At 32.8% G+C, this 128,696-nt stretch overlaps 17 protein-coding genes across 31 annotated transcripts; 10 read left to right on the top strand and 7 right to left on the bottom strand.

The window, feature by feature from the left end:
• Positions 1-818: 818 nt before the first annotated feature.
• LOC105803360 (probably inactive leucine-rich repeat receptor-like protein kinase At5g48380) lies at positions 819-4,003 on the top strand. Of its 3 annotated transcripts, none has more exons than XM_012635494.2 (3): positions 819-953; positions 1,504-2,462; positions 2,574-4,003. In XM_012635494.2, the coding sequence occupies exons 2-3, from the start codon at positions 1,614-1,616 to the stop codon at positions 3,588-3,590; spliced, it is 1,866 nt and encodes a 621-aa protein (XP_012490948.1). In that variant the 5' UTR covers positions 819-953; positions 1,504-1,613; the 3' UTR covers positions 3,591-4,003. The 3 variants fall into 3 exon arrangements, with proteins under 3 accessions (XP_012490948.1, XP_012490947.1, XP_052479714.1); XM_012635493.2 differs by lacking the exon at positions 819-953 and adding an exon at positions 991-1,200; XM_052623754.1 differs by lacking the exon at positions 819-953 and adding an exon at positions 1,254-1,393.
• Positions 4,004-7,054: 3,051 nt separating this feature from the next.
• On the top strand, positions 7,055-9,368 carry LOC105803363 (acyl-coenzyme A thioesterase 2, chloroplastic). The gene is made up of 5 exons (XM_012635499.2): positions 7,055-7,525; positions 7,610-7,787; positions 8,063-8,529; positions 8,764-8,892; positions 9,021-9,368. Exons 1-5 carry the CDS (start codon positions 7,160-7,162, stop codon positions 9,174-9,176), a joined length of 1,296 nt encoding a protein of 431 aa, XP_012490953.1. The 5' UTR covers positions 7,055-7,159; the 3' UTR covers positions 9,177-9,368.
• LOC105803362 (formin-like protein 1) lies at positions 9,350-14,545 on the bottom strand. The gene is made up of 4 exons (XM_012635497.2): positions 12,299-14,545; positions 11,966-12,165; positions 11,003-11,247; positions 9,350-10,401 (listed from the first exon to the last, which is right to left on the bottom strand). The coding sequence occupies exons 1-4, from the start codon at positions 14,353-14,355 to the stop codon at positions 9,559-9,561; spliced, it is 3,345 nt and encodes a 1,114-aa protein (XP_012490951.1). The 5' UTR covers positions 14,356-14,545; the 3' UTR covers positions 9,350-9,558.
• Positions 14,546-30,141: 15,596 nt separating this feature from the next.
• Positions 30,142-35,181, top strand: LOC105803366 (ribonuclease 2). Its single transcript, XM_012635505.2, has 9 exons — positions 30,142-30,456; positions 30,541-30,569; positions 31,088-31,161; positions 31,649-31,750; positions 31,868-31,871; positions 32,806-32,897; positions 34,038-34,199; positions 34,586-34,655; positions 34,950-35,181. The coding sequence occupies exons 1-9, from the start codon at positions 30,266-30,268 to the stop codon at positions 35,006-35,008; spliced, it is 783 nt and encodes a 260-aa protein (XP_012490959.1). The 5' UTR covers positions 30,142-30,265; the 3' UTR covers positions 35,009-35,181.
• A 243-nt stretch (positions 35,182-35,424) lies between these two features.
• Positions 35,425-39,254, bottom strand: LOC105803364 (uncharacterized). 2 transcript variants are annotated; one of them, XM_012635500.2, is made up of 4 exons: positions 39,107-39,254; positions 38,501-38,870; positions 36,325-37,448; positions 35,425-35,910 (listed from the first exon to the last, which is right to left on the bottom strand). In XM_012635500.2, exons 2-4 carry the CDS (start codon positions 38,844-38,846, stop codon positions 35,818-35,820), a joined length of 1,563 nt encoding a protein of 520 aa, XP_012490954.1. In that variant the 5' UTR covers positions 38,847-38,870; positions 39,107-39,254; the 3' UTR covers positions 35,425-35,817. The 2 variants fall into 2 exon arrangements, with proteins under 2 accessions (XP_012490954.1, XP_012490955.1); XM_012635501.2 differs by lacking the exon at positions 39,107-39,254 and adding an exon at positions 38,952-39,100.
• An 82-nt stretch (positions 39,255-39,336) lies between these two features.
• On the top strand, positions 39,337-43,049 carry LOC105803365 (uncharacterized). 8 transcript variants are annotated; one of them, XM_052623167.1, is made up of 10 exons: positions 39,337-39,483; positions 39,970-40,204; positions 40,371-40,504; positions 40,596-40,677; positions 41,143-41,228; positions 41,434-41,537; positions 41,655-41,785; positions 41,869-42,030; positions 42,264-42,319; positions 42,502-42,518. In XM_052623167.1, the coding sequence occupies exons 2-9, from the start codon at positions 40,167-40,169 to the stop codon at positions 42,304-42,306; spliced, it is 780 nt and encodes a 259-aa protein (XP_052479127.1). In that variant the 5' UTR covers positions 39,337-39,483; positions 39,970-40,166; the 3' UTR covers positions 42,307-42,319; positions 42,502-42,518. The 8 variants fall into 8 exon arrangements, with proteins under 8 accessions (XP_052479127.1, XP_052479126.1, XP_052479128.1 ...); XM_052623166.1 differs by lacking the exon at positions 42,502-42,518 and adding an exon at positions 42,655-43,049 and having other exon boundaries at positions 39,338-39,483; XM_052623168.1 differs by having other exon boundaries at positions 39,339-39,483; positions 41,869-41,962; positions 42,502-42,638.
• A 779-nt stretch (positions 43,050-43,828) lies between these two features.
• LOC105800978 (uncharacterized protein At4g08330, chloroplastic) lies at positions 43,829-44,764 on the top strand. Its single transcript, XM_052623672.1, has 2 exons — positions 43,829-44,076; positions 44,422-44,764. The coding sequence occupies exons 1-2, from the start codon at positions 44,051-44,053 to the stop codon at positions 44,762-44,764; spliced, it is 369 nt and encodes a 122-aa protein (XP_052479632.1). The 5' UTR covers positions 43,829-44,050.
• Positions 44,765-44,774: 10 nt separating this feature from the next.
• LOC105803367 (F-box/LRR-repeat protein 12) lies at positions 44,775-46,150 on the top strand. Its single transcript, XM_052623671.1, has one exon. The coding sequence runs from the start codon at positions 44,775-44,777 to the stop codon at positions 45,960-45,962; it is 1,188 nt and encodes a 395-aa protein (XP_052479631.1). The 3' UTR covers positions 45,963-46,150.
• A 127-nt stretch (positions 46,151-46,277) lies between these two features.
• LOC105803368 (peroxisomal membrane protein 13) lies at positions 46,278-48,676 on the bottom strand. Its single transcript, XM_012635509.2, has 5 exons — positions 48,502-48,676; positions 47,831-48,067; positions 47,441-47,751; positions 46,843-46,935; positions 46,278-46,734 (listed from the first exon to the last, which is right to left on the bottom strand). Exons 1-5 carry the CDS (start codon positions 48,524-48,526, stop codon positions 46,519-46,521), a joined length of 882 nt encoding a protein of 293 aa, XP_012490963.1. The 5' UTR covers positions 48,527-48,676; the 3' UTR covers positions 46,278-46,518.
• Positions 48,677-57,030: 8,354 nt separating this feature from the next.
• LOC105803369 (uncharacterized) lies at positions 57,031-62,445 on the top strand. Of its 2 annotated transcripts, XM_052623407.1 has the most exons (8): positions 57,031-57,579; positions 58,506-58,605; positions 59,349-59,414; positions 60,282-60,399; positions 60,754-60,836; positions 61,244-61,305; positions 61,717-61,763; positions 62,036-62,445. In XM_052623407.1, the coding sequence occupies exons 1-8, from the start codon at positions 57,344-57,346 to the stop codon at positions 62,038-62,040; spliced, it is 717 nt and encodes a 238-aa protein (XP_052479367.1). In that variant the 5' UTR covers positions 57,031-57,343; the 3' UTR covers positions 62,041-62,445. The 2 variants fall into 2 exon arrangements, with proteins under 2 accessions (XP_052479367.1, XP_012490964.1); XM_012635510.2 differs by lacking the exon at positions 61,717-61,763 and having other exon boundaries at positions 57,032-57,579.
• A 4,222-nt stretch (positions 62,446-66,667) lies between these two features.
• Positions 66,668-69,214, bottom strand: LOC105803370 (cytochrome b561 and DOMON domain-containing protein At3g07570). Its single transcript, XM_012635512.2, has 4 exons — positions 68,986-69,214; positions 68,452-68,854; positions 67,144-67,427; positions 66,668-67,036 (listed from the first exon to the last, which is right to left on the bottom strand). Exons 1-4 carry the CDS (start codon positions 69,163-69,165, stop codon positions 66,803-66,805), a joined length of 1,101 nt encoding a protein of 366 aa, XP_012490966.1. The 5' UTR covers positions 69,166-69,214; the 3' UTR covers positions 66,668-66,802.
• Positions 69,215-79,956: 10,742 nt separating this feature from the next.
• On the top strand, positions 79,957-88,394 carry LOC105803372 (auxilin-related protein 2). Its single transcript, XM_012635518.2, has 8 exons — positions 79,957-81,114; positions 83,201-84,863; positions 84,957-85,065; positions 85,159-85,259; positions 85,356-85,421; positions 86,042-86,131; positions 87,402-87,578; positions 87,790-88,394. The coding sequence occupies exons 1-8, from the start codon at positions 80,507-80,509 to the stop codon at positions 87,826-87,828; spliced, it is 2,853 nt and encodes a 950-aa protein (XP_012490972.1). The 5' UTR covers positions 79,957-80,506; the 3' UTR covers positions 87,829-88,394.
• Positions 88,395-89,476: 1,082 nt separating this feature from the next.
• LOC105803371 (homeobox-DDT domain protein RLT3) lies at positions 89,477-101,153 on the top strand. 3 transcript variants are annotated; one of them, XM_052623725.1, is made up of 22 exons: positions 89,477-89,619; positions 89,913-90,137; positions 90,208-90,388; positions 90,457-90,727; positions 91,035-91,425; positions 91,854-91,994; positions 92,240-92,608; positions 93,224-93,285; positions 93,372-93,611; positions 93,798-93,860; positions 93,954-94,170; positions 94,311-94,411; positions 94,686-94,772; positions 94,867-94,998; positions 95,840-95,980; positions 96,101-96,223; positions 96,367-96,810; positions 97,232-97,648; positions 97,903-98,517; positions 99,220-99,324; positions 99,433-99,655; positions 100,656-101,153. In XM_052623725.1, exons 6-22 carry the CDS (start codon positions 91,943-91,945, stop codon positions 100,676-100,678), a joined length of 3,414 nt encoding a protein of 1,137 aa, XP_052479685.1. In that variant the 5' UTR covers positions 89,477-89,619; positions 89,913-90,137; positions 90,208-90,388; positions 90,457-90,727; positions 91,035-91,425; positions 91,854-91,942; the 3' UTR covers positions 100,679-101,153. The 3 variants fall into 3 exon arrangements, with proteins under 3 accessions (XP_052479685.1, XP_012490968.2, XP_012490970.2); XM_012635514.2 differs by having other exon boundaries at positions 90,208-90,727; XM_012635516.2 differs by having other exon boundaries at positions 90,208-90,727; positions 91,851-91,994.
• Positions 101,154-101,319: 166 nt separating this feature from the next.
• On the bottom strand, positions 101,320-103,954 carry LOC105803374 (glyoxylate/succinic semialdehyde reductase 1). The gene is made up of 8 exons (XM_012635520.2): positions 103,776-103,954; positions 103,464-103,574; positions 103,256-103,357; positions 102,960-103,061; positions 102,221-102,336; positions 102,015-102,093; positions 101,764-101,934; positions 101,320-101,540 (listed from the first exon to the last, which is right to left on the bottom strand). The coding sequence occupies exons 1-8, from the start codon at positions 103,878-103,880 to the stop codon at positions 101,451-101,453; spliced, it is 876 nt and encodes a 291-aa protein (XP_012490974.2). The 5' UTR covers positions 103,881-103,954; the 3' UTR covers positions 101,320-101,450.
• A 1,135-nt stretch (positions 103,955-105,089) lies between these two features.
• LOC105803375 (uncharacterized) lies at positions 105,090-106,367 on the top strand. Its single transcript, XM_012635521.2, has 5 exons — positions 105,090-105,380; positions 105,467-105,542; positions 105,640-105,869; positions 105,966-106,038; positions 106,131-106,367. The coding sequence occupies exons 1-5, from the start codon at positions 105,276-105,278 to the stop codon at positions 106,283-106,285; spliced, it is 639 nt and encodes a 212-aa protein (XP_012490975.1). The 5' UTR covers positions 105,090-105,275; the 3' UTR covers positions 106,286-106,367.
• Positions 106,368-106,604: 237 nt separating this feature from the next.
• Positions 106,605-109,834, bottom strand: LOC105803377 (uncharacterized). 2 transcript variants are annotated; one of them, XM_012635524.2, is made up of 6 exons: positions 109,575-109,834; positions 109,463-109,494; positions 109,151-109,297; positions 108,618-108,668; positions 107,141-107,205; positions 106,605-107,063 (listed from the first exon to the last, which is right to left on the bottom strand). In XM_012635524.2, the coding sequence occupies exons 1-6, from the start codon at positions 109,646-109,648 to the stop codon at positions 106,962-106,964; spliced, it is 471 nt and encodes a 156-aa protein (XP_012490978.1). In that variant the 5' UTR covers positions 109,649-109,834; the 3' UTR covers positions 106,605-106,961. The 2 variants fall into 2 exon arrangements, with proteins under 2 accessions (XP_012490978.1, XP_012490977.1); XM_012635523.2 differs by having other exon boundaries at positions 109,151-109,339; positions 109,575-109,772.
• Positions 109,835-111,608: 1,774 nt separating this feature from the next.
• LOC105803373 (ultraviolet-B receptor UVR8) lies at positions 111,609-113,937 on the bottom strand. Its single transcript, XM_012635519.2, has 4 exons — positions 113,368-113,937; positions 112,934-113,150; positions 112,480-112,798; positions 111,609-112,391 (listed from the first exon to the last, which is right to left on the bottom strand). The coding sequence occupies exons 1-4, from the start codon at positions 113,709-113,711 to the stop codon at positions 111,907-111,909; spliced, it is 1,365 nt and encodes a 454-aa protein (XP_012490973.2). The 5' UTR covers positions 113,712-113,937; the 3' UTR covers positions 111,609-111,906.
• Between the last annotated feature and the right edge of the window lie 14,759 nt (positions 113,938-128,696).

Below are 128,696 nucleotides of genomic sequence, written 5' to 3'. Positions count from 1 at the left end.
TTCTCAACAAAAATTTAAAAAAAATTAAAATATTTATAAAAATTTAAATCATATATTTTTTTAAATTCTAAAGAATATATAAAGAAAGTTAAAATTTGTCTAAAATAATAATTTTGGAGTTGATTGAAAAAGTTTTCAAATATATATAGTTTTAAACTTATGTGTTCTAACATGTAATTAGTTGTGCCGTAACAAAATTTTAATTTGGCATGTTTAGTTTTTTAGGTTAACTCGAATAATTTCACTCAACTCGACTCGAATTTCATTTCACTCGATTCAATTTGAAAAAATTCAAATCTAGTTAAGATGATAAAATAGAACTCGTTAACTTGAAATTTGTTCACTCGATTCGATTGAACGCTAACCTCTAATTAAAAAACCTCGATTTTGCTGATCTAAAAAAAATTATTTTACAAATTATAATAGATTGAATGAGAACTAAGCTCTACACGAATCAACTTGAAGGATACAAATTTGATAATTAATCAGGTAGATTTTTATTTAATTTATTTATGATGACAAACAGCATAAAGCAAAAAAACACAGTAACTAGGATCCGGTCCGGTTCATGACATCCTCATTTATATATTAAAAAAATAAATATTTTGTATGGCTATTGCAATTGTAAACCTCTTAATGGGTCGGCAGTTAATTTTGACCAATAGCTATGATGGACGGCAATGAAGAAAGGGGCCAAAATGAGTATATAATTATTATATATAAAATGAAAAACAGAACAAATTTACCAATAATTTTGAACTTTCTCAATTTTCAGTCGCCCTCCAAATTAACTTTTCATTTAATTAATTAATTAAATTATTTAATAAAATTTAAGCGAAAATTTTTCAACGAAAGGCAAGTCAGCAAAGAGCACTAAAAAGTCTTTGCCCCATCTTGGAGGCCAGTCGTCTCCGTAGCTTGGAAAAAGAAAACAACCAAAGAACCTTAAAATGGTCTTTCCTTCAATTTCCTATTTAAATTTTTTTTAATGTTTTTCTTGTTGTTTTGAATTATGCTTTTGAATATTCAAACCATGATGTTGAATTTGCCTTATTTTTCTCTTAATTTTCGTTTTATGAAGTACTGGGAAATCTTCTCCCTTAGTTTCTCTGTGGAAAAGGAGGATGCTTCCTTATAGTTTCCCTTACCCTTTTGCCTGTTCTATGATCTTCTTCGGTTAAAATTTGAAAAAAATCTGAGGTGGGTCTTTGAATTTTTGTTACAAAGCTTCATCCTGCTTAATTTTCCCTTTCTGGGGGTTTGTTGATGCTCTCTTATATTAATCAGAATCTAGGTCAAGTAGTCAACTTCACTAGGTTTGCTTAACTTTGTCCGTGTAAAAGTTTTGATCTTCTGTGTTTTTCTTTGTGAATTTGGTGGTTTATCAGCTGAAGTATGTGATCTATGTTCTTTCCTTTTTTATTGCTTGTCTTGTTTTTTTTGGATTTATGGAAGGTGAATTTTATCTTATTTCCTCTTTTTTCTTTTTGGAACTTGTTTCAGGTTTAAATTTTGAACTATGGTTTAGTAGATTTGGCATTTTAAGCTGTTATTAGCTGTACAAATTGCTTTCTGCAATTCTCCATTCAAGTTTCGATTTGAGGGGTTTCTTCATGATCATGGTGATGCGTAGCCAAATTTTTGCTGTTCTCGTCAGTGTTTTAGTCTGGTTGTTGCTTGGCTGTAGTTTGAGCTATGCGTCTCAAGAAGATATTGATTGTTTGAGGAGCATCAAAGATTCACTTGAGGATTCCCTTGGTTACTTAAATTCTTCATGGAATTTCGACAACACTACTGAAGGATTTATTTGTAGATTTACCGGGATTGATTGTTGGCACCCAGATGAGAATAGGGTTCTGAATATCCGGCTTGCAGATATGGGACTCAAGGGTGTGTTTCCTCAAGGAATCGTAAAATGCAAAAGTATTACAGGCTTAGATCTTTCAAGCAACAAACTCTATGGACCTATTCCATCTAATATTTCTCAAATTATCCATTATGTCACTAGCCTTGATCTCTCATCTAATAATTTCTCTGGAGAAATCCCACCGGCACTCGCAAATTGTAGCTTCTTAAACATTTTGAAACTCGACTATAACAGCTTGACGGGTTCGATTCCTCCAGTACTCAGTTTGCTGAATAGGATAAAAACATTTAGCGTGTCTAATAATCTCTTGTCGGGGCCAATTCCATATTTTAATGTTTCATTAACAGCAGAGGATTTTGCGCATAATCCTGGATTGTGTGGGAAGCCTTTGGATCCTTGTCAGTCGACTTCAAAAGGCCCTAAAACTGGAATTATTGCTGGGGCTGCTGTCGCTGGGGTGACGGTTGCTGCAATAGGTGTGGCTATTGGTATGTTCTTCTATTACCGTAGAGTATCTGTTATGAGGAAGAAGAAGGATGATGATCCAGAAGGAAACAAATGGGCAAAGAGCTTAAAGGGAGATAAAGGCATTAAGGCAAGCTTATCTAATACCTCCATGTCAGATTTGAGCTAATGTTCTCTTTTTCTTCTTTCTTTGATTATGGTTTTTTCTATGTGATGTACTTATAAGGTAATGTTATTTCAGGTTTCCTTGTTTGAAAAAGGAGTTTCCAAGATGAGATTAAATGATCTTTTGAAGGCCACTAACAGTTTCAGCAAAAATAATATCATTGGGTCAGGAAGAACAGGGACTATGTACAAAGGTGTCCTCGAAGATGGAACCTCGCTTATGATTAAAAGGTTACAGGATTCTCAACACTCTGACAAAGAATTTACATCTGAGATGGCTACTCTGGGAAATGTGAAACACCGCAACTTAGTTCCCCTTCTAGGTTTCTGTGTTGCAAAAAAGGAGAGGCTTATAGTTTACAGATACATGGCAAATGGCACTCTCAATGATAATTTGCATCCTGTAGATGATGCTAACAAGGCTATGGAGTGGTCCATAAGGCTTAAAATCGGTATAGGGGCTGCCAAAGGATTTGCATGGCTCCACCACAACTGCAATCCTCGTATACTTCATCGAAATATAAGCTCTAAGTGCATCTTATTAGATGCAGATTTTGAGCCCAAAATATCCGATTTTGGTCTAGCTAGGCTTATGAACCCAATTGATACACATCTGAGCACCTTTGTGAATGGCGAGTTTGGGGATTTAGGTTATGTTGCCCCTGAATATGCCAGAACTCTAGTGGCCACTCCAAAAGGAGATGTCTACAGCTTTGGAGTTGTCCTTCTCGAGTTGGTGACTGGTGAGAAACCTACCCACGTATCCAAAGCTCCTGAGAGCTTCAAGGGAAGTCTGGTCGAATGGATCACGCAGCTATCAAATGATGGGAAACTTCATGATGCTATTGACACATCCTTGCTTGGGAAGGGTGTTGATAATGAACTTTTCCAATTTCTTAAAGTTGCTTGTAATTGTGTATTGCCACCTCCCAAGGAGAGGCCTACCATGTTTGAAGTATACCAGCTTTTAAGAGCTATTGGGGAGCGATACAAATTTACCACCGAGGAAGAAATTTTGATGCCTTCAGATACTGGTGATGCTGATTATTTAGAGGAACTTATTGTTGCTCGAGAAGTCATCGAGGGTCAGTGAAGAGCTATGGGACATGGTGAGTATTGTATCTTAGCATAGTGCATGTGTAAGTATTTGCTCTTGTGCATGTTTAAATAAAGGTTGAAGTTACATGTATGATGCTTTACTTACTATTTCAACTTCCTACATTCAGTACTCACTGTAATTGTATCAGGTATATTTTTTAGCATCTACATTAGGTCTTTGTGTCTGTTATTTCATATTAGAATCCTTCACCTATGTCCTCGAGGAAAAAAAAATCTTTAGATTGATTAGTATCATACATAATCTTTCGAGGCTTTCTCCCTAAATTATCATGTATGTAGGATGATTAGCTTCACACCAATCAAATGCTACGTATAATGTAATTAAGATCACTTCACAATTGTGGGATCTGTTTTCCTTATTGATTAATGTGATAATTTCTTGCTGAAGTCTTTTTCTCCTTTTAATTCTATTTGCAGAATGATAAGATCTAGATCAAGTGACTGCTGTATGTAACATAAACTAGGCATCTTATATTGTGGAACTTAAAGTCTTTTCCCTGTCTTTTAATTGATGAAATGTGTGTGTGTGTCACTGCTGTTACTGTTGCACTTTTTTGGATTATGAATCTTGGAATTTGGCATTCGATGCTAATAGCAGAATTCTCGATTGCACTGTTGGGAATCATAGTGCACCTGCATATGTGCCAGCATGCCATGTGGAGGCTAAAGTGAGAGTTAAAATTGAATAACTGCCAAAAAGAAACATCTAGATGCATGCTGTTTTTGTTTCTGATAAACTGGCTTTTGCAGCATGATTCTACTTTTCCATTTTTTTTCTAGAATTGATGCCAAGAAAAAGTGGACCTATTCTGGACTAGGATTTATGCTATTTAGATGTATATGTGACTTTAAGGTTGGCATATTCCATTGATTTTTATCGGTGATTGATGAAATGGAAGGGGATTTGGAGCAATTTTCAAAGGTCACAATCCAAAATCTCAGTTTTACAGTTATCAGATGAAAATGGAATATTGAACAAAGGTGGCAAAGGATTTGTGTGCATGTATTGCTTAGGAGTACTTGTTGATTTCAGCATCTTTCAAGGGATTTTAGTAACTTTTGTTATTATCCTTCATTTTGTGGGGAGAGCTATACAGTATTTGTAGATGATGTATGGCTATCATCTTCTAGTTTTTTCTTTTCCTATTGAATGCTTGATGCCCCTCTTCCTGTTTGAGTTATATAGCATACTAGCTAATGCCATCTGGGGTTTCTTGCCCCTTTACGTATAAACTCTAAACATACCATGATAAAAAGGTGATGGCAAATTCAGTTGGCCATGGACATTGGACAGGTTAGTTTCTTCAAAATGTATGTATTTGTGTGATATGAAGGGTGTATAGCGGATTGTCTCTAGGTTGACTCAGACGGTTTGTGGAGAGTCTTCCGTGAACCATTCCACACAAAGGGTTGCTTGCGGTCCGTTCCTTGCAGAGGGTCGTCCACGGACTGTCCAACAACTTGCCACATGTGCTCTAGTGGAGTTATACCAGTGTATATATATATATATATATATATATATATATATATATATATATATATATAAAATGAGACAATAAATGGTTTGGTTCTTCAATCATGGAAGTACACTTGTGGTGTTTCTTCCAAACAATGATTCATGGTTCGCCCATGCTTGCTTATTAAATCCTAACTCGCATTACTGCTGGTCGCCATTATAATGCTCTTGTCCTAATTTCCACCTTACTAACCGACTGCCATTTTATCCAAATTTCTTCCAGTTTGTTTGCATTCTTCTCCTTCCATTAACTCCTTTATGCAATGCTCCAGAATCTCTGTTTCTCACAAGAATCACAAGTGTGTTAAAATGAAGAATTTACGCACGACATACTTCTTGTCGCTGTTTTCTGTAATATGTTTATGTTAAAAAAAACACCAGTTTCATCAATGGTGGAAAAACTTGATTCAAAACCACATCCAATTTAATCGGTCTGAGAAAACTAGTTGTTAACTAAACTGATTTTAATGCTTAAAAGATTCATTTGATTGGTCTGCCTACAATGAGAAATTAAATGTGGACGAAGGACCTCTTTTTCATTATATTCTAAAAGCGCTTGTAGAGTTAAAATGTGGTTTTTGAAGTTAAAAGTAATTTTCAGCTCAAAACACAAAAAAAAGTTTGAACTTTTAGCTTTTGTGAATTTTTTTCTTATTGAAATTTATTTCAAATATATAACATTATATATTTGAATTTATAATATTACTTTTTAATATTTAAAATATAATTTATATTTTCAAATTAAATTTTACAAACAATTCATATTAATTGCTTAAAAATAAAATTTATATTTCATATATCAAAATATTAATAAATATTAATGAACTTTAACATCATTTAATATATTTTCTTTTACTTACTACATCATTTAATATCGTAATAAAATAAACATTTTATTTCTAAAAATACATTTTGACAATAATATAAAATACTTAAATTTTAAATCAAATTTTTAAAAAACACTTTAAAAAAGCATTTGTCATTAGCGAGAAAGAACTATAGCTCGAAATAGAGGAGAGTCAATTCCTCATCTAATAAGCTAGTTTTTCTTCTTCTTCTTTTTTTCTTTCCTTGAAAAAAAATTCTAAGCTCTGGACAAAGACACTACATTGGTGAAGAATTTTGAATGAAGGAAAAATATTTGCTATATTGCCGGTTGAATTTAGGATAAGGGTGATAATAAAATTCCAATAAAATATAAATATAAAAAATTGGACTTAACATTTTTTTAATTCTGTTTGAGGAGTTAAAAGATATTTTAACAAGAAACACCAAAAACTTCTCATTTTCTAGTTTTTTGCTTCTCTTTTGTTTTACCACGTAGCGATGTTAGCTTTTGGAATGGTTCCCGTTCGCCTTTTTCTCCCTCCCATCGACCCTTTCTATCTTCACAAGTGGCATAAAGAATTTCATTTTAGGCACCCAAAAGAAAAAGTTTACAATTTAAATACTCACCTTACATAGTTCAGTTATTTTTATCTCTCTTGAAATTAGTAACAGTTAAAATCGGTATAATAATAAATTTAACCCTCAATTTCTACATATTATATCGATTTAATCATAATTTTAAAAAATTAACCTTCAAAATTTACAAATTTTCTTAATTTGGCCCCACCCACCCTCTCCTTCTCCCCTCCTCTACCAGACCTCTCGGGTTTGAGAAATTTTAAAATTATGATTAAATCTATATGATATGTAGAAATTGAGGATTAAATTTATTATTATACACATTTTTTAACCGCTACGTTAATTTGTCATTTATGATTTAACGAGAGTGACAAAAAAAAATTAGATACTTAAATTATAAACATTTTATTTTAGATACCTAAAATAGTGGGATGAGTATTTGTAGTTTGCCCCAAAAAAATAATTATAATATCAAACTAATACAGCTTTACAAGATATTAAAAGTTTGACTTATTGGAGTTAATATTCTCATAAAAGAACAGTACAGCCGAAATTCCTTGAAACCATCAAAAGCTGTCACCAACCCTTTTGCAGGAATCGCCTGAAACATCCAAAATTCCATGGAATTGAATTGCTCATCTCCTAAAACCATCCCTGTAGTTTCAACGTTTACAGCAAACGGCTCGGATTCTTCCTCAACCAGGAAGCCTATAAGCTTATGGCCTGGTATGTACCATTCACCGGTTACCAACGCTTTATGGGAAGCCAGGTCCAAAATCTTCGAGAGACTCCTTGATCCACCAAAAGATGCACCCCCTCAGAGCGAATTGCTCACCAAAACTCCCTCTCAAAGTCGAACCACCATCTTTTATAACTTTTCATCTGATTATATCTTGAGAGAACAATATAGGGATCCCTGGAATGAAGTTAGAATGGGCATGTTGCTTGAAGACCTTGATGCTTTAGCTGGGACTATCTCTGTCAAGGTTCCCCATTTTTTTCTTCTTCACAAACTTACCTTCTTTCATTTTCTAAAAGCTGTTTTAAACCTTGTTTGTTTGTAAAATTAGCATTGTTCAGATGATGATAGCACAACAAGGCCTCTGTTGCTGGTAACAGCTGCTGTTGATAAGATTGTTTTGAAGAAGCCCATTAGTGTTGACATTGATCTCAAAATAGTTGGTTCTGTCATATGGGTTGGGAGATCATCAATTGAGATTCAATTAGATGTTATTCAATCCCTAAAAGGTGCTTTAATCTAAAACCTATGACTTGCCTTTTATAATGTTTAGGTACCCCATCTGGATTCTCCAATCTGTGTCGTGGCTTAAAATTTTGTGTTCTTTAATATGGATATTCAACACTCCAACCCCATTTTTTTTCTCCCTTTAATAAGCATATTTCTCATTTAAAACCTACTTAGTATATGCATACGAGTAACATTTTTCATTTATGGATATATATTAGATTGAGGTTTGGCCATGATGATTTAGCCTTTGATCAGATTTTGTTATTTCATGTAGAAGAATCGGATGTTTCGCATTCAGTAGCTCTAGCAGCTAACTTCATCTTTGTGGCCCGTGACTCTAAGACCGGGAAAGCTGCTGCTGTTAACCGGCTTTCTCCAGAAACTGAACGTGAGAAATTTCTTTTTGAAGAAGCTGAAGCTAGAAGCAAATTGAGAAAAAAGAAAAGAGTGGATAGAAGAAAACTCGAAAATGGGGAGGTAAATCAACTGGAACCACTCTTAGCAGAGGGCCGAATCTTTTGCGATATGCCGGCCTTAGCAGATAGAGACAGCATTCTTTTAAGGGATACCCGTCTTGAAAATGCTTTGATCTGTCAACCGCAGCAGAGGAACATCCATGGTCGAATTTTCGGAGGTTTCTTAATGCATCGAGCATTCGAGCTAGCTTTTTCAACAGCTTATGTCTTTGCTGGACTCGTGCCTTGCTTTTTAGAAGTTGATCATGTTGATTTCCTAAGGCCTGTAAGTACCTTCCTGCTTTCTGTGCAGGTTTTAGCATTAAATTCATTGTGTCTCATATAGGGAGAGATCAAGATCCCGAACTTGATCATTATTTCAAGCATATCCTCATGAAATGGAAGACAAGAAGAAACTTTCAGATTCAATATTGTCTTTCCAGCATCTTCGGTTCACGTTTGTGCTTCAATTTAGGTCTATCTTTAACTTATGCAAAAAGAATTCCTATACTTTGAGCAGGTCGATGTAGGCGACTTCCTTCGTTTGACGTCATGTGTTCTGTACACTAAACTCGAGAATCCGGATCAACCATTAATTAATGTTGAAGTCGTTGCTCATGTTACGAGGCCGGAGATCAGATCCAGTGAGGTAAAACCCTGCAAAATGCACTGTTATAGAACAAAAAAGCTACTATGTTCTTGATTCCACATTCACTAATTTCATAAAATATATGGTTACTTAACATGTTCTCTCTTTCTGTATTATCCATGAAGCAGGTATCAAATACATTTTATTTCACATTCAGCGTCCGGCCAGAGGCAAAGGCCACAAAGAATGGATTTAAGATCCGGAATGTAGTTCCTGCAACAGAGGAAGAAGCACGGCGTATTCTAGAACGCATGGATGCTGAGATGCCACAGCAAAACCAGTGAAGCTGGGGCAGATCAACGCCAACTTCTAGCATAAGCAATTTGATGGTATCAGTCAAATGTTAAAGATTCTTTGTAACATTAAAAACATAAAATTATTGCAGCCTGTTAAATTTTGCAGGCATGAGCCTGATGAATGTATCATTCCCCTTGAAATAAATCAGCACACTGCCTCCTTTTGTTTCCCCAAGAAAATTTCCTCTCGTATATTATATATTATATAGAACAAAACTGTTCTGAATTGTACATGGATTTATACAGATATGAAAATAAGAATATAAATAAATATTTGCGACCTTACATTGCAGGACAAGCCATACAAGCTTCATGCAAAACCTAAACCACCGAATTTTGGTAGCTTCTATCTTACAGCTTCAGCAAACAACTAAGGTGATGCAGTCTCGTCATCAGAACCAGAACCATACCGCGGTCTACCCTGAAATCCAGCAAAAGCTTGGGACATCATTGGATTCACTGGAACTGGGAACACTGGTTGCATCATTGGATTCACTGGGACTGGGAATTTATGGGCAGAACTAACAACGGTTCGTTCATTTATCATCCCAACTTCCTTGCAGACCCGTTCAAGAACCGTAAGGAAATCCCTCACCACCATAAAGATTCTAAATGGGTGGGCCTCTTCTTTTGTTGAGTTCCCATGGAAGTATTCAGTAATCTCCTTTACCAGAGATAAGGCCACACTTTCATGGGCTTGAATCCTTATAATCTCTTCCTCGGCCATTTTCATGAACTTGTTCATTGATTCGGAAAACTTCTCCAGGCTCTCGTCCGATGCCATTTTTTCATTTAATCTTAGAACGTCGCTGATGTTTTCGATGCCTCTAGAAAGCTTCAAGACATCGCTGTTAAGTACCTCGGAATCCATTGCTGCAGCTTTCTTCACATTGGTGAGCTCTGAACTGAGACTAGAAACAACTTGTAAACCGAGCTTCCTACACCGAGCATCTTCGTTTACAGTGGAGCTTTGAGTTTGGTCAGCATCGGAAAGACGAGCACCCTCAGTTCTTATGATTTCTTGTACAACAAAATGCAGGAGTGTGGTCTTCCCATCCGCACCCTTCACATCAACAAGCTTAAGGAGTGTATCAAGTTTGAAGGCATGGGCATCACCACGGTTTGTCCCGACATTCATGCGGTTCCCAGTCTTGAGCACAGCCTCTAGAAGCTTCAAAAACATCCTACTGGTTCTCAATTCCTCGCAAGCATTCTGTAAAAAGGACAAACCAACAGGATACGGCTTAATACAATTGATAATAAAGCAACAACACAGGTTTTGTTGGTCTACATTAAATCTACAAAATGAAAACAAAGCATATGATTCGTCTTAAAGCAAATGAGGCAATATTCTGTCGGTAGGAGCACTGCTAGAGCGCTCATGTCAGTGAACTCGCACAAATGCATTTTTTAGACCATTGAAATGGTTACTGTATTCAACATATTACAAGAACACATGTAGTTGTACCCAAAAAAACCATATTACAAGAATATTCTTCTTGTTCACATGCTTAGGCAAGCTTATAGACTAAAACCAAGCTGTCAGGTATGAACTAACCTAAAGTCAAGGCACATTTAATTAGTCATTCATATTTTACTTTGAAGAGAAACATGTGATAAAGACTGTGAATAGTCAAATAGATAGCTGTAATGTTTGGTGTTGAAATTTCTAAACCACGATGAAGGATATGGTAGTTGAATGAGTATTCACATTTTAATACAAGCATAAACAAGCAACCAAGAAAAGCTGAAACAAAACGAGGAAGAAATCGAGAAAATGCGGAGCAGACAGAGATGGAGTAGGTGAAAATTACCTCTAGAGTTTGGAAAGATTTTTTAAGGTATTCAACTTCAGACTCGAAGTTAGCCATGTAGAGCATTGCATCCACCCTTTTGAACGCAAAGGGTATATCAAGAACTGCTTTTAAAAACTTCTCAGCTGGCCCAAGCTTGACTGGTGAATCATCTTTGTAGTCCTTCAACTTGCGTTCTTCTTCCTTGGTCGGAGCCATTTTCAATAAACTTTCAAGAAGTTCAGTGCCGAGTGTATCAGCATTACCTGTACCATCATAGATGAGATTTTTAGTGCCCATACATAATAACTCCAAATATAGGAAACCATATGGCCAGTCATGGCAAGGATATTAAAGCTCAACAAATATCATTTGTGGGCAATACAAACTCAGACTATTGGTTCCCAAAAATATGAAATTCACTTATGGTCTTGTATGATACTAACTAATTCCAAAAATATAAGCCGATATTCACATCTAGTGAGAATATTTCTTCAGTATACTCAAAGGTAATCTCAGAGTTGGATTCATTCAAAACAGTCAACCATTTAAGTTGGGATCATCAGTTAAGCATAGTGATGCGAATTATCAAAAACCTTTTTCAATCGTAGAAAGACAAACAAAGGATTCTTCAATGGTTTGCACCATAACAATGGTAAAAATGCAAATTTTATATACCTTAAAAGGGAACATGCTTCGAAAGTAGCATCTAAATTTGAACTACTGTGAATTGTTAAACACAGGTCCAAAGTCGTAACAAACTACTAAGTTCAGTGACAATTTAAGCAGAAAACTTTCATTAAGTAATGTTCAAGGAATATAAGGACAAATGAATACCAATTCCATATCCAGCAGACCAGCTTAATGACCTTTGTGCAAGTTATGGACATTTTTAAGTCTTAAAATCAACAAAACTTGAACCACAATTGCAATCAATAAACCAAAAAGTTATAAGTGATGATTCCTAAATGGCAATTTCATTACCTTCTAAAAGGGCTTCACAAACTTCCTCGACGGTCACATTGAGTGCCCTCAACAAAATTGCTATGTTTTGTGCCTTTTTGGGATCCAACACTCTGTTATCTTGGTTTGGTGAAGGAAGAACAGAACGTGGAGTTGCTTGCTTTGGTTTAGGATTCGGTGTTTTTGCGACAAATAGTGTTTCAATCATCTCCTCATTCAACCTGCAGAAGCCAAACTCTTAGACAGTATTCAAGCAAGGAGTAGAACCACGTGAAGAAAACCTTAATTCAACTAAAACTAAAAGATCTGACAAGAACCCCATAGTTTACAATTAACTAGAGGTTGAAATCATACTTGAATGAGCTTGATCTGAGGTGATCCCACACCATTTCACGATCAGAACTGGCTCGTACTTTATCCCAATGTAAAGGCTTTAACTTGGGTTTTGAAGCCTCCTCCGCATCCTCTTCCTCCACTGCCTCAGACTCAGACCTTGTAGGCAACTCGACTTGAGAAATACTAATTGGGTTGTGTGTCATAAAAGGCATCGAAGGGGGCACAAGAGGAGGCGGCTTCGATATTTGTTTTATTATAGATGCTGATGGAAGTGGTTTCTCCCAGAGCCGTCGTTGCTTCGGAGGAGGCGGAGGAGGAGGTGGTGGTGGCGGCGGCGGTGGAGTCAACATAGGCTTCTCTAAATCTCCGCTAACTCTTACAGGAGATGCATCAGGACTATTCTCCGAATCTCTTCTTAGTGATGAAGAAGCTGAAGATGAGAACGAAGAGCTCCTATTGTAATCCCAAAAAGCAACCACCAATGGTGACTTCTTTGGGCTTTTCCCAAAACTTCCATCCGATGATGGTGAAGCCGGTGATAGTAAAGGAGACCGCTCATTCTCATTTTCATTCAAAGCCCTTTCCGGTGATGTCGAGGCTGATGACATTGAAGGATACCTAACAATTGGATTCAACTCACTAACCATTCTTGGAAATTCACTCGGATTATTTACCATGTTCTTCTCAGGAGAAGCCGAAGCTGAACGAACTGATGGGGACCTTGTTCGGTTTCGACCCATATCATTAACCGGAGATCCTTTGGCTGATGAACTAGTTGCAGCTGAAGCTGAAATCGATGGAGTCCCCATATTTCGAACCAAATCCTTGAAATTTCTAATCGATGCATCTAGTTTCTCGATCAACGTTCTATTTGGCGAAGTAGCAGCCGAAGACAGTGATGGTGATCCAATGTTTCGATCGGAAACAACATGTGAATCTGGGTTCGGGATCGACATCGGAGACAACGAAGGAGATCGCAAGCTTCGGCCTTCTGGATTTTCCCTCTCCGGTGACGTTAAAGTTGAAGACGACGAGGGAGATCGTACATTTCCATTGGACGCATTGGGAAGTCGTGGCGAATCAGCTGACATCCTCCCCGGAGTTGAAGAAGGTTGAACTTGCACGAGTCCTGGAGATTTCGGGTCAGATCTTACCGGACTCGAACTAACCGGCGGAGAAATACTAAGTGAATGAGACCCGCCGGAGGAACTTGAACTCGAAGATGAACACGAGGAAGTACTTGTAGACTCAATGTTTTTTACAGCAATCGTCGCGAATACTCTTCTTGACCCGGATCCATTTCGACTAGGACTATCTCGGCCATCGAGAGATCCTCTTGGTGAATAAAAATCCTCTTCTTCTTCAGCAACCGACTCAACTTCACCGGCTCGAAAGTTCCGACCGGTGCTCTGTCGAGACAACGGCGGTAACGGCTGGAGCTCCGGGGAATCCATTTTCCTGGGATCAAACCTAGCATTGGCCGGCGAATTATTGGAGCCATCTCCGATCCCGCCTCGGGAATTTACCAACGTACCCAAATAAAGCAACTCGGAACTAGTGGCGGAAGTTGTCCTCAGCTTACGAGCATTATGAACATTGTTGCTGGGGTACAACCTGCTACTATTGTTGGACGTTAAGGTCTTGTTATCGTCGACGAAACTACGTTTCTGCTTGCGGCGGCGGCAATAGAAGAAGAGGAGTAAAGCAGAGACGACGAAAGCGGAAACGGCGGCGACAATGGCAAGGATGAGGACAGTGCGGGAGCTGTGGTTGGGAGAGGGAGCGTGAGGGATGTCGAGGGAGGAAATGTTGGCGGGGAAAGAAGCCAAGGAGGAAGGAGAAGGAGGAGGGGGAGATGAAGAGAAAGAGGGGAAGAAAGGAGAGTCGGGAGGAGGAGAAGTGGAAGAAAAAGGCGGAGGAGAAGCCGGAGGAGGAGGATCAGACGGCGGAGTAGATCCAAATGGCAAGAAAGGTTGATGGAGGATCCGACGGCTATGAATGGGAAAGGATTGACATGACCAAAACAACAAGGAAGAGAAGAAGAAGGAGAAGGAGAAGGAGAGGGAGGAGAGCATCGTGTGTGAGTGTTGCTGTGAATGGATGGGTGAGATTCGTGGGGACTATTTTTCTTCTCTTTTGTTTTCTTGGGAGTGAGAGAGGGAGAAAGGAAAATGAAAAGGAAGGAGGTGCATCCAGCTAAGATTCAGCTGGTGCTGTGGTTGTGCACTTGAGTTGAGTTGAGTGAATCTGTAACTGAGTTGGGCTGTTTTAATTTTATTTTTATTAATAACACTAATAATATGCTTACTGCTTATATTTTTTTTGTACTGCTGTAGTTTAGTGCTGGTCTAGAGTTTAGAAACTACTGTTAGAGTGCGTGACAGTGACAGGGATGGTCTTTTAAAAAGTCCAAAAAGGGAGGGGATTGTTGACCCACCGACGATTCTTCCTACCACTCGGATGCTCAGCTCAGTCAGTACTCAGTACTCAAATCGTATCCTCAAGTTTAACGGGCTTCCCAGTCAGTCAGGCCTTGCCCCTCCTATCGTGTAGCATTAACACAAGTTTTTATGTTTATTAAATAATATGTTAAATTTAGTTTTTATTTCAATTAATTTAGTTAGGTGTTATTTTCTGTTAAATTTATTGATATAATATTTTAAAATAAAAATTACTTAGTAATTATGTAAAAATAATAATATTGTAATGAACTTGAATTTAATAAAGAATATTAACAAAGTAAAGTGACTAAATTTCTTAAGAAATAAAAGGACTAAATTTTAAATATATGAAGAGTATAGGTACTTTAAGTATATTTTAACTTAAATAATAATATTATTGGAGTGTTTGTTAAATAGAGTTTTTGGCTTTTTTTTAGTTGATTTAGACACAAATAGAAGATTGAGTAGTTAAACTCTTTAATTGTAATGTTTAATGAATGGAGGTTTGCAAACGTTTGTTGAGCTAGAACCTCCAACACAAAAACGTAAGGATGAACAACTTTTTTCATACCTTATTAAGAATGAGATATATAGGATAACGTCCGATTTACTCAAAAAACCCTTAATATTTATCAATTTCCACGAGGTCAATACTTGCAAATAAAGAACTTAAGAAATTTATTTATTTAAATTTTTAAAAATATTCACTAATTAATTTCCACAATAGATTTTTAATTCATTGATAATAGTGTTTTATTTCAATAATTTCACCCAATAAAAACTAAGTATTATAAACAAATAAATATTTAAAAATAAACGTGTCATATATTTATTTGTGATTTTACATATCACTTTCATTTATAAGTTAAATTTTACCAAATATTTTCAGTTAATCAAACCAACCACTACAAATCAACAAATTTCCAAATATTAACATAATCTTTTTAATTTAGCCTCTCTGGACAACGGTAGTAAGTTAATCTTCCATCTATTATTAATTTCTGACTACTTTTTTTCATTATTAAACTCCGAGTTTCACTTTAAACCCGTAATTGGATAATTTAATAACAGAAACACAATTATTGAAAGAAACAAGTTTAAAGAATATGCGAGTAACTTGACTGTTTACGCAGCTGAAAATAAAAATGTAAGGAACAGCTGTTTGATAAGATTTTGTCCTTAAATCTTATATTAGGAAAAAAAAAATTTATCCTCCCTGGAAAACATGTGCCCTAACATAACATATGATTTGCCCAATTAGTACTTTCATTACCGTTGTCTCGCTCTGGGAGCATTCATCATGCTATCATTATTGTCTTGACATTTAACCGTAATCCATCACTTCCTCTTCTTCTTCCAACCCCTTTTTGTTTGCAGTCATCTCATTAACTCTTCTCTTCCTAAATTGAATCCTTTTAACCCTTTATTTTTTTTACTATTGAGACTGTAATTTTAAATAGGTTAAATTTATTTTATTCCTTAAGTTATAAATTTGGAATTTAGTTTATATATTTTATTTTTAAATAGGTTAAATTTATTTTATTCCTTAAGTTATAAATTTGGAATTTAGTTTATATATTTTTATTTTAGGAATTTAGTCTTTTATTTTTCAGTTTTTAAAATTTAGGTCTAATTGTTAATTATGTTAAACTTATTTTGTTATATTCAGATTTAGTACAACTAAATTTTTAATTACATGACTACCAAATGAGAGTCTTTTTAATTTCAAAATGTCACACCAACAAATTTAATCGACAATTTTTAAATGTGCTAACAATTAAACTTCAATTTTAAAATCTAAAAATATAAAGACAAAATTCTTGAAAATAAAAATAAATGGATCAATTTCAAATTTGTGAAAAGTATAGAGACTAATAACATATTTTAACTTAATTTTAAATATGATAATTTTGCATGTCAAATCATACCAACAACAGATTTATAAAATAAAACAAAATTGTTGAGAGGTCGAAATCTTAATCCAATATATTGTCTCTTTACTTTTGTAGATGAAGGTATTTCGTAATGCCTATACAGATAGAATCATGACAAAATAAAGAATTTACGTAAAGACTCGATCCCGTGATTTATGGCATATATTTGATGGGAAGCATGTTGCTACCATCTGAAGTATATGCTATGGCATCGAGCAAAGACTATATGTGAACTTTTCAATTTATCACGATTTTGTATAAAATATTTTCGTTTTATGCTGATTAAATTTAAAAAAGAAAAAAACAAAACTTGGATTAAAAACAATACTAAACTGGTTGAATATTTGTATAATATATTAAATTATGTCACATGTTAAAATAATTGTAAATTTATTAAAATAATTGTCGTTATTTAAGGAAGTTGTTAAGTTCATTTCAACCAAAATTTGAGAGATATAAATAACAAAACTTCACAAGCCCTTACCTTTAATTATTATTTTTTACTTTATTTCTTTAATCTATAAAAGGTAAATTGTCAGTATAAATTTATATAAGCCATCATGTGAGCTGTTGCCTTTAACAAAAGTCATCGGTGTATATGCATGGCTCACCGACGTTGGTATCTATTCAATCTTTGCTCCTTGTGCGTATATTTATATTTGGTTAAAATATCAACTCAATCCTTCTACTTTAACGATTTTAAGGTTTAATCCCTATTTAAAAAATATTTTCACTTTTTAATTTAAAAATATTAACCCAATTATTAATAATATTATTTTTATCAAAATTTATTAATTAAACTATTCCTATAAATATGCCAAGTTGGCAATATTTTAATGGAAAATAAAAACGGCATTAATTATTAAACTAATATTTTTATTCAAAAGTAAAAACATTTAATTTCTAATTTTAAAGTGCAATAATTAAATCTCAAATTTTACGAACTAACAACACATTTTGAACTTTATATTTATATTTCATACATAACAATATTTTTATTTGTATAAAATCTCACAATTTTAAGTATATACTTAACAGATTTTTTAATTTAAAAATCGAGATAAATTTTAAAATTATATATCAACTTTTGTTTAATGTGCAGCATCATTATAATTTTGATTTTATGTATTTTCGTAAATAAAATTTTGATTTAATTTAATATTTATAAACCACTAACGCCATTATCATTAGTCAATATGAAATAAACGGATGTATATCTTCTACATTATATATTAAGTTTTGATTAAGTCGGTGTTACCCTTAATCGGATCCCAACTTAGTTGTAAAATTACAAACAAAAAAAATCTCCTCTCACAAAACAACAAATATTATTTCGAGGGTATTTAAGTCTTTTAATATTCTGATAAATCTAGAAAAATATATATAGTCGATGAGACTTGTGAGATTTGAACACAAATCACCGTAACTTCTATTAAATCGTTTTATCATTTCAACCAAAGTCATAGTTATTTTTTATATCAATTTTAATAAATTTGTTACATAATATTCTCATCAACGTTGTTGGTGTGCCATGATCTAATATCTATATATACGCGCACAACTAAATCAAAATCAAAATTTTATATGTACGTAGAAACCGAAAATAAAATTTTATATTTATAATTACACTAAATAAAAATTATATAGCAAAGTACACATTGAATTAATTTTTATGTATAAATAATTTATCCCTTTAAACTATGCATAATCTTGTGGTTACAGCATATCTTAAGATTCAACTTTACACTTAAAAAACGTATATTTTCTTCTTCTTCTTCTTCTTCTTCTTCTTCTTCTTCTTCTTCTTCTTCTTCTTCTTCTTCTTCTTCTTCTTCTTCTTCTTCTTCTTCTTCTTCTTCTTCTTCTTTTGTGAGAATGTATAAAATTAATTACACTTTACACGAATATTATAGATAGAGAGAAACCACTTCCACTTTTAAGGAATCTGCAATGCCTGTAAAATTTTAAGGGTGTAATTGTGCTTCCAGTCTTTGTATTCTTTAGACTTTTGAAATTTGGTCCTCTACTTCTATTTATAAGAATTCAATCTCTCTACTTATCCAATGTGGAAATTAAAATTCAATTGACAACACTGTTAATTGACTTCTATTAAAATTGAATATATATTATCAACTAGACATTAATTTTTAAATCAGACATTTGAATATTAAAATGTAACTGAAATTCATTAATGTTATCAAATGGTTTTAGTTACATTCCTATAATTAAAACTAAATGAACTAAATTTCAAATATAATAAGAGTAAAGGGATTGGGGTCATAATTAAACCAAATTAAAAGTATCTCCTTTTTTCATCTTATAATAAACTCTTTAAGCCTACAGTGTCAGTTATTCGAACATTGATTAATCAAAGGTCAAATTGTGATAGTAATCCTTGCACTAGCAAAGTTTAAGAAATTAGTCGTTATTCTTAAAATGTTAAAAGTTAAATCTTCTTCGGTTCTCACATGGCTTTTCATATACAAAGAAAACAAAATTCTAAATCTTCCTATTATTTTTCCATTTAAAATTATAATTTAGTTATTAACGTTGTTATTTGTCAACTTTTTAACTTGACATGTTTATTTTCATCAATGATATACCACGTTGTATGAATGTTGTCTAATTAACATGCTATACCGATGCATTTTGACTGGAAATATTAGCAAGTATAATGATTGGGTTATGATTATTTTAAAATTGAAAAGGTAAGAGGAAACAATTATAAAGACTAAATCTCAAATTTTATCAAAATAGAGGGAGTAAAACATACTTTAAGCATAATTAATAAAATGTTAGAGACTTTCTTCTCATTCTTTTAGATTTTTAAATCTACAATTAACATAGTAATTACCATTTGCCAAAGGCTTTTGAAAGTGTGTTTTCCCTTTTCCCTAACAAAAGCTAAAAGATTCATAAAAGTCAATAGAGCATGCACCCCCTCATCTTCAGGCTATCAATGTCAATCAATTTTATCAAATAAACTATGTTTTCCTTTTGGGTGATTAATACTTGCCAAACCTATAAAGAAATATGGAAGAAACTATACCTAACTACATTCTAACTTCAAAAAATTATAAAATAGTCACTGAATCATTCGAAAGTTTTTATTTAAGTCACTTGATTGTTAAAATTGTTGTCGCATGACATTCTCTATTTGCAACGTCTGCACGAATTGAAAGTTCTAATCTTTTCTCTTCTTTTCTATAATTCAGCTTTTTTATGAAACAATTTTAAATGTCACGAATCCGCGAACTAAAATCTAAACAGCTTTCTTCTTCTATTTTTAACATTGATCGTCTCGACTTGAATCTAAGGAATGTTCTTATACTCATCGATGAGTATTGATCCATTGTATTGATCGTAGAATCATCGCTTGGAGCTCGCTAGCTGAACTTTAAAAAAAAAGAAACCTTAACAACCCAATGACTTAAATATATATATATTTTTTTGAATGGTTCAATTAGTTCAATGACCGTTTTGCAACCTTTTAAAGTTGAGTGATCAAAACGTAAACTTACTAATAATTTAATGATGTTAAATGTAGTTTACCCTAATAATAAATAGAGAGAAGTATTAAAGCCCCTAGGCTTAACATTTCTTTGTTAAATAAAATTTAAACAAAAGGGTAATTTTATTTTTACTAATTAATTATTGTTTTATTTATTTAATCTTGTTATCTTTAATATTTATATTCAATATTTTTAATTAAAAATAATAAAAATCTAATTAGTATTATGTTGTAATATAATCATCGTTTAAAATACAATGTATTTTTTAATTAAATTGATAATTAGAATATATCCGAACTTATATACAGGACTTATATTTGGTGGGACAAAATATGAATAAATATGACCTAAGAACTCTCACACATGGTACACATAAATTGATATTAAAGTTCCTAGGGTGACATTGTCATTAAGCCAATACCTCACTAGATGAGATTTTATTTAAATATATATTGTTTTTATCTTTTTAATTTATTTATTTTTATGCAAATACATGTTAAATATTTAAATTTTAGTTTAATTGTATTCAATAACTTGGTCATAAACTCATTTTTTCTTTAGTTTTTAATCTTATATTTTAATTAATTAATTTTCTAATAAAAATTATAATTAATGATAATTAATTAATCTTTCATAAAAATAGTAAATTCATCTCTATATTAATATATAAAAATAAATATAAATATAAATACTTAATTTTAATTGAAATCAAATATATTTTTTCATGAAAAAGTAAAATATGTTTAGGTAATTAAATTTCATTATTCTGTAATTAAATATACATAGATAAAAATAATAATGAAAAGAGAATAATTATATTTTATTTAAATTGCTGAGTAAATTTATTTTAAAGGAGTTTAAGAGATTTTCTTCAAATTTTTTTACAGAATAAATGAATATTCTTGAAAACCATAGAGATAAATGTATTTTATACTAAGCTTAAAATAGCAACAGTTTCTTACCCTAATAAATAAAATGTAACGTTTTATTTAAATAATTTGTATATTCTTTACTGTATATGTAAATAAATCTTAAATTTTAATTTTACATTCAAGTAGATATATTTTAGTGAAACATATTTGTTTTACACACTTCTAGAATAGGGGCAGAGCCAGGGGCTAGTAGGGGTCCCGATTCCTCTAAAATAGAATTCTTTATAATTTATAAAATTTTAAATTAGTAGTGATAAAATTACATTTTGGCCACTCAAAATGATAAAATTTTAATTTAATCCTTAAAAGTTTATAAAAACATAGACTATTAAAATGGTGAAATCGTAATTTTTACTATCATAAAATATATAATTTAATTCGATCTCCTTCACCTGTTCTAGATTTCTTTAAATTCATATGGGCATATAATACTTGAATATATAATAATAATAATAATGATATTTAGAATGTAAAATGTACTTAAATGGATTTGATTATTAATAAAATAAGAAATTTTAGTAATTGAGAAATAAATTAATAATTTAATATGGGTGTAGGGTTTCATGAATTTGTAAGGATGTGTATAAGAATCACAAAAATCTAGATTCGTTCAAAGACTCGAAACTGATGTTTTTTTTTATTGTGACCCTTTTGTTTATAATGAAATTTTGTCATATTTAAAAAATAAAATAAAATCACATTAGATTTTTTTTTCATGGTGCTTTTGCAAGCAGAAAACTTTATAGGATGCTTATTAAAGAAGATAATAAATAGACCCCAAAAAAACAACTTTATTTATTTGTCTGGAGATAAAAGAAGAAAAAAAAGAAAAGAGAAAAGTGGAATAAAGGGAAACTGTGATGATGGTGATTTTAGGAAAAGAAAAATAAATTATTAAAATCAATAGAATTAGTAAATTCGATTAAATCACTTGAATCCACTTTTTTCTGTATTGACAACAATATCAATACTAATTGAATCGAGACTCAATCGGTGATAATTCAAGGTAAAATTTTCCTCAAAGAAATAGAGATTAAGAGGTTTGACTTTGGTGATAAGGGAATAAAGAGCATAAAATGTTGCAGAATGAAGGAATGATGATTAGAGGTGTGGGGGCATTGAAGAAACTGAGGAGGATATATTTGTGAACTCTTAACTACCGTTATATAAACTTAATCATTTCATTTTCACTGTACGTAACATGTTCCAATGATGATTTATTGACTTCTTTTAAATTGAAAAAAATCACCAAAATTAGATTTAAACTTGTGATGATGTATGGGGCAAGCCAAACCCACCTCACATGGCCAACAAACTACTACACTAACAATAATGGTTTATATATGGACTTACTATCATGTATAAAATGGCCATTAAATATGTATACTTTTTTAATAAAATTATATTATATAAATTATTTATAGTACATATATTCAATAGTAATAATGCACTCACAATTGTTTAGGATTCCATATTTTGTTTGTCGTTTCGTTGCATGTTTAAAAAAAAAAAAATTTATTGTAGCTTTGAGCAGATGGGTTGCTTCCTCTTGAAGAGACTACCGACATCCCTAAAATTAATAACAACAAAATGCTTACAAATAAAAGAATCATCAAAATGCTACTATCAAAAAAAAATTTTTCTTTCTTTTTGTTTTGAAAACTCGAGAAACTTCGATTCTCTCAAATAAGGAAATGTGTCACAGAGATTTATGTGTTAGGAGTAAAAGCGTTCGTGAGTCGAGCTTAAATATGATATTAATATATTATATGTATGTTTAAATTTGATTTGGTTTAAAATATGAGCTTAAAATTTTACTTAAGTCCACTCATATTATTTTTATTTTTTAAAAATAATATTTATATTATTTTAATTTAGTATTTAATATTTTTTTATTTATTAGAAATTTTTATATAATTATCTTAACATCATTTTAATATTTACATTAGAGTAGTATTATATATTTAGTGTGTTATAAAGATAACATAATATAATTGTATTATAAACTTAAAAATTGGTTAACGAGATTATTTTTTGTCCAATCCCAAACCCTCCCAGTATTCGAATGGGCCTTTGAGCTTTGATGGGTAGCCCAAACCATGAACAAGTCTAATTAGGAATCTGATTGCATTTTGTTTATTTTATTTAAAAAAATGAGCAAATTAGTAACTGTATGTTAGATCAAAGAGTAAACTATTCCTCTTTATTAAAGATTTCATCCATTTCTATTGTTAAAAACTGCCGTGGATAATTACATGTGGCGTGTTTCATGTACCTCGTGCTGGCATACGATGACAAATTTTTAACAATAAAATTAAATGGAATTTTTAACAGGACATATTTATTCTTTAATCTAATATACATAGACTAATTTACTCATTTTTACGAGTAAAAAAGAAAAAGAAAAAGAAAATTTAATTTCTAATATAAAGGTTTCCCGAATACTTTTACCTCCAAAATCAAATAAGAATAAATTCCACGATAGTGTATTTTATAAAGTATATTTTATTATAAAATGTTTATACATTTCAATATTTTTATAAATTAAAAAAATTAAATAACTTAAATTACAATAAAAAAAAACCTCTAACATAGATGAATAGTTAAATAAAAATATTTAAATTACTATGAGTGTTCATTATTAATGATGATTTTATATTTTAATAATAGTTCTCTTATTGATAGAAAATTTAGAAATATTATTGTGCTTGGATATTGCGGACGTTTCTCTTGTCGGCATTGAGAAATTGCCCTTATGTCGTCTACCCCTAAATTTGATAATGAACTGGGTAATCCGTTGAGACGTAAAGGTCAGTCTTAAAAATAAGAGGGATCTGTGCTGGTATTAGAGGTGCTCATGGGCCGGGCCGGGCCCAAAAATAATTTTAATCTGCATTCTAGGCTCAACCCGGCCCAAAATATAGGTAAAAAATTTTGTCCAGGCTCGGCCCAGAAAAAAATTCATAAGTCCGAGCCCGGCCCGGTCTATTTTTTTAATAAACACCAAAATTTTATTTTAAAAATAAAAAATAAAAAAGTATTTTAAAAATAAATATATATATTCAGGCCGGGCCCGGGCTCGGGCAAAAAAGTGGTGCCCGAGGCCCAGCCCGTTTTCTAAACGAGCATTTTTTTGCCCAAACCCATATTTCGGGCCTATATTTTTATCCGAACCCTCCCATATTTCAGGCGGGCAGTCGGGCCGGGCCGGGCCGCCCGGCCCATGAGCACCTCTAGCTGGTATACTTATTTTATATTGTGCTCAAAAAATAAGTTTGGACAAAATATAATGCCTTTTTTTTTAAACGGACGAGATCTTAGGTATAATTTTTTGGCCTGGATCGAATTTGTCTAAATTTTTTCCGTATTATTTACTGTTGTTTTGTTGTTATTGTTTGGATGTTATACCTCTTGTTTTATTATTAATTTTGCTACTATTTTAGAAGCATCTGCTTGCTAAGTTACAACTATTTTAATGCTATTCAATTATAAAACTTTTTTAAATGTATTTTCAATTTGTTATGGAACATTTATTTTAATGTATTTAATATATTTGACGTATTATACTTTTAAATTTATTTTTCTATGAAAAATAATATAAAAAACAAATATGGGCGGGTGGAGCTCGAGTTTAGTATTATTTTATTTGGGTTGAGTTTGGACAAAATTTTAGACTCGTTTCTCGTCTAAAAAACTGGCTTAAAAATTTATATTAACCAACCCCAACTCGACCTATTTTCAAAATTGTTAAAAATGTTATTAAAAATGAATTTAAGAAGAAAGATAAAATAAAATTAGATTCAATCTCAACCTATTTTCAAATTATTTGATGGAGTAAAAATTTAAAGCTTAAAATATGCTCTAAATCCTATATATTGGTGTCACATTTTAAAAATAAAAAATCACTCGATAATGATGTAACAAAAAATAACATTGAAAATGTTTATGTAAATTTGAACTAAATCGTGATAAAGTAAATTTCTTGCTGGAATAGTGTTCTTCAAAAATGGCATCAACATTGTAATTGAAATATATAACAATATTAACTACTTAGATTAGTTTGAATATGTTTTATTTTTTAGTTTATTTATTTCCTTTTATTTGAAAACGGGTTTGGGCTCGGCAGTGTAGGCTTGAGCCTTGTTCATTTATTTTGTTTCAATAATATAAGTAAAGGGATCAAATTATGACAATATCAAAACATATGGATGAAATTTAAATTTCAGCATAGTATAGGATTTGAAACTGAAAATTTGATCAAAAAGACAAACTTAAAATATGTGTTAGTCTCTAAGACATTTAGGACATTAAAATTAGATCAATTTTAATTAAAAGTTACTGATATTAACTATTTAGACTAATTAATGACATTATAAAAATATAGGAACAAATTAAGTGAGAAGTTAAAATATAAATATTAAATCTCAAATTTAACTATAATAAAGAATTTTTTGAATAATCTCATAATATCTGCTATTTTTAACACAATACCTACAACTACTCAAAATCCCTCCCCAACCTATAAATAGAATGATATTACATTTTAGCGCACTCAAATTCACATTCTAGTGTATTGGTAACAATGTCCATACGAGAATTAAAACTAAAAACTTATAACGTAAACTGCCCCACCACATAGGATAGTATCCCATTCAATAATATTATGCCACGCATGTCAGCATTTCATTTTTTTCTTACACCAAAATTTTCTGCTTTTTCTATAACACCCACCTTCCTTCATTTTAAACCTACCATTGAATTCTTCCGAGTAAGAAATTCAATTTTGGGACTGCAACTCAGCTACTAATTTAAATAGACCCAAAAATTAATTTTGGGAAAGCTAATCAAAGAAAAAAAGGTGCTAAAAAGTCCAAAATTTTGATAAACTATATCTTTAATGATGTTGTCTAGTAGTTTGATCATAGTCGGGTTAATCGCCTAGGTTTAAGGGTTTATTTAAAAAGTGGGAAGGTTTGGACAAAAGTATAGGCTTGAAAAATAGGCTTGGATAACTCGTTTTTAAACAGGTTGAGCCTCTGAGTAAAATTGTTTTAGCTCGACTGGCCTCGAATTACATGCTTATATTTTGTTTTGTATTTTTAATTTATTGGAAAACATTTATTTTAATATATTTGATGTATTATATCTTTTTAATTTGTTTTTATATAAAAAGTTTAAAAAAAATTATGGTTGGGCTGAGTCAAACTCAAGTTTAACATTTTTAATATGGTCAAGCTTGACAAAATTTTAAGCCCATTTTCAAGTCAGATTGAACCCGAACTTAAATACCAAACCTAAAATTTTGTATCGGCTTGAATCTAACCTGACCCAACCCTTGATCAGATCTATTATCTTTCGAAAACATCAATTTTTTTGTCACTTTTTGGTGGCACTAAAATATCTTTGCAAGTAGTTCAATCAAATCCTCTACTACAAATAGAGCCAGAAGAAAAGAAAAAGAGTAACATGATTTAACTAGCTTAAATTGTAAGTTTTGATAATAGTTGAATCAAACACAACTAAGTAGCTAATGAAATTAGTTTGATTAAAATAGTTATTGGTTCGATGTTTTTAAAATAGAAATTTTTATTGAAGCTCGTTTATAGTTTATAAAATTTTAAATTAATAATGATAAAATAATATTTTATTCTCTCAAAATAATAAAATTTGATTTAATCATTTAAAATTTATAAAGATATAAATTATTAAAATAATAAAATTATATTTTTACGATACAATTCAACCCCGAACCCTTTCAATTTTTTTATTTTTATTTTTTGACTTCACCTCTGTCTAACATACTACAAGAACCATAGAAAGAAAGAATAAAGAAATAACACACTTTAGCATGATACCAGTACCACCAATGACATTCCAAAAAACAGAGTCCATTTTCAGCATCCTATACCATCCATCACCGGATGAATCACCTTTTAAATGTTCGGTAGTCAAATTATAAGCTACTCTGCACAAAAACGTTGAGAGAGTATGAATGAGAACCTTTCAAACATAACCTACATTTAAACATCATTCCCCCGACTCTACCCCTACCACCAACAATAATGATAACAATCATGCGTTATCATGTGGTATCTAAACTACTTTAGGTTCAATCGATTTATAAAAATAAAAAAATATTAAAAAAATTAGTTCAATTAGTTTGTATCAATTTGTGAATTAATCGGTTTAACCTTATCTTGAGATCTATACCCTAACTAGTTCCCATCTACTTTAATTAGTCAGTTTGATTCTGAGAACATTGATTTTGATCGATGAAATAATTTTTTCAATCCCGTCAGATCAAATAAGCAGACATATTTGAATAAAACTAACCACCAATATCCTGATCTTGGAAAGCCAAACTTCGAGTATTGTTAGCATTGTCAGATATTATAAAAGAATAAAAGAAAAAAAAATAGAGAGAGAAAGAGAATTAATCTTAAAGAAAATAAAAGAAGTATTTTTTAAAATTATATAATCTGAAAGTCTATTATTGGCCAAAATTTTTAATAGATATAACATTTTGTGTAAAATGAGTAATAAAAGAATAGTTTAGATACCATCTTAGGAAAAATGGTATAGTTTAAATACTAATTTGTGGGTTAAGTCTTTTTAGGTTACAATATGTCATAAATCCATGTACTTTTAAAAATTTAGAATTTAGTCCTTATAATTTTATCTTTAGGACTTTAGCCCTCTACTTTTCAAATTCAAAATGTAGGTCCAACTATTAATATTGTTAAATTTATTGTTGCGACATTTTAATGTAAAAATACTCATTTGATAGCAATGTAATTAAAAAATAATATTGTAACGAACTTGATTCTAACAAAAAAATTAACAGTGTTAACAGTTGAATATAAATTTTAAAATAAAAATAAAAATATAGAAATAAAATTTAAAATTTTTAAAAATATAAATATTTATGGCATATTTTATTTTATTTTTAAATAGACTTAGGGTGGGATGTAATAAGGTAGGCGTTGTTCTTATTCGTTGGGCCCACTATTTTCCAATTGTTTGGTTCATCGTTTTGCTCATGACGAGTTTCACCGTTTGAGTGCTTATTACGTGCAGCATTATTCTTCCAATATTTCCCTTTTTGAGTTTTTTTCCTTCTTTCTTCGATAGAAATATCCATCAACAAATTTCATTTTTCAAAGAAGAAAGATGAAGTGATGCGGTGGAGAACGAGGGAGGTGAGAGACAGATGATGAAAGAACATAATTTTTAATACTTAAATATATTGTTGTAATGTAAAGTGTTAAACATTAATAAAAAGTAATTTTAAATATTTATTATCTTTTAGATAAATGTTTTAATAACATTTTATTTAACAAATTAAAACAATAATAAATTATTATTTTTATTAAAGGTAAAATAGTCATTTCAGGTACATTCTTAATCTCTTGTACAACGTGATTCTACCAAACTAAACAATTTTATATTTTTACAGTGTGTTCATTCAGTATATATATATATATATATATATATATATATATATATATATATCTCTCGTGCATGTGCATCGCATTTTCACTCTATTTTAATGAATCAAACACACCGTTAATTATTAGACTAATATTTTGACCGACGAAAATAACCATTTTAAAAAATAAAATAATTTAAATATGGTGATTAAAAAATATTAAGATGAGAAAAATAATATATGTTAAGCGAAAATAAAAGGAAAATGTTCCAAGACAAAAATAATGTGCATTACCTTTTTGTTTAGTGTGTTTGTGAACATCATTAGGATCTTCATCTCCATCATCATCCTTTCTTTTCTTAAACCATACGAATTTAAAAGGAATTTGATATAAAATCCATTTAAAAACTAACTTTACAACAAAGGGACTTAACAAAAAATCTACCCTACGCTCGAAATGTATACTAAAATTTTAACTTTTATAAAAAAATTAATTTTTAATTTTTTTTTGTATTGATACGCTTTCAAACGTTTAATATACTCGTTCGAGGTTTAAGTTTACGATACTTTTCGAAAGGTGAGAAGGACTTGCATAAGGGTACAACAAATATAGTTTTATTTTTGAAATTAGAGTTATCTATAGGTTGGCTTGCGTCAAGTAAAAAATTTCGGTCTAGGTTTGATCAGGCCTAAAAATGAGCTTAAAATTTTGCCAAAGCTCAGCTCAGATAAAAATGTTAAAACCTGAACTTAACCCGACCTAATTCGCCCGTATTAAATTTTTTATATTATTAGTTTTATATAAAAATAAATGAAAAATATAATACATTAAAAACACTAAAAACATTAAAATAAATATTTTTCCAACAAATGAAAAAAATATTTAAAAATATATATACTTAAATAACACTAAAATAAGTGCAACTTAGCAAGTAAATACCTCTAAAATAGTAGCAAAATTAATAGAGTTATATAATATCCAACTAATAACAACAAAATAGTAACAATATAATAGCGAAATGATAACAAAATAATAAAAAATCAACGACAAAGCAATAAAAAAATAACAGTTTTTTTTTGGCAAATTTGGGTCAGGCCCGAGCAAAAAAAAGCTTACTTGAGGCTTGACCCGTTTAAGAAATGGACCTTATTATTTTGTCTAAATCTATTTTTTGAGCCTATATTTTTGTCTAAATCTTTTCACTTTTAGGTAGACGTTAAAGTCGGATCAAATAATCTGACCCTTGAACAAATTTACTTGAAATTAGACAAATTATTTATTTTTAATGGTCGAAAGAAAATGTCTCATGCATGGATTAAAAGAAATAATGTTGTTATCGAACAAAGAAAACGCATGTAAGTAAAGGAAACTCAGATATTAATTTAAAAAAAATTAATTACTAAATTAAGTATTAAAATCAAACTAAAATATCAAATAATATGGGTTAAAATGGGCTTGAATATGAAAACCAAGTGTTCCTATAAAGCATAAAACAGACGTCTGGGCCTCTTTCAGCCAACCCAACGAATAACAGACATGAATTTGAAAAAAAAAAAAAAACACGAATAACAAACCAGCATTGTCTCGTAATCAGAAAAAAACTGAACCTAATAAATGGTGAAAATGACAACTCTATCCTTCCTCTGATCTACCTCCGATTAAATTCCCCTTTCCCCTTCAAAGAAGCAAACTTATCCTTGACCTCCCCCCATCTCAAGAACCACTCAACATTGACAATGGCGTCCCTCTCAGCCCAAATCATTCTCTGCATCGCCCTAATATCAGCTACCTGTTTGATTATAGGCGTTAATGGAAGTGCGGTTGAACGACAGAGGGAGTTCGACTACTTCGCTTTGGCCCTTCAATGGCCCGGCACCATCTGCCACCAGACTCGCCATTGTTGCTCCTCCAACGGCTGCTGCCGAGGGTGAATAAATCATTCTTCCATTTCTTGTTCGAAGCTAATTTCAGTTGTGAATTAAATTTTGAGTTTTTTTTTTCCTCCCTGCAGCTCGGATTCTCCAACTGAGTTTACGATTCGTAAGTGTTTTGGCTATGGACGTAACCGTTTTTTTTTTGTATTGTATATTGAAGATACTAACTGTATGATTTTAATGTTAACTATCGTCTAGAAGTTCGAAAGGCTGCTTTACATTGTCTTGCAAGCAATGATTGAAGCTTTGGAATTATTTATTGTTATTTTAATTATAGAGATTCTGATTGAAGTTCATTGGAATATTACATAGAATTATCAGTTTTGTACGAAAATTCATAAAGCGTCGACGTGTTTTGCTATGTAATTTACTACCGCTGAGTGGAACATAAGATCTTACAGTTTGCATCTTATTCTGTATTCTATTTTTCAAAGTAATTATATTAAGGGAAGGCAGGTTTCTAATAGCTTTTAGTTTTTCAACTATTGTATTTGTCCCTAATGCGCAATGCAAAAGGTGCTTTTTTTTCTTCTCAAGATGTTAATTCATCGGGGACATGGGGTGGGGAGGGGAAGGAAGAAATGTTCTAATCCTTTTTCTTTAAAACTTTGATCTGGTTGGTAGATGGATTATGGCCAGATTATAATGATGGATCCTGGCCATCCTGTTGTGCTCGATCTCAATTTGACATCAAAGAGGTGTGTCATTTATGTTATTTAATTGGTGCATCCAAAATGATGCTTATGCAATAGAACTTTTGTATTTGATAGAATCTGCTTATGTATAAAGATAGCATATTTTGCTTTATTAAATCCTTTTGCACCCACCTAGAGTGAGCATGTGCTGTTGACATAGATGATAACTTGTGATATTATGTCTTTTTATAACTATTCAGTTCAATTACTCCTTTTATTTTTAAGAAATCTATAGTTTAGAGGTCTCTTGAAATTATATGCATAAATCCTATCTCAACTTTTTTGAAACCTAAGAGGTTGGCTTGATTTTCTGAAAAAGTTGAAGTTGAACCTTAAAAGCTGTTATATCATCAACTTTTATTTAGTTATTGATTTTCATATAATTATATAGATATAAATATCTTTCTACTTGTTGCTCTGTGAATTTGATTCAGTCTACGTGTTACATCAATTGGCTTAGTTCTTGAGCTTTGTTGCTATATGTGTGTAGATCTCAACATTGATGGGTGCACTTCAGAAGTACTGGCCATCCTTATATTGTAGCCGCCCGTCAACTTGCTTCAGTGGAAAAGGGATATTTTGGGCTCACGAGGTGGATTTTGGTTGCATAGCTCTATATTGTTAAACAATTCCTTCCTCGATGACAGAGAACTAATAAGTCTTTGTTTTTGTTTCTATGGTGGTTGACATGGGGGATGCACATTTGTAGTGGGGTAAGTATCTTCAGTTTTTTGCTGCCATATTATATGATTAACGTCTTGCATTCATTTAATAGATAGTTAATTTGGGAAGGAAGTGTGAGATATTCAAATAGGGATAATGAGATTATTTGCATCCGGTGTATTGAACCCTCTTTTCTACAGTCATTCGAATGGTAGTACTTAATAATAGCTCATACCATATAAAATGCATGGCAAGGCATACGCTCAAGCCTAACAAACCAGATGAAGGAAAATGATAGGATCACATTACTAACCATTGAGACTCTAACCATTGGCCAAAAACTAAACAAAGGAATGCAGTGCCTAGTAGTCCACTGCATCTTTAATGACGCATGTTGCGTCCTTTTCTTCTCATTCAGCTTTTGAGACTGGTAACTGAATTTGTGAATGAGCAGGAGGCTATAATAAAAAAGATGAAAGCTGATTACTATGTTTTATAGTGAGACATGGTTGATTGTCAATATGATTAATGATATTGAGATTGGGATTGGGATATTTTAGATGATAGTTGAAGTTTATAATACCTTATGTCATATCACAATAATAGTTCTTTAGTTGTATCATCTCTGCATATCTCATCCTTAGATCTGTACTCTTATGCAATGTATTAAAGGTTACCTGAAGTGTTAGTAAAATTAATCACTGCAATATATATTTCCTTTGAAACAAGAGTAGAATGTGGTAGTCCCTAAGCAAGTAATGTTGATGATTTATTTAGATATATTTTCCTTGAGTCCATGCATCAAATTTTGGTGGCAGCCTTGCGAATGTGCTGCTTTAATAAAGAATATATCAGCCAAAGTTGATTAAGCTTTCATGAACAATCACATGCATGCATAAAGTTTAGATGGAAAAATGTTGATATGTGCTCTTCTATCTCTGTGTTCACGTTTGGTGCTTAAAAGTATTATATTTTCTCTTGCAGAAACACATGGAACTTGCTCCTTTCCTGTATTTCATGATGAATACAGCTACTTTTTAACAGCCCTCAATGTTTACTTCAAATATAATGTCACGGTATGTTTTAGAACAGCCTTGGTTAATCTTAAAAGCCCTGAAACCACCCTATGTTCCTCAGTTGTTCAGTTTGTACCCTAAATATTCATCTTCATGAGTTGCAAATTGCAATGTGCATGTAACTCAGTTTCATGCTTGTGATCGGTGGTGCATGTCTTTGTTGGGGTTAACACATATTCCTATCATGTATCCCACAGAATGAGATGATGGTCAAATTTATCACTTATTCCTTTTCCTGAATTTTTTAGAATGGAATGCAAACTGAGAAAATCAAGTGTCTTTTAGTTTCATGCTTGTGATCTATGGTGCATGTCTTTGTTTCCAACCTGAATGATCTATTTTTGGGATAGTTTTGCTAGTGAAAGTGTAATCTGCACCCTGCCATTCTGAGCAAGTTATTTAGTTCTTCAATGAAGGAATGAACCTGCAGGTTCTTTTAGAATTCTGCAAGACATTGCTTGGTTCTTCAAATAAGAGTTATTGCTTAAGTGAAGTTATTTCAAAATATAACCTTTATGCTACTGGAACATACTTTAAGTGAAGTTATTTTCCTGAAATATTAAGTCCACTTTGGTAAGCATATTGTTTAATAATGATTTGCGAAAGGAGCATAAATAATTAAATTGAAAGATCAGGACTGATAAACAGAAGGTGTTGCTTATGACTGGGCTCTTGTAAGGTTTGCTTAGCCTGTATAACATGGCCCTGTCTAATCTACAACTACATTTGGTATGAGAAATAAGGGAGATGAATATTGCTGACTTGTATCTAATATTAGAACTGTTTGAAATTTAAGTTCCAATTAGCCAATGGTTAGCATCTTTTCTACTTGCATGGAAAATATAATTGCGCATTTATTTTAACAGATCACGGAAATGATTAACTCCATTATTGTTATTTCTGCTATACCCTTCATTTGATTCTCTGTTTCCTTGCCTAGTGGTCCTAGCCTTCATGGTTTACCTTCTGTTTTGTATGTAGAAGTGTAATGAATAGGTTTCAGATTTCTTCATTCGAAATCTATGGCTATTGCAGGGTAAAGTTGATTCTGTCATCTTTTTTGTTGTAGTTTGTTTGTAATCTATGACTATTATAGATAAATTTGACTGATAATTCTCATGAGCAATCATTTGATGCCAGAAAATGCTGAATGAAGCTGGATATGTTCCTTCTAATAGTGAAAGGTATCCTCTTGGAGGCTTGGTCTCTGCCATTGAGAATTCTTTCCAGGCAACACCGGATGTGATTTGTTCAAAACATGATGTGAAGGAGATTCGTTTATGCTTCTATAAGGATTTCAAGGTTAGATTTGCTCCACTCGTTCTTCACTATCTGCATGATTTGGTTATGAGGTTTTTACCCCCATATAGTTCAAAGTTGATGTACTTCACCATTTACTGTCAATATTCTTGGCTTGGACTTCTAGCTAGAAATATATCATCTTTTCCTGTCAGATAGTAGATCACTAAAAAATGTTAGTGGTTCCTAAAGAACCAACCCTCATATAGCATGTTAAATCTCTGGAGTTTCCTGCTAGAAAACTTCATCGTTGCAGTCTAATATGATTTCTCGGGTATGCAGAAGCATCTTTCATTGTCTGACGGTGTATACATATATAATGATATGTATATTATACTTCCCTTTTTATTGTAGATCTGATGTATGTTTTGAAATTATTCTTCTTACAGCCTCGGAACTGTTTGGCCTCAAAGACGTCATGTCCGAAGTATGTTAGCTTGCCAACATACGTGGCATTGGGTAAGTTTCAACTGCTGCTTGTAGTTTTTTTTTCTCACAGTACTGCTAGAGGAAAACATAAAATTTCATGGCTTTTTTTCCTTTGTTGGGAGTGATGTGAATACAACATACTGTATCTCCCACACTGATGATTTCTCTTTTTTGGTTCAGACCAAACTTATCAGGCATTTTTATGGTCTTGACATATTTACATTCTAATAATATCTTGTTCGTCTTATAAAGTAGTAATCAAATTTAAATCCCCTCCATTCCATTCTCTTTAGCCTCCACTAATCGCCATTTTTAACTTTGCAGGGCGCAATGAAACTGAGATGGGTATTGAACGGATATCCGGTGATTTTGAAGCCCTGTAAGATCTGAAGTTTCTGTATCAATAATGTAACATATTTCAATTATGTGGCGGTTTGTACTCCATTCAACTTATTCCACTTAATCATCAGATTCAAATATTGAACGGATGTCTGGTGATGAAGCCCTTCTGTAAAATCTTAAGTTTCTATATCAACAATGTAGCATATTTCAATTATACGCTGGTTTGTACTCCATTCAATTTGATCTTACTTTATAATGATTTCCTAATCAAGCCCGAATGGGGTTTATTTTGTTGGCTATCAATGGACCTTTTTTGTCTCGCTAGATTGGTAAAAGTCGTTCAACCAACCTCGTGAAAATTATGGTTACTGTTTGCAATCAGCAAAAGCCTAACATGTAGACGTAATTAGGTTTTAAATGATACGTTTCAAGAGGCAAGTAGTTAAACCCTGCAGTATTGACCAAAGGTTAGAATCCCTAAAATGAATCTCCGTTATTGATAGTATACAAATAATTTCATTTGTAACCACAGAAATACAATCATTAGCTGAAGATATGCATCTTCAAATCAACAACCATCGGGAAATATTGTAAACAAAAACCTGCCCCGCGCTCCCCCTTTAGTGCCTGTTTGGGTCCAGTGGAAAAATTGAAGGCTTAATACAAAGTCGCCCCAACCCACTTCACTACTTGATGCTCTGATTTTAAAGGCACATTCCAAGGAAAGAAGGGATGTCTCCACCGGAATACCTGAGGGACCAATGCACAGAGCCCCTCTAATGCAACACCCCACGTTTGTTCATACACAGGCCTGTATGATGTTAAAGACACATGACTCTGCTGCGCTCCCTTACCAAGCATTAGCCACATTACTCCATTGGGATGCAAGCTGCTTCATCCATGTAGACAAGCAGTGGTTTGAAAGATGCTCCGGCAAATCTACCTACCATCATCATAACGATATATGATCAGAAAACTACAGGATAGGACAACAAGGTTCAATAATATATTAAAATAAAAAGAAGATAAGTGAGAAAATGACAGCTTGAATCTAGTGTTGCCCGCCCCTCCATATTACAAATTCTACTTCCCGACCCTTTCTTTCTTCCTTGTTATTCATTTCGGGATCATGCAGTAGGAATAATAAAAGCCTCTTTACGTAGCACTTGTGGTCTAAACCATTATATATCCTACCAAAATTGACTTGTTTCAAAGATTTATGAGAATTATTGGCATGTCAAGAACATTCCTCACTGCATGAAAGAACCCGAATGATCTCGAAATCAAAGTCGCAACAACTTTTCACTGCATTGAGAAGTTCAAACAAAAAAAAGAGAGATAAGGGCGGTGGACTCACATTGGTCCATGATGTAGAAAAATCATCGATTGATAGCAACCAACTTCCGCCGCCAGATTGTAATCCCAACCTTCTTTCTGAAGCATCAAAATCAAGCAACTCATCATCATATCCACCATCATGATCAAAGTGCCTTGTCCTCTTTCTTCTTTTCTTTTTCTTCCTGCGCCTACTTGATGCTCTATCATCCCCTGCCGAGTCATTGTCATCTAAAGGACCTTCATCATTAAGCATAGAATATTTACCAGATTCGTGGAAACTTATCCCATTACTCAGAAACAAAGCTTCCCAGGATCCTGGTGTCTGGCATTCCTTTGACAGTCTGTAATATATAACCCAAGAATAAAGCCCCAATAATTTTATTGCTTCAATGGGTTTGGCTTTGGCGCATTCTTTAAGGATCGAAGCTAAAGTATAGGTATTAGTGGAGGTTTTGCACATTTGTGATACTATATCTTTGACTTGCTCATTTTCGTCCTGACACTCTTCGTCATTTACAAGCCGGAGAAGCTGTCTTCTTTGATTGATGATAGCATTTAACATAAGTAGCGTATCAAAGGATCCTGGATCACCGCATTTACAAAGTATAAACTCTAGGAGATAAGATGAATTACCAAAATCCTTATGTTCTATCCTCGGACTGATATATCCAAGAAGCAATTCCAGAAAGATGCGGAATTCACTCTCTTCAAGAATGATAAGAAGGTGATGACACAATGATGAAAACGATTCCTCCTTCAGAAACTCACTTATTACTTCCCATATATCATCTAAATCCTCTTTATACATTAAATCGATGAAAAGTTCCACAAAGAACTTCGTATCCATGAAAAGAATCTCCCCGTCTTTCAGTGATTCGGAAAACTCAGGGGAAGACCAAAATTCAGGCACGTTTTCAAGGAAATTTTCAACTGTTCGTTGGACATCTAAGTCAAGAAAATAATGAGGCTTTGTGGCAACCATTGCAGGTGATTGCCCATGTTTTCCCTTCCACTCAAGCTCCTCCCAACAGATATCCCTATTTACGAAAGCAAATTGAGACAATGCCTTTGCGCCTTTTTTGTGCTCCAATCCACCGCCATCTCCAAAATTGGAGAACCACTGCATTATTCGCTTCGGGTTCCCTGCATTATTCATCCATTATTAGAATAATCATAAAACCATAAATATTCACACTAATTTCAACCACTACATGCGTAACTATAATACTTGATATACACGGTGCTTAAAGAACTAGGTTGGAGCTGCCAATCAGTTTGCTGCTATTCAATTTCAGAAAGGGCAAACAGTACAACAAAATCCCACCAACATCTAATCAAACAGCAAAATAGAACAAAGGTGGAAGAAAGAAACGTTAAATTCACAGTAATCTCAACCTAAAAAATTCTGGTGAATGCTTTACATATGATCAACAATGCTTTAAGTCTCTTGAACAAGCTAATAAATTACTATAGATTGGAGATACAATTTAGTTTCCATGCTACAGAATGAAATTCAATTTCAAAAAGGGCAAAGAGTGCAACAAAATCCCATAAAGCATAACCACAAATTCGAAGTAGTTTCAACCTCTAAAATTCCGGACAGTCCTTTATATAAGATCAAGAATGCTTGAAGGTTCTTGAACAAACTAATAAAGAACTAGGTTGGAGATACCAATTAGTTTCCATGGATATAGAATGCAATTCAATTTCAAAAAGGGCAAAGAGTGCAACAAAATTCCATATTGCATACCAATCTAACCGCAAATTCAGAGTAGTTTCAACCTTTAAAATTCCAGAGAGTCCATTTATATAAGATCAAGAATGCTTTAAGGATCTTGAACAGGCTAATAAAGTACTAGGTTGGAGATAACAATTAGTTTCCACTGATATAGAATGGGATTTAATTTCACAAAGGGCAAAGAGTGCAACAAAATCCCGAACACATAAAATACTAATCTAAAGTTCCAAAGCCAAATGCTGCAATTGAGAGAAGCAAAAACTCATTCATTGGAGACAAAGAATGACTAAACAGTGCTCGAACTAATCTAAAACATGGAGCTTAACGAAATTGACACAGGAAGAAAATTCACCTTTAATGAAAATAATAGTGCGAAAAGAAAAACACACACACACAAAAGATATTAAACAAACCATCAAACAGTAAAGAAGGAGCACAAAAGTAAAACCCAACTTGCCTTGGAAAAACTTCTCAAGCAAGTAACTTTTGTTGGCCAAGATAGAGCCAACTTTCCTTGGCCTCTTCTCAAAAACCAATTGCAAGAGTTGAGATGCTAAACCCTTCCTTGTTGGCTTCGATGTCAACATCTTCATAAAGATATCTCTCTTATGGTGAGGAGAGATTGAACTTAAGCGCGATACCGCATTGCAAAGCCATAGCCGAGCCTCAGAGCGACCTCCAGAGACCATCAGTGACCAAATAACCGAACCCAATTTGCTTAAAAGCGATACTATCTGACTGGAAGCTTCATTATCTCCCTCTTCATCATCCCAATTTGGCTCAGATAAAAACAAAGGAACCATTTTTTTCCTTTTCCCGTACACTCCCTGCACCCATTATAATCATCCAAAAATCAGCAAAAGAACATTGAAAACGCAAGAAATTGAAGGAGAGTTGGATAAATGTACCTTTTTCTTAAAATTATGATGGCATTATTAAGAACAAAAAATACGAAATAGCTTCAAAATCGTTGTTTAAAAGAAATCGGAACAGAACCCATGAATTAAAAGGGTATTCTTATCAAATAAAAAAATAATTAAGAAAAAGGAAAAGAAAACCCAACCTTTAGCCAGTTAATAAAAATTTTATATCACTGGAGCTGATAATTTGGCTTTCGTACTCGTCACCGGTAAGGAAAAAAAAAAAAAACTGGTCTACACAAAAAAGGGGAAAAAGAGAGGGGAGAGTTCTGGGTTTGGTTTATTTTTACCCAAATGGTACGTTTTGGAGTATTATACAAAGGAAATAGTGTGAAGAGCCAATGGCAAAGGCCCTAAAGCAGTAAAGCCTAAATATCCTTTATTTATTTATATTTAATTAATAATTAAAAACAACATTGAGTGAGTCTGAAGCCTGGTGGGCTTAAACAGGCTGCTCCTTTACAAAATAAAGGCTCTCCCCCTTTCGTTTCAATTCCCATTCTCAAATAGGAAATTTCAGGTAATCTAATGATTTTGATCTTAATAATAGCTCCTTTTCGTTTTTTTTTAAAATTTGGGGTTCTTTTTTTGAGAAACTATTTGCATGTTTGCTTCTTTCGATTATGTTGCTGTTCTTTGGATGATCAAAATTCCTATATGAACAAATTTAGTCCAAATTTGTTTCTGTTTTTCTTTCTTAATAATGGGTTGTCAAATATGACGTTATTTTACACTTAATTTTTTTAGTTTTTTTTAAATCATTATTTGTTGGCTTAGTATTCATACAATAAAACTGGATAAAGCTGGTTTCATTTGTATTGATCAGTGTTTAAATACCAACTACAGCATTCTCATCTGCTTATTTCCTCTATTGAGTTTATGTTTAAGTTGTTTTATCAACATTGCTATCGATACTGAAAGCTGAGGATGACATTTTCCTTTGTTTTATGCATAATGTAATTAACATTTAATTCCGTTTTTTTGTTCTTTGATATTGACAAATCAGGTTAGTTGATGTTTGAGTATCTCTATCGCCATTGTATATGGGCCACTCTAGTTTCTTGAATTTGTTGTTTGCTGTCGGTGTGTGGTGTGCTGCATATATTAGTGTCGCGATTGTGGCGTCTTTGCGCATCTTCAATTCCATCTGTTCGTTCTGAGTCAGTAAAGCAATTTGACTGGTGTGGAACGCTGTAATGGGATATGCACAACTGGTTATTGGTCCTGCAGGCAGTGGTAAGGTGTGTTAGTCTATCGACTATTCTGTTTAAGGCTTGAGATGAGGTCTATCTTCCCTGTATTTTCCAGTGTCTTCTGTAGAATGGGGAAATAAGATCATTGTTTGTTTTTGGTATGCTTAGTAAATGAGTTTTTATTTACATCATGATGTATAATTGCGTACCAAAGTGAGTATCCGTGTTTTTGGAGCCAGTCAACCTACTGCTCTAGCCTGTACCAGCATTGTGAAACCCTTGAACGGTCAATACATATTGTGAACCTTGATCCTGCTGCTGAAAATTTTAACTATCCAGTAGCTATGGGTAATCAACCTTCTGCTTGAATGTTTTTCATTGGCATTTTCTCTATTTTTTCCTCTGATCATATTGCAACTGAGTTTTGTTCATTTCTCAGATATAAGAGAGCTAATTAGTTTGGATGATGTTATGGAGGAGCTTGGATTCGGTCCAAATGGTGGTCTGTCTTACCGCATGGAGTATCCTTTTTCCATTTTATTTTATCTTAATTGTTGTTAATTGAAGGCCTTTGTTGCTATTATTATGGTTATCTGAAAGCTGTTACATTGTTATATCAATGTGGGTTATTGCTTGTGGAGCTTTTTACTGATTAATTGATTCCACAGCCAATTTTCTCAGGTTTCTGTTTTATATATTTTATCATACAAAGAGTTGCATGTTTATTCCGTCTTTGATTAGATTTCGGGAGCAAAACTGTAACCTTTTTTTATTGTTTTTTGGTCACATTATTCTAAACCTCTATGTTACTCAAACTTGGTGTGAGTGTTGGATACAAGTATGTGTTCAACATGGTATGCTCAGTTTCCCCCAAGTTTTGGGAGAATCCTTGGAGAGTCATATCCCTTACCTTTGTTGGACATGGATTACTTCAAAAAAACAATGAAAATGTGTAACAACGTATGTAAACCTTAACCTCCAACTAGACATCTTGAAGAAAATCTGGATGAATGGCTGGCTGAAGAATTGGACAATTACTTGGATGATGACTATCTGGTTTTTGATTGCCCAGGTATCTGTTCACGTTTAGATATGTATCCTAGTATTCTACAAGTAAACTCTAGAAATTTACTATGAAGTTTATTGCATTTTACCTTGGCAGGGTATAAGTTTTAGGTATTGTGTTACTGCATTAGGCTTTCATTTCTTTGATTTAACATATGTTGAACTGTACTGCTACCCAAGATTAGATTCGCTGACTTTCAATTAACTTATAGGCCAGATAGAGCTCTTTTCACATGTAGCCATGCTTCGTAACTTTGTGGAGCACTTGAACCGCAAGAACTTTAATGTGTGTGGTGTATATTGGCTTGATTCTCAGGTTTGTCTGAGCTATGCATCATCTCACATGTCTGCTTCATTTTTTCTAGTTTCCTTGGCATATCTTTATCATTGGTTATGCACATTCACCATCTCAATTTTTTGTTATTTGTGTCAGTTCATCACGGATGTGACTAAGTTCGTAAGTGGATGCATGGCATCACTTTCTGCAATGGTCCAGCTTGAATTACCACATGTTAATATCCTCTCAAAAATGGACCTGGTAACAAACAAGAGGGATGTCGAAAAGTAAGCATTTTTCATCTTTCAGTTTGTTTTTTGGGGCTTCTTTTTCTTCATTTTTTTAACCATTATCTCTTTGTTGTTCATAGCTACTTGGATCCAGAGCCTCGATTTCTGCTTTCAGAACTGAATGAATGGATGGCTCCTTGGTTTAAAAAGCTAAATAAATCTTCGATTGAAGAGGTGAAATACTTACTTGTTCAAGTTCCAATTAGGTGTGATCATACGAAATTACAATGGATGGATTTTGAGTTAAGTGAATGCATAACATACTTTTCTTTGTAGCAAGGTTTTCATCTCTAAGTTAAGGGGGTATATTCACCTTTCAGTAGTTCCATTATTCCTCGATATGGAGCCATATGTATTTTGCCTTCTTTGCATAGTATTCTTTAATTTTGCATATGACTGTAAAAAGGCTTAAAATTGCTTGGATTTGTTATATATCATGCTATACTGATCACATTATTGTTTCTTTGCATGTTAGGTGGTTGAATATAGCATGGTTAGCCTTATTCCACTCGACTTGAGGAAGGAAAGCAGGTAACATTCACTCTCCGATTCTCTCTCTTTCTCTTGTTGTATGTGACATTGGATGTTGGATAACACGACATGAATACACACATCTCAAAATCTATACAATACAAATTATCAATGTATCAAAATTTATATAAAGTGCTTTTAAATATGATCATAATATGACAAATGACAAAATACATGAACAGGACACGAGCACATACATTGCCAAGCTTTTACATCTTATGTAACTCCCTTTGATCTGCTTTCCGGGTTAGAACCAAGCGTTACAGTAGAGGAGAGTAGGTTGTTAAGTGATATTGTGTTTATCTTTTATGATATTGGCCTGTTCTCCTTTACAGCATACAGTATGCATTGGCTCAAATAGGTAACTGCATTCAGTATGGTGAAGATGCTGATGTAAAGATTAGGGATTTTGATGCAGACAACGATGATGACGCATAAAGCCTGCTAATGGTTGCTTACTTACTATGAAATCGTTATTTCACTCTGTATATGAGGGAAAATAGAATACATTTTTGAGGTGAGAACTGAGAACCTGTTTTGAGTTGGGGGTCAAATCTTGAGTGCTAAGATTTATTTTGTATTGTAAATTTGGGATGATGGAAACCATTGAAAGGGATTTCACCAAAAGGCAAAATTTGTGATTAGATTCCTTGCTTTTGGGTGTTTAATCCCTTTTCATCGTGAATGCTTAATTGACTTAATGGAATTCAACACCTGCAATTGTTTTGTACTTGTGTGTTTTCTCGGGTTCCTAGACCAACCAAGGGTTCTAGAGACAATTCCTTCTTCCTAGTCCAAGCTAGCTAAGGCAATAGCACCATCTTATTGGGCTCAGTTTTTTGCATATTTTGGACTTTGGACTAACATGTAAATAACACAAGTTTTTTGGATTTGGTTAAGAAAAAAACCAAAAAAAAAGTATCATTGTTGAATTAAGTTGGAGTATGAAGAATTTTGAATTTCTAATTTCAAAACATAGCAAAGCAAATCATTATTAATTCACACCTCATCAATACTGCTGCCTCTTGAGTTTTGGGATCAACATCCAATGTTTGAAGCAGTTGCCGTAAGACAAAGGCTATTGATTTTGTTGCTTTCTTACAAAATTAAAGATGGATTAATATTTCTTTTTTCTTTTAAAAGCCCTAAATAGATTTTTTTTTAAGTCAACGGTGAAATTAGGGATTGATTCTCAATTAAATGCGTTGATTTTTTTCTGATTTTATTGGTACACCCCCCATCTTGAGCTTTGACACGTGTAAATATTCCAGTCTGACTTTTCTGATATTCTTTTTTAATTATAAAACATTTTCTATGATATATATCTGATTACATTTACATTCAATATTAAAATCAAGATATTAAATTTTATTATAAAATTAAAATAAAGTAATAAATCCCGATTATTCACATAAACAGATCAAAAAAAGTCATTTGTACAGTTTTTATTTTTTATTTTTATCTCTTAACGTGAAATAATAATAATAAGACGTATCCCCGAAGACAACAAATACTCGACACAACTGAAAAGAAAATACAGCCTCTCCGAATGTTAAAAAAAGACAAAACCCAAACTCCCCCTGTCTCTGTAATCTGTGTACCGAACCACACAATCTTCCCGATCTGATTGCGCCCCCCCCAACCGCTCATATTAACGATTCTGCCATTGCAGCCATCCATCTTCACTAAAATGGTATCCATTTTAATTCCCTGCTGAGATATTCAGAGAGGATGTCCCAAGCTGACGTCTCTTACAGGTAATACCCCTTTCATATCCTTTTCCTCCCAATGCTTTTGTTTACGCCTCATCTGGGTTTTATTAGTGTTTATTTATTTAGGGGGGCGATGCATGTTTTTGGACAATATTATGGTAGTTTTATTAGTGCCAGATTATTCATTAATTGCCGATTATTTGCCCTCCTAAGATGTAATGGAGATAGCTAAATCCCATCATGTAGGTTTTAGTTTCTTGTCTTGTAATGATATGATTGAAAGATCTTGTGATCTTGTTCATCATCATTTGGTCGATAATTGACCCTTTGCTCCATCGTTTTTGGCAATGCTTTGTAGTGTAATGTCTTATTTCTTGATGATACATGCAGCTGTGGATCTTGTGGTTACCCTTTGAACTTGACCTCTTCCAATCGAATCGCCACCAGCATAAGCTCTGAATATCGCAAATCCGTAGAGAAAGGTCTTATCTCCTTTCTATCTGTTGATCTTAGTCGATTCACACAAGTCGACGAGGTACATTGCTTTCCTGTCAGTTGGGGCCGTCATCGATCAAAAACTAAACTACTTTGCCGTAAATGTGGGGTTCATATAGGGTATGGGTATGGAGATGCGCCTGCCCTTTGTGGTTTTGACTCTCCCGACTCATCTAGTGGTGCTTTTAGGAAGTTTACAATAAAGATCCGAGCTCTACAGCCTTCAGACGAGTGCTAACAAGGTTGACATGGGAGATTCTTTGATGGACGGTGTCACTTCGATCATGCTCCTACCTGATGATTGCCTCTGTTTTATTTTCAATTTTCTTGACTGTAGGACTGACCGTGAATCATTTGGCCTAACTTGCCACCGCTGGCTTAATATTCAAAACTTGAATCGTCGGTCCTTACAATTTCCATGTTCTTTCGGCATTGTTGGCCCTTCCTCGTTATCTCAGAGCTGTACCGATATCAACTCATTCCATCTTTACAGGATTCTTGCCCGTTTTCAGCATTTAGAGTATTTATCCCTTTCCGGTTGCGTAGAGATACTGGATTCGGCCCTAAGCTACTTGAAACCCTATGGTTCGAAATTGCAAACCCTATGTCTGGACTGTTGTTTTAAAATCAGCGATTATGGGATTTCCCTAGTTGGTGATGGTTGTCCCTTCTTGACTACTATTAGTCTTTACCGATGCAGCATTACTGATACCGGGCTAGAAGCTTTAGCTAATGCTTGCTTGGCTTTGCGGCATGTGAATCTTGCTTATTGCTCATGTATTTCGGACTCTGGGTTGAGAGCTCTTTCTCAAGGATGCCGTGAACTTCAAGCAGTTAAGATATCTAATTGCCGGGGTGTAACTGGTGTTGGCTTAAGAGGCTGTTCATCAACTCTTGTCTACATCGATGCTGAATGTTGTAATCTTGAACCCGTAGGAATAATGTCCATTGTTAGTGGAGGTGGGCTTAAGTTTTTGAACATCGCCGGTTTAAGTTGCTCAAACTTCAGAAATGGATTGGAAGCAATAGGGAATGGATTTGCAGCAAGGCTTAAAATCCTTAATCTTCGAATGTGTAGAAGCGTTACTGATGCTTCTATTGTTGCAATTGCAAAAGGGTGTCCGCAACTTCAGGAGTGGAACCTGGCATTGTGTCACGAGGTTAGGGTTCTAGGCTGGGCTTCCATCGGATCAAACTGCCATAATTTAAAGAAACTCCATGTGAATCGCTGCCGAAACTTATGTCATCAAGGTTTGCAGGCTGTAAGAGATGGCTGCAAAGAGCTCTCTGTTTTGTACATGAGCCGGAATAGCCGGATATCAGATACAGCATTGGAGTTGTTTAAATTGTATAGATGCAACGTTGAGATCAAGGCTGAAGAAGTAATGTCGATAGGGCCTAATTGGGACAGCATAGATTATGATGAGTCAACTTGAGGCACTTTTCATATAGCATGAGACCTTTTCTTAGGTTTACTTTTTATTTTTATTGGAATTGCATTCGGTTGTAAGACAAGGTCATTAAAAAGCACCTTACTACCTCACTTGTGTTTGGTCTATAACATACTGCCACACTTTTGGTTTTCTTTTGTTTGTAATCTTCAATCATTCTGGTTTTTTTGGAAGAGCGCTTGCTAATTCTAGATTGTGGTTAGTTAATCAAGTTAAAGTTAATTGGTTTGCAAACCAACTGTATAATTTGATAATAAAATGTTAGAATATGGTTAACCGTGGAAAGAATATCACACTCACTTATCATCAAAAATATAATAATTATTATTGCCTTAGTGTCAAGATACCTATAAGCACACATTTAAGGGCTATTATTAAGTTTCAATCTTTCTTTTTTAACACTATTGAGAGTGGGTGGTATATTCAGACAATTGTAGAAAAACTTCGGTCACATTCTTCAAATGAGGTCCTCCTGGTCTTCATCAAGCAGGGTACTCAAATTGGAGCGTGTGCTTTGGCTAGGCCACCATCGATAATCAAACTAGGCGCTGCCATTTTCTCCCCATACATTGTCCCATGCACCACTGGGAGCAGCCTTTGGCCCTTCAATGTAGTTTTGATTCCCATGAGGGTTATGGGGTCCTGGGAGTCCACCTGGTCCTGGTTGATTGATCTTTCGGGGTTTTGATTTGATTCCCAGCAGTCTTAACACAAATCTAGCTAACTCTCCATACAATAATCCCGTGCGATCGAAAAGCTGCAAATAACGATATGCCATGCGTCAACAACATGCTACAAATTCCACATACCGAACACTGATTCAACTATTATGAACTTTTGGACAAAACAAATGGGCAAGCAGCACCTGAAGAAGAGCAGTCATAAACATGTGGAATGCTTGTGTATTCTGGTCTATCAGAATAGATATCCTGCCAAAGCAGTTAACAACACCTTGCATCTGCAATTAGTGAAGGAAGCAAATATCAGAGGTGAAAATAAAACTCACACGAAGGGACAGACTTATAAGTTTTAAGTTGAGCAATAGTCACCTCAAAAGAACTCCCAAATAAATTATAATCAGCTCATTGTAACCTAGAATCTAAATTGGTTCTCAGAGTTAAATAACAGCCGTCAAGTGTTTCTGACATTTTAGAGTTAAAGAAGCACTTCATAAAAGATCCCGATCTACCCTGAACTAAGCCTAAACTACAACTAATACCTTCCCTTCCACAATCCACTAGTCTATTTTAGTGCTTTAGAAAATGGCCAGTTAAATGATAAAAAAACGTGAATATTTCCTGGAGTATTCCTGGACTGCATATTTTGAGCTCAAGAACAGAGCAAGGAAATAATGATAGCTAAGGTGGTGGGCTGGCATTACAGATAGATTGGACATTTTAAGTAATAGATGATATTCTTTACATTTAATCCGATAATAAACAATAAGAATCGAAATAAATTACCACACGGAGGAAGGACATCCAAAAGCCTGGAGGGGATGGGGGAGCTCCGAAAGGATTATTTGGATCTTGCTCGCCATATGGACCCATGCCCATCCCATAACCACCCATAGGACCCCCAAAGCCACCACCAAGGCCACCGCCATACATTCCACCACCATACATTCCAGAGTTCCCATATAGACCACCATAACCTCCTCTATACATGCTGTTTCCATACAATCCACTACCATAAGAACCCATTCCACCATATGATGACGAACCGTACATTCCCGAACCATATGCTGAGTTGTAGTTTAAGCCAGAACCATAACCTGCATCAAACACCAACTTAAACAAGCTCCACAATAAGTAACAACCATTCGTATTATAATAGACAAATTAAATCTTTACCTCCGTAAGTGCTTCCATAGTTCTGTTGCTCCCAAGGCCTGCTGGGTAAGGGCCTACCAACAGCATTTCTATTCACAGCTGCAGTCCTGTCAGCAGTAGAAACAAGTTCACCTGGTCTTGCTGTTCCGGATGCCTCAACAACATCACTTGTGCTGCCAGGTGATGGCGGCTTAAAGGGTCCAGAACCGGTCGAGCCCCCTGCTTGCTCCCATGGTTTAGGTGGAGAGACACCCGTAGCTGCAGTTGAGAATGTCAAACATAAACAAATTGCATAAAACCAAAACAAAAGGGAAAAAAGATCAATTTCAAATATTTAGTTTCTTTTAACGCCTAAACAAAGCTAATTATCCTTCAATTTCTTGACCGAATTCTATCATAAACAAACCCCTAAAAATCCACATAAAACCCCAAAATTCGAAACACAATTAGATTTTTTTGTTCATTCGAAACATAACAAGATTGATTCTTAGTTTCCTCAACCAAATCACCAAGCAAGCAAAAACAACTACCTCCCCGCGCGAAAAAAAACAATAATAAAAATCAAGAATCTAATAAGTCTATAATTGTGTATATCTAATCGATGATTAGACAAACCCTAAAAAAATCATAAAATTGTGTATATTGAACCGGTAAACCCTAAAAAATCATAAAAGAAAAAAAAGGAACGGAACCTGGTTGTTGGGAATTAGAATCCATAGCTTCTAGGTCAGATCAATGAATTTGAGGACCGTGCTGTTTCTGAGGATTCGCCTTCAGGACAAAGAAAATCGAATAAATACAGACGACTTTCGCGTTTTAGCTTCCCTTAGCCTTATTTTCTGGGCCACCCATTTTACCTTTTTTGCTTTGTCTTTTGTTTTGGTTAATTTTTAAATTTATTTAATTTACTTTTTTATATATTGGTAAAAAAGAAAAGAGGAATTGCAATTTTTGAGCAGTGGAAGAGATTAATCTGCAGTTCATAATAAGAACATTTATAATTTTTAACGATGTGGCCGTTAAAATCTTAAAAATAATTAAATCTAATTATTAATTTTTAAAGAAAACTCAATTATTTTTTATAAAATATTGATTAAAATGTTGAAATTTTAAATATGAGAATTCATATAAGATAAATTAGTTGCATATAAAATAAATATTATCGTATCAGCAAGAAATATACAATATCTGCCACACAAGTTATCATGTCACTATTAATTAATTTACGTTTTGACCACTTAACTTTAAAAAGTTAAAACAATGGTCATTAAATTATTTCGAAAGTTTTCATTTATATCACTGGATTGTTAAAACCGTTATTGTATGCCTTTCTTTGTTTGCATCGTCTATACCAATCAAAAGCTCTCCTTCCCTCTCTTCTACAATTAAGTTTTTTTCATAAAAAAATTTGAACATTACAAATTTATGCACCAAAATCCAAACAGTTTTCTTCTCTAATCTTTCACACTCACTAACTGTCAGATTAACTTGGATCTAAGGTATGTTCTTTTACTCGTTGATGAGTACTGATCCACTGTACCAATTATTAAATCGTAGTTTGGAGCTTGTTAGTCGAACTTTAAAAAAAAAACTTAATAACTTAAATAAAAATTTCTAAGTAGTTTAGTGATTTAAATGAAAACTTTCAAACAGCTTAATAATCATTTTATAACTTTTTAAGTGAAGTGGATAAAACATAATATTACTAATAATTTAATGACCTTGAATATATTTTACGCTTGTTGAACATTTTTATTTAATTTTTTAAAACTCTCTTTAAAAGTTCTATAACCACATTTAGCTAAAAGATCAAATTAATAAAAGATGTAACTACACCTTTTTTTTAATACTTCAATTTATTTTATTTACTTTCATTTGTATCTAATATATATATATATATATATTTAGAAAACTGTATCTATTATAAACACTTCATATATTTGTGAGAAGAAGAGCATATTTATAAATTTAACGTATGGGTTTTCTTTTTACAAATATAATTTCAACTCAAGTTTTTTTTAAATAAAAGTAAACGTTGGATCAATAAATTATAATTTCAACCCAAACTATTTAAAAAATAAAAAGTGAATGTTGGATCGATAAATTACAATTTGAGTTTAAAATTTAAACTGCTTTTATTTTATGTAAAAGCTTTACATAAATTAATTTAGTCAAAAGAAGACATTTTATTTTTAAAAGTCAAAGTAAAATTAAGTTTTTTCTTTGTAAAATGTATTACTGATAATAAGATAAATTCGTATTTTTAATATATTTATTTCTGGCTAATTATCAAATAAAATGTTATTAAATTTGAATTTTTATTATCAGGAATGAAGTTGGTGTGCAAAATTCAAACTCTTACAGAAAAAGGGCTAAATCGGAACAAAAAGTAAAGAGGAGAGCTGTAACACCCCCAACCCGTATCCCTCGCCGGAACCGGGTTACGAAGCATTATCGGAGATTTCAGATCAAACAGACAGAAATCTCAAACATTTTATATCATCAAAACAAGTCATCAAGCATCGTTTTAATCCAAATTATAGACTCTCAAAAATAGATCTTATAATTTCATTTACAATCAAATCATAAAATAATTAATATTTAGACATTCTAAGTACATGCCGACACAAAGAAATAAACATCACCATATTTGAGTTCGGGATCGTTGTTGGATGCTGAATCAGCGGTCAAACTTAAGTACTTAACCTGCGCACGGAAAACAAAACCGTACGCTGAGTAAAAACTCAGTAGTATTTCTATAATCTTAATATTTAAAAATAAAATAATAAAATATGTATAATAAAATGTTAAGCACAATTGAACATTTAAAATCACACAATACTCGATTTTCATCGCTTGCTATATATAATACCTTTCTATAATTTATTCACGTATCATTTAAACGATAGCACTATCCATTCCACAACCACAATCAATTTATGAGTATATAACTCGCGTATTCCGTGTATTTACAACATATTTCACATTCTATTTTTAGTTTACTATCTTATATTCTTATTCTTAGCCCAAAGTAGATTTTATAGAACACACCGGATATACGGAACAAATACAGAAGTGCATTATTATGCACAAATAAACAGAGAGCACTAAAGTGCTATACAGAGAGCACAAATGTGCTAAACAGAGAGCACTGACGTGCTAGTAATCAGAGAGCACTAACGTGCCAATAATCAGAAAGCGCGCTAGGGTTCCTTAATGGCATGTCACTAATATCCTAGTAGTTCTAAATTCCATCTACTTTGGCATTAAGGCTGAATTTTATACATATAAAAAATAATTTAATTATTATATTTGCACAATTTCACATTTACACGTATATATATTCATAATATATATATTCCAATTCAATTCAACCAATATAATTTCATCACATATCAAGACAATCCATTTCAATTGTAAAACACAATAATTCTCACATCAATCACTTACTATAACATTTAATTAAAAATACAATAATTAATAATTAGATTCGGATTATAGAAATACAAACCAGGAATTCCGAGCTATTCGATGTCGACTATATTTTTCCACTTTTTAGTCGAGAATTTCGATACGACGCTAGCTACGGAATTAAAACAATTAAAAATCATCAATACAACACCATTCAATCTCACATTAAATATTTCAATTTTTACTCAATATTTGTCTAAATTCCAATTTAGTCCCTGAACCGAGACTAATTTTTATCCTGAAAACTAATTTCATATTTTCATTCCATTCCCACTTTAAACTAATTTAATTCTCTAATTTCACCATAAATCTCTAATTTTGAAATTCTCTCAATTTAGTCCCTATTAATTCAAAACTTATGTTTTATTTTACAAATCAACCATTTACTAACTTCTAACTTGAAATTCAATCAATTTAACCCTAATTCATCAATTAATTCAACATGAACAACATCTAAAATTTATTAACTTTCAAAATTTCAACTTAAATCAAGTAGTATTGTGTTCTAGGATTCCAAAACACAAAAGTATAAGAAAATGGATTAAATTAACTTACCAAATTAAGTTTGAACCTCAAAACCCCAATTCTCCTTTTTTTCTTTTCTTTCTCCTTTCTCCTTCTCTGTTTTCCTTTTTCAATTCTGTTTCAATTCTCTTTTCTATCTTTTATTTCTTTTATAATATAATATAATATTTATACTTAATTTTAAGTAATATTATTATAATAATATATTTTAACTTTAGATTTTTTAAAAATATATACTTTTGTCGTCTCAACTTTAGAAAAAGCATTATTGCCTAATTGATCCTTTTAACTTTTCTTTAATCTTTAATTAAACTTTTATCTCTATTGCAATTTAATCCTTTTAATCAATGAACCATCGAAACGTTAAAATTTCTTAACGAAACTTTAATACTACCCTAATGACACTCCGTAAATATTTATAAAAATATTTACAGCTCAGTTTATAATATTGAGGTCTCGATACCTCGTTTTCGACCCAATTTACCTAATAATTTCTTTTAAATCACAAAATTCACTAATTCAAAAATATTTCTAAAATCACGCTTAACTTATAATTATTAATTAATAAATTTTTCTAACTTTTTCATCGGATTTAGTGATCTCAAATCACTGTTCTGACACTACTGAAAATTGGGTTGTTACAAGGGCTTGATTGAAAGATTGAAGATTCAAAGATGATTGGATAAAGATTGAAGGGTTAAAGATTTTTTTTAAAAGTGACTGGATAAAAATTGAAGGATTTTTTATATTGTTACAACTCTATAATTAGTTTAAATTCTAGTTTAAATCTGATTTTTAAATTTAAAATTATTTAGTGATAATATTTAGGAAAAATCTAGCTACGACCTACGTAGCTGAGGCCGTTGATTCGAGTTGGGCTTTTCAGATCGTAAGGCTGTCGGAAGTAGTAAAGTTCATCCTGTCTCTCACTCACTCCAATCAGCTCCCTCGAATGAAGGTCCTAAATAGCACATATGTTAGTAGAAAATTGGACAAAACAGTTTATATCATCATTCAACTGTGAAACCAAAATTAAATTGTAGTTTAATTTAGGTATGTAAAGAACATGTTTTAAGTGAATTTTGTTTGTCAATTTAATTATTTCTTCTTGGGTGGCCACCACTGTTTGGCCATCAGGAAGTCCTACGGAATATGCTACAATTTCTTTAACATTCTTCAAATACATAAAATCACCCGTAACATGATTTGAACACTCCATGGAGATAATCCAATTATTGTTGGACTTACCGTTCAACCGATTGGTAGTAGATTGTGTATTATCGAACATCGCCAGAAGAGACTGTCAGTGCTTAGCAGTAAAACCATGAAGTGGTGGTGGAGAAGTAGAATCGCTGCCAGCCATTGAGAAAAAAAAATAATTTGTGTTAAACACCTGACTCAAATGTCATGACAAGAATAGAGTAATCCCTTTCAATCTTAATCATAGACCTCAAGAGTATACATAATATTTATAGGAAATATATATAATATATTCATAAATATTTGGAAAGATAAATAATATATTTCTAAATAGAGGTGTATATGGGTCGGGTCGGGCCCAACTAAAAATTTAGGTCTATTTGTTAGGCCCGGGCCTGACTCGAAAAATAGGTCTAAAATTTTGCCCAAGCCTGACCCGGATAAAAATGTTAAAACCCGAGCCCGACTTGACCCGCCCATATTATTATTATTTATATAATTTTAAAATATATATAATACATCAAAAATACTAAAAACATCAAAATAAATACTTCCCAACAAATTAAAAATAAATTTAAAAAAATATGTATACTTAAATAACACTAAGATAGATGCGACTTAACAAGCAAGTACTTCCAAAATAATAACAAATTTAACAAATGTCTTTAAAATAATAACAAAATTAACAATAATATAAGTTTTATACAATATCCAAACAATAACAACAAAATAGTAGCAACATAATAGTAAAATGGTAGCAAAATAGGGAGAAAACAATAAGAAAATAATATTAAAAAAATAAATTTTCTTGTCCTTTAGTGAATTCAGATCGGGCCCGGGCCAAAAATACCTTACCCGAGTCCAAACCCATTTTTCGAGCCTATATTTTTACCAAACCCTCCCACATTTCGGATAGGTCTTAGAGTCGGGCCGGATGACTTGACCCATTAACAGGTCTATTTTTAAATATATACCTAAAAGATATCCAATATATTTAAATATTCCTAAAAGATAATATCTTATAATAATATATTCCTAAAAGATATCCTCGGATAGTAGTATCTAAAAGTTGGAGGCAAGAAAGCCATCCATCATGCAAATTTTAATACTGTTGTAGTGTGTTATTTCTCTAGAAGAGAATATTTTAAAATCATTGTTATGGTGGTTGTTGTAACCAAACATGTGAGATTCATGTATAATAGAAAGTCGGAATTAGACCTGTCCATGGGCCGGGCCAGGTTGGGCCCGTTCCGAAATATGGGCTTAAAATTTTGCCCAGGCCCGGCCTGGGAAAATATTATAAGCCTGAGCTCGGCCTGGCCCATTTAAAATAAACATTAAAATATTATTTTCAAAATAAAAAATAAAAAAATATTTTAAAAATATTTTAAAATTAAAAATTAAAAATATATATTTATTATATTCGGGCCGGGGCCGGGCCAAAAAAGTGGTGCCCGAGGCCCGGCCCATTTTTAAAACAGGCCACGTTTTTTTGCCCAGGCCTATATTTTGGGCCTATATTTTTACCCGAACCCTCCCATATTTCGAGCGGGCCGTCGGGCCGGGTCGCGGAATTGTGGTTTTTTTTTTTCCATGTAATGTCATATTTACCAAGGGAGGGAATCATTTTCGCATTAGCACTATCATCACTTATCACATCATTCTTTTCTTTTGTCGTATCTTAATGAAAAAAAGTTAATTATTCCATTTTGATTCACGGTCTTTGTTATTAATATGAATTGTCACACAATTCTTACGATCAACCTTGTGATTTTTGTTTATTACAGAATAAAAAGTACAATATTTGAATTGATTCTTACACAAGAACAATAACACAATGAAGACTTAAGCCAAACATGTGCAAACTAAGTGCCAGTTCTTCATTATTTTTGAGAAGTACTTTTGAAAAGTTTAGTTTAAAATTTGAGTGTTTAACATTGCTGTTAAAAAGTACTTTTGAGAAATAAAATGTCCATTTTAGACATGTTATTATCAAGTAACAAATATGCATTTAAATAATATTTATATTAGTTAATATTATTATATTTTAGTAAGAATATAAAAAATTATTATAACTTGTTGTTAATATTTTAATATATGAAATATAAATTTTAAATATTTTAAGCAATAAATATTAATTATTTATAAAATTTAATTATAATATATAAGCTATGTTTTAAATATTTAAATATAATCATTAAATATTTGTAATTAGTATTTTAAAAAATATTATTTTTATTTTTAATTAATGATTTTAAAATATTTGTAATTAAGCACCAAGAAAAAAAAAGAAAATACTATATTATTAGAGGGGTGAAAAAGTAATTAAGCACTAAAAGTGCTTTTGGGAGAGGAAAAGCTAAAACTTTTAGCTTGTCCTTTTCAGCTCATTTTCAGAAGTGTTTTTGAAAAGACTTAAAAAGTTAAAATTCAAATTGTTCTTCATGTTTTTCTTTCAAAAGTACTTTTGGAGTCAGAAGTACTTTTTTTAAGCAATGAAGAACTGGCCCTAAGAAACATCTAGCTTAGGCTCAGCTTTTCCATCTATGAAGAGGCTCATAAACTTTTTCTCCATCAACACTTTCTTTTTCTATCACAAGTTTAGCAAGTTTATCAATGTTGTGATTATCTAACTTGTCCTTGAATACACAGTGAAGAACATAAAAGAATGGAAAAATAATAAATTATGGAGGGGAGGAGTTTGATGGGTGGAAGGAGATGAAAGAAAAAATTTAAGATTTTGACGCTGAATGACTAAGGGAGATGAAAGAAAACATGAAAGAAAAAAAAGTTTAGGTACTAAAATGAAAAAATAAATATACTTCAAGAGTTAAATTATAAATTAAGCCTTTATATATATATATAAAGTTTGTTCCCTATATCACCAAAAACTTTTTCATTCCTATTCTCATTTCAGCAATTAACAACGCCAAAGAACGGGAAAGAAATAATTGATTATTACGGATACCCATCTCGTGCTCCTATGTCTTCATTTTCTTTGTTGGGGAATTTCATCGAAAAGGCTATCTGCCATCATTGGGATTTGGGAATATTTTCTCTGTCATTTTAACCTTCTTATTTGCGTTAGGTTGGTTTCCTTTCTCTCTTTTTGTCACTATTTGATTCATTGTCTATCCATATTGGTTTTAAAAATAAATTGAATTTGTTTATTTCTTTTAAAATAAAATTAAAATTAAGACCAAATTAAGAATAGCTATAAATTTTAAGGGTTGATTTTTTTAATTATGATTAATTTTATAATATATAAAAGTTAAACGATTTTTTAATTGTCACGTCAATTTCACATTAATGATTTTAACGAGAGTGGCCAAAATGACCAAATTATATAACATGAATACTTAAATTATATATATATTTTATTTTGATACCTAAAATAAATTTTTGATAGTTATATAATTATTTATGTGGTTTACCCAAATTAATAAAAGGTTATTTTATTTGATAGGATAGATTCGAAATTTATCATTATATTGTTAGTAAAGCATTCACTAAACTAAAGTGTTAATTTAATAAACTAAAAATTAAGTGATAAAAATAAGTATTGATTTAATATTGAATTTAAATTATAAATTAGGTTTGATATATTAATTAAAATTATTTGGAATATAATTAAATTATTTGATAAATATAAATTTTAAAATATAAAATTATTTATCCTTAATTTTTAAAGATTACACTTTATTCTAAATAAAATCAAATTTTAACTGTAAATTCTTGATAGGATAATATGTTGTTAGAAACAAAAAAAATAAAATTTTGCCATGTTATTTTTATTTTAGATTATTAAACATATATCAAAATTAATAAATTTAAAAATAACTAACTTGGGATTTAAATTAAATAAGTTATCCGGAGATTTTACTTAACATGGTATATATTTTTCTGGATATAACATTTACAAGTTGGTTGTGGTGGATACCGGGAAAGCAAGAACCGCTGTTAAAAACAAAAAAGGTTAAGAGAAAAGGAGAAAATATAAGAAAAAAGGAGAGAGACAAATAAATATTCTGTCACTCTCTCGGGGGGAAATGAGAAAGGCAAAAGTTAATTAGAAAGATTCGCTTTTCTTTTCTTAGGCTGGCAATGGAAAATGGCTCCCCCTCCTTCCTATTCCCTTTGCAAATGAATTCATCCACTTCCACTTCCTCTTTCTTTTCCTTTTCCTCATTAATTAAATTTGTGTGCTTACATTTAATTCCAATAATTACTTGAGATATATAAATTTCCTGTTTCAGCATTCCAAGTATTCCAACCTTACAATTCGAGAGCAACACAACAATATTTTTGCTATATATATACATATACTGGTTTTGATTAATGGCCGCGAGTGCGAATCCGACGGGGAATAATCAGGAAGGTTTGTCGAACCAGAAGGTAACGGCTCCTCCTACAATAGCCAATGGCATTTCCCTCATTTCGAACAGCAGCGAAGCCAATACCTTGGCGCTTGCCGCCGGCTTGGCTGATACGCAGGCGGCGTTGAGGCACAACCCCGGCATCTCCATAAACTGGACTCCCGACGAACAATCTATCCTCGAGGATTTACTCGCCAAGTAACTCCCTTTCTGTCTTTCTCACTTTAATTTTGAACTTCTTTTTAACATTTAGTTCCTTTCATTTCTCCTACTGTTCTGTAACTTGGCGATCACCGTTTTCTTCTATATATTTAAAATTAGCTTTTTAAAGTTAAAAGTGGAAAAATGTTTATCTTCAGGTTTCTTAGGATTGTAAAAGTATGTTGAGGTTGGTAAAAACATCAAGAGCAAATTATTGATATTAATTTTAACTTTTATATGTCCATCCTAAGATGAAAAGTGAAGTATTGTCTTTGTTGATGTAAATTTTTAGTTCTACTGAGTATATGTGTTCCCCGCCTATGTTTTCTGTCGTTTCGAGTAAAATGAAGAGATAATCTTGCTCTTTCTATATTTCTTTGTTGCTAAAATGTATTTCATTGCATCTGTCGACGTAGCTGTTCATGAACCTGTTACGTGCTTTAGAAACGGGTAGTTCTTGTTACAAAATAACCTTTGGCACATTATGATCCGAGATTTCTTCGGCTTTGGTAAAACATTTTTCCTAGTTACCTTTTTTGCCATCCTCAGGTCTTAGGATGCTCTATTTTTCCATTGATTTAAATAAATGGTATAAACTTCCTACTATTAGTTAGGAGGTCCAGGATGAACAATGAAAACATGGATGGTGAGGATGATAATTGCAATTGCATAAGTAGTTGTGAATTATATTTCAATGTTCTACACCTTAACAAGTCAAAGCTCTTCCCATTAATTATTTAGCTTTAGTTATAATACAATGCATTGATTTCTGGTATTGCAATGGCAATATGTGTGTGGTTTCATTTTGTGTTGCAGTTCCAGATTGTTATCTTGTGCCCATGTTGTTTTCCTTGTTTATTTCTTAACTTGCATTTGATTAATGAAAACCTGTACAATTTTTATATATATTTTGCTGTTTGCAGGTATGCATCTGACTCAACCATAGTTCGCTATGCTAAGATAGCGATGAGGTTGAAGGACAAAACAGTTCGGGATGTGGCACTGCGCTGCAGATGGATGACCGTAAGTTGATCACTTCAAATTGTATGTTATCAAAGCTTTGGGTCCAAGCTTGAAGTATTTTGTTATACCACAAAAAGTTGTCCTCCAAAACAGTTTATCTGGTTATAGCTTTAACAATTTCATTGTTTTGGATCAAATTAAACCTCAAGAGTTTCTGTTTAAAAACTCTGTGGTGAAGAGTTGCATTTGTCAAGTTCAATAAGATTTGGCTCCCTAGTCTATTCATAATTCAAAAACTTGTGACTTGTACAGTCACCAGCCTGCCGCCAACCAAGGAATCAAGACAAGTCTAGTTTAAATGTCAATTATAATTTTATTTGATGCTTAAAGCCTTACATTGGTCAAATTAGTTGTATTAGGTTTCAGTTTTATCTTTTTACTGTTAGCAGGTGTTATTATAAATGAACTTCCATTATTTGTATGAGTCAAGGATATCTTGGCACTTTTACGGTTCTAAAATTTGCAGTTTCTATATTTGAGGAATATCTTTTTGTTTTGTTTTTTCTGTTTAAATATTTCAGGTCCTTGTGTTATGGTTTCCTACTTGTTTAAGTTAAATATTGTAGTATTTTGATTTTGGTATTGGATTATGAGTTTGATGTTAGTTTTATGGTTGAATTGTGTATGGCATATTGTGTGCAAAATTTCTCAAAATCATTTGCTTATGTTTGTATGGTAATTATGCATATAAACGTGAATTGTTTTCGAATGCTGAATAACCACCTAGTTGAATTTTTTTGCAGAAGAAGGAAAATGGAAAACGAAGGAAAGAGGATCATATTTCAACAAGGAAAAGCAAAGACAGAAGGGTATGTTTGTCTAAATTTGTATGCTAGTATAATTGATCTGTGCAATGTCTTTCTGCACTGCTTTATTTTTCATACTTGGTTCTTTGAAGTGTATCTTTAGAAGGAAGTTCAATCCCTATGATTGTTTCTTGACTGAAACTACTAGACTCTGTGGTAAACTTTACTAGTTCCTTATTCTCTCAATGAATTCTGTATCCTTTTTCTTTTATGGTCTTAAGGCTTTTACCTATGATTGAAGATTGTATGTTTGACATTCTTGACTTGAAAGTTACTTGAAATGTGTACATCTCAAGCATGCATTCCATGTTATACTCTCATCATCCTCTATTACATACTGAAATTCTTGAAATAGGTTGTGATGTCTCAAGAAGCAGGAGAGCAACTAGATAATAAGTTGAGGTCATATAAGTAGGGTGCATAAATACATAAATACATACGCATACTGAAATTCTTGAAATAGGTTGTAACAAAGTAATGGAATTATCTACCTGTGTAAGGTGCATGTACAATTGACTATCAGATGCACTAAGCCTAAAGTTATGCATAAATACATGTGGTTGAAAGTGAAACATACCCTATCTCAGAGAAGGGCTTCTTCCTAGCATGTTCAACTCTACAATATCTTTTGCACGTGTGTCCACACTAATTGTCTGGGTTGTTTTAGATATTTCCGGATGGTATTAGGCGTTTTCGTCCAGGTTCTAGCCTATTGTTGTTTAAGCTCAGGTGGGTGATTGGACTGCTTAACCCTCCTATTAAAGCTAACTCAGGCCTCTTATTTATGCAGTTCGCAGATTTGCATCTAAGTTCTTAGATACATTGCTTGATTTCTTGATAGTTCAAGTTGATAAGGACATTGTTTCACAGGAAAGAAGTACAGACTCTTTGGCGAAGTCTACATCTGTTTTAACAGCTAGGCCTAATGGTCCTTCACATGTACCACCAATTACCCAGATGGACAACGATGATGGCATCCCATACAAAGGTTTGGTTAAGACTTATATTACAGATGACTCTACTTTCTTTACCAATATGAAAATTATGGCTGGTTAGAAACTTCGAGCTGAATTTTTTCTGCTCAATCAGCGTAAAAACAATAGCTTGTATCTTTCTTTAAAAAATTGATTATAAAGGATCAAGCTTAAGACTTGAAGTAGCATACACATGGTGGTTCTTTGGGTTGATGAGAGTCAGTGACCATGATGAAGATAAAGCTTAGGTTTGGGTTTAAGATTGACAGCAGTTCTGTTAAAAAAAAGGATCGATGATTTTATTTAAGATGTCAAGATAGTCATCTTGCTTTTCATACACCTTTTAATTTGAATTATGTCTTTTTCAGCCTTTTGGGGTGCAACAGGAGAGCTACTTGATCAAAATGCTCAAATATTTAATCAAATTTCAGCAAATTTTTCAGCTTTCCAGGTGAGACATACTGTCTTATATATTTTCATCAATAATTGTGCACGTGTACATCTGCCCTGCATTGTTTTGAGTTGATATTTTCTAATCTTGCATTCTATAGTACTGCTTCATTTTGTTTCAAGTGATCATCTCTCTATGGTTTTTTATTAAACAAGTCCTTTGTATTTCATAGAATTTTGAAATCTTCAATATAATATATACATTATTTACAAGCACTCGATGAGATGATGTCAATTTACTGTCTAAATGCACTTTATGTAAATGAAAGTTATTCGATGATTACAGCAAACTGATTGATCGATTTTATTATCAGAAGCTTGTAGCTTTGACAGCAGCTATCTGCCTGCTAGCTAATGATATTTGCCTTCTTTATTGATTGCTGTTACTAATTTTTTTTTCCCATACAGATACATGATAATATAGATCTCTTATGCAAAGCCCGGGACAATATCTTTACAATCTTGAATGAGTACGTTATTGCCTCTATGCTTTCTCTGTTATGTGTCGAAATTAGATTCGTTTAATTAACTTTTATGCTATGGTTGGAGTATTATTTTTTACGCATGTTTTGGTACATGAGTTAATAATAAACTAATTCAATTAGTAATATTTAGCCACTGCCGCTCCCATGACTTATTTTTAGCAAACAGAAGGGAAAATTTTCGCTTATTTTGAAGAGGTATTATTTTTTACAAGAGTTTTTACTCATCCTTATTGTTTCAAGTTTAAATTTGTACTACCTATTCTTTATTTTAATGTTAATTGGAGGGGCATCATTCAGCATTGTTGCATTTTTTTGCATGCCTAAGTTTCTAAACTTCATTATAATGTGACATATAACAGTATATTGATGGCAATCATAGACTCTTCTACTTGTCAGGAATACCATTAACGTTGTCATTGCTATCAACATCAATGTGATTTCAGGTCCGTTAACCTAATCAGTTTCTTTCACTGGAAATCATGAATATGAAAAAACAGCTTAGGTTGGCAGGACCTTTTCTTTTTGCCCTTTGCACATTATTTTTGTTTGGGATTATTTTCTTTGCATATCAGGTTGTGTAAGCAAACCAAAATTCATGTTAAAATTGGGGTAGTGAAAACAAGAAAGGCAAATGATGCGAAAAAGTAAACTGTTGAGTTGCGATACTAATAAATATGTGATGTACATTCTTTCTTTAATATTTTTTTTACTGCAGGTTAAATGAGTTGCCAGAGGTAATGGAACAAATGCCGCCGCTTCTGGACAAGATAAATGAGGAAAAGGCCAACGAGATCCTTCCTCCGTCATCCCTTCAGATGAAATCATGATCAGGACTCGCTGGTGATACTCTCTGACCCATTTTATCTCAAGGTAGGAATTGTCGAGAAAAAAGGAACAATTTTAACAAAATAAAATAGAGGGGGGAGGGGAATGAACTGATTTATTGAGATGAAGTCGTTTTGGTCAAATTTAAAATGTTTTGTAAGCATGTTTATATGGCCTATAAATTAGAATGCTGCAAGTAGTCTCATTTCTTCTTTTAAGTCAATTGATTTTGGGAACTAAATGTAGCTTTGTGAATAATATATATAGCTTATGCAGCATGAAAATTTGCTTAATGTAACATATCGGTTGAGCTGAGATTGACAGTAAGCATTTTTCAAAACAGATTCCAGATTTGGTAAAATAATTTTTTTAATAAATTATCATATGTTTTACAAAAGTAAAATGTATATATTTTGTAACATTCACCTATAATTAATCATGCCAAATTATGGTTTATTTTAAAACAATTAAATAATGCAATTGTTTTATTATATAGCTAGTAAGAAAAGAAAAGAGAAAATATTTATAATTAAAAAAGATAGCACAATTTCTATGATAAAAGCATAGTTATTGAGTTGGTCTGGGTTAGCTGGTCGGATTGAGTTCGGTCGAGGTGTTGGTTTGAAGAAAAGTTTTAAACCAATTGAAGTGTAAATCAATATAGGACAGTTGAATCGGGTCAAAAAATTGATTAAATCAATTTTTAATATTTTTATAAATTTTTAATGATTTATTTAATCAAATCATCTAAATTAATTGGATTGATGATCTGATCAATTCAACCATCCATTGATTTGATTATAAAACCTTGAATAAGAGATATAATTTTTTCTAAAGAATAAAAATATTCTATCTTTTATCAAAAAAATTCCCTAAAGAATATTGTTTAATTATTAATTTGGATTTGATTTTCTAGAATGTTTGGAAAGCAACATCTCAAATGCACCCATATGGCCAGATCAATACAAGGGAAAATAATTCTAAAAATAGCATTGATCACTATTTTTTGTATTATTAAATTTGACAAGATTTCCAAAATAAAACATAAAATTGAAATGAAACTACAACAAAAGATACAATATTTGTATATGCCCACTCCATGCCAAGGAGTATAAAGTGCAGGCTCGTAACGCATACATGATTTTTTTTTTTTTTTTGGTAATTAGAGTTAATAATGTCAACATTTGGATTGACAATGGTGCCCATGCCCACACTCAACCTTGCAGGAGAAGCACAAACCAGAACACTTGCCTTTCTTTGCGACATAATAAGCCACCACAAGAACTAAAACAGCTATTAATATCCCCACCACGATCCAAACAATGGTTGTGGAAGAGCTGTCGTCACCGCCATTATCACCAAACCACCACCCATTTGGATCACCACCATCGCAACATTGACTTGACATGTGTTCTATTGTTCTTGCTTCTATAAATCTTTGAAATGAAATTGTAGAAGAAGAGAAAACGAAGGGAAGATTATTTATTAATAAGAAAAAGAAAGAGTAGATAAAATTTTTATTAATGTTAGTTGGCAGACCAAAGCAGTCAATGGGTTTTTTATTATAAAGTGGGCTGCATTTGCATTCGCCAGCTACTGACGTGCTGGTAATTGAAGTCTTGGTGTAAAGCAAAATGACATTCTAAAATATTCTAATGTTTTTGTTTGTATCATGAGAATTTGAGAACGTTAGTTGTGGTTTCTTATCAAAATTTGGTCATTGGTGATGGTTGTTGACACACTTAAACTTTGATTACTTTTTCTTATAAATTAAATCAAGTATATTCTATTTTTAAAGAAATTTGAGATAATTTTATTAAGAGTTGTTTTCCTTTGATTCGAAAACAATAATTAAACAAAATTTTTGTTTTACATTTATAAAAATAAATCAATAAATAATCACTAGTGGGTTGGTAAGGATTTTCTATATAATTTATGATCTTGTGTTTGTGTATGATTTCCAAATAATATTTTAAATTATTTTATTTGAAAATTATATGAAAAGAAGAAAATACTCCTATAATAATAATATTAATTACCTTTTAAAGTAAAGCTATTTTAATAATTTCACAATTGAATTTGTGTTGAGTTGACTCATAACATCATCTTAATTAGCCACTTTATTTATAATATAGATAAATCGAAAGTAAACACAAATCACTAAATATACTGAATTTTAAGGTTTAACTCGGTTAAAATTTTTTAAATGACTCAAGGGATGTTCTGAAATATAATTGCTAATAGCGAGTAATAGATAGACTTGTCCATAGGCCAGACCACCCGGCTCGGCCCGAAGGCCTGTTCGAAAAGTGGGAGGGTTTGGACAAAAATATAAGTCCAAGAAATGGGCTTGGAAATAAGGCCTATTTAAAAAACAAGACGAGCCTCGGGTAAGGTTTTTTGGGCTTGGGCCCAACCCCGACCCAACCTAACTTTGCAAGAAAAACCCTGTTGTTTTATTGTTGTTTTCCACTAGTTTGATGTTGCCTTCCTATTGTTTTGTTGCCAATTCACTATTATGTTGCTACTATTTTGTTGTTATTGTTTGGATGTTGTATAACTATTGTTTTATTGTTAATTTTTTTAATGTTTTTACTATATTATATATACACTAAACTTTTATAGAAAAAATAAAATTAAAAATTAATACAGGTGGAATGTTCTGGACTCGAGTATTAACATTTTTATTCAGGTTGGGATTGGACAAAATTTTAAGCCCCTTTTTTGAGCCGGACCTAAACTTATCGACTGAGTGTAGAATTTGGTTAGGGTTAGACATTTGTGTTTAATATAGTATTTTTCACAATTATTAAATGTGGTGCTGTAGATAGGGTTGGTTGAAGGAAGGTGCTATTGCTTAGAAAGTTGCTCAAAGGACCGGACAATATATGAAATTATAATATCTGCTAAAACGGTTTTCTTTAAGAACAATGAAAAGTGATTCAAAACTTCTTTTAGGTAGTTGATGATGGGACACCCTAATTTTTCATTTACGTCAACCAACACTTATATTGGCTAAATTCCACAATCAATCCTTCTACTATGCAAATTTTATGAATTTTGGTCTCTATGATTTGATATTTCTATTTCTTACCCTTTTTTAATTTCGAAATTCCACTAAACATATTAACTGTTTTTGTTGGAGCAAATACTGAAATTTTCAAAATTTGAAAACCGTAATAACTAAAACTGACTAAAATATACAAATTAAAATTCGCCAGCCAAATATATAAGTTCAAAATTGTGTTGTTCGTTCTTGATTGAGCTCTTATAAATTTAAAAAGTAATGGTCTAATTACTCCTCAGTCTCTGTACTTTTCATACTTTTAAATTTTAGCACATTTACTTTTAACTCTAAGAATTTAGTCACTTTACTTGTCTAATTTAAAAGTTAAAAGTTCAATTGATATAGACTTGTGGCCGAGCCTGAAGGTCCCCTCGAAAAGTGAGAAGGCTTGGATAAAAATAAAGGCTTGAAAATGGGATTGAGCAAAAACAATAAGACTCGTTTAGAAAATAGATCGAGCCTCAAGTAAGGTTTTTTATCCCGGCCTGACCCGAATTTGCAAAAAAAAAAAGATGTTTTGTCACGGTTTTGCTGCCATTTCACTATTATATTGCTACTATTTTGTTATTATTATTTGGATATTGTATATCTCTTGTTATATTGTTAATTTTGTTACTATTTTAGAGGCAAAATTTGTTAAGTTTCACATATCTTAGTGTTATTTAAGTATAAAGACATTTTTAAATTTATTTTTAATTTGTTGAGAAACTTTTATTTTAATATTTTTAGTGTTTTTGATGTATTATGTTTTTTTTAAATTATAAAAAAATTAATACGGGCAGACCGAATTGGACTGGGTTATAGCATTTTTATTCGGGTTAAATTTGACAAAAATTTAGGCCCATTTTTTTATCAACACTTCTATATTGATGACACTATTAATTTGAATATTAAAATACAATATATTCAAATTTAACAACAGTCCTTTTAACAGCTTCATCAATTTGATTTTACTTCTTAAATCAAGCAAGGAAATAAAAATAAATAAATTTCAAAATTTAATCGTACAGCCCAATGAGATGTAATTGCTTATTACTCCTCTATACAGAAAAAGTCAAATAAGATGGGCAAGTTGTACTGTCTATACTTTCAAAAAGAAAAAAAGTTGTACTATATCTATGGTTTATTTGTAATATGGATTCAGTTTTGTACTTTTGAATTCTTCAATCCTAGCCCCTATATTTTTAAAATTATGGATTTAGTCCCTACTCTTCAACTTGATCATTGTAATATCTATGGTTTTTAATTTTAAATTTTCAATTATAACTCAAATGATAGCGATTAAATCCATTAATTAAAATAATTTGACTTTTTATGAGTATTATATGAAAATAAAAGGTGATATGATGATAATATATTTATTGTGCAAGATTCCGAATAACAAATTTTCACTTAACTAATTTAACAATTATTGTTTAATCACGACTAAAATTTTAATTTTGAAAAGTAAAAAGTAAAAAAGTTAAACTAAAATATAAAAACAAAATTCATAACTTACATGGAGAAATAGGGAGAGGGTTTATATTTAAAGAGAGAGAAAAAAAACATTAATTAAAAAAAAATAAAAAAGAGTAGTGGAGCTGAAGTTGACTAATTTTGCCTCCACAATTTAACCTCTAAAATAATAGAAAGTAAAAATAAGATAGAAATAACAACAGCGTAGGCAGCATTCCATGATGTTCCATCATCTTCACCCAAATGAATCCCGTAGAACACATTTGCTATTGCAATTAGTATCACAATTCTGCCCCCATTGTGATGGTACCAGTTCCAGTATTTACGCACCTTTGATTCCTTCCCTGGCCTTGCAAACACCGCCATTACCTATATACCATCCAATTCCATTCTTCGTATTAGATATATATATATATATATATATGATTAATTTGAATCTACTTAATCGAATATATATGAATGGCTGGACTGTTAACCTGGAGGCATCCGAGCACGAGAATGAGGATGCCTAGAGCTTTGTGGGTGTCGACTTCGGCATTGAGACGATCTTCTAGGACGAAACCGGAAATGATACCGGCAAGGCCCAGCAGGAAGGCGCATGACTGAATGGCGGCGTGGGAATAAAACCACATGGGATCCCATTGCTTGAAGTAGCGACCAGCCATGGCTCCGATTATCATCAGTATGCCCCAACTTAGCATATTCAGTATTCCATGGCTCTTCCTTAGTCTTGAATGTTGGCTATCCGATGCACTTGTGCCTGTTCCATTGCAAATAATTTCCTCAGAAAAAAAAATATTAGTGAATCAAAAACTTTACTAAACATGAAATTATTTATTTTTTTAAGATTTCGATAATAAATTTTTTATTTAATTAATTGGATATACAAAAATTTGATGACTCATATATAATATAAAATAAGGTATGATAGCATATATGAAAATATAGAGTTTTAGTTAGTTCTTTGAGTTTTAAAATGTTTCTTTTTTAGTTATATTAATTAATTACTCAGATATTACATTTAATTTTATTAAGAAAATTTATTTACATGTTTGAATTTATGGTAACTAATATTATATTAATTATTTTTAAAATAATGTATTTTTATTTTAACTTTTTTAATTTATAAAATCAAATAACTATTACAAATATCAGTAATTGAAAGAATAATAATATAATTAAAAATATTATCAAAACATTAATTAAAAAAGCTTGAAATAATATGAAATAAAAATATATTAATATGCTTATAAAATAATGAACCTCGGTTATCTAATTATCTAATGAAATGAGCTAATATGTTAAATATATTAATTAAAAAAACTTGAAGCAACATCATGAAAAAATATACAAATGTGAGTAGAAGAAATCAAACTCAAGACTCAATATGATGTAATTACAACTATCTAATCATCTAACCAAATAACTAATATGTTAAAAAATTAATTAAAATTTAAAACGTTTGAAGAAACATTAAATAAAAAATACAAATATGAGCAGAAGAAGAATTGAACCCGAGACTCAAAGATAAAAATACTAATATCTAACTATATAGCCAAAGCTGAAAGCGCATTAAATTAAAAGCGTTTTCCTGCCTTATCACTAAAAACGCATCTAGTCCCAAAATCAACCTAATTCGATGAATTTCACAAAAATCGACTTAATCCGATAATTATGATTAAAAATAATTATTTTTGAATAATTCACATAAGCTGCTACTGTTTATATAAATTAACTAAAACAGAAAGTATAGGTTTTCAAGTTATTCCCGTTATGTTAATTACCTGTACGATAATTCAAGAGTGTGGAGACTTTGTCGCGGTGTTCAGCCAAAGCAAAGCCCGGCGCAGATGGAATCACCCTAATTTGCCCCACCGAATACAACACCCGCGACAGTGGTTGACTTGTGTTCAACTGGAACGCCAAGTACACTCGCGACGATCGTGATGTTATGGAGGTAGAATTCTCCACGATCGTCAGGTTCCCTTGATCAGCCACCACTAAATTCGGCCGCTGCCCTCCCAGAAAGTACTGTTTCACGGTTCCACTACCGTCCGCCGAGACCCAGCCAACCACGGCGCTCGAACCAACCATCTGCCCGGTGGTCGAAAACCCCATCGCGACGAAGGAATTCGTGTCGGGAGCCGACAGAACGAAGTTCCAAACGTTCGACAAGTTCCTAACGTACTACACGACGGAAGAGTTCAAACATTCAATAACGATAATCTACTCTTCCAAGTATACGACGAAATTACGCAACGAAAAAAAAAAATCACGGTACATGCACATACTGTTAAATTACAAGGAACAAAACTTACTCTAAGGATGAAATCATGTCGGCTCCAAACTGGAAGGCAATTAAGCAAAGATGTATCAAAGGGTAAATCAAGATTTAGGTTGGAATTGCATGAATCTGTGGATTGTGAGTTCACCTGCAATACTGATAGCGCCTGCAGGGTAGCAAAGAAGAAGATAATAGAAATGGAGGATAGCTTCATTTTTTTTATTTTTTTTTTAGTTTTATGGCATGAATTTGGTCTTAATATTGTGACACAAGTTTATCCAAATACATATATATTTTGTCACAAGCTGGAGTGGTTGTTAATGATTAATTTCTTTTAATTTAAATATTAAATTAGTGGAAGGAACGTGGTTGGCTTAAGGTATTATCTGGCTATATATTTGTTTACAGGAGAAATGATTAGGCAAGTTAAAACAGCCTATAATGTTTATTAACTTATAATTTGCATAAAAAATTATTAAATAATAATGAAAGTTGGCCGTAGTTTAATTTTTAAATAAATTTGGACTTCTAGATTCATTAGGTGCATTGTCTTAAGACTGATTACATTAAACAAATGGTTTTCATGTTTATTTTACTGATATAAGAATTAGAGCAACTTCTTAAACGACTGATTTGTTAGAAATTAAAGTCTTGATTTTCTTAAACTGCAAGGATGAAATTAAAATTAAACCAAAAGAAATTCTACGATAGAGACTGGAAACCATAAAATCATTGAATTCAACGATGCAATAAAGTCAGCTATTTGATACTTGTCACCATCCTCCACCATCCCCCTTTCTTATTTTGGGTTTTCCTCTTTCTTTTCAGACTGATACTTTGAATTTAAAGTCCAAATTTCTTCGTTTTTTTTGATACAACATAAACTTAGAACATTAGTAAGCGGACTTCAACTCTAGTGTAAACTATCAACCGTCAATAATGATTGTTTAATATTTTCTTTCCGGCCAGCCTCTCACATAGTGCGGTGGGTCTTTTAGAATAATCAGTTGATCAATTTCGCCTCTATCTGTCTTAGTTATGCAGTCAACAACTTTATTGACATTTCGCTGAATGTGTCGAAATTCTGACTTCCCAAGTTTTGGAGCGTCAATCATGTATCTTCCTGATTTCATCAACACTACTTACTGGTGTCAGACCGCTCCAAATAGTCTCAATCAACATTGCGTTGTCACTTTCCAATTCAACTCGCTTGAACCCTCTATTCCAAGCCAATTCTAGTCCTTCAAGGATCGCTCTGGCTTCAATCTAAATGATATCATTCATACCTATTACCATTTTGAAACCTACCAACCATCCTCCAGTAGGCCCTCTCATTGCCCCTCCTATAGATACCTTTGAGTTACTTCTTGACACTGATCCATCAACATTGACTTTAACCCAATCTGTCTCCGGTAGGTGCCATCTACCAACTGCCATGGTCGTACACGCCCATTGATTAACAACCCCTTTAACCCCCAAAGACTTAGTCCACGCCAAAGCTGAGCTAATAAGTTCTGAACTACTCCCATTAGAACCACTAAAAATAAAAAGCAACATTCCTATGTTTCCAAATGAACCAACATGTAATAGAAAAGAAAGTAGCCTACTCATCTTTAGGAACCAGTAAACTACCTTCATTCTTGATATTCCACGTAACCCATTTATCTATTGGTAAGCTAAAGAAGGGACCCAAACACCATCGTGGTAGAACTGATTTCCACACTACTTGTGCAAAACCACAATCCCTGACTGCATGAAGTGACGATTCCACCAGATCACCACATTGCTCAACAAAAGGACATGAGACATACCTCGTCGAGTGCGCTCCTCATTCATCAGCAGCCTTTCCTAAATAAATGACCATAGGAAAACTCGGACTCTTTGTGGTGCAATAACCTTCCAAATTAATGTGCTATTCATATTATATCTTTGCACATTATTAGAAAACAAGTGTTTATATGATTCTACATTTCTACTAACGAGAACCTTCTCGCTGACATCCAATGCCAACTAATATGATCAACCCTTGCATCCCGTACCGGTTCCTTACAAGCCAAAATTTGCTTCACTACTTCTTGAGGAATAAGTGAAACTAGCCATTGCGCGTTCCATATACCATCTGAAACAACGGCATCAGAAACCTGGGTTGTCTCGTCTAAGGTTTCATGGACTATATAATGTTGCTTTAAAGGCCCCACTTCCCTCACCCAATCATCATTCCAGAAATTAACCAAACACCCATCACGGACTATCCAAACAAGCCCATTCTTCACCTCTTTCCAAATCTTAATTAAAGATCTCCTTAGATAAGAGCAGTTAGCACGTTTAATATTTTTCGTATCAACCCAAAGATGCTATATTTATTTATTAGTACTTTGACCCAAAAATGCCTCCGTGTTTACAATCAAATTAAAGCCCAGCTTCATAAGAAAAATCCTGCTTTGATCCTATAACCGTCATATCCCAAGCCCCTCATTTGCCATAAGTCTACAACAGTCTTTCTAACTAACCAGTGATGTCTTTCGTCCTGAATTAGATGACCCCCACAAAAATCCACGAGCCAATTTTTCTATTTCTTTACAAATCATAACGAGGAACCTGACCGTCACCATAAAATAATTAGAAATCGATATCAAAACAGAATTGACCAAAATGAGTCTTACAGCTAGAGAAAGTTTTCGAACATCCCATCCACTAAGCTAAATCTGAACCTTATCTAGGAAATTCCTTGTATAATTTATACACTATACGAACTTACCTAAATTGAATTAGCAGCAACCACGACACTAAAGACTACTTAGCAATTTTTCCTTTTCCACGTTTGTCTATCGATTAATTTGTTTCTTGATCATTTAATTCAATTATCAACTTCAAATACCTTATAACATCTAAATACATGTACATGGCCCTTTAATAAATTTTTATATTATACCCTAAAATTTTACCTTTTATTCAATTTAGCCTTTAAAACCGAAACTTACATATTTTTCACAATTCCACCAAATACCTTAATGTCGAATTCAATGTAGTCCCTTAACTTCGCTTAAGTAACTAAATTTTACACAAAGTCCTTGCTAAATTCAATACTTTATCGATTTAGTCATAAACTTAAAATTAACTAAAATTACTTTACAAAATAGTCTTATTTAACAATCAAACTCATAAATCTATCATTTAACCGCATGAACATCTAAAACCATTAATAGAAAGTTTCAAAACTTTTAACAATTTTACTGAAATAATTCCAAAGTTAACTAGATTAAATTACAATGATTTAAAAAATATAAAAATTACTAAAAACATATCTAAGGAGTACTCATATGCATAGGTCGATTGAGCTTCATCAAAATGGCTATGGCTTCTTGTTTGTTTTTTGGTTTCAATGGTAAAAAAAAGTGGAGAAGATGACTACTCTTTGGTTTTGGTTTTATTTCATTTTACTTTTAATTTAATAATAAAATTAACATATTTTCTAACAAAACTATCCACCAACCGTCCAAGCTAAAATTATAATATCAAATTCCCATTTAAATAATTGTACAATCACTTTTAAAAAAATTTAACAATTAAAAACTAATATTGATTAACTTTTGCAGTTTTTATGATTTAGCCTTTTTTCCTTAATTAACTAATCAAACACCAAATTTACCGGACCAAACTCAAATAAGACACTCTAATAGACTCATAAATATTAAATAAATAATATTTACTGACTCGCTGGTCGGAATTGTGGTCTCGAAACCACCGTTTTCGATACCATTGAAAAATGAGTTGTTACATGATATCATTTCAACTTTATTGTTTTTGACAAACGTTTCTCAATTTCGTCAAGAAAACCCTTGGCCTGAGTAATCTCTTTAGATTATGTGCCCCTAATGGCTTTTGGAATGTTGTGCCCGATCATTAGACTTATGCGGTTTGAACGATTCCAACTCTCTAAATCCCTTTTAGCATCAAGGGTGTTTGCCACAATGAAAGGTGCAGATTGTTCTTCCTATAGTGCAAGGTCTATGTCCCTACAACCAAGCACTATAAGTAACTACATTTTTAATTCCTTGAAATTAGTCTCATTAAGCATAGGTATAGAATTTATATTAGCAGATTGTGGCAGATAGAAGTTGAGCTAGTTGAATATAGAACAAAATAGATAAATACAATCTCACATGAATATTCATAAGTAAACAATAAATTCAAAATAGTGGCTAATCCCATCTCAAGATATCAAACACAACATTAATATCAAGTCTTTGGACAGTAATATTAATACTAAACAATATTTTTGTTGTAGCAATCAAATATTGACAAAAAATTATGTTGAACAATGAACCAATCTTTGGACTAACTTATTGTTCACATAAAGTACCTTATAATTGTCACACATTTATCACCACAAATGTCGTTGAAATTCTGCCAAATATTAACTTACCTTTGGGTCAATTAATAAATGCATGAATCACAAAAATACATAATCATCTTGATATTTTAAACAAACTAATCTACGCAAAAGAGGTCACTTTGGTGACATTTTGTTTCCACTAATCTATTTAAAATATCAAACATTCTTAATTAAATCTCAAAGTCAAAATATGAATTTATTTGTTTCAAAATATTTCAAATTTAAACAAAAATAATTTGAATAAAGATAAAATTATCTCAAGATATCATACACTCTATTAAATTTTCATCTTTAGACAAAATATTAACTTGTAAGTGATATATTGGTGTAGTAATCAAACACTAATAATAATAACATATCAAACAATAAATCTTCATTTGGGCTCATTTATTACTTACATACAAAACCAAATAATGTAGCTTAAGTTACACACACAACCTTTAATGTTTTAAAACAAAATAATTTTAATAACATAGGTCACTTTGGCAACTTATTATTTCAATTACGTTATTTTAAAATATATATTAACACACCAATATCAAAATTAAAATTTTCAATTGCATTACAGTTTCCAAAATAACCCAAAATAAGGTTGTCTAAATAGTGCAATAAAAACTGAAAACCTTAATCTTTGACTGATTAATCCTTAATGAAAATAAAACCTATGCAATCAATATTATTTTACATCAAAATTTAAACTCATTAAGTTAAATATCTTAAAAACAAAATCATAATAGTTGGCATATCCCACCATTTATTCCGTAAACCATATCATAATTTGACCACTATTTGGAATCATAAAATGCCAAAACCAAATATTATAGAATCGGATTTAAAAATCAAATTCTTTAAACGTGCATCATATTGACATGAGTTTACACCAAGGCGCCTTAAAATTAAATATATAACTATAACAAAAATTAATAACTTTAACGAATATCTATCGAAACTTAATTTCTCCAATTAAATTAATAATTAAAGTGGTTAGCTTGAAAACCCTTTATTCTTAAGCATTAAGCATATAAACTCCATATAAATATCAATGAATTAATGTTGTTTCCATGGTCAAGCCGAAAACAAATTAAAACCTTGTTTCAATTTTCTTAATTTTATTCAAACTAAGTTTGTAAATATTTTTTTAATATAATTATACCAATATATATTATTGAGTATGATTGCGGAGATTATAGGTTTTATCTGTTTATGTAAATATTTATTGGTTGAGCGATACATTTTAACTTTAGTCCCTTCTAAATGTTAGTAGTTCAGTCTAATCCTTTTAGCTACTTTATTATTAAATGGAAAATTTTCATTTTGATCCATATCAAAAGTTAAAAGTAATTTTATACAAAATTTTTCTTCGACCCTCTTTCTTATAAAATTTTATTTTGATTTCATCACATAATTCGACTTCGTTCCTCAAATGATAATTCCATAATTTTTAAAATAATTGATCACTTATGAAATCATCTGTATAAATAAAATTTTAATTTTTAAAAATGATTCTTTTGTCTGCATATATATATGGGGAATCATTTTGATCTATTTTCTTTCATTCCATTTGAAGAAATGAAGAATCTCAAAAGAATTCATCTTTTTCTTTTAGCTGTTGAATTTCTCTTTAACTGATTATTGAGTGATATTTCAAGTCCTCATTATGCTAATTGAATTAAAATGATTTCCGAATTAAGCCATTAATAAAAATCCATTACTTGAACGAAACTAAACCTTGTGAAGTCATATTGAATATTTAGCTTTACATTTCACACCTTGCTAAACAATTGATCCTACTCACCAACCATACTTATCAAACCACTTGACAGTGAATTGACTTGATAGTTTTGATATTGTTGTTCATTATATTGATTTAATTCGACATCATTAAAATTTAAATTATTGCATTGAATTTACGAGTGACAAATTTACATCTCTATGGATTAAATCCCAGAGTTATTGTGAAGCAGATAATAATAATGCAATCATGGATTAAATAGACATTTTTTTGAACAATTTTATTATAAGTTTTGATCATATCTGCTCTTTTTGACATAATGTCTAAAACTACTTATAGCCCCTCCCCGACTCATAAATAGAGGGACAATGTGCTTCAGCGCACTCAAATCTACGTCCTTTTGTATTTATAATAATGCTCATACCAATCAAATTAAAGTTCAATTGAATGCAAAAATATGGGGCAAATATATTGAAAGTAGTAATAGGCATCATCTTCAGATTTCACATATATTGCAATGGTCTTCTTTATGTGGGTTAATAAGATTTTGATCTAATTGACCTTAATTATGTTTGGGAACTCAAAAACTTGGCCCAATGAAGTTACCCTATAATTGCAGTGCAAGCCCATATTATAGCACTCATTGCAAATTTGCAATTACATTTAAAAAGCCAATGTTATGCACTTATTTAATTACTTGACCGACCTTGATTTGAGAATGGGTAAATTCTATAAATGGTCACCCAATTATTCCCACATTCCTGTTTTCATCACCCAATTTTAACAATTTTCAATTTAGGCACTAATATTTGAATTTGTTCCTATTTTGGTCACCCGCGGTTAAGTTAATAACGTCTTTTTTTAACTGGTATAATAACACATTTAATCCTCAATACTTACATATTCTATCAAATTGATCCTAATTCTAAATAACTTAATAAATTTAACCATTCACATTTATAAATTTTATAAATTTGTTCCTCAAACTTCCTAACCAAAGCTTTTAGTTTCTAAAATAGAGTCATTCCACATCTATCAATTGTTTTATTTATGGTTGAAATTATTTGATTCAAGACATAACCCTTTTGTTTATATTTTTAAGAAGTTAGTGTTAGAAATTAACTAAACACCATTAAAATAATAAAAATATAAATTTTAATAATATAATATATAATAAAACTATATAAATAATTTAATATTTGTAAAAAATAAATTTTCATTCTAACTAGCATAATTTTAGTTGTTAATTAATTTGATAAATAATTTGACACTAAATCAAATTATCAATTATAGGTATTGCTTATCGTGGATTTAAAAATTAAAAACAAGTAATTAAAATTTAATAAAACACATAATAATCTCTTAATCCATTTAAAAAATAAAAAATCATTATCAATGTAACAAAAGAAAATTTTATTAATTCTTTCTCATTTTTTCTTATGAAAAATTAAATGTTCATAAATTTTATTATATAATTATTGTTTGAACACTTAAAATTTTCAAATCATATTTTTAACTCTGAATTAATTTCCAATTTCAAGAACCAACTTTGAAGACTAATTCTATGTACCTTGAAAGAAATATCATATTGTTAACAACAAGAGTAAATTTAAAGCGTTTTTTCAAGGTTTTCCATTTTATTTAGCCAAAATTTTATCAAAGGGTTATATAATATTATATTTAGAAGAAAATTAATGAAAAAAAAAGGAAATAAAGTTTCAAGATAAACACTTTAGTATCAAGAATTGACTCGGAAAACGGCTTGTTAGTTAAGAGAACTATTTTTTTTTCTTTTTGGGTTTTACAAATTTATAGATGTTGAATGCATTTGTTTTAAAAGTTGAGAACTTTGGTCAAGAAGTTTGGTGGATCAATTGATAGAATTTGTAAGTGGGAAGGGTTAAATTTATTGAATTATTTAGAATTAGGATCAAATTGATAGAATAAATAAGTATTGAGGACTAAATGTGTTATCAGGCAAGATAGAAAAAGGCTTTCTCATTATCAATTGAATAGCGGGTGACTAAAACAGGAACAAATTCAAACGTTAGTGACTAAATTAAAAATTGTTAAAGTTAAATGACCAAAACAAAAATGCGAGCATAATTAAATGACTATTTGTATAGTTTAGCCTTAAGTAATTCACCTTTTAACTCTCCCTTAAAAAATAAATTATAATAAAAAAATCAAACAAACAAAAATTAAAATAACATTGGTATCGAATTAAACTATGTTTGATCATAAAAGATTAATTCTCAAACGAAATATGATGTTTACATTAAGTTAATGTTTTTATTATTAATTAATATAGATCTCACTACGCGTCGTATTTTAGTGAGCATGACCTCTCCATACCTCTCGAATGCAATGGTGAAGCTAGGATGTTAATTTTAGGGGCTAAACTAAAATTAGACGTGTTATGTAACAATTAATTTAAATATATAAACGATCGATTCAAAATAAGACGGGCTACTTATAAACATATAAACAACTGGTTTAAACACACAAAGGGGGAAATTGTAAAAATTTTAAAATTTGAGGAGCCTACTTATATTTTTGAAAAGGTCATAATATATCTGCAAAGGAATAAATTGCAAAAACTTTAAATCTTGAGAGTCATGAGCCCCTTGCTTCTATTAGGCTCCGCCATTGCTCGAATGGAATCCAGATCCTTCTGGTAATCATTTTTTCCCTAATTTTTTTCATAAATAATCACCGCATGAATGAAGGAAAGTTCACACAATTGACAAGTTTGATGCAGAATAAACGGAAGTAACTTTGAGATCATCTGATGAGAGAGATTAAATTAGGAACAAAACTGGACTCCCATTTCCGGAAAAAAATGTAAATAAAAAAAGGAAAAGGTAAAAAAAGTAGATATGTTCCTCAAATTTCCATCAAACCAAACAGAATTAGCGCGTTTGTGGAGCCCTAACGAACAATTCGTTAAAGCCGAAATACAAGTCCTTGCTTTGCTCTCACTTTGGGTATGCTTAATGTTTTCTTCATTATACAGTTTTAACACAAATTTGCATAACCTGTGGAGCTTGATGAACGAAGGGTCAAATAGAAGACAGATGTAGCCCCATCATTTATGATACTCTAAAACTAGATGCTGGGGGCCTAATTCATGTGCCGATTTTAATGCTTGGACTGCTGCATTTGAATATGATTCAGAAAAAAACGCAGATTGGTGGGGTTGGGGGGAGCTTTTGCAATGTTCATGGGGGGATCACTATGCCAACTTCTCCCATTCTTTTTGCACTATTAACTGCCCTATCACAGTTTACTTTAATAAACTCCTTGAGCTGCCGCTTTCCAGCTCACTGCCTTTGTCCTGTACTAGGTGATTATGCTACTACAAATCTTGTTGTTTTGAGTAATAAAATGTTTAAGGTCTCAATAAGGTCTTGAATTCGAATATTATAGATATTGAGAGAATTTGTTATTTTAAATTTAATTGGAATTTTTCAGTTTTCTTATATCAATAGATGATCATTCTCTTTTAAAGTTATTTAAACCGAATCATCTCAACTAGTCAGACTGGTTGGATGGAGAACTGGTCGAAGTATTAGCTCGAAAAAAGACAATCTTATCGATTGATCTAAGAACTAATATGGGTCGATTGAATCAAGAGGTTGAACTGAATATTTAATATTTAATATTTGATAATTTATTTAATTGAATGGATTATATTAATAAATTGATGATTTCACCGATTCCCTCCAAAAGGAAAGTGATTGTGCTGCCTTGTATCTAGTTATAGAGAAATGATCAAAGATTGCAGGGAGGGTTAATAATTTAATATTTTTATATGTTTGTTTAGGAAAATAATTTGATTAATGAAAATATCAACAGATTTTCTCTTTTGAAAAGCATAATTTATTTTTCAAAAAGATAAAATTTACTTAAATAAAGTTAAATATTATTATTTTTGAAATGATTTTTATTTTAAAATATTTAAATATTAATATAAAATAGTATAATTTTAATATTATTAAACACACATATTTATTTTTAGATATAATAATTATTAATATAATTAATGTATTCTATTATTATTATTATTATTATTATTTTAACTTGATACATTATTTCACACTTGAATTTGACATTTTTTAATGTGATACGTGTTTTTATCTAATGTGGTACATGTATTTAGTAAAAACTATATATTATTCGAGTTAAAAGGTCGATTTGATGAAAATTATCATTAAATTATACTAACAATTAACATTCATCAAATCAACCCTAAAACTAGAAAAAGTTACAACTAAGTTAAATACAAATTAAATAGATTCATAATTAACACAAATTTTTCTATTAACAAAATCATGAAATTTAAAATCTAATAATATCATCAATTATTTTCATAAAATCAATCTTAAAATCTGAATTAAAAACTAAAAAAATATTATTACCTTTTGGTACCAAAATATATAATTGTTGCCAAATACAGGTACCAAATAAATTATTAAGCCTTCTAATAAATTTTTAATATTACAATTTTATTGTAACCATAAATTTAACATTAAAATAATTTTAAAATTTAAGTAATATTCTTGAAATATTTTACATTAATATTTCAATAATAAATATGTATTACTATATATAAATAAAATATGAATACTTTAATAATATAAACATACATTTTTTAAAATCATGTTTTGTTCTAATGTCTCATTATCATTATGTAACTTCAAATTAAGTTTTAAATAAGTATTGATTATTATTAAATCTATGTAAAATGTTTTTTATTATAAATTGTCATCTTAAGATAAAATAAAAATTTGGTTGTAAAAGGAACAATGACTTCTATAATATTTTGTAACAAATATAATTTATGTTGTGTTTATTTCATTAACAACAAGTTTAAAAAATAATTGTAGAAAAAATTTTCGAACGGAAAATCATCAAAACACCGCAAAACCAACCTTTTCAGAAAAGAATCCGTCTCCAAAAATTTTGTGGGTTCTTATAGAAATATCCGAACTTTGAAGGCTTCTAAGGGTAAAGGCAAAATAAAAGAAAATTTGCAAAAGCACGAACCGGTCTGGGAATCGGGCAGAGACAGAGTGGGAAGACGAAGGGAAGGAAAGTGCAAAAAAAAAAAAAGAAAAAAGAAGAAGCTAAAAGTAGCCGAAAACACAATTTCTTGTATTCCTCCCTTTAAGCTCTCTATTTTTATTGTTTCAAAGTCCCGAATAATAATAATTTTGTATTATTCTCTGTATTTTTGCTAAAAATTATTTGAGAATTGACTCCTTAACTTCCACTTGTTTGTGTCTTGTTACTTTTATTTTTCCTTTATGTCTCCTCAGATCTGAACTTTTTCAGAAATATTTTTAAGGGCGAAATCGATTCGGCAAAACCAGCGACGAAAATTGGAAATAAGCGGCCGGTCGGATCCAAGAATCCGGATTGAAAATGGATGATTTACCAGGTTTATTTGCGAAAGATTTTGGGATCAAACCCCAAGGTAAAGCAGCCCCTATGGCACCTCCGCGAAACGCTTCTTCGGGTCCGAATTACGGGTACCGTTCTGATTTTACCCGATCTTCATCCGCCAACGTTAAATCGTCATCCAATTCGATTTTCGATGATCAAGATCGCGACGGCGGAGTTGTGTTTGACAACGTCTACGGTGGACCCCCGAAGTACTCATCCGAGTCTCGAGCCACAACCTCGCAAACCTCGTCTTACGATTATGATTCCTTTTTTAAGGACCCGAAGCCGCCGGTTTATGACAAGCCTGTTTACGATGACGATATTTTCGATGGATTGCCTGGGATCAAGAGCTCTTCGACGACATCGGCCGCTAAGTACGATGACGTATTCTCGATCTCGGGGTCTCCGCCTCGTCCCAAGAATAAGTCGCCAAACAACTCTCCGTTTGATGACCTGCTTGGGAATCTTGGGGGGAAAGAACCGGAGATGAAGGTTAAGAGTGAGAGAGTGAAACCGGAGAAAGATGCGCCTCTGTTTGATGATTTGCTTTCTGGTTTTGGCCGGAGTAGCTCTCCTACACCCGCGAGGTATTTCCGGTTTTTAAGTCTCATTTAGAAATGAATGAACATTACAACACTTTGTTTTTTGCTGTGGTGTTGTACTTGCATTCTTTGGCGGACACCTTAATTTTGGTATTTGTGCTGGTTTTTTCATATAGAAAGGATTGACACACAAATGCTTTCTAAGGTTCTGAGATTTGGTTGCCGTTTTGGCAGCTTAGTTTTTGGCATACATACGGGGCAATGTATTAATGAAATGGGCGTGTCCAATTAAAGATTTTTTTAGTTTGAGTTGGTTAGGATTAGTGCTTGATTTCTGTTACTTAAACTTCAATCGAGTGGTTTGATGTGTTCTAAATATTGGCAAGTTAATAAATTGCACGTTGGTGTGATTAAGTTGTGTGGTGTTTGATAGTTGACTAAAGAAGGGAACTTTTTTTGCAAATATTGACTTAAACGAGTTGGCTAGTCAATCGTTTGTCTAAAATATGTTCTATACTGGATACTTTCCTGTGATCTAGCAGTGGGATTTTCGGTAGAATGACTGAAGAAGGCTATTTTCCCTCAAATATTGACTTAGACGAGCTGGAGATTCTAGGTTTATTTATCAATTAATGTCTCTTATTTGTCTGGCTTCTAAACTGCGTAGCCTTAGCTTTTCCCTGAATTATTTAGTTCCATGTAACCAACACTGCTGGCGTTGATCAAGACTGGATTATCTGATCTAAATGTTGATCTCATGGAATTTTCGTTGCTGTAAAATGTTGCTACACTGTGAATATGTAATGAATACAAAAGAAATAATGTGTGGATTTTTCTCAGCTGGGGAAGATATGTACTTTGGTTCAGTTGCATATTCAAGGGAGCATTACATTTGGAGTAGCAACTACTGTAGAAATCTTCATCTAGGATGAGGAAGGCTAGCCAAAAGCTGTTTTTGGGATTCCAAATTGCCTTACATTGAACATGCATATGGAATAGGGCATATTGAGCTCATCACTCTCACTCATCACTTTCATCCACCGTAGAAATCTACATCTAGGATGAGGAGGGCTAGCCAAAAGCTGTTTTTGTGATTTCAAATTACATTACATTAAACATGCATATGTAATGGGACATGTTGAGCTCATCACTTTCAGCCATCTCCACCAAAGAAAAGCTGTACTGTCCTTGCTGGGTATTATCTGTGAAATGAATATATATGCATTCCTTCAATTCCTACATGCTAATGTTGTACCTATGACAGAGTCAAGAGGGCAATTAACATATAAAAGTCATCGACCCATAGCTTCTTCGGATGACTGAGTCCAGTCAGTTGTGATGCTTACTAATACCCGAGTCTTGATATTGGCAATTAACATATAAAAGTGATTCATATTCATACTTTCCTGATGTATTGTAACTAATCAGATTCAAAGAATTTTTTTTGAAGCAACTTGAGTTGTTTCAGTGTGTGATACCAGGTTCATACTTGCATGAATATGACATCTTATGAGGGGTATAACATGAATGCAAATGTAGCTCTATTAATCCTCGTTTGGTCGTCTACCTCTGTGAATATCTTTTGTTGGTTGAGGAATGCTTGTCATCCTCTGTTTATTTCTATTTTCTCTTTTAAAGTGGAAAAATTCCAAGATTAAATTCAATGGCTAGGTAACCTTCATTTGGTTATTGAATGTTGTTGTAAATAAGCTAGGACGATATGTACTGCTAGAAACTCTGAGATTGGCTTATGGGTATGATAACCTCTCCCTCTCTCTTGAATTTGGACACCGTAGTTAGAAACATGGCCATATCTTTTCCTATAAACTTCGGTAAATATTAATATTGTCATTCATGGTGTTTTTACTTGTAAATATTTTATCTGTAGCCAGACTTGGAAGAGGTAAAGAGACCAAAGATACAAAACCTTATTGTCCATACAGTTGTGATTCTGGGCTAGATATGTTTATGGTACATTTGGACTCTAAACACTTTGTTTGAAGCTTGAGATCATGTTTCTTTCTTTACAGTTCTGTATTTGTCCAATGCATTCTTATTAGTCTCTTGTTCTTATGATACTTAGCTTTACCATGCAAAAGTTAGCTGATATCATGCTCCATCCTTTGGACAGATCAACTTCAGATGCTGGTCAGTCCCAGAATCCACCTTCAAATTCAAGTAAGACTGGGTCCAATTTGATGGAAGACCCTTTTGTTATCTTAGGATCAACATCAGGCCCTGCAGATGCATCCTCAGGGTTGTTTATGGACCCCTCAGAAGTAATAAGTAAACCTAACGGGTCTGGGAAGTCAAGAGTGAAGAGTTCATCTGCTAGTGGGGGAGTGTTTGATGATATAGATCCTCTTGATGGTATTGGAAAATATGTACCTCCTATGTCATCCGAGGTCAATAAGAGGGGGAAGGATAGGAGCCCTTTAAGAACTGCAAGTGGACCACAATCTGCTGCTAGTAAAGAGCCAAACGATGAAGATTTGGGGATCTATACAAAGAAGAAGATGCCTTCTATGGAGGATTTTCCAGGATATCATGAACCTGTGTTTGACATGCCCAGTATGTCAACTAATTTTCATAGCTCTGTTGGTCGAGCGACTAGCCCTCCTGCTTACTCGAATGTTGGTTCTAATGATACTAGTTCCCAGGTAAATTCAACTCCAAGATCTGAGAACTTCGACACATTTGATGATGTGTGGCTCACTGTATCAGAGATTCCCCTCTTTACACAACCTACTAGCGCCCCACCCCCTTCAAGACCACCACCTCCAAGGCCACCACGGGTTTCAAAGCCAATGCAAGGCTCATTTTCTTCCACTAATGCAAAAAAGGTCAATGAGTTTTCTTCTTTCCCAAATTCAACTCAGTACTCACACAGCTCTCAATCAGCTTATGCTGCAGCAAGTAGCTCTGTTACCTCTCAAATTGATGAACTTGAAGATTTTGCAATGGGTAAGGCCCAGAATAACTTTGAACGGGCTGAAGGTTTTCCCGGTGATGATTTTGAGACCAGTTCTGCTGCTGCTGCTTCTGCTGCAGCCATGAAAGAGGCAATGGATAGGGCTGAGGCTAAATTTAGGCATGCTAAGGAAATGAGGGAGAGAGAGAATCTGAAGGCTGCTAGAAATAAAGAAGCTGGTCATATGGATAGAGATGAGAGAGCTATGCAAGATGCTTTGAATAGAGAAGTTAGAGAAAAGCAAGAGAGGCTGGAGCGTGAGAGGCAACAAAGGGAAAGAGAAGAGGAAGAGAGAGAGCAAAGGAGGCGTGAAGTAGAGAGGGAAAGGGAGGAGAAGGAGAGAGAACAAAGAAGGCTTGAGAAAGAGAGGGAGCGAATTAGGCAGATGGAGAGGGAAAGGGAAAGGGCCAGACAAGCTGTTGAAAGGGCTACCAGAGAAGCACGGGAAAGAGCAGCTGCTGAAGCTCGTGCAAGAGCTGAAAGGGCAGCTGTTGAAAAGGCAGCCACTGAAGCCCGAGAACGTGCGGAAAGGGCTGCAGTGCAGAGAGCACAAGCTGAAGCCCGCGAAAGGGCAGCAGCTGAGGCAAGAGAAAGAGCAGAACGAGCTGCTGCAGAAGCAAGAGAGAGGACTGCTGCAACAAAAGCTGAAGCTGAAGCAAGACTTAGAGCTGAAAGAGCTGCTGCCGAGAGGGCTGCTGCTGAGGCTCGAGAAAGAGCAGCTGCTTCTGCAAGGGCGAGCCAGCAAAAGAACGACGATGATCTTGAATCCTTCTTTATGGGTTCTCGAGCAAGCAGTGCACCAAGGCCAAGAGCTAACTCATCAGTGAGAATCTAAGGCTGCCATGCTGTATTCATCTTCTGATTCATGCTTTAGTGTCAGATTGTCTGATTTATAACTGAGCTGCTGCTCATGCAGGATCCCCTGTTTGATGGACAAAACAAGGGAGGGCCTGAAGTATCGTCTAGCATGAGGAAAGCTTCTTCAGCTGCAAACATTGTTGATGACCTCAGTTCTATTTTTGGAGGTACTTGTGAATCAGAGATATAATGATCTTTGCAATTTGTAATATATGGTCTTCTCCATAGTTGTATTTGACTAAGCTGCTTTGCTGCTAAAGCTGCTGCATCTTCGTCTGGAGTGTTCCAAGAGGTTGATGGTGAAACTGAAGAAAGGAGAAGAGCCAGGTTGGAACGCCACCAAAGAACTCAGGAGCGTGCGGTATGTGCTCCATGTTACATGTTTCATTTATCTTTTCTCTCCTTTACATTTGCTACTGCTTGCTGGCCTTGGTTTACTATTGAGTTTGAATTTCAGGCGAAAGCATTGGCTGAGAAAAATCAGCGTGACCTTCAAGTTCAAAGGGAACAAGCTGAGAGACATGTAAGTGGATTAGGTTTTTTTTTTAATTGAAATCCAACAGTAAAGGACTCTTGCTTTGGCCCTAGCCTTTTATCATACACTCATTGCATGATGGCATGACATTTTATGAGTTGCAAGTGTTGTTTAGGTCTGAGGTTGCTTGTGCTTGTGCTTCTGCTTTACTCTAGTCTATGTTCAGTTAGTGTTAAAGTTAACTTGTATAATTGACTCTGGAATAGTTTACAACTTGTATAATTGACTCTGGAATAGTTTACTCAGTTTTTATACTAATACTAATGTTTAAAACGTCGTCAATACTTTTTGTCTCAACTTTGTAACTCTGGTATCGTCAGTGAGATGAGTTAGGCTGGGGATTTAATATCGTATATGAACATAAAATTGTGCTGACCTGCCCAGCAAGCATTGCATTCAAATGATATGTTAATTTGGGTTTGGTTGGCTTAAGTGATTGAATGTATTATTGCACATAATGTGTTGAAAGAAATAGTTACTGTCTGGAAAGCATTACGCTTCTTTAATATGTTATGTTTAAATGAGTGGGTTTATATTTGTGTGTGCATACTCCTAGTAAGGTCCTTGTATTAATCACTGTCTAATATTGATCTGTGGTGTTATTTCAGAGAATTGCTGAAACACTAGATGTTGAAATCAAAAGATGGGCTGCTGGGAAAGAGGGAAATTTGCGTGCTCTGCTGTCAACACTGCAATATGTGTGTTATTACTACCATTCATCTTGTTTGTGCTTTCTTGCATAGTATTTTATGTAGGAGCAAACTATTCGATTTTCTGTGCTTTTTTTTTATTTTATAGCGTGCTTGGTTGGTTGTTCTCATTTTATTGCTTAAATACTCAGTCTGATATTTTACTTTTGAGATCTTTTGTGCACGTGGTGGATGACTTAAAAGGCAAATTATGATATATGTGTTGGAGGAAGACTGAGTAAGATGAATTCAAACATAAGAAAGAACTTGTGGTTGAACTCTAAGCCTCCCCTGACGACCTACTTTTTAAGCTGCCAAACTCTTTACTTACTGTGTACTGCTGTTACATTAAATGGATACACCGTACATGTGATGCTGATTTTAAGTAGAACTCAAAACAGAAAAGGAGATTGGACTGGCAATTTCAAGTGTCCAGATGCAATTTTTGTTATCTTTACTGTCTGATTTAGCTGTGGATGTTTAGAATTAAGGTACTGAAACATAAGAGTACGTCTTCAAAGCTTCTTCCCTTCATGATGCTTACAATCTGACTTTTGCAGTTCTGTTCTTCTAGTCAAGGAACTATTCTTCTGTCCGGCATGCAATTCTCTGTTGAGCATTAAACTTTCTCGAACCCCTTTAGAAATATTTAGTGTAGGTGGATCTCAAACTTGTTTTGAGCATCTAATACACAACCTTGCAGAATCCATGGGCATCCTTTGCAAAACTATTCACAGTGCTGCTTACCTTTTGGTTAGATTTTGGTATCCTAGAAGTTGGATAAACATCTTGTTAAATCTTTCATCTCACAATTGATGGTCTTTTCGGATAATAATGCAGACTATATATGTAATAGTATTTAACAAGGCAAAGTGGATTCCAGCATAGCATCTTTAGTTCTTTCATTTTCTTCTCGTCTTGCTAGCAGTTGCATAACGATTTGACATTCACAAGTTCTTGGACATGCAAATAATTATTTTTAGGATATGTTTAGTGTTTGTAGCAATTGAATTGCTTGAGAATGAGATTTATTTTCTTGCATTTATTTGCTTATTTGTCCATTCATCTTAAGGTTTAATTGTGCTCTAACTGCTAAATTATTGTGATGTGGGCAGTGCTGTAATTTTGAAAATGTATGGTGGGATCTTTTAAAAAGTTAATAGTAGTTTCTCATCATCAATCCTGTTTATTTGTGTGTTATATAGTAAACAAGTTTCAGGAAAATGTGATGTTGTTGTTTTAACTAATTCGTCTTGTGAACCTGTTCTTTTGTGATTAGGTTCTTTGGCCTGAATGTGGCTGGCAGCCTGTTTCTTTGACGGATTTAATCACAGCTGCTGCAGTTAAAAAGGTTTACAGAAAGGCAACTCTTTGCATCCATCCTGATAAAGTCCAGCAAAAAGGTGCCAATCTTCAGCAGAAATATGTTGCAGAAAAGGTGTTTGACTTGCTTAAGGTACTTTATAAATGTTTTGCCTGAAGTTCTTTATGGTTGATGTGCTATTTTACTATAAGAGCCTCAATTGTACCCATTTCTATATTTATTTCACATTTTCTTAGATGGGAAAATTTTGCTGTTTGTGTATCACTATATCAATGTCCTACTACTGCATTTCTTTCCATCTTGCTTTCAGTCTCATTCTATTTTGTTTCTCTATGGTAAATAGGAAGCATGGAACAAGTTCAATTCAGAGGAGCTTTTCTGAGTTCAAATCGTTGATTATATAGCTAAAGAAATTCGTCATTTGACAAACTAGGCATTGGAGTTGAATGAAAACACGACTGTCAAGCAGCTATAATTCGCTTAGCTGCTGCTGTTGCCTGCTTTGGTTTGATGATTCATTAAGTCAGCTGTTAAAGAGTGGCACATGATGCTAGCTCTCGCTTCAAAGGCTTGTGAGGTACGTATGTGAAGAGTGAAGTACACTCTTCTTTTGTTCTGATGTATGTACATTAAAAAATCTTCATCCAGCTAATGCGCGTGGAAATTTGGAATCACCGGGTTAGTGTAGATTAATATTCATCAAATTGGTCAGAATGATATGCACAAGTTGAGGGGATTTTTGTGTTAATTCTTTTTTATAATATTGTTTTGTTTGTGTTTCCGTTTCCCCCATTCCCCACCTTTTGTGGCAAATACAGTATGTCCTTTTCATATAAAAAGAATAGTACAAGACATGTATGATTGTTGAGAGATGGATACTCCGAGGTGGATGATTCAATATAATTTCATTTGTTTCTTCTATGCTAATAAAATTGATCGTATTTACCATTTCTTTTTTTTTTGTTTTTTCTATACAAGTAGAATGTGACTGAAACTATTTGCATTTAGTGTAGAGGATTATTCCATAGTGTCATGATTGATGGGTTTCAGGTTTTCAGCATTTGTAACTATAGTTCCGAAGTTTTTGTTTTGTTGTTTTTGGATGTGGGATTGAAATATACTCATTGGAATTGTTTCATTTGTAGCCAGCTAGAATCAGAATATTCATTCATTGATATTCCAGTTTGTCATTTCATGGTATTAATGGTTGAAAAGGAAAAGACCATCCAGATAAAACAGAAGCGCGATAAAAGCAATATAATATTGAATGAAACATTTTAGACTAAACATGCTTGATGCTTCTATGATATAAGCTCTGCTGCGTCAAATTCCTATCGAATGAATATAAACACGAAAACGTAAGTTTTTAGGCATTATTACTATATAGAGCAGACAGAAGGGTTGAAAGATTTATTATTATTATTAAACTTAGGGTACCTTAAAGTTACGAAACTAATAGTTTATCAAATTAAAAAATTTAAAGTAAACTCTCCCTAAATATATTTTTCGAGAAACTTCGGTTTCGGAGAACAAAAAAACTGAATATAAATGAAAGGCCTAGGCGTTGGGCCTAAAAGGCCTTAAGTTTATGTGTTTGTTGGGCTTGGGACTGAACAATCTACGGATCCAGATAGATAGTTGGAGAGAGAAAGCAAAAGGAAAACATTTTTTTTTTAATGAAAGCGTACGGTAAAATTAAAAATTTACCCCCAAAAAGATGGTAAAATCCTGCAGTATCTCAGCTCTCAGCCCAACCTTCTTGCTTCTTTTTCAGTTCATCTCTATCGCATTCCCTGAATTAAAAGTAAGTCTTTTCTCCTCCATATATTCCTTAATGTCAGCTTTAATTAATTCAATTTTATGTTTATTATCTACAATTCTACTGGATAACCAACTTGGAAGTGTCGGCATGGATTTTCTTTGAAGTCCTTTATTTAGAAAGGACTCCATGCACGTCTACTTCAATAACATGTTGGATGAGTGTCTGAAAAGGGTACATGACCTAAGATGAAGGTTTGAAGTAACATAGCTTGTTACCATTTGACTTTTACTATTCACATAAAACTTCGATATGGATAAGCTTACTCATTATTACTATATTTAGGTTCTAAAGAGTCTCGTCTTGCTGATCGAGAGACAAGAGTGCGAAAGAGGAGCAGCCAAAAGGAGAAAGGTATTGAGAATCCTTTCTAGATGTTCATCTCCAGTTCCTACCTCTTTTATTTTGTTATTTGTTGTGTATAGGGTTCTTTGTTCTCTACACACACCTTTAGTCAATTCTAAGAAACAGCTTAAGTTTTCAGTCATTACTGAAAGTGATTTATTTTATGCTTGATATGTGCCTCTTCCAAAAGCCAAATAGATCAAGAGGTTGTTAAAAATAGTTTTTTTTTTCAAGTTATTCTAACTATCTTCTATTCTTTTTCCCATTAAATAAATTTTTATTTCCATGTTTTTCTTTTGTAGGATAAAGAACTTGTTGATGAGGATAGAGAGTCTTGCACAGTTGAATCAAGTGATCATTGTGGTGATGATTTCCTTAATGATAAAGTTGAAGGTGACACAGCGGTTTCCTTGATGATGGTACGTGCCTCTTCCAAGGAAAAAGATCAAGTAGATGAAGTGGCTGCCAAAATTTCTACTTCCCAGTCTTCTTATCATTCTAAGAAGAAAAGTTCATCTTCTCCTAAAGTAAGTCATTCTAACTCTTTTTTTTTTCAGACTATGCAATTTCTTATTTCCCTGATTTTCCTTTGTGTAGAGTAAAGGACTTGTTGGCGAGGACAAAGAGTCTTGCACAATTGAATCAAATGATCATTGTGGTGATGATGATGAAGTTGAAGCTGACACAGTTGTTTCTGAGGAGAAAAAAGTTGATTTTCTTGGCTTTTCCATTCTTTCTAAACATGCGAAGTACTTGAAAATTATTTACCAGAAAGAAGGTGATTTTTGGGAGACTCTTGCATCTTTCAGAGTTCAGAAATAATTTCTTTTATGTTGGATGCATTAGGAAGAGCTTTGGTGATAGCTGATGGTCTAGCATTTCTTCGGAAAAGCAACATTCATGGATGATGCCATGAAAGCTGGATTTAGGCTTTGTATCGATTTCTGCACATCTAAAGCTACAAATTTTCTTTTTATGGAAGCAAACAAAACCCAATTGAAAACAGAGATGAAAGAAGTTACCCAGAAGATTGCCTCTTTGCAAAAAGAGTTGGAGTTGAAGAAGGTTGGTGAAACAGAGTTAAAGAAGCAGTTTGAAGCTATTTCAGAATTCAGCAGTAATAGTTCTTCTCCATTAAGCTATATAGTTGATTAAAAGTATTTATATTTGTTTCTCTCTCTTTTCTAATTATATGGATGCATTTCTTCATTCACTAAGGAATAATCATGTTTTCATTAGTAAAAGAAATTCTCAAGGACCTCCAACTGCAACAGAAATCTGCTGGATCAATTAAATTGAGAATCTATTAGGATATTAATTCAAAGAAAAATTTAAAATCATGATTTAACTAAATTAAAAAATTAATTAAATTATTTTTTAAATATTTAATAATTTATTTAATTGAATCCTCTAAATGGACGTAGGGATCGGTAGGCATCCAGTTCTGAAAACGTTTATAAAGGGAAGGCGTAGGAGGTGGGCTTTGGTACGGGCCTAAGAGGCCTCAGCTGTTGGTGGTAGCTGAGCTTGGAACTGAACAATCCACGGAGCCAGATAGTTGGAGAGAGAGTGCGAAAGGAAAAGATATTTTTTTTAATGAGCGTAAAAAATAAAAATCAACCCCAAAACATATGAGCAAAATTAATATTATCTTTTTAAAAGAGAAAAAGATGATAAAACCCAAAACCCTACTGGCTTATTCTAAAATCTCTGGCAGTCTCTCAGCTGAGCTCTCAACCCAACCTTCACTATTTATTGCTTCTTCTTCTTCAATTCATCTCTATCTCTCTCTCTATCGCATTTCCTGCACACTAAGTAAGTCTTTCCTTCTTATATTCCCTAATGTCAACTTTAAGGAATGTAATTTTATGTTCAGTATCTACAATTCTACCGGATAGACCCACTTGGGCTGTTGCACATCACTCTTTTCTCTTCTATCTTTGCTTCTTTTGAGAGGAACTCAAATACTGGGGAGTTTCTTTGCTCTATACAATAATTGGAAAGCTAATTTATTTCCCTGGAAATTGGTACTTCTTTTTTTCCTTAATTTTTTCTGATGATGGTGACATCGAAAATCTTCCGTTTGTTCTTTTACATGGTTTTTTTTTTTATGGTGGTAATACTCATTTTCTGTCACGGCTGGTGGAGTCCTTTAATCCTTTTCTACTCTTATTTTGGTCTTTTTTTTTTTTCTTTCTGTTTTTGAATGATTATTCTTTCAATTTTCTTTTTGGATTTAGCAGTATGTTTACCTCGGCTCCAGTTTTCTGCTTTTTGGAATTTGAATTGAGTTAGGGGAATCAGTTTGAAGGCTAGGAGACGGTAGACTAAAATGAAGAGGAAGTCGCAATTTCAACTTATAGAACTTGAGTACATCTATAAAGGTATTTGTGGCTCTGGAGGTTTTCTCTTTTACCATTAATGATTAAAAATTATGTTCATCTGGTTATTGTTTACTTAGGTTTTTCCAATCCCGAAATTTCAGATTGTTTATTAAAAGTATATTGGGATTTAAGCTAAACCTTTTTGTAATGTCTGACTTGGCTTTTAATTTAGATTTTCATCCATGATTTTAGCTGACTGATATTATTACTCATCCCTATGCTTTTTTTTTTTTAATGTGGAGCAGATAATAAATATCCTACGCAGAAGGAGATAGAAGGTTATGCTGCTTCTTTAGGACTAACTCTGAAACAGGTTCAGCAATGGTTTGCCTCTAAGAGGAAAAGGGATAAAGGAACTATATTACCTATCCATTCTATGAGAAGCCTCTCTGCTTCTACAAAAAGGAATGCTGCTGCCATTTCTGTTGCTAGAAAGAATCAGAAAAGCACCTCTTCAGTCGGAGCAAATGGGTTTGGCAGGAAAAAGAAGAAGATGCTTCTTCCTCAGGATTTTTTCTCACCACAGTACATTCTAAGCAAGGTATTCCGCAAGGATGGTCCTCCACTCGGTGTGGAATTTGACTCTCTTCCTTCCCAAACTTTCCACTGCAAAGGTACACTACTGGAAGCTTGTAACCCTTGTCGCCGTAGTGGTTATTTGATGCTATTTAAAGGCGGTTGTTATTCATTTGGTGCCTTAATTTTGTGGTTTTGCTGAGTCAAAATTATGCTGGAAGCCTCATTCTGTTTCTGGTGCTTTTCCATTGAGAATTTTCAAGGTTGCCATTTTGCTAAGATAGAAAATGTAATTTTCCTTGTTAATGTCGTAAATTAACCGTTGAATTACAGCCCGAACTAGTTAATATTTGAAATTGATTCTACAGCCCGAACTAGTTAATATTTGAAATTGATTCTTTCTTATTGTTTCTGTTATAATCTTAATCTATATATCTTTAGACTTGGGAGTAAGTGTCAGGCATTGGTTTTTTTAAATCCAACATGGGTGTGTTTTTAATTTTTTTTGAAGTCCTTTATTTAGAAGGTAAAGACTCCATACACATGTCTACTTCAATAACATGTTGGGCGAGTGTCTAACAAGAGCACTTGACCTAAAATGAAGGTTTGAAATAACATAGCTGGTTACCATTCGAATTTTACTTTTCCAGTACTCATGGCTATTCACACTGTACTTTGACACAAATAAGCTTATTCATTATTGCTATATTTAGGTTCTAAAGAGTCTCACCCTGCTGATGAAGAGTGCCAAAGAGCAGCAGCCAAAAAGAGAAAGGTTTCAAGAATGTTTTAATGGTGTTCATCTCCAGTTCCTACCTCTTCTATTTTCTTATTTGTTTTACTTTGTTTCTTGTATTTAAGGTTTTTGAGCTTACCAGCATAGACCATCAGAACAATAGTAATGAGAGTGCTTCAGTGAAGAAACACGGTATGGGAAAAGGTTTGATGACAGTTTGGAGGGTTGTGAACCCTGAGGGTGGAGATATTCCGACTGGCATTGATATTTCTAATCGACAAATTGTTGCTCCTTCTCAAACTAGTCCTGTTGTGCGAAGGCAACCGCCTCAGAACAAAAGACGGCAGCCATTAGTATCTCAAATGGTTAGTTATCAATTTTTTCAATCCCAAGGTTTTATGTTGACTTCTTTCTTTTAATCTTCTTTGGAAGCCTTTTGTTTTTATATTATTCCCTGAAAACCCAGGCGTTATGCTTGTTGATTGACCATTTTCTTGATTTTTCTTAATGATTTTATGTTGGAAATTTGCTGACTTCAACTTGCCATTCAGAAACAGAGAAGTTTGGAAAAGAAGTTACAGGAAAAGAAAAGGGCCTCCATTAAAAGGAGAGAGGTACATAAAGTCATTTCTATCACATTTTTTGTGTTTCATTCTCAACTTCTCTATAACTTCTGTGTTAATGTTGACTTGCCTGTTTTGTACTAGGTGCAATCTAACAAAAATGACAATCAGAGGCAGCCACGCAATGAAAAATGTGAACTTGCTTTGGATGGAACTATTTCTAATGAACGTCTTGATCAACTTGCAATGTTAGTTGATGATGAAGAATTGGAGTTGAGGGAGTTACAAGCTGGACCAAATCCATTAACATGTGCGGATCATCTTGGTTCAAGCGGATTGCTTGGTTGTTCCCTTTGCAAAGGTTGGGTGGCTTAGTATTTTTTTATTTTAAGAATGCGTGAGCAATTTTTTAAATCTTTTTTGTGGCATTTATTCGATGTGCATATAGAAGGTAATTTTCTTTCTGGAGTTCTATTAAAGAACCTCTATGTGGTTTCCCAGATTTGCTGGCTAAGTTTCCACCAGATTCAGTTAAGATGAAGCAACCATTCAGTATGCAACCCTGGGATTCCTCTCCAGAAACTGTCAAAAAACTGTTTAAGGTGCCTGCCACGCCTTATGTTCATTAATGTTGTTCATTTAGTATTATGGAAAAAAGCCCTTTTATCATGCATGGTATTTGCTCTGCATCATCTTTTTCCCTTTGTTCTCATCCTCTAAATCTTGCTGAAGAAATTTTAATCTTAAAGCATGCTTCCAGTGGCTGTTGTCTTGCCCTTTTTGTGGACTTCTAGTAGTGGCAGTATGTTATGAGTCATCTGTTCCTTTATTTTTCTGAAGTGTCTTGCTTAACTATTGTTTGAAATTCTTTTGCAGGTTTTCCATTTCTTGTATACGTATTCGGTAACACTTGACACATGCTCATTTACACTTGATGAGTTTGCTCAAGCATTCCATGATAAGGTTATCTCTCATCTAGATTAGACCATATACATTGAAATGCTTGGCTTATATTTATTCTCTTTTTTTTGTCTTTCTATACATGTATCCATCTCAGGATTCCTTGTTACTTGGGAAAATTCATGTGGCCCTTCTCAAGCTTCTTTTGTCTGATGTTGAAGTGGAGTTGAGTGGTGCAGTTTTGCCTCATTTTAGCTTGTCTTGCAAGTTCCTTGCTCTACTTCACTCGGTGAGTAATGACCATGCAGGTTTATATAAATGCATGCTTGAATGTGCGTCTGTTTGCTTGCAATGGTTGTGCTGTGGGGGATATCCTCTGTTTTGTTTTACTAACATGTCATATTACTTAGGTGGTCTTGCTGGTTGCTCAGGTATGAATAGGATAAGCAAACCTTCTTGGACAGTATAGATTTTTTCTTGTTGACGTATATAATGTTATTTAGAATGCTTTTGAAAAGAATTTCAAAGTGGTAGACCAAAAAAGAAGGCCAGATTCGATTATTTTATTACTACAAAATAGATCCATTGAAAACAAAGCACTTGTCAGACAAGATCCATTTTTCAAGATTTTGTTCTTGAGTTATATTTCGCTTAAATAGGACTTTCTGGTATTGATCAAGATTGAGATGACGACACATTGCTTCCATTTCTCTGTTTATTAAAAGATAATATGTTAAAATGACGTGTATTCAATGACTTGGCTGGGGCCTGGTATTCTGATCTTGTTCCTTCATATGTGATAGCTTTAACCTTAACTCAGCTTAAATGAATCATCGAACCAGTTCCTGAGCATGTTTAAGTGGAAATGTTTGTATTAGCAAAGTACATGCATGTGCAATAGGAAGAAAAAATTAATAAATAAGGTAAGAGGCATGTATACCATGGTCTTGAAATGCTTCCTAAAGTAGTATATGGATATATCAGTTGGCTCTTTTAAAGCTTTTCTGGGAAGTTGATAACCTTTCTGGAAAAATCCCTTGGATGTTGAGGTATTGATTGTCAGAGGATATTGGAGCTCTATGTCCTTGCTAAAGAAATGGATGTGATTGTTTTCCTTTTTAACTTATCAGGTGGAGAACCAAGAATTTGTGGTCGAGGTCTGGAAGACATCCTTGAACCCTCTGACATGGACAGAAATACTGCGCCAAGTTTTAGTTGCAGCTGGCTTTGGTTCGAAACAAGGTCTATTACGCAGGGAAGCCCTTAATAAGGTATGAGTACATTGTTTTTATGAATTATCAAACTCCTTTGAAGTTCCTCTATGATCCAAAGATCCATGGTTATATTTGAAATATGTCATTTTATATTTAATCTTCTTTCCTAAAATACAGGAAATGAGCCTCATGGTGAGATTTGGCCTGCGCCCCGGCAGTTTAAAGAGCGAGCTGTTTAAAATTTTGTCAGAAAGAGGAAATAATGGGCTAAAAGTTTCAGACTTGGCGCTGTCTTTGCCGGTAAGACTAGGACCTATATGTGTACATTTTATAAAATGAAAAGGTTCTGTTGCAGAAGCCAACTAAGTTGAAACCCTCATTTTAGTCACTATTATGACATTGTTTGACTATCAATATTTTATTTTATTTTTTCTCTTTTGAAGGTTACTGAATTGAATCTCACTAGCACGACTGAGGAACTCGAAGAATTAATATGTTCAACTCTTTCAAGTGATATTACTTTATTTGAAAAGATATCACCATCTGCATATCGTCTGCGCTGTAGTTCTGTTGCAAAGGACAGCAACAATTGTCATTCTGATACTGAGGATTCTGGAAGTGTTGATGATGACTCTGATGACAGCAGTGATGATTCTGACCATGACCCAGGAAATTACTACCAAAGGAAATTCAAACATAATAACCACCATAAAGGTAGAAATAACATGCTGACTGTCCACACTGAAATTGATGAAAGCCATCCAGGAGAGGTGTGGTTGCTAGGACTTATGGAAGGTGAATATTCTGATTTGAGCATTGAAGAGAAGTTGAATGCATTAGTGGCTTTGATTGATCTTCTTAGCGATGGTTCCAGTATCAGAATGGAGGTAAACCATTTTCACCTGGCCAAATTGACTCCCGCTCCTCCTTTGTCACCTCTTCACCCAATTAAAATTGAAATAAATAAATAACAATAATAAAAGAAAGAAAGATTGAAGAATCTTCTCTCCTGCTGTCTTGTTTGGTATGTTGCTTTGATGGCCACTAAATTTTTTTAATGGATCTCTTTTTCTCTTTTTCTTGAGGACCGTGATCTGTACAATGATTCTTTTGGATATTTTATGTCAAGTTCTGACTATTTAGAGTGTTGTAGGTATTTAAATAAAATCATGAAGAGTCTTTTATATTTTAGTCTTTGTCTTGCCATGTTCCATCCTTGTCTAGCTGAAATGTTTCTTATCCTGCTTTGAAGTTATGAATCTTCAGTAGTTCCATATCTGGTAGTTTCTCATTTTACTCTTTTTCCAGAATCCTGGTAAAGCCATTGTTGAGTATGTTCCCAGCATCCCTTACTATGGTTCTGGAGCCAAAATTAAGAGGTCATCATCAAACCGACAGAATTTTCCTAGGCCATCTTGGGTCTATGGTGGACAAAGGAATGGTGTACAAGTATCACACACATCATCAGACTCTCGCCCAGTTGATTCATCAGCAATTACAAAGTCTTTTGAAAAAGAGAGATGTTCTAGCAGTGGACAGGATGCAAAACAAACTGAAGTAGGAGTGTATATACACCCAATGCAATCTATCTTTCTAGGCTCTGATCGCAGGTACAACAGATATTGGCTTTTCTTGGGCCCTTGTAATGCATATGACCCTGGACATAGGAGGATTTACTTTGAATCTTCGGAAGATGGTCATTGGGAAGTTATAGACACCGAAGAGGTAACCCTATTAGCTTGTTATAATGCATGTCCCTTTCTTCATTTGCATTAATATTGATTAAAAATTGTCTTCTCATTTCTTTATTGAGATATCTTCTCATCATAAAGTGAGGATTACTCTTTACCAAAACGTTGATACATAACCTGAAAGAAAATTTGGAGTTCTTTTCAGTTTTCCTTCAGACGGTAAGTGATTGTTCTTGTGTGAACAAAACTTTTTACTGTTATTATTTGTTTGTCCTTATTGTGGTGCAGGCATTGCGGGCCTTATTGGCAGTTTTGGATGACAGGGGTAAACGTGAAGCTCTTCTTATTGAATCATTAGAGAAGCGGGGAACTTCACTATGTCAAGAAATGTCAAGTAGACATTTACATGATGCAGAAATCAGGCACACGCCGTCTTATTCACCTGAAATGGATGCAGTCAGAGAAGATAGCTGTTCTCCAGTTTCTGATGTTGACAACCTCAGCTTGACGGTGGCCATGAATGAATCTTTAACCTCATGCGGTGCTATAGTTCTTCATGCTGGAAAGAAGGGAGAAGAACAAAATCGAATGTGGAGAAGTCTTCAAGAATTTGATGTGTGGATATGGGATTGCTTTTACTTGAACCTTAATGCTGTAAAGCACAACAAGCGTTCTTATCTTGATTCTCTTACCAGATGTGAAAGTTGTCATGATTTGTACTGGAGAGATGAGAAGCACTGTAGGATTTGCCATAAGACATTTGAGATTGATTTTGATCTAGAAGAAAGATATGCCATCCATGTGGCTACGTGCAGAGAGAAAGGAGACAATAATACATTTCCTAAATTCAAAGTCCTCCCATCACAGTTGCAATCATTGAAAGCTGCAGTTCATGCAATTGAGGTGCACTTTGTTTCTTTATTGCCTTTTGGATTGCTACCTTAGTTTCTGTATATAAAAAACTATATCGTATATTACATTTTCATATGAAAACAAAGAACATAGGCACTTGCCTGGATCCCGTACATCCCTACTAGTGGACATAGCATGCATATGCTTCATTTTTCTTTTACCATCTTTTTTTGCCAAGGACTGTTGGTCAGGCACAGGCCTTTTGTGTCGAGGTTTTATCTTTTATTTGAAAGGCAATAGGCACAAAAAACTCATACCTTCGTAACTCATTGGTTTTTTTAGTCTCTGTATATTTTATTAGTTGTACTTCAAATATTCAAAAAATGACAATGCTAATTCTCTTCACAAGAGATAAAATGGGCAATGAAGTCCCTGCACAACTTTTTGTGGAAGATGGAGGGTTAAGGAAACATAGCTTGTAGATGATTATGATTTATAGTGCATTATGATGATACTTGATCTTTGAAACACATTCAAGCTATGTAAGGAGCAAATTGTTCAATGTTTATTAATAGATTATGCATTTTACATGTGGCTTTGTGAGAAATCTGTTGTATCTTTTCCTTTTTTAGCAGTACTTCAGTATTGTGTATAATTCATTTATATATGTAAAATATTTAGAAAGAGAACAAACTTCATGGAATTATTTTTATTTAATCATTGTTTATATTTTCTTTCTTTACTTTTGTGCAGTCATTTATGCCTAAAGATGCTTTAGTTGGTGCTTGGACAAAGTCTGCTCACAGGTTGTGGGTCAAACGGTTACGACGGACATCGTCTTTGTCTGAGCTTTTGCAGGTATTCCTTTGTAGTTACATGGTTTGAGTTCTTGAAGTATTGTGATAAATTTTTTGTAATGAGGCTAATTGTAAATCATTGTCATTTTTGGAACTGGACTATTTGCAGGTTATTGCTGATTTTGTTGCAGCAATTAATGAGAATTGGTTGAACCAATGCCATATTGAGCAAGGGGGTTGTACTGTTATCGAAGAAATCATAGCATTCTTTCCAACTATGCCCCAAACATCATCTGCACTTGCACTCTGGTTGGTGAAGTTGGATGAGTTTATTGCATCATATTTGAAGAAGATTCATTCTGAAAAGGAACTGGAAAATGGGAGCAGATCAGGTATATTCCTTTATCTACAAGTTTTCTTTACATGTGCAGTCTTCTGGTCGTCAAAGTTGAGTATCCTGTTTCTTTCTCTTCACTATATGAATTGTTCTGTTTACAGGATGAAGATTCATTTATGATATGTAGAAGGCGATTGTTGTGCATTTTAATTTCTTAACTATGAGTAGTTGATATTTAAGTTTGTGATAATCACACTAGATCTTTCTTTATACTAGTTTTGGTGGTGATGGCATTTCTTAATAAGCAGAGAATATTTCTAAAGTTTAGGTTTTAGCTTCGGTGACATTTTCAAGAATTAACCTTGAAGCTTCGTTCTAGCTGCTAGTTAGTTCTCCTGCAATTTCTTTGAGTTTTCTTGATGATGGATTGAAAAAGATACGAAACATTGCAAAATTTGTTTGTTCTCAAATGTTCATCTCTATTCCGTTCTTTGCAAGTGATGACTGCTGCGTTGTGTTTAATTTTTGTATCTTAAGACTGATTATCAGGATAGCATGGCTCTGAATGGAATTGAGGCTGGTTATTTTGAGCTATAGATCTAGTTGCCTTATTTATTCTTCTTTTCAACAGTGTGCGGAGAGGTTACCTGCTAGGATGACTAGTTAGATCAGATAGCTTTGTTGATTTTTACTTAAACAACATTGTGAAGTTGATTGTTCTGGCAATTATCATCTTCGAAATCGTCGGCAAGGATTTACATTAGTTAAAAAAACAAACCTATTTGTCATTCACCATTTGAGCTTTGCATCATTTTTTTTTCCAGTTGTCCATTTAGGTAAGTGGAAAAATACAGTAGTGCTTTTTTCGTAGTTATCCTCGGATATCCACAAGCTAATATAGGGAAGTAGAAAGAAACATGCATAGGTTGGACATGCAGAATTTTTGTGATTTCCATTGCTTGTACTTTCCCTTTCATTCCAGATCATTTTGCTGATTCTCGTTTGTATAATATTCTAGAGTTAATATGTTTTTATCTCTCTTTGGCATATTTCAGATATAAGAGCAGCAAAAGAATAAAAACCCAGCTATTTTCAGGGCTTATACAAATGGGGAGCACATATGATTATACAAAGCATTTGACTTTCTTATTTTCTCTTTGCTCTTCTAATTACTTAACCAGCCCGACTATTCATCATTGGGAGCTTTCTTTGGTGCGTTAGGAGTTTTTTTTCAAAGGACGAGAGCAGAATAGCGCATGAGACTGTACAGAACCAAGTTTTGACAAGATTTTGAATGTTCCTTAACCAGGCAATCTGAACCTATTTAGATGTTGTACAGAGTTAGCTTCATACATATGCAGGAAAATCAAGTTTTTTATACAATGGATACCCAAGTTAGTGGAATATGATTACCATTTTCTACCTTTCTTAATTGTAGAAAATGGAATGTTGCATATCCTTGTCTTAAGTGTTGACAGTAAACTTGTCATTTTTAGTTTTGCAATTAAGGAATAAAATGAGATCAGCATATGTGGCTGAAGTTGACGTGTTAATTTCCAGTTTCTTTTTCTTATAATTTGTTGAAAGGTCTTCAATAATATAGTTTTATCTTGCTGGCATTTTGTATTTGGATTCCCTTGAAGCAGAATTCAACAAATCTGGTATTGTATTTTGGGGATGTCTATGCTGACTAAGGGAAAACAGAACTTGAAGGGATCGTTTCTTAAAAACATAATAGTATCAACTTTCAAAATAGTAGGAACTACAAAATGGATATATAAAAATTCAGGTTCAAACCAACACTGAATATGGCTTCATCAGCCTAACAATATGAAAGGTAGTATATGGTATCAAGATGAATGTTTAAGAAGCTTCACGGTCTCGTAAACAGCTGAAAAGTCAAGGTCTCCCAACCCCATGCTTCTGGCCTTCTTGAAAGCCTACCAAACACAATTCCAAATAAGAGAAAAAGGGGTTTCAGTTTAGTCTTCATGTATGTGTTTTTCTCTACATGCCCTAGTAACTTCCAAAAGTAATCTAAGTGCACCTTTACATTACGCGTATGTATTAGGGTATTTTAGCTCATGCAGGATATCTCTTTGGGCTTAAGCATATATACTATGCATGGAGAGGGGCAAGCAAGGATTGGGAAAAAAAAAAAACCTCATTAGCTGCAGCAGCTACTGGCATTGATACTGCATTTTGATCCCCAAGGGCAAGAGCCAACCTCATATCTTTCTGCTGATGTTTCAAAGGAAATGCAGGGGAATAATTGTCTTTAACCATTTCTGGTCCCTTTCCTCTAAACATTGGGTTGGCAATCCCACCCAAGTCCTGCCACAAAACTTGGATCAGCCACTGGACCTTTCATTGTGGCGACAGCTTGTTAGATTATTTAGTTGTTGCAATCTTACCAACACGTCAAGAAGGCTATGTGGATTCAATCCGCTTCTTTCGGCCAGTGTAAGTCCTTCCGAAAATGCATTCATCACACTACGGAGGACAAAATGAACATCCCGATCGAGTACCCGGATTTGTCAACTCAAATGAAAGGGGTATGTTGACATATTTACAGCATAGTAGTATTCCAAAATGCATGAATAGTTGAAATAAGTATTACCTGCCCATTATCATGTTGACAACAAGTTTCATTTTGGCTCCATTACCAACTGGTCCCAAGAAGAAAGATTTCTTTCCTAATACATCAAAAGCTGGAACAGCTTCTTCATACAATGCCTACATATACAGTGGTGACATATTGCAGTTAACATCAAAGTGAAGGTAAATTTGCATTCTATAGAGATGAGATGTTTTAGTAGAAATGATGAGAAGAAAAAGGATGAATGGATTCCATTGTCTTCCACTATTATTTTTCTGCTTCTTTTTACCATAGAAGTGAAGAGCATTTGAACATTTAAGTTTAGCCTACAATGTCACTTAACAGAGGTTAAATTTGATCAAAATATGAAATCAAATGTATAACACATTAGTTAATTATGATTCTCTAATTAAGGCTTAGCTTTCTATATTATTTTAGTTGGTTTTCCTTGTTTAATATGACATGAACCCTAGAGTTCTCGTCTCCCTTCGACGAGTTGAACAATCATTCAAAATAGATCGTCCCTAGAATCATGATAGAGGGAAGGCAATCCATTTTGACTTTCTTGTCAAATTTCTCTTATTCTTAACATATCCATATCCGCCACTCACATAAAGGTAAGGTGGTATGGTTTACCAAATACATGAAAAAAAACTTTAAAAAAAGCATTAAACATACCCATATCCGATACTTATCCATTCCATTTTTACCTGGTCCGTGTGAACTAGAATAAATAAAAAAAATAGTATTGCCAATTGACCTTATCTCCAGCTGCAAGAATCACAAGTTGACCAGTTTCTGCGGGCTGTTTGCTACCAGAAACAGGTGCCTCAAGGAAGTGGCCGCCTTTTAATGCAATTGCCTGTACATATCCCAAGGAAGTAAGAAATCAGTGTATTCATTTCATTGATAAAGTATCTTGACAGTTCCACAAAATTACCATTTTAGACGGTATATTACAGTATACCCGTATTTGACGCTCACCCGACACTCTTACTTTCTAAGTTTGAGACATTAAAGAAAGAAACACCATGTATCAAGAAAGTATCAGCTAACCTCACTGATTTTCCAAGAAGTCTCGGGATCAACAGTTGACATGTCAATATAACCTTTCCCACTACAAATTTGGTCTAGAACTCCATCTTTGTCAAATACAACCTAAAGCAATCATCAAATACATAGTTTATGATGACGAGATTTTAATCAGGACGGCAATGGTTGAACTGAAAACTGTACGTGCACCCAATGTTTGTAAATTAAATACCGAAAGAGCAGCAGCAGGGTCAGACAAAATGGCAATGGTGATGTTGCATTTCTTTACTACTTCTGCAGGGGTTTCTCCAACTGAGGCACCATGAGCCACCACTTCATCACACTGCCATTATAAAATTTTAGTGTCACAAATAAGGCTGATATCAGGCTGCAGATACTCCAATATACATATACAAGGCTGTCAACCCAATACATAAAACTAAAAACAAATACAAACCCATCAATCAGATATAGAAATGGAAACAATCTGCAACTGGCCGTGCTATTACTTTAGTAGAGTAATGAAAACTTTTTGAAAAGGTACCTTAGAAAGAGTTCTGTTCCAAACAGTGACTTTGAATCCATTCTTCAGCAAATTCATGGACATAGCTTTTCCCATTATTCCCAGTCCCAAAAATCCAACCTCCATTTTCTTCTTCTTCTTCTTCTGTCACTAATGAACTTTTTCTTTGATAGTTCTATGCGTTATTTTCTTACCAGGCTCCAATCTTTATAAATACCCAAAGGAAAACATAAAGAATATCTTTTTAACGTTAATGATGACAAAAATATAATAAAATCAATGTCATCCTTGTCATCGCCACTAACATTTTTAATTTAAATAAATTGCCATCATTATGAAGATTTCTAACTTTGATAGTGTAAGATAAACTAAATATTTCAATATTTTTGTATTCATCGTGTTTGTCGTTTAATAGATAAACAAATGCATAACACGTAAGCCCATATTTTAATGGTAGGGGAGACGGTGCTTCAGTCCACTATTCTTGGAATTCTCGAAGCTCTGTTGGGCTAAGTTCCGGGGGGGGGGGGTTCACGGTTGTTTGCTGGCGGCCTAGATTTCAAACCGTTGCAGGCAGCGGCTGGGCTTACTTAATTAACACTAAAACAACCCGCCAAAATTTTCACTCATTGATAATGAAGACAATAAGTGATCAGAGAAGAAGAACAATAACTCATAGGAGAAGAACAACAGCAACAATATCAGAAAATGGCAAAAAAAATATTAAACAAGAAGAAGAAAAGAACGTTTATGGTGTATGGGTTCAGAGGTGATGCAGTAAAAACAAAAGGGTTCAGACTGTTATTGACTAGTGCAATCCTTAGATTCAACTAATGGTTCACTCATCAACACCTTGCTCAGGCTTCTCTCGAGGTCTTCAGGGCATTTAATTTCTTTTATTTTCTGTATATTTATACTATAAATAATATTATTACTATTTGTTTGTCTTCCATGTTCTTTTGCTTCTGTAGTTCTCTGTTTTTGTCTTCGTTAATAACAGACCCTTTGTGAATTCCATGTTGCAGCCAGCTGCTTATATGCAAACAGCTATGGGAAGAAGGAAAGAGCCAGAGGGGGAAAGAGGGTATGCTTGTTTTGGAAAAGAAGCAAAAATTATCTTTACTTCCCATTTGTCAAAATGGCATAGATTTGACAATTTTACAAACCATACGAAATATTATACTAATAGTTTAAGAAACAGATAATAGAAATACTAAATTTGTATTTTAATTGTTTTATGCATTTTGAGGCATTATGGACCACTAATGTGCTTCTTTTTTCTTTTTTCTTTCACTTATATATGAAATAATATTCTACGTTGAGACAAAAAAGAAATTGAAGAAACCAGTGGCATATATTCTCCTAAACTTCTTGTGGATCAGAAGACTCTCTTCTACTGATCAGTTCTCTTCTTCTATTGTATGCTCAGCAATGGTTTCCGCCTCTACCCCCAATTAAGCTTAATATCACCCAGAAATGTTTAATAACAGAAAGTAGCAGAATAAAAATTCAAGTACGAAAATGGCTATGCTGGGAGCAAGTCCAATTAGGTTCTCAAGCTTTCCACCGTCTTCTTCATATCTCACTTCCACCTTCAAACCCACCTCCTCTTCCACACTATCATTAGTAAGTTTAATACTATAGTTTACAATTTTGTATTATTTATACCTTACTCTAAAAGTAAGTTCGGAGTTGGAATCTTTTATCCGCAGGTTGTGGTGGGGAAATCAATTATCTATCGTCGATGTGTCGCCTGCTCCGCTGTTCAGGAATCTTCTACTCCTACAGGTAGCTTTTTCCCTTCTTATCAGTGTGCAAAAATCCTTTTAAAGCTCATCTTCTAAACTCGGGGTTGCTTAAAAATGTGTTGGCTTTTTTCCATTAGCCACTGCTGAAACCAAGGGAACCACTCCACCATCAGCCGGCGTTGCTGGTGGTGAGGAGGAAGTGAAGGCAGCTCCAAAAGCAGCTGCAGCAAAGCCTAAACCTGCTGCAAAGGCTCCTGCCAAATCTTTGCCGGAGTTGATGTCGGAGGATGTCATCCCTTCATTGAAAACAATACTTGAAGCTCAAGATGATATATCTGAAATTGAACTCACTTTCCAAGACAACAAGGTTTGTTCTAATCCATCTTTTTCCCCAAGATTTGGCATTTTAAATTTGCTCTAGATGATGAGGTCTATGAATGTTCTTACCATTCAAACTCGACAGTTGGAAGGTTCATTCCTGAAGGAGGGCTGTCCCTACTCTTTCTGGGCCTTCTTCCCTGATGGAGGCCTAACAGGTATTGTATAATTTGGGCAAACTGGAAACTATGTATCATTTCCATTTCTGCAGTAATTATGTTGTCTAATTTTCTCCCATTTGCTTGCGTAGGTCCCAAAGGTTTTTCATTGTCTTCATATGGCTCAGGAGCAAGCACTGTGGAGCCTTTCCTCGTTGATGAGAAGAAAATTACTGCAAGGCATGTAGTTTTCTGGGTCGAAAAGCGTTTGGCCGCCCAAGGAATTATTCCTGTCTGGAAAGAATGATTTATAGCATAACAAGAAATGCTGCCATGTAATTATTCATGTCTGAATATAATGCTCTCATACAAAATTTTCCAATTCATAATTGTTCTACAATTTGAAAAATGAATCTTTTTAGATGCTTAATTCAGGGCGATGTTAGAAAAGCAAATAACAATTCCCATCATCATGTCAAACCTCTAGGTTGAATAAAAGATAAGTAAAAAGGGCACTGCAGCTTTAAGTTTTGAATTAACAATACAACTCTGATTCAGTTTAGCAGTCATTCCTCCCTAAAAACACATATATGAATGATCAGTCTTAAAAAGAACAACAGCTCAAATTTACTAGAGAGAGATTTGCATTCATCAAAATCCATACAGGTCCGGCAACAAAATACCCCTCCCCTACTACTGTCTCATAAAAGGAAAGAGAATAAAAACACCACCTTAGAGTTCCAGAGTAATAATATAACATTGTATAGCTGACAGATTTCATAACGTTTTCATCTAAATTACATGTCCAAGGACCAGGACATAAACAAATGCCTGGACCATGCTTTACACTGAATAACACGATCGCCCAAATAAGTAGCATTTGATTTGAGTAGCTAATGAACACATACAACAGGTACTTTGAGTGCAAAGTTCATGAAGTTCTTCATAAGTCCACATCTGCCATTATCACACTTTGTCAGTAGTTAGTTGTCGGTATTGGCATTTCGAATTGCACGACGAAGCTCAGCTAAGAAATCCATCTGTGAGCCAGATGAAGGCCCGGTATTGTTTGCTGGGGACATCATCTGAGGAAAAGCAAGTCAAATGCATAAGGAATGGGGACTGTGAGAAAAAGAAGAAGAGTTGAAGGATGAAAGAATACCTGATGGGGAAGTCTGAAATTCCTCCAGGCTGAATCACTAATTCCAGAGTACAGAACTGGTCTTTCTGAAACAAGGAAAAACCACAGTAAAAGGAAACAACCATTATGGAAGAAAATATCCATGAATAAACAACAATGGAAACAAGGTCAGGCATAAGGAGAAACAGGAGAAACAAAAAATAAAAATAAAAAACGACATGACAAAGGATGCCCAATATGACACTCCCAAGAGCCCCTAAACAACAGGCAGCAAACACAGAACTGCTTGCAACCACAAATCTAAAAGAAAGAGCAACATTCAGCACATTAGTAGCTTTCTTTAACATCATATTAGCAGCAACACAGAGTGGTATAGACGCTCGTGGAATTATTTTAAGAAGATTCATAACCCATGCTTGGGATGAGGAACCTTGGAATATATTAACAACAGAGTTCTTAGAAAACCAATGATTTATCCACTAGCATAATTCAGGCTGGTTTGTGCTAGTCATGAATTAACTTGGCCCAAACCGATCCTAAATATCTCATATGGATTGGATATCTTCGATGATGCTGACAACCTTGTAATTCACTCCTTCCAATCCCTTCAACTTAACTTATGCATACATCATTTATCAAAGTACGGCATCAATCTTCATAGGAATGGTTGTCTCATCCCCCAGCAAGGAAATTATCTCATAGTTAGCAGTTAGAGGCCACTATTCTACTTAGCCAGATCAACCAACTTTGACCACCTAGTAAAAACGAAACTGATAATAGCTACTACATTGAAGATGCCTTAGTTTTCAAAAAATTGGTTGCCAAGAGCCCAAAGAAAACATCCCCGGACTTCCTCCATTCCTTTTGCCTAAATTAGGTTGTGCTTAATTTCGGTTTTGGAAATAAATAACTAACAACCAGCATTTTTTCCTTGCCATCAACTAATGCAGAACTTTTGATGCAAAGATACGTTTGGATCAGTGCAAAGTAAATAAAACTAATGCAGACTTTTACAAGCCAGCCAGCCATTTGACCCATCAGTCCATAAATCTCCAGAGATGAATTAGATCAAAAGATCAGCCAAAATGTGAGAAAAACAAGATAGAACATATCATGAATCTAATATCATATAGAACAAGAAAAGCCCCAACCAACTAATCCCCTTGCCCCCTTTTCTTTTTAGGCCAGGAGGTTTACAGAGATGTATAGACCTAGAGTAGAATGTCTCTTGCAATAAAAACCTTTATTAATTTTCTCAAAGTGTTATCCTGTAGTTGATAAGGAGACCTTTGTTGCTAATCACAGAAGTCTATCCAATTGCTCATATTATTTCCATTCTCCAACCATCTTCCATACATCATCCAATCACTAAAACTTCGCCCTTCTTAACATGCAAATAGTGTACCACTACGAGATTTGGTCCACAGAAAGGACCAACAAGCCAATCAAATCAGATTCAAAAAGGGAAATTTTTTAAGTTCTCTATTCTTCCACTCACCAGACAAGTCAATGGATGTATCATGGTAGCGATGTAAGACAGCTGCCCAACCTGCATTTGTAGAGATAAACAATGACAGTATATCAGCCATATGATTGCATGCATGGATTCTTAAAAACATTAAAATTTCATCCAACAAGGGTAATACTTGTCAAACAAGAATAGAAGGGAGGAAGGAAGTAGCATTGGAACTGAAGCCCCACCCAAACTACTTCCTACCTTTCATCACTTAACCAACCAGGAAAAGCCTTCCACAAAACTATTTAAGCTTCAGCGAAATACTCCTATATCTGAATCAATCGTAGAGTTAACCTCTTAATCTCTTTCAACTACCCTCACCCCAAAACCAAAGAAAAAAAAGATCTTTCCAACTATAAGTGGAATAGCTCACCTAAATGTAATGCTGCATTTAAGCAGAATAATACAAGATAAAAAAAATCAATAACTCTAAATTCAAAGAGGTAACAGAATCAGCGGCTGTCTTCTTAACAGAAAGTACAAGAAACCAATCAAAGTGTGCAGAGATTCCATACGATTGCTTAAAAGCCGAGAGGCATCACTTCTAGAACAGCCTTCTAAAGGTATCAAAGCATGACGAGGGTTGTCTTCATTCAGCATAGCGCTGCTCCCAGCATCCCCGACTGGATTAATGTTTCTCGATGTGGCACCTTGATTCTTCTCTGAATCATTCCCATAAACATTGTTAGTCCAATCAAACCGATCTGCAAGATTTTATTACAACTCAGTCTACTAAATGAATTGAAAATTAAAATCACTCCTTTTTTAAGGGGGTAAACATTCATCTATAAATCACCGGAAGAAAAAAGACCAATGAAGAAACTGACCTCCAGATTTACGGCGTCCGAGAGAACGATTTCTGCAATTTTGAGGCATAATTTTAGGTAGGACAAGAGGAAATTAAGAAAGCGAGAACGAAATTTAGGGTTGTGAAGGTACCGTTGATTGGGAGGAGCATAGCGTTTGATGGCAGGAGCGGCATCAGCTGCGGTGGGTGTAGGGTTTTCCAACATCCTCCTCTCCTCACCTCTCTTTTCCTTTACACCGCCGCGTACGAATGGCGGATTACAAAATCCGGAGTTGATTCGCGATTGCGTCGCGGCTTGTAAGCTGACTTTCTGGTCCAAAAGCGTTTCTTTACCTTTATTCAATCAACTCCTCACTAAAACGCACCGTTTCTTACAGTTTACTAATACCCTTGGAATTACAACCGTGACGGCCCACCAAATACCACCCAAGCCTAACACCAAATATACCTTTTTAATTTTGAGATGTATCATCTATAAAAATATTCCACATAAAATTACAAAATTATTTTAATTTTGAAATAATATTAAAAAATATTTTTAATTTAAATAAATATTATTTTATACACCAGCCGCAAGATTTTTAACTTCACAATCACAATTAAAAGGTATTCAGGTGTCCCATTTATTTATTATTTATTATTTAATTATCAATTAAGGACACATTGTGTCTTCTCACGAAGTTAAGTTATTTTAAATTTTATTCAAATAATAATTATCTTTTAAATAGTATAAAATTTTAGTTATCGATTCAATAAGCTCATTTTATTAGTTTTTAAGGTTTTTTAATTTTTTTAAAAAATAATATTTTTGTCAAATCTTCCCCCAACCACCGACCACGTCAGATAACCATCAAATCAAACCAAGCATTCTATAATTTTTATTAACTAAAGAGATGGGCAAAATATCAAAAAAAGCCCTATTTTTTAAAATTTACCAAAATAGGCCCGGTATTTTATTATTTACTGGAATGGGCCATTTTCCCCGAAATCGCGTCCACGTCAGCGCGATGTCAGGGGATGTGTCAGCAAATCGCGTCCACGTCAGAGCACTTTGCTTACGTGGACACAAATCGCGCCTACGAGGACGCGATTTGCTGACACATCGCGCTGACGTAGACACGATTTCGAGGAAAATGACTCATTCCGATAAATAATAAAATACCGGGCCCATTTCGGTAAATTTTTAAAAAATAGGGCTTTTTTTGTATTTTGCCCCAATATGTATTACTGTAATATGTAGCTCAAATTATGTATTGTAGTTAATATTCATAATATTGTAGCTCAAATTGTCAATCCGTCTATACTATTGTACTAATAATATATATTAATGTAATATTGAAGAGTTAATTGATTAAAAAATAAATGCAACAAGTACAAAAAGATTCAAAATTATTACCAACAAGATTTGAACCAAGGTACTAAAGGAAAATAGCAAGCATCTTAACCAACTAAGCTAAACTAATTAATTAACATATTATAAAAATACTATTATTATCTTAATTATATTACTTACGTTCTAACGATTTATCGGACATATTCCATACACGTGTCAAATCAGAAAAAATAATACAACAATTCTGTAAAAAAATCCGGTGTTTACTTCAAATAAATAAGGAAAATAATGATTTGAATGTTTCAAAATTCAATTTTAAATCGAAAAAATCAAAATTTAGAGGTAAAAAAGGATCTTTTTCGATAAAAACTGAGGCAAACCGCCTTCGGTTATTCGTCGGCGCGTAGATCTCGAAAAGTTATTTGAAATAAAAAAAATCGTCTCAATCGGACAACCGAGCCAAAAGTTATGGCCTTTCAAAGTTTTCCAAGCTAAAAAACATAAACGATCAATTTTTTGACCGGAGGGTACTATTCACGTGCGGCGCAAATCGCGTCCACGTAAGCGCGATTTGCTAACACGTCCCCTGATATCGCGCTGATGTGGACGTAATTTCGGGGAAAATGACCCATTCCGGTAAATAATAAAATATCGGGCCCATTTTGACAAATTTTTAAAAAATAGGACTTTTATGTGTAATTTGCCCTAAAGGGATCATTGTTTTTTTTTTTTATTACTCAAAACTCAGTTAGATCCTTTTTGTCGAGTTTTTTTAATCCTTTCACCAAAACAGTATAATTTTTAAATATATGAAAAATTAAAAGAAATCAAATAATTCATATTCGGAGTATCATCTCCAAATATATGAAATAAAATTATACATGTATTAATCTATTAGATAGATCCGCAGATTCAACACTCACTCGAATAATAGATCATATCAGCTAAGTAAGCTCAATTAATTCATCAGAAACCTAGCCATTAGAAAAGTACAGCAAATAAACTTGACTCTAGACCTTAGACCCAAGCAGACGAACTTGGGATTTAACAATTGAGATCATGAAACTCTGACGTCGGAAATTCATCGAGATCATTATTTCACCATTACGTGTTTTGTTCTAACAATGTAATCATTCATCCATCAAAACCAGGTTATGATCAAAACCTGACACTGCTTGTAGAACTTTGAAATCTTCCAAACAATCAAGCAAGGTTGGCTCGGCTTCATCGCTGGAGCTTCCTAACCCAAGACGGCCACTCTTACCACAGCCCCAAACCCATAACTCACCATGAGATGTCAGAGCAGTAGAATGCACCCGCCCTCCTGACACTGATACAGGTGTTTCCCCTTCCCATCCCTCAATCATTGATGGGAAATTCTCCGGTCCTTCTCTACCTAATTGTGAGCATTGGTTCCACCCCCATGAGAAAATGCTCATTCCACCTCCTTCAACATCCGAAGATGGCACCTCACAGATTGCCAAGGAATGACCAAGACCGGATGCAATAGACACAGGATGGGCGGTTAGATCAACAGGTAACAATCTCAGGTCCAGTTTGGTTCTCCCCAGCTGACCATATACATTGCTTCCAGAGCTCAATAAAGTACCATTACCTGAAATTTGATACTCAAGATTAACAAAGATGCATATGCCAGCAACCCCACATGCTCAATCATAGAATCTACACAAATTGTAACTTACGGCAAAGAACCAAAGAATGATCAAGCCCGCAAGCAATGTCTCTGACTTCAACTCCTTGCAGTTCTTCGACCAATCGAGGTTCCCAAATGATTGGCATGTCTTTCTCTTTCTCCATTCCTTCTAAAACCATCAGCTCGGCAGCATCCAATCCTGAACCTGAAAACCGTTTGTCATTCATCGATATATTCGCATTTGAGTCCAGAGGAGACGCCTCTAAAGCTTCCCCCACATTTCCAATCCTACCATCGGCTGAATAACCCCAGCCTAACAACTTTCCATCCTCTGTCTGTGCAAGAGCATGCCCCCAACCAAATGAAACCTGTCAAAGAAAATGCAACCATGGAATTTCCTTCTAATTGGATGATATACATTAGCTCAAGCTCAAGCATACTACCAAAAATTGCAAGGAAGTTAGGGGCTAGATTAATCTACCTTAAGAATTTAGGAAGCCCACCTTGACTATCTTTTCTCCTGCAAGTGCTTCAACTCTGCGAGGTACTACGGTCTCAATGATACCCTTTCCAAGACCAAGCTGTCCCCGCTTAGACTTCCCCCATACCCACACAGAACCATTACTGTCAATGGCAGCAGAAATAACGCCAGAAGCAAAAGCAGCACAAACATTCACATGATCCAACCCTTCCACTCTCTTTGGATCATTCCAAGAATCTCTGCTCACAGTCAATAGTTACCCATTCCGCATTAGGGTAAGTCATTAGATTCAATGTTCACCAATAAAAACACTTCCACATATCACTAACTATGCCAAAACAACTACGTTTTATTCATAAGAAAATCCAGGACCAGCAATAATTGGGTGAAGTTATTCAATGTATCAAAACATCGCTCAACTAATACCAAAGTAAATCAACATTCTATAGAACTGACCTCGGGGCAAGTGGATCACGACCCAGCTGGGATTCCTGGTTGCGGCCCCAAGCCCAGAGTCCACCTCGGGAATCAATAGCGAGCGAGTGATAATGGCCAGCGCTGATGCTGGTGATATCGGAAGGGAGACCGAGGACCCGGGTGGGCTCGTAAGCATCGCCTCTGGGACCGGTCACTGAATCGGGTAGACCCAACGCCCCCTGGCTTCCGTCCCCAAAGCTCATTACCGTACTCATCCATCTCGGTTTATTAGTAGTAACCTGAGCGAATAAGGCTTTAGATGAAACTGCAACGACCGTTTTATTCCATTGATGATGCTTCCATAACAATCGGTTTATCAGCATCTTAGCTTCGTGAGTGCGTCGGCAGTGGCCAATCCGCTACTGTAAATTTAGGAAGAAATGAGCTGATGGGTTGACCCAAACAAATTAGGGGCGGTTCGGGATTGGCAGGTTGGTGCTAAAACCACTTCTAAACTTCATAATCAATCCCAAACAAGTTGATTTTGCTACCAAAAGCACTTTCAAGAAGTGTTTATCTAGCCAAATGGGATAGAGAGGATTTATTCGCAAATGCTTTTCAAAAATATATTTTTGGGTTAAATGTAATTTTGAAGTCAGAAACAAACAGAATTGTTAAAAAAAAAAAAGTGTTTTTTCAATTCAGAAGTAAAAGTAGGTTTTTTAGCTTATAAAAGTACTTTTAAAAATAAATGACAATTTTAACTATTATAATGTATTTTATATAATATTTATATGGTATATGTAATTATTTTCTTATTAAAATTTATTTTATATATAATATTATATATTTAAAATTTTATTGATCATATTTTATTATTTAAAATATAGTTTATATATTCGAATTAAATTTTATGAATAATTAATATTAATTGTTTAAAAATATTTAAAATTTATATTTTATATATTAAAATATTAACAACAAATTATAATAAATTATTTTTATATTCTTACTAAAATATTATAATATCAATTAATTTGAACATTATTTAAATGCATGTTTATTACTTTATAGCACAATGTCTAAAATGAATATTTTATTTATCAAAAGTACTTTTAACAAGAATACTAAACATTTAAATTTTAAACCAAACTTTTAAAAGTACTTCTTAAAATTACTTTTCCACAACACTTTTTAAAAACACTTTTAAAAAATAATGCTAAATTGGCCTAAATATTTTTAGACTGCTGAAGCAATCCCAAATAGATTGCTTTTTTAGCTAAAAGCATTTTTATTAACTAAAAGAAGCTAATATCAAGTGCACTGGCGGTTGACTTTGATTATTTGAGGTGAGAAAATTACAATTTTACCTTTAGTAATTTACTTTTATCTACTCAAGTACAAAGTACACTAGTGTAAGCCTTTATTTAAGTATAGCTTAATTCAATGTGCATCACACAATAAATATCATAAGTGAATAAATCTATAAACGGATTCAAGATTTATTCTAGTTGGGTCTTGTCTGATGCACTGTCAATTCAATCGGTCATATCTATGTCTGTATCTTTTGGGAGTCATCCGCTATGATGTCTAAGACAAAATATCTCATTAATTAGACTTTATAGACGACATATTAATCTTTCAATCGATTTGCTCATTTTCGGTTAAACTAAGGACATGTTTAGGTTCGTCTACTAATATAAGTTGTTGTTTCGTATTACGATCTGATCACGTAATACCGCTTAGTATTAGTTAATATTAATAACCAGTGAGCTAATATTTGCTTCCATTTTGTTTTGCATGCAAAAACCATTGAGAATAGTATACAAAGGGTATTAATGTAATTCATGAATAATTTTATTAAACTAATCTGTTCAAAAAAATATAAGTGTATATAGACAAAAATACTACACTTAGAGCACCAAATCTAATATTAAGTGTCACCTATCTTTGATGATGTTTAACAATGGTTGTATGTTTGCTTACTTTTGTTCGATAAGGGTTGTATGTTTGCTTACTTTGTTTATTTTTGTACAATGATTCATATTTATTATTTCTCTCTTTTTTTAATTTTGTGACCTTGGTGAATGTATTTTCATACGGAATGAGTATGAATAGTAGTGACAATAATTCCAATGGTAATAGAAATGATGATGAAAGGAGTGAGATTTTACAACGTGTGGAAAGTTTTAATAGGTTAGTTAGTGTTGCAACATCTATTGTTCAATTATATTGTGAAAAATATTTATTGAAACAATCATGAATTCAAAGCAATCAGATGATGCATGGGTCCCAGAGGTCCTTAATGGTCATGAATCTCGTTGCATGATTAATTTTAGAATGTCCTCAATCGTATTTAGAAGCTTGTTGAGAGTTTTAGAAACACTATATGATTTGCAAAGTTCAAGAAATATTTCTTCTCTTGAAATATTGGATATCTTTTTGCATATGTTGGGTGTTGGTGCAAAAATTTCTCAATGTCGAGAGATTTCAAAGGTCTGGATCCACTATAAGTCAAAACTTTACAATTGTCATTGGGAAAGTTTCAAAGTTAGCTATTGATATAATTGTACCAAATGATTACACTTTTAACACAATACTTGAACAAATACGCAATGATTCAAGATACATGCCGCATTTTAAGGTAACATATTAAGAGTATCATATTATATTTTAATATACTTGTTATTATTGAATATGTGTGTGTACTAAATATGATTATTTATTTAGGATTGCATAGGTGCAATTGATGGTACACATGTTGCAGCAATTCTTCCACCAAATGAACAAATTCTTTACATCAGAGGAAAAAGTGTCACAACTTAGAATGTTATGGTTGTATGTGATTTTAATATGTGCTTCACATTTGTAGTGACTGGATGGGAAGGATCGACGTGTGACACTAAAATATTCTTTGATGCAATTTGAGATCCAAGACTCAAATTTCCTCATCTACCGGATGGTAAATTATTTCATTCATTTATTTATTTATAAAAAGCATAAGTTCTTTAATTGAATGGTTATCATCTAATGTCAGGTAGAAAAATATTATCTTGTTGATTCTGGATATCCCCTAATGAAGGGTTCCTTGTACCATATAGAGGAGAGAAGTATCATTTACCTGATTTTCATAGAGATAAACCTATATATGGTAAAGAAGAAGTATTCAATCATGCACATTCATCGTTATGTAGTGGGGTCAAGAGAGGTGGAGATGATGATGGTGAACTGTGGTGATGTTGAATTGTGGGGGGTGTAGATGGTAGCAGTGAATGTTGTGAGGCTTGGGCAAAATGAGCTATTGGTGTCTAGAGAGGGTAAGTTGGGAGAAAGTGTATTGTGTGTGAGTTTGGTGGCGCTGGTTCGAGTAGGGGAGTTGGAATGTTGATGTTAATGGTTTAAAGTGCTCAATGGTTGAGAGTTGGGTGCTAGTGTGCGTTAGTTGAGGGCTCAGCAAGAACTAAGAACAAGGATTAAGGAGAGATGAGAGAAGAAATAAAGTAAAAAAGAAAAAAAAAAGGTTAAAAATATATATAATTATGTGGCACTGTCGTGGACGACACCTATGTCAGTCTTCCATAACATTTTTAATGTTGGGTAACAACACAATAATTAAAATATTACAAATTAATAATATTAATGACCAAAACATAATAATTTAAAATTTAGTGACCAAAACATAATTTAAATCATATATAGTAACTATTTTTACTCTTAAGAAAATTAATGTTTCATTATTTTTAAACTAATAATAGCAATATTTCTTCTTTCTAAAATGTCATTTTAAATTATTTTTATAATTCATTGAAATACATCTTTAACAAAGCTAGGTATTTTCAAAATTAATTGAAAATTTATTTATGATATTATTTAGGTAAATATGGTTATGTTATAATTATTCTTTTCAAAATTAATTAATTTTAAATATTGTTAATGCTAAATTAAACAAAGTTATATATGATGACTTTTCTTTTCTTTTAACTGAAATTCAAAGCTTGTGAATTAATTTCATGTTTAAATATTAAATAAAGAAAATTTTAGAAAGATGTTATGTGTTATTTTCACTCATTAATAATTATTTTTTAATCCAACCATTTAGTTTATTGGTCAAGACTAACAGGAAATTTAAATAAGTAAATATATCAAATTAAGAATATTAAAAGCAGTTTGATTCTTATCATAACATTGTCATTTTCTAGAGTTGATATTAAATTAACTTGTGACACTAACTCAATCAATGACCTTATCAATCCTAGAAATTTTATCATTCACATATGTGTGTAGAAACTACCTACTTAGTACATAGAAAAGTGTTTAAAAAATATTTAATAAATAATTAAAATATATAGTTTGAAATTAATTAATAATACACATGAAATATGTATGATATTAAAATAAAAATATATTAAATTGTGAGTAAAATGAAATTTAAGCACGCAAGTACATCATATTAAGTATATTAAATACACTACAATTGTTTATCTTGGTGTTGTCATCAATCTTTAGTTGGTGTCGAGTTAACTTGTGACACCAACTCGATCAACTATTTTATCAATATATATAATTGATGAAGGTAATAAAGTATGATAAAATGAAATAAAGCTTTAGTTGAGTGGAAAAATTAAAGTTTTATCAATACAAATGATATGAGTTCAAATCCCACCACATGCATGTGGGTGAAACAATTTGTGTAATAATCTTAAAATATATAAAAATTAAAAACAAAATTGATTGAAGTGGTAAAAAAAATCATAAATATTGGTGACATGAGTTCAAATATAATTTATATGCAATTTTTTTACAGGTTTTATTAAAAATATAAAAAAACAAGTGTCGTCACAATTTTAATTTATTTATAATAGAAAGGTATTTTTGCAATTCCCTTAACCGAGTTGGGACCCGATTAAGGGTTACACCAACTCAGTCGGGGTTTAAATAATATTATAGATATTAATTTATTCATATATGAAAAAGTATTTATGTAATTCTCAGGCTCAATTAAGGGTGCCACCAATTACATTAAGGGTTTAATTATTGATATACAAACAATAGGGTGAAATAATGTGTAATAACATTAAATTTTATAGAAAAAAAGCAAAATAATGAAGTGGTAAAAAAATTATAGACGTTAGTGGCTTGGTTTAAATCTCATCATACGCAATTTTTTCATAGGTTTTATTAAAATATAAAAAAATATAAAAGTACCCTCAACAATATAATTTATTTATACATAGAAGAGTATTTTATAATTTCATTAATCAAGTTGGACCCGACTAAAAGTGACATCAACTCATTTAAGGGTTTACATAATAGTATAGATATACATGAAAGAGTATTTTGTGATTTCATTGACAAAGTTGGGACTTAGTTAAAGGTGACACCAACTCACTAAAAGTTCAAATAATAGTATAGATAGATATATACGAAAAAATGTGAGCGAAAAAAATTGTCTAATAACATTAAAATGTATAAAAAATTAAAGTAAAACTTTGGTTAAATCAATAACTAAAAGATCTTATATATGTTGGGGACATGGGTTTAAATCTCAACATTTGCAATTTTTTATTGGCTTTTTAACTAAGGAAAATATAGAAGTACGCTCATAATAATATTATAACCTCATGTGATAGCCTGATAATCAAGGGTGTTCATCACCTCAAGTGTAGCCTGGGTTCAAGTGTAACAGTCCGTTTTTCAGTAGTGTCAGAAACAGTGGTTTCAGGGACACCAAGTCCGATGATTAATTTCGTAAATATTATTATTTAATATTTACGAGTCAAATGTGATTTTTTAAAAAAAAAATTGATTTGACAATTTATGTTATAAGTGATTTTACAAAATGAGGTATCGTGACCTTGTTTTTATAAACCAAGCCGTAAATATTTTTATGAATATTTACGGAGTGTCATTAAGGTGGTATTAAAGTTTCATTAAGAAATTTTAACATTTCGATAGTTAATTAAAAGAAAAGGACCAAATTGAAAAAATAAAAAGTGCATTCTCGAGACTCCGTTCCTGTAATTGGACTTGTAAATATTTTTAATAAATATTTACCAAGCTATTTGTGTAGTTAATTAGATTTCGTTAAGTGAATTTACTTGAATTAAAAGTAATTAGGTATAAGGACTAAATTGCATATAGGGTGAAAGTTGAATCATAGATTAAAGAACAATTAAAGGGCTAAAAGCAACAATTTTACTATTGTTCTTAATTTATATATTATATTATAATATGAAATATTAATTGTTGAGTATATATATATTATATTATATAATAATTTAATGTATAATAAAACAAAAGTATTAAAAGAAAGAATAAAAGAAAGAAAGAAAGCCATACGAATCCTAAAGAAAAGAAAGAAGAAAGGAGAAAGATTAAATTGTTCAAAGTTTAATTGGTTAGTCAATTTAGCTCATTTTCTTGTAATTTTTATGTTTTTGGAATCTCAGTGTTAAGTATTACCCACCCATGTCGAAATTTTAGCAATTATTAAGTTTTTAAGTGTTTTTAATGTTGAGTAATTTTAGTATTAGGGATTAAATTGATAGATTTTAAGTTAGAAATGAAAAGGATTAAATTTTAGAATAAATGGTAAATTTTGAGTAATAGGGACTAAATTGTGAAAAATTAAAATTTAGGGATTTAAGTGAAAATAAGGAGTTAAATTTATTTTAAAAGGAATTTGCATGAAAATATAGAATTAAATGTGAAGAATAAAAATTAGTCTCGATTTAGGGACTAAATTGAAATTTAGGCAAACATTGAGTAAAAAATTGAAATATTCAATATGAAATTGAATTGTGTTATATTGATGAATTTTAATTGTTTTAATTCCGTAGCTAACGTCATACCGGAATCCTCCGCTAAAAAAGGAAAAGATAAAGTCGACGTCGAATAGCTCGGAATTCCTGGTTTGTATTTCTATAATCCGAACTAAGTTGTAAAATTACTGCATTTTGATTTCTTGTATATGGTAAGTATTGGAGGTGAAAACTATTGTGTTTTACAATTGAAATGAATTGATTCGGTATGTGATAAATTTATTGAATTTATATGAATTGAATTGAATTTATATGAATTGATATTGGATATTGGTTATATTTGAAAAGTAAAATGTAAACCTATTAACTGTATTGAGCTGAGTCAAATATAGATGGCATGCCATAGGATAGGAAGTTTACTTCTGTTTAACCGATAAGACACTGGGTGTCAAATTTATAAAGCACTGGGCGTAGTTACTCCTTCGGATTTATCCGATGAGGCACTATGTGCCAAACTAGTGTGTTGGTTGGATCCGTGTATCCGTCTGAGTCGTGTTAATAGGGGTAAATAAATAATAAAGTTCTATAATTGATATTGAAATGGTATGGTATGAGAAATGGAAGTGATATAGTGAATTGAAAATAGAATGTGAAATATGTTGTAAATACATAGAATATATGAGTTATATACTCATGAATTGAATATGGAATGGATAATGCCATTGTTTAAATGAAATGTGAATCAAATTGTGAAAAGCTATTTTATAGCAAATGATGAGAATTGAGTATGGTATGTAATGATATATTCATTAATTGAGTATTGATTGGCTAATGCCATTGTATGAATAAAGGTAGTTTGATATGTGAATAATTATTTATATAGCAATTGTGTGTATTGGGACATTGTTTAACAAATGAAGTATGATAGTCATGATACTAGATATTAATATATGCTTATAATTAAATTGTGCATATGATATTATCTTGTCTTTAATATTCGGATTATAGAAATATCACTGAGTTTTACTCAGCGTACGGTTTTGTTTTCCATACGTAGGTTAGGTACTTAACTTTTGATCGCCGATTTAGCATCCAATAATGATCCCAAACTCAAATGTGGTGATGTTTATCCTTTGTGTCGGCATGTACCTAGGGTGTCTAAATAATAGTTATTTTGTGGATTGATTTTAAATAAGGTTATAAGTTTAATATTGGTTTGGTATATATATATAAACATGTATTTGTTTTTGAAGCCATATTATGACATGATAAGTTGAACCAAATCTAGATATGTGCATGTGAATTTAAGTTAGTGTTTAAGTGCTTATGAACAAGGCAAAATGGATTGTATTTGGTAAGTTTATAATTTGGATTTGAATGATGCTTTGATGATATGTTTTGATGATATAAATGAGGTACCAATGAAGGTACATTGGTTAGACACCTAGGATGATTGTTTTGACATGTTTTGAATGTGTTTGATCGTGTTTTGAATTGATTAAACGAATGGTTTTTGAGTTGATTAATGTCCAAGCTTGTAGTGAATGATAAACTTGTAGTTTAAGGCACATTTTAAGTCTACACGGCCAGACACACGGCCATGTGACTCGGCCGTGTGAGACACACGGCTAGCACACAGTCGTGTGGCTTGACCGTGTAACCTAAGTCAGATAGTTACATGGGCACGGACACAGCCATGTGTCCCTATTTTGAATGCCCACACGACCTAAGACACGAGCGTGTCTCTTGGTCGTGTGAGTCACACGGCCTGACTACACGCCCGTGTGAACCCTGCAACTTTGAAAATTTTAATGTATTTTGAAAAATTTTCTGAGTTTCTAAATTAGACCTGACTTGTTTTAAATGCGTATTTTAGGTCTCAATGGCTTGAATAAGGGACAGTATGTGTAACACCCCTTACCCGTATCCAACACCGGAATAGGGTACGAGGCATTACCAAAACACCTACACTTGTAAACGTATTTAACCGAAGTTATAAAATTTCATCAAAATTAAAATTTTCAAAATAATTAACATGTTTCTATAACTTTTCACAATATATCCTCAAAATATTATAATCATAATAATTAGGGCTCATGAGACCCGATACATACTCATGCAATTTAATGCTTCATTTCCATTTCATTCAATTCGCAATTTCTCATGCTCATAATTTAAATCATATCACTAGAAATTTCCATTTAATTCACGTACAATTCAATGACATCAAATTCAAAACTAATACGTATTTACCATTTAACTCAATGTTTATTGATTATACCATTCAATAACACATTTATGAAATTCTCAATTTAGCAATGAAAATATCACTTTAGTTTGAATAACAACATCGTCCTGATATAAATACACTACCACTTATCCATTTACTTTAATTCTTTTGGGCCCATTTGTCACTTACCATCCTTAATCAAATTAGGGAACGGTCACGGAAAATTGAGTACTTCACTTTCACTTTGCCATAGTATAACTATGGTCTTACGTATGATCACTTATCACTTGTCCCTGATCAGATAAGTGTAGCCACCTATCACTTTGTTTCTTGATCAGATAAGTGTAGCCACTTATCACTTTGTTTCTTGATCGATAAGTGTAGCCACTTATCACTTTGTCTCTTGATCGATAAGTGTAGCCACTTATCACTTTGTCTCTTGATCGATAAGTGTAGCTAAAGCTATCACTTATCACTTTGTCTCTTGATCGATAAGTATAGCCAAGCTATCACTTATCACTTTTCACTTGTCACTTGATCAGATAAGTGTAGCCGAAGCTATCACTTATCACTTTCCACTTGTCACTTGATCAGATAAGTGTAGCTAAAGCTACCACTTATCACTTTGTCACTTGATCAGAAGTACTCAAATCCGCGCTCAGCTCAATTTGATCATTTATTCATATATCGGCTTACCAACATGTGTTAATTCATAAACCATTCATGGTATTATTTCATGCCAAATCATATACTGAATATACCATACACACATACTATGAAACTTTATTTTCACACATGAGCTTAAACCATGACCAATAATGCACAAAAATAAGCATCATTCATATTTCATCGTTTATGAGTTATAATCAAACATATGACCATTTATACACGAATCATTCATATATTTCCCAATTTTCCTCCTCCTCCTCTCCATTCCACATCCTTAATGTGTATAACACACTTAAACAACATTAACCATAATTTCAATATTCACTAACATGTATATTCAAAGCTGTTTATCCGAGTCAGAGTCACTAAATTATTTTTATCCGGAGCTACAGAGCTCCAAATTAAGATCCATTAATTTTCCCTGAAACTAGACTCACATATCTTCATATCATAAAATTTTCATAATTTTGGTTCAGCCAAATAGTACAGTTTATTCTTTAAAGTTTCCCTGTTTCGCTGTCTAACAGTTCCGACCACTCTTCACTAAAATTAATTATCTCATTGTACAGAATTCGGATGATGTTTTAGCTTGTTTCTTCTAAAATAGACTCATTAAGGATTCTAACCATATAAACTATAACTCATAATCATTTTTTACAATTTTAATGATTTTCCAAAGTCAGAACAAGGGAACCTGAATTCATTCTGACCTTGTCTCACAAAATCTATTATATCTCATGATTTACAATTCCATTGCTCACATCATTTCTTTTATAAGAAACTAGACTCAATAAGCTTTAATTTCATATTTTATTCATCCTCTAATTCAATCTCTACAATTTTGGTGCTTTTTCAAAGTTACACTACTGCTGCTGTCCAAAACTGCTTTAGTGCAAAATGTTGATTTCCATTTTGCCCCAAATTTCACAGTTTATACAATTCGGTCCTTTCTCAATTAACCCTCAATTAATCTAATTTTCTCAATTAGTACTTTACTAGACATTATAAGTTGTTACACAACTGTTGAAATTCAGAATTTCCACATATAACTCTATCTTCAAACTCTTTTACTATTAGGTCCCAAACATTCACTTTCTATTCAATTCTTTCAATAAAATCAGCATATGAACAATTTAAAGCTCTAATTTCATGCTAAATCATCATATACTTCCAGCACATATTCATATCAACTTTCAACTTCTTTCATAAAATCAAAACTAATGAATTTAACAAGTGGGCCTAGTTGTAAAAGTCATAAAATACAAAATTTCAAGAAATAGTCAAGAATTGAACTTACTTGTAATAAAAATATGAAGAACCAGCTTGAAGAAGCCCTTCCATGGTGTTTTAGCTGATGAGAATTCAGAAAATGAAGAGAAATCTAGATAATTCCACTTGGGTCCTAACTTTATTAAGCAAATTTTGCAATTTTCCAATTTTGCCCTTAATTCTCCTTACTTTCTTGCTGATTTCATGCCTCTGTTGTCCAGCCCAAATAGACCTTGGGTCTATTTTCTTTTAAGCCCTCTTCCTTTTATCATTTAAGCTATTTCATCATTTCCCAAAATTTTGCATTTGTTACAATTTAGTCCTTTTGTTCAATTAATTATCGGAGCTTTAAAATTTCTTAACTAAACTTTAATACTAACTTTTAACACTCCATAAATATTTATAAAAATATTTATGGCTCAGTTTAAAATCCCCGAGGTCTTGATACCTCATTTCGATTCTAATTATTTTAATATTTATTTCTAGTGCACTATTCACTATTTCAAAAATTTTCCTAACTTCATATTTAACTTATACTTACTAAATTAATAATATTTTCTACCCATTTGTCGAATTTAGTGATCTCGAATCACCGTTCCGACACCTCTGAAAATTCAAGCCATTACATTTTTTTTTTCGTCGGATTTGTGGTCCCGAAACCACTGTTCCGACTAAGCCTAAAATCAGGCTATTACAGTATGTATGAGTTTGATTGGTTTCTGACCTGAATATTATATTATATGAAATGTTTGAAATTTCTGTTTGTTTGATCTATAAACTCTGGTAATGTTTCGTAACCTGGTTCCGGCGATGGATACGGGTTAGGGGTGTTACATCGAGTCGCGCTAATCGCATTTGTCATTCAGGCTTAACCCTGTTATTGTAATTCACTAACTTACCAAAAAAATGTAAAATTATTTTAGTAATTTTCTTGATAGAGTTAATATCTAGTTGACTCGTGACATTAACTCAATCACACATTTAAATAATAGTATTAATTATAGAAAGAAATAGTGACTATAGATGTGAAAATAACAATTAAAAAGACAAGTGGAGGCTATGGACACAGAGAACAAGAATAGAAGTGGAGTCTGAGTGTTAGCAATGACAAGGAAGTTAGAGATTTACCTCTTATTGATAAAATTATTTATCTTCTAATGTCTATTGTAATGCCAAAATTGCATTTTAATAATGAAAATCGTGAAGATAAAGTTTTAAAATAAAATGGAGAATAATTTTCTTTCAATTCATTTAAGGGTTTACATAATAGTATAGATATACATGAAAGAGTATTTTGTGATTTCATTGACTAAGTTGGGACTTAGTTAAAGGTGACACCAACTTAGCTAAAAGTTCAAATAATAGTATAGGTAGATATATACAAAAATGTGAGCGAAAAAATTGCCTAATAACATTAAAATGTATAAAAAATTAAAGTAAAACTTTGGTTAAATCAATAACTAAAAGATCTTATATATGTTGGGGACATGGGTTTAAATCTCAACATTTGCAATTTTTTATTGGCTTTTTAAATAAGGAAAATATAGAAGTACGCTCATAATAATATTATAACCTCATGTGATAGCCTGATAATCAAGGGTGTTCATCACCTCAAGTGTAGCCTGGGTTCAAGTGTAACAGTCCGTTTTTCAGTAGTGTCAGAAATAGTGGTTTCAGGGCCACCAAGTCTGATGATTAATTTCGTAAATATTATTTAATATTTACGAGTCAAATGTGATTTTTTTTTTAAAAAAAATTGATTTGATAATTTATGTTATAAGTGGTTTTACAAAATAAGGTATCGGGACCTTGTTTTTAAAAACCAAGCCGTAAATATTTTTATGAATATTTACGGAGTGTCATTAAGGTGGTATTAAAGTTTCATTAAGAAATTTTAACATTTCGATAGTTAATTAAAAGAAAAGGACCAATTTGAAAAAAATAAAAAGTGCATTCTCGAGACTCCGTTCCCGTAAATTGGACTCGTAAATATTTTTAATAAATATTTACCAAGCTATTTGTGTAGTTAATTAGATTTCGTTAAGTGAATTTACTTGAATTAAAAGTAATTAGGTATAAGGACTAAATTGCATATAGGGTGAAAGTTGAATCATTGATTAAAGAACAATTAAAGGGCTAAAGCAGCAACCTTACTATTGTTCTTAATTTATATATTATATTATAATATGAAATCTTAATTGTTAAATGTATATATATTATATTATATTATATAATAATTTAATGTATAATAAAACAAAAGTATTAAAAGAAAGAATAAAAGAAAGAAAGAAAGAAAGAAAGAAAGCCATACGAATAATAAAGAAAAGAAAGAAGAAAGGAGAAAGATTAAATTGTTCAAAGTTTAATTGGTTAGTCAATTTAGCTCATTTTCTTGTAATTTTTATGTTTTGGAATCTCGGTGTTAAGTATTACCCGACCCATGTCAAAATTTTAGCAATTATTAAGTTTTTAAGTGTTTTTAATGTTGAGTAATTTTAGTATTAGGGATTAAGTTGATAGATTTTAAGCTAGAAATTAAAAAGGATTAAATTGTAGAATAAATGGTAAATTTTGAGTAATAGGGACTAAATTGTGAAAAATTAAAATTTAGGGATTTAAGTGAAAATAAGGAGTTAAATTTAGTTTAAAATGGAATTTGCATGAAAATATAGAATTAAATGTGAAGAATAAAAATTAGTCTCGATTTAGGGACTAAATTGAAATTTAGGCAAACATTGAGTAAAAAATTGAAATATTCAATATGAAATTGAATTGTGTTATATTGATGAATTTTAATTGTTTTAATTCCGTAGCTAACGTCATACCGGAATCCTCCACTAAAAAGAGAAAAGATAAAGTCGACGTCGAATAGCTCGGAATTCCCGGTTTGTATTTTTATAATCCGAACTAAGTTGTAAAATTATTGCATTTTGATTTCTTGTATATGGTAAGTATTGGAGGTGAAAACTATTGTGTTTTACAGTTGAAATGGATTGATTCGGTATGTGATAAATTTATTGAATTTATATGAATTGAATTGAATTCATATGTATATATGTGATAATGTGATTATATGAAAATTTAATATTGGATATTGGTTATATTTGAAAAGTAAAATGCAAACCTATTAACTGTATCGAGCTGAGTCGAATATAGATGGCATGCCATAGGATAGGAAGAGTTCAGGGAATTCTTCGACTTCGAGTCGATGAGGCACTGGGTGCCAATTTACTTCGGTTTAACCGATGAGACATGGGGTGTCAAATTTATAAAGCACTGGGCTTAGTTACTACTTCGGATTTATCCGTGTATCCGTGTCAAATTTATAAAGCACTGGGCGTAGTTACTACCAGTGTGTTGGTTGGATCCGTGTATCCGTCCGAGTCGTGTTAATAGGGGTAAATAAATAATAAATTTCTATAATTGATATTGAAATGGTATGGTATGAGAAATGAAAGTGATATAGTGAATTGAAAATAGAATGTGAAATATGTTGTAAATACATAGAATATATGTGTTATATACTCATGAATTGAATATGGAATGGATAATGCCATTGTTTAAATGAAATGTGAATCAAATTGTGAAAAGCTATTTTATAGCAAATGATGAGAATTGAGTATGGTATGTAATGATATATTCGTTAATCGAGTATTGATTGGCTAATGTCATTGTATGAATAAAGGTAGTTTGATATGTGAATAATTATTTATATAGCAATTGTGTGTATTGGGACATTGTTTAGCAAATGAAGTATGATAGTCATGATACTAGATATTAATATGTGCTTATAATTAAATTGTGCATATGATATTATCTTGTTTTTAATATTCGGATTATAGAAATATTACTATGTTTTACTCAGCGTACGGTTTTGTTTTCCATGCACAGGTTAGGTACTTAACTTTTGATCGCCGATTCAACATCCAATAATGATCCCAAACTCAAATGTGGTGATGTTTATCCTTTGTGTCGGCATGTACCTAGGGTGTCTAAATAATAGTTATTTTGTGGATTGATTGTAAATAAGGTTATAAGTTTAATATTTGTTTGGTATATATATATAAACATGTTTTTGTTTTTGAAGCCATATTATGGCATGATAAATTGAACCAAATCTAGATATGTGCATGTGAATTTAAGTTTGTGTTTAAGTGCTTATGAACTAGGCAAAATGGATTGAATTTGGTAAGTTTATAATTTGGATTTGAATGATACTTTGATGATATGTTTTGATGATATAAATGAGGTACCAATGAGGGTACATTGGTTAGACACCTAGGATGATTGTTTTGACATGTTTTGAATGTGTTTGATCGTGTTTTGAATTGGTTAAATGAATGGTTTTTGAGTTGATTAATGTCCAAGCTTGTAGGGAATGGTAAACTTGTGGTTTAAGGCACATTTTAGGTCCACACAGCCAGACACACGGGCGTGTG

This window comes from Gossypium raimondii, chromosome 11 (genome assembly GCF_025698545.1).
Source record: "Gossypium raimondii isolate GPD5lz chromosome 11, ASM2569854v1, whole genome shotgun sequence".
Classification (NCBI taxonomy): domain Eukaryota; kingdom Viridiplantae; phylum Streptophyta; class Magnoliopsida; order Malvales; family Malvaceae; genus Gossypium; species Gossypium raimondii.
The sequence above is the reverse complement of the archived record's forward strand: the minus strand, read 5'-3'. Positions and strand labels throughout refer to the sequence as shown.

What these genes read in the sequence shown, in the direction of transcription:
- LOC105803363 (XM_012635499.2), top strand. Translation starts at nt 7,160, where the DNA reads ATGGAATTGAATTGCTCATCTCCTAAAACCATCCCTGTAGTTTCAACG. An exon ending in CTGGGACTATCTCTGTCAAG is followed by an intron (nt 7,526 to 7,609) that starts GTTCCCCATTTT and finishes TTGTAAAATTAG; the next exon opens with CATTGTTCAGATGATGATAG. An exon ending in ATGTTGATTTCCTAAGGCCT is followed by an intron (nt 8,530 to 8,763) that starts GTAAGTACCTTC and finishes TACTTTGAGCAG; the next exon opens with GTCGATGTAGGCGACTTCCT.
- LOC105803373 (XM_012635519.2), bottom strand. Translation starts at nt 113,711, where the DNA reads ATGCTGATAAACCGATTGTTATGGAAGCATCATCAATGGAATAAAACG. An exon ending in CAGGAGAAAAGATAGTCAAG is followed by an intron (nt 112,799 to 112,933) that starts GTGGGCTTCCTA and finishes TTTCTTTGACAG; the next exon opens with GTTTCATTTGGTTGGGGGCA. An exon ending in TCATTCTTTGGTTCTTTGCC is followed by an intron (nt 112,392 to 112,479) that starts GTAAGTTACAAT and finishes ATCAAATTTCAG; the next exon opens with GTAATGGTACTTTATTGAGC.
- LOC105803370 (XM_012635512.2), bottom strand. Translation starts at nt 69,165, where the DNA reads ATGAAGCTATCCTCCATTTCTATTATCTTCTTCTTTGCTACCCTGCAG. An exon ending in GACATGATTTCATCCTTAGA is followed by an intron (nt 68,855 to 68,985) that starts GTAAGTTTTGTT and finishes TCCGTCGTGTAG; the next exon opens with TACGTTAGGAACTTGTCGAA. An exon ending in ACTCTTGAATTATCGTACAG is followed by an intron (nt 67,428 to 68,451) that starts GTAATTAACATA and finishes GCAATGGAACAG; the next exon opens with GCACAAGTGCATCGGATAGC.
- LOC105803368 (XM_012635509.2), bottom strand. Translation starts at nt 48,526, where the DNA reads ATGGATTCTAATTCCCAACAACCAG. An exon ending in GGATGTCCTTCCTCCGTGTG is followed by an intron (nt 46,936 to 47,440) that starts GTAATTTATTTC and finishes CACTAATTGCAG; the next exon opens with ATGCAAGGTGTTGTTAACTG. An exon ending in TTATGACTGCTCTTCTTCAG is followed by an intron (nt 46,735 to 46,842) that starts GTGCTGCTTGCC and finishes CGTTATTTGCAG; the next exon opens with CTTTTCGATCGCACGGGATT.
- LOC105803360 (XM_012635494.2), top strand. Translation starts at nt 1,614, where the DNA reads ATGATCATGGTGATGCGTAGCCAAATTTTTGCTGTTCTCGTCAGTGTT. An exon ending in AGGGAGATAAAGGCATTAAG is followed by an intron (nt 2,463 to 2,573) that starts GCAAGCTTATCT and finishes ATGTTATTTCAG; the next exon opens with GTTTCCTTGTTTGAAAAAGG.
- LOC105800978 (XM_052623672.1), top strand. Translation starts at nt 44,051, where the DNA reads ATGTCCCAAGCTGACGTCTCTTACAG. An exon ending in CAAGCTGACGTCTCTTACAG is followed by an intron (nt 44,077 to 44,421) that starts GTAATACCCCTT and finishes TGATACATGCAG; the next exon opens with CTGTGGATCTTGTGGTTACC.
- LOC105803374 (XM_012635520.2), bottom strand. Translation starts at nt 103,880, where the DNA reads ATGGAGGTTGGATTTTTGGGACTGGGAATAATGGGAAAAGCTATGTCC. An exon ending in GGAACAGAACTCTTTCTAAG is followed by an intron (nt 103,575 to 103,775) that starts GTACCTTTTCAA and finishes TTATAATGGCAG; the next exon opens with TGTGATGAAGTGGTGGCTCA. An exon ending in TTCTTGCAGCTGGAGATAAG is followed by an intron (nt 102,337 to 102,959) that starts GTCAATTGGCAA and finishes CTGTATATGTAG; the next exon opens with GCATTGTATGAAGAAGCTGT.
- LOC105803377 (XM_012635523.2), bottom strand. Translation starts at nt 109,648, where the DNA reads ATGTTGGAAAACCCTACACCCACCGCAGCTGATGCCGCTCCTGCCATC. An exon ending in CGGACGCCGTAAATCTGGAG is followed by an intron (nt 109,340 to 109,462) that starts GTCAGTTTCTTC and finishes AAAATCTTGCAG; the next exon opens with ATCGGTTTGATTGGACTAAC. An exon ending in CTCTCGGCTTTTAAGCAATC is followed by an intron (nt 108,669 to 109,150) that starts GTATGGAATCTC and finishes CTACAAATGCAG; the next exon opens with GTTGGGCAGCTGTCTTACAT.
- LOC105803362 (XM_012635497.2), bottom strand. Translation starts at nt 14,355, where the DNA reads ATGCTCTCCTCCCTCTCCTTCTCCTTCTCCTTCTTCTTCTCTTCCTTG. An exon ending in CTCAGATCAAGCTCATTCAA is followed by an intron (nt 12,166 to 12,298) that starts GTATGATTTCAA and finishes TGGCTTCTGCAG; the next exon opens with GTTGAATGAGGAGATGATTG. An exon ending in TTGTGAAGCCCTTTTAGAAG is followed by an intron (nt 11,248 to 11,965) that starts GTAATGAAATTG and finishes ATGATGGTACAG; the next exon opens with GTAATGCTGATACACTCGGC.
- LOC105803372 (XM_012635518.2), top strand. Translation starts at nt 80,507, where the DNA reads ATGGATGATTTACCAGGTTTATTTGCGAAAGATTTTGGGATCAAACCC. An exon ending in AGCTCTCCTACACCCGCGAG is followed by an intron (nt 81,115 to 83,200) that starts GTATTTCCGGTT and finishes TCCTTTGGACAG; the next exon opens with ATCAACTTCAGATGCTGGTC. An exon ending in AGGTGTTTGACTTGCTTAAG is followed by an intron (nt 87,579 to 87,789) that starts GTACTTTATAAA and finishes TATGGTAAATAG; the next exon opens with GAAGCATGGAACAAGTTCAA.
- LOC105803365 (XM_052623164.1), top strand. Translation starts at nt 40,167, where the DNA reads ATGCACAACTGGTTATTGGTCCTGCAGGCAGTGGTAAG. An exon ending in TCTGGTTTTTGATTGCCCAG is followed by an intron (nt 41,229 to 41,433) that starts GTATCTGTTCAC and finishes ATTAACTTATAG; the next exon opens with GCCAGATAGAGCTCTTTTCA. An exon ending in ATAAATCTTCGATTGAAGAG is followed by an intron (nt 41,963 to 42,263) that starts GTGAAATACTTA and finishes TTTGCATGTTAG; the next exon opens with GTGGTTGAATATAGCATGGT.
- LOC105803364 (XM_012635500.2), bottom strand. Translation starts at nt 38,846, where the DNA reads ATGGTTCCTTTGTTTTTATCTGAGCCAAATTGGGATGATGAAGAGGGA. An exon ending in GCTTGAGAAGTTTTTCCAAG is followed by an intron (nt 37,449 to 38,500) that starts GCAAGTTGGGTT and finishes TGAATAATGCAG; the next exon opens with GGAACCCGAAGCGAATAATG. An exon ending in TTTCTACATCATGGACCAAT is followed by an intron (nt 35,911 to 36,324) that starts GTGAGTCCACCG and finishes TGATGATGGTAG; the next exon opens with GTAGATTTGCCGGAGCATCT.
- LOC105803367 (XM_052623671.1), top strand. Translation starts at nt 44,775, where the DNA reads ATGGGAGATTCTTTGATGGACGGTGTCACTTCGATCATGCTCCTACCT.
- LOC105803369 (XM_012635510.2), top strand. Translation starts at nt 57,344, where the DNA reads ATGGCCGCGAGTGCGAATCCGACGGGGAATAATCAGGAAGGTTTGTCG. An exon ending in TGCGCTGCAGATGGATGACC is followed by an intron (nt 58,606 to 59,348) that starts GTAAGTTGATCA and finishes ATTTTTTTGCAG; the next exon opens with AAGAAGGAAAATGGAAAACG. An exon ending in GGAAAAGCAAAGACAGAAGG is followed by an intron (nt 59,415 to 60,281) that starts GTATGTTTGTCT and finishes ATTGTTTCACAG; the next exon opens with GAAAGAAGTACAGACTCTTT.
- LOC105803375 (XM_012635521.2), top strand. Translation starts at nt 105,276, where the DNA reads ATGGCTATGCTGGGAGCAAGTCCAATTAGGTTCTCAAGCTTTCCACCG. An exon ending in CCTCTTCCACACTATCATTA is followed by an intron (nt 105,381 to 105,466) that starts GTAAGTTTAATA and finishes TTTTATCCGCAG; the next exon opens with GTTGTGGTGGGGAAATCAAT. An exon ending in GGAATCTTCTACTCCTACAG is followed by an intron (nt 105,543 to 105,639) that starts GTAGCTTTTTCC and finishes TTTTTCCATTAG; the next exon opens with CCACTGCTGAAACCAAGGGA.
- LOC105803371 (XM_052623725.1), top strand. Translation starts at nt 91,943, where the DNA reads ATGAAGAGGAAGTCGCAATTTCAACTTATAGAACTTGAGTACATCTAT. An exon ending in TGGTTGTTCCCTTTGCAAAG is followed by an intron (nt 94,171 to 94,310) that starts GTTGGGTGGCTT and finishes GTGGTTTCCCAG; the next exon opens with ATTTGCTGGCTAAGTTTCCA. An exon ending in CTTTGTCTGAGCTTTTGCAG is followed by an intron (nt 99,325 to 99,432) that starts GTATTCCTTTGT and finishes GACTATTTGCAG; the next exon opens with GTTATTGCTGATTTTGTTGC.
- LOC105803366 (XM_012635505.2), top strand. Translation starts at nt 30,266, where the DNA reads ATGGCGTCCCTCTCAGCCCAAATCATTCTCTGCATCGCCCTAATATCA. An exon ending in CTCAATTTGACATCAAAGAG is followed by an intron (nt 31,162 to 31,648) that starts GTGTGTCATTTA and finishes ATATGTGTGTAG; the next exon opens with ATCTCAACATTGATGGGTGC. An exon ending in GCTTCTATAAGGATTTCAAG is followed by an intron (nt 34,200 to 34,585) that starts GTTAGATTTGCT and finishes TTCTTCTTACAG; the next exon opens with CCTCGGAACTGTTTGGCCTC.